Source organism: Ipomoea nil, unplaced genomic scaffold (genome assembly GCF_001879475.1).
Source record: "Ipomoea nil cultivar Tokyo-kokei standard unplaced genomic scaffold, Asagao_1.1 scaffold3069, whole genome shotgun sequence".
Lineage (NCBI taxonomy): Eukaryota > Viridiplantae > Streptophyta > Magnoliopsida > Solanales > Convolvulaceae > Ipomoea > Ipomoea nil.
Window position 1 is genome coordinate 5888420 of NW_017619497.1, and position 142692 is coordinate 6031111.

The following is a 142692-nucleotide window of genomic DNA, read 5'->3' on the forward strand; positions in this document are numbered from 1 at the left end:
CTCATGATAAAGAGATATGTCGTGTTTGCTTTCTCATCTGCCCAGGCTCTTCGCAAGAGTGATTATTCTCCTTCATCAGTTTGCAAACGGTGTGGTAGTTGGTTCTTGAGCTTGACCATAGGCGGAGATCATTCCTTATCGTATCTTTTCCTAAAAGTGTCAGGATTCGTGCAGACCTCGTGGGATTCACCGTCCTCCACCGTGCATTGCCTTCGACCGCGGGAGCAAAACTCGACCACGGGATCAGCAATTGCAGTTCCCATCCGAGTCCCTTAGTGCTTTGTGGTCGGATAGCTATGATTTCTCCGACCGCTACATGACGATAACAGATTACTCACGTTTTGATGCTCTTTAATCGGCAACGGTCGCGACGAGAAGTGGCCTGTAAGGAAACGGTGAAACCGAGTGGCGAGGCAGTAGGTGAGCGGTTGGCTTCATTCTCATCATCCGAGTCCGAGTCCTTGCAATCAGGGTCTCATCTTTCGCGAGTTATAAATTTCATAGCCATGGGCTGTTCACGGCCGCTCTGCAGTGTCATTAATCCGCGGCTTGGTCGGTGGTGGCTGTGGCAGCTTATTCTTTGCGGTGGCCAAGGGGTCGGTTGATCAAATTTCCCCGTCGAGTTAATTGCGATTCCCATAATAGGATGCTCCGATTGTTAAACTCATGGATCACCCTGTGTCCGATTGCATGATGGTCGACTCCTCAACCGCCGAGCCCCTTAGTTATCACTTATCATACACGGCTATTCCATGCGACAAATCCGAGCCCATCGCCTAAATGCTAACCATGTGCCGCCGAGTCGATCGCTCTCCGAACGTCCCTGCCCACTTCCAACTTCCTGCGTGCTTGAGTTTCTCGACCACATGATGGCCGACTGACTGTACGGAGAAGATGGAATCCGCGAGAGAATCTCCGTAATTTCTTGGCCGTAGGGGAGTCGGCAGACTTTCTTTCGTTGATTATGTAGGCAAATCATTCGGCGAATATCCAGCTTTTGGAGTCAAGCGACGACTTGGCGGGGGCTTCCGTCAACTGAAGGAGTCGGTATGGAGATCATTGGTGAAGAATGAGCGGTCGGCGGCTGATCAGATTGCTATGCCGAGTACACCATCGCCGTTGCCTACTCCAGCTTCGCCATCTACCGACTTCTTGTGAATTGCTGACAGCTTCACTGACTGTTCTCTGGATTTTCCCCCGTATGAGCTGCGATTTTGACCATCCAAAATTTGGCCCTCAACTTGCTATTTATTTATTTATTATTTTTTTTTTTTGACATTCACTTTGGGTCTGAATTTCGTGGAATTTTGAAAACACATAGGCAGCTTTTCCTTCCAATTTTGACGTTGCATCCCTTACTTGCGAGAACAGCCGACCGTATGCTTGCCGACGGCCCTCTCATCAACGATTTCTACCCAGCTTGTCGGCTATACCACTCGATATGCGTTTGGGAGCTCCCTTATTTGCTGCTACCTTGATAGGCAACTTTACGTGCCTTTAAATGGCCACTAGACTGCCTTATTTTGCTATGTTTTTATTTCCGTATTTTTTTTTCACCGCGTGTGGCTTCTCAATAGCACATGCAATCTTCTTGCACACTTAGTTGCTACGTAGCCGTGTCTGTTCTGTCTCGTATCGGTGGCTAGTTATAGCCCATTTCGCAATTGATTTGCGTTGAATCAGTGGGCTTGATTTTCTTGTTGTGATGGTATTAGAACGTGTATACTGGGGAATCTCTTCACAAGCCTCTTTTAACAACATAATACTTTTCTGCTTCGTTGCCACAAAAACCTTTCACAAGAATCAAGCGAAAAAACGGAGAAAGCAATTGTGACCGCGGTCTCTACCGTTAAGGTCGTGGTGGGGGAACCATTTATTCGGCGTCCCGACTTCTTGATTCCCCCGGCCAAGTCCCTCAGTGTGACGGACCGACCACTCTTCGCTAACAATGTTAATTTAAATACTACATCTATTTTAGATGATAATGATTACCTCTTGTAGACCTCGATACGCAGTTTTCTTTGTTTGATTCTCTTCTAGTCCTCTTCTTGGTCCACGGTTCTCCGTGAACCTTCTCAATCTTCCGTCCGTAGTGACCTGACGCTCTCCGAAATTGCTCAGAAAAAAAAAGAGGTAACGCGACCTTTTGTTTCGGTCCTCACGGACGGCGCCAGTGATGGTTTTTGGGTTTTCGGGCCCAAGGAGGTCCAACACAACCTTTAGCTGGAGGATACACCTTTCAATAAAAAGCTTGCTAAAATAATATGGGCTCGATGATTTTGACGTGGAAACCGAAAGGAAAACCACGGGCCTTTTTGGGCGGTGCCAAGCCTAACTCCACTATGTATTTTGTAGGTGTCTTGGTACATACTTGTAGGGCTATATCTATACAAAGTGTTGTGCTTCTAATAATATAGCAAGAATAATAGAAAGAAGAATGATGGAATGATGTGGAAGAGTCCTTCCATGTGTATAGAGTGAATGGATGGAGTCTTCTTGAGAGAGTCTTTGTGGAAGAGTGATATGTGATCTTCTAGCATGTAAGGAATAGTGCTTGGGAGAGTCCTCCCATGTAGATGAATGAGTGAATGGTCCCTTTCTTCTTTTCTTCCCCCCTTCTTATAGCTAGCTCCTCAAAAAGTGTCCGTTGGGGCATTTAGTAGAGGATTTATGGGTGGTTTCAAGAGGGTAGTGAATAGGTGTTTATGTTAGGGGTTATTGATAATAATAATAATAATAATAATAAGATGGGGTAATAAGTGGGAGGTTAGGAATGGTGGGGTAGTAAATAGGACTTTAAGGGTAGATAATTAGGAATTTAATAGGGGCTAACGGCTAGTTTTAGGCCGACCCTCTACCCATGCCGATCCCACACTCGCGCCGACTCCCGGGTCGAGCCGACTCCTCGGCCTGGCCCGTATCTCTTTTGGGCTTACTCCATTTTCCTCTTGGGTTTTGCTTCTTCTTCTTGGGCCCCGAGCCCACGGGGTTCACACCCCATCAATAATAATAATAATATTATCAACTGGGTTATGGAGAGTGATTTTGAATCAATTTAATAATCTTGGAAAAACATATTTGCTAGGCAATTGACTTTTGCCATTAATTCCATAATTCATTTAGTTTTTTGAATTATGATTGCCCATATTTGGTTAAGTATGAATAAATGAATATTTTGGTGTAAATTCATATTATTTAGTTGGTTCATACTTTTTAGATTGTTTTATGCATTCGATCACATTAAGTGCATAATATTAAGTTTAATTATGTAATTAGGGTTTATGAGATTTTAATTTACAAATGCTAGCATATCCTTTTGGTTTGATATTGTTTGAATTTGTAAATTCAGTTATTTCTCATAAATCTGATCTTCATGCATTAAAACATTTTACCATGGGTATACAGTTTAAAAAAATTTTAAAGTATATATTCAGTACATTATTATTCAAAATGTTGGGTCTCTTTTGGTTTGGACTCATCGATGTTTGAATATTAAGTTTATACTTTAAAATCTCATATTGTAAATTGTTTTAAGTTATGCAATTTATTTGGAATATATGAGTTTAATGCTTAATGTTATGCATATTTGTCTACCGCATAATATTATGTTTTTAAATTATGCAATTTTATTATGCCTTTAGCAATGCATACTTTGAGATGGAATTATATTAGTTCCTATTTAAGTTGGACTTACGCATAAACTTTAGTCACGGTAGTGCCTGAATTTAAGCACGTTTAGTCTGCTATTTTTAGTTCACCATTTAAGCTTTAATCATAGGTGAACCCTACAGTTTTCTGGTGTATACCCTACAGTTTTAGGTTCATACCCCCAAACAGTTATACATTAAGTATATATGAATCGGGGAGACATATTGGTTTTAATGGCCACGACTTAAGAACATCTTGTGCCACTAGTCTCCTTAAATTGATACTCTATTTAAGGAATTGGTTTTCAGTGAGACTTAGTCTCTAACCACCTTTCCTTGGAGTATATTTAGATTTTCCCATCACAATCTGGTATAATCTGTTTGTCAAAATTTTAAGTATTCCTTGCCAATGTGATTTGGTTTCGGTTCCCTAATAATATATATTATATATTATATATTAGGGACTTAATTAAGTGGTGCAAGTTGACTAAGCTTATTAAGTGGTCTGGTTGGACTTAATAACTAGTAGTTGTTAGTCAACCAAACTCTGTGCCTAATATAATCCTGGATTGATGGGATACAGGATGATTGATGTTAGCACATTCAGTTACGGTACTCATACTGCTCAGTAGATACCAATACACCATCTAGGGTTCTGAGTCAGGTCTGAGGCAAAACATGACTAACGATCTACCGTTTTGAGGCAACACAACAGGAACATCAATTATGGCGGGAGATCAACACGGCTACGCTTCCGCTATCATACGAGGTCAGATTTCTCGTATACTATAGTTCAGTATAGTTAGACTAACATTTAACTCTATAACAATATCACATGATCATTATATCACATGATCATTATATTGGAACATGGTTAATTTGTCTTTTAGTAGGGCTAGTGTTGACGATTCTTTTCAGAATGAAGATGACATTTCAATGTTTGTTGAACTTTCATTTTAATGAGACTTTACTCGTGCAGTGCTAAGCTACAACTTTTCATGTAAAATATGTCACTTTTCAAGCAAAAGTTAAATAATTGTTTGGTGAGGCGGCTGTGGGAAGATAAGAATGGCGATAGGGTCCACCGTCGACATTCGAGCAGGACAAGTGTGGTTGATCATTAGTTGTTTTCTCAGTTTATCCCTCATTCAGGTTCAAATAAATAAATAAACATGACAATCTAATATTTCAAAGCATATACCTTCAATAATCAAACACTTCTATACGCCTTTCTGGTAATATAGTTAGTTTATCAGTTAATATTGATTTATTTGATCACTATTAACTCTTTGACTTGGTTAAACAATCAATATTAGTTTCTTATTAATTAGTTTTTTGTAACAACTTATGACACTAAAATGCTAAAATTCAAAAAGTTGCTCAAAATGTGGAGTGGTGCAACTAATCTAGGTCAATAAAGTACTTATTCAAGTACGTCAACAAGGGTAATTATAGGGTCACGGTTGAATTCTACAACAGTGGGGTGGAAGAATCTACTGGAAAGATTATAGATGAAATCAAGATGTACTATGACTGTAGATATATTTCACCCCCTGAGGCCGCGTGGAGGATTTTTGCGTTTGATATACAATTCAGGAATCCATCGGTTGATCGGTTGAGTTTTCATCTCCCCAATGAGCAATCAATAATATTTCATGACGACGATTTGGTCAATGATGTTGTAAATAAACCGACAGTAGCTCAAAGCATGTTTACTGCCTGGTTTGAGGCTAATAAAAAGTACGCTACAGGGAGGCAGTTGACTTACTCACGGATGCCAACCAAATACTGGTGAGATTTTTTTATCTTAGATGTTTACTTAATATAGTTCGTGGACCGACTTCATTTGATGAGATTCAACAAGTCGATGGTGTTCAATACAATTCATTTAGAGATGCATGTTATGCACGCGGATTAATCGAAGATGATAAAGAGTATGTTGATGCAATCACTGAGGCAGCATCTTGGTCTTTACCCCATTCGCTACGTAAGTTGTTTGTTACACTTCTGACATCCAATTCAATGTCCAAGCCAGAAAATGTTTGGGAGATGGTTTGGTAATACTTATCAAATGATGCTCAATATATTTGTAGAAGGAACCTCTCAGTCTCACGTAACATTTATTGTTATATTATTAATTATTCATATCCATTCTTTAAAGCATTACATCTTACGTTTTTTTTCTTCTTCTATTGTAGATTTAAGTCTAAATGAATCTCAAAAAAATGTTTTTTGCTTTGATTGAAATGGAGAAGTTGTTGAATGCTTGGAACAAATCTCTATCAGATTATCCACCTATGTCAATGCCAGATGAAAACAACGATTTGTTTTCCGGTAACAGGTTGTTGTTCGAGGAGATGTCATATGATAGGGAAGCTCTATTGCATCAACATAATTCGTTGCATCCGAAACTAACCGATGAACAGTTAGTCATATACAATAAGGTGATGGCAGATGTTGAAACAGAGAAAGGTGGAATGTATTTCGTTTATGGTTATGGTGGGACAGGAAAAACATTTTTGTGGAAGACTATTTCAGCAGTTGTACGGTCCAAGGGCGAGATAGTTCTAAATGTAGCATCAAGCGGTATAGCTTCGTTGCTGCTGCCTGGTGGTAGGACTGCACATTCCAGGTTTGCTATACCAATTGCTGTTAATGAGGACTCCACTTGCAACATCAAGCAAGGCAGTGCGCTTGCTGAATTGATAATCAAATGCAAACTAATAATTTGGGATGAAGCTCCGATGATGCACAAACATTATTTTGAAGCATTGGACCGAACAATGAGAAATTTAATGCGTTTCAAGAACTCAAGGAGCTCATCAATGACATTTGGCGGGAAAACAGTGGTGTTGGGTGGAGACTTTAGACAAATTTTACCCGTTATCCCAAAAGGTACTAGACAAGATATTGTTCAAGCCAGTATTAATTCATCTTACCTGTGGAATAATTGTCAAGTTCTGCGTCTAACCAAGAATTTAAGATTGCAAGGTCTTACTAATGAAGATGATGTTCAAAAGTTAGATAGTTTTGCCAAATGGATTGCGGATTTAGGTGATGGTAATCTTGGTGAAGACAATGGTGTTGATTGCAATATAATGATACCGTCTTCAATTGTATTAGAAAACGAGGTTGATCCTATTAGGCAAATTGTTGAAAGCACATTTCCGGAGTACCGTACTGGAAACATGGATGAAAGTCAACTGGAGAATAGAGCTATATTAGCTCCAACCTTAGATATAGTTGATGAGGTCAATGAATACATGAATGGTATTAATCAAGCTGCTTCAATGACATACTTGAGTTGTGATTCTGTTTGCAAGGCAGAGTCAAACTTTGATATGCAATCTCAAGTACACACAACAGAATTTTTAAATAGCTTGAGGTGTTCGGGTGTACCAAATCACTCTCTAACGTTGAAAGTTGGAACTCCAGTTATGCTGTTGAGAAATATAGATCACTCTATGGGGTTGTGCAGTGGTACAAGGTTAATAGTAACACAGTTGGGAAATCATGTTATCGAGGAAAAAATTATAGCTGGGAATAACGCAGGTACAAAGGTTTTGATACCGAGACTATCTTTGACTCCTTCAGACCCAAGATTTCCATTCAAGTTTCAACGAAAGCAGTTCCCACTGATGTTATCATATGCAATGACGATCAACAAAAGTCAAGGTCAAACGCTTTCACATGTTGGTTTGTTACTGAAAATACCAGTTTTTAACCATGGACAATTGTATGTTGCAGTTTCTCGGGTCAGTAATCCAGATGGTCTTAAGGTCTTAATATGTGGCGAGTCTAGAGGTCTTTTAAATAAGACTCAAAATGTAGTTTATAAAGAAATCTTTAATAATTTGTAATTGTTGTTTCATTATTTTACAATGAAATATTTTATTTTGTGTATTTGTGACGTCTATAACCTTATTGACCATATAATGAATAAAACAACTTTTTATACATATCGGCATAATAATATGGCCGTGCATCGCACGGGCGCAACTACTAGTAAATAAATAAACATGACAATCTAATATTTCAAAGCATATACCTTCAATAATCAAACACCTCTATACGCCTTGTTTGGTAATATAGTTAGTTTATCAGTTAATATTGATTTATTTGATCACTATTAACTCTTTGACTTGGTTAAACAATCAATATGAGTTTCTTATTAATTAGTTTTTTGTAACAACTTATTACACTAAAATGCTAAAATTCAAAAAGTTGCTCAAAATGACTTTTTTCGATAAGCTTTTTGAGAAAGTCATTTTGCATGTAATCAGCTATCAACTAACATCTAATTTACCAAATATTTTTCTACAATCAGCTAATGCTATCAACTAGTCAAATCAACTAACTCAATTAGCTAACATCTATTTACAAAACATCCCACAATGTTTAGGGGGTGTTTAGTAAATAGCTATTAGCTTATTGGGTTAGTGGGATTGAGTAGTTGATAGCATTAGCTTATTGAAGTATTGTAGAAAGATGTTTGGTAAATTAGTTGTTAGCTGATAGCTGATTACATGAGCAGTTTTTTAAATTTTAACATTTTGGAACAATAAGCTATTACAAAAAAATTAATTAATCAAACACTTATATTGAATGTCTAACCAAGTCAAATAAGTAATAGTGATCAAATAAGTCAAAATTGACTGATAAACTATGTTACCAAACATGGCCTTAATCTTTAATTAATATGCCGTAACATATTTTAAAATATAAAATAATTAAATACAATTAAACTATCAAAAATATTTCTTTAATTTTATGAATTTACAAAACAACTACATTAATTAGCTTGTGTTTGTGTGTATATTTACCAAACCCACTATTAAAAAATACGATTTACCCAAACTTTAAAAAAAAAAAAAAAAAAAAAAAAAAAAAAAAAAAAAAAAAAACTAATAAAAAAAACACATACACACACAAGAAAAACAATAATCTTTGGAAAAAGTGTCAAATTAAATTGGCACCCTAAGTCAAGTGGATAGTGCAATTGAGTCCCCTAAGTATAAAAAAACTCCATTCAAGTCACATAAACTAGTAAAATTGTTCAAATTGACTTGTCTATCAGGTTAAATCTATGTGGCGTTGACACATGTCTTTTTTTTTTTTTTTTTTACAGATTTTGTTTGTTTATTATAAATTAAAAATATTATTTATTATAAATTAATTAATTAATTAAAAAAAACAGCCGCAGAATGTCCGCGCCGGACAGCCGGTGGCTGTCTTCCTCACGGATAGTCGTGGTTGTCCGGTTACGCAATAACTATTGTTATATACTCCATAGTTGGTTATGAATTTATGATACAGGTATACTACATTAAGAGGGTCGGGACTAAATGAGTCAATTCGGCCCGTAGGTTTTACGGGTTGGAAATTGAATGGCTCGCCTAAAAAGCAGGCAAGTTTTCATAGCTCATTAGCTCCTGTATACTAGCGCACGACAAATTATATCGTGGACCGCGGTCCATAACGGATTATGGACCGAGCTTTTAAACGATGTCGTTTTGTTTAATGAAAAGAAACGGCACCCGTTTCGTGCCGGTCCGCGTCGTTCTGCAAAAAGTAACTCTATTATTCAGTTTCATTTTGTATATACTGCAGTTTCATTTCAACACAATTACAGTTTCATTTCGATATAACTACAGTTTCATTCGATTTGTATACACTCAAATATGTGAAAATGTTATTTAATTTTATCATTTCAATATAACTATAGTTTCATTGTATATTAATATATGAGGCAGTGTCAGTTTAGATACATTGTAGTTTCAGTTGGTAATTAATACATCATTGTAGTTTCAGTTGGTAATTAATACATCAAACATGCGCGTTCCGTATGACCATGCAGCCAACTGCCGCTGTCGAGTTTTGAACCTTGGTATCTTTATTCAAAGGTTGTCTACTAAACCACTGAGCTAAGCCGGACAGAACCACCCCCACTGTAGATTTAAATAACAGTAGAGTAATGGGGCACGATATTTTACATGGAAATTTTAAAAGGAAAAACCATAGGTCTTATGGTGGAGTTAGGTCAAAGTTCATTATCTTGATTGTATCTAGATGTCCATTTGAAGTAGATACATATTTGGTAATGCATTCTATTATACAAGGAGTGTGTATAGAGTATAGGCTTCATGAGAGGAGGGTGGATAAACATCATATATGATGTGCATATATGGACAGTTGGAGATAAGGACTTATATTATGAGGTGTGTGCAGTGGCATGGGCTCTCCTCCTTTCTCTCGTTGTTTTGTTCAGTTGGTACGGTGTCATTTGGTGTCTTCGGTTCTCGTCGAGTAACAATTACGGCGACACCTTTCTCCTTCTCCCACTGCTGCCGCCGCAGAATGGCAGAGGTAATCGCAACCACAATCAGCCAATCACGACGACCCCTACCACCATGGTTCTCCCTCTCTTTCCACCAAAAGACTTGTCTCCGCAAGCTTCCGATGAGAATAGCCACTCCCGTCGGAACCTCCAGAATAGCCTTCCCAATGCTCGCATGGGTCTCCACGATGATGATCTTTTTCTGAACGGGTAAGGACTTTGCAGTGATTACTTGTGTTCAGCGTCGTGGTCCTCCCTCTTCCGTCTCCCTCTCTCTGTAATTAGGCGATTGGAGTGTTGGACAAGGAGACCAAAACGCTTAAGATTGTTCCCAGAGGAAAAAGGAAAGCAATACTCAAGGAAAAGACAATTTTAGCCCCTAGACTAACACCTAACTAACTAAATGTTAACGGAAGGATCAATGTTGGAACAAATCTGAAAGGCAAGTGTCTTTTTTTGTCCAAATTAAAAGACGAGGACCAATTTTGGAAAATCGCAATAGTCCGAGGACCATTGCTGGAATTAACTCAAAAATGAAACTAAAATTCAAAGTCATATAATAACATATGTTGTCAAATGACCTGAAGTGAAATTAAAATAATACTTCAACATTACTAGAATTAAACTAGTGTGTGTGGAAAATGAAACAAAAAAAATAGAGCTCAAGCAATAGTGCATATTATCAAATGAAAACTATAGTAAAATTAAAATGATACTTTAATATTGGTATAATGAAACTAATGTGAAGAAAAAATGAAATTAAAAAATATAACAATATTATCAAATAAAACTAAAGTGTAATTAAAATGATACATACCTAATGGTCCATGCAATTACATAAATTATGATCCACAGTAAAATTTGTCATATTACATTAAGAGGGCCAGGCTAAATTAGTCAATCCAGCCCGTAGGTTACACGCGTTGGAATTTGAATGGCCCTGCCTAAAAAGCAGGCCCGTTTTCATAGCTCCTGTATACTAGCGGACAATCATTTTTTTTTTTTTTTGAGAAAATAGCGGACAATCATTTGAATAATTGAATCACAGCTTAATATTTTACACTCATTTGTACCAAACGTTGGTCACATGATAGTTTGAGCCTTTTCAGATTTCACACACAAAAGGTTTTAAATACTTTTCTCATTATATATGTATGCCTATTTATGATCATAGAAAATTAAAATTCAAATACATAATGTCAAGCATTCTTAAATAATAAAGAGTTAATCCAAAGTTAATGTTAATTTGTACAACTATATATAAGTACTAGTCTAATAATCAAATTATTATTCTAAGTTATTTTTTTTTTAAAAAAAAAATCTAACTAACAATTAAAGTAAAAAAAGATTGTTTATTTAGAAAATGAAAATAAGTACAAGATCAACCCCTTTTAATCAAAATGAGTACAAAATCATGTTTGAGTTATAAAGAGAAAATTCTTAAAATGGTTCTCGACTATGATCTTTTCTTAAATTGGTCCTTTGACTTTTAATTGCATCCAAAATAGTCTCATGAGTATAGTGAAAACCTTAAATTATTAGTTTTATCCCTCATTTTAACATTCACTTAACACCAAATCTAACGGATGATCATTTTGACTTAAAATTCAATAATCGGAGGACCACTTGAGTGCAATTAAAAGTCAAAAAATCAATTTGAAAAAAAATTATAGTCGAAGGACCATTTTGAAAATTAACTAAAATAATTAATATTTAAAAGGTGAATTGCTGGGATAATAACAGCCTAAAGAAGTCTGTTCTCTTACGCTACGTTGCTTGAACTTCATTGTTGGTTGGATACAATGTATTTTGAGAATTCCTGCAAAGATGCCATCTATACGGTACCTGTTTGCTTTACCATATTAATTCATACACATTTTAAAGATGAAAGAAAATTAGAGCATTCTACATCAATTGGGGAGATTTGGAGGAGAATGTAAGAGTGATTAGGAAAGAGAATAGGGGAAGGGGAGGAAAAAAAAAATTCAAAACTGATTTTTTATTAAAAAAAATATATATATAAAAACTATGGTCAGACGCGCCCATGTGGGCGACTGCTGTGCGCATCCCATGCTTTTTTTTTTTTTTTTTTTTTTTTTTTTTGCCATTCTCCTCTACTTTGCAAGTCAATTCTTCCCCATTTTATTTCTTCCCCACACTTGTTATTATTCTCATTCAAGTGATCGAAAGCATTTGACATTCTCCCCAAATTATTTTCTATTGTGGATGCTCTTATGTTATCATAATATAGAATCCTTGAGTATCTTTTCATTATATTGTTACGTGATTTTTTATTTTTTTTTAGCAAGGAGATAATTACTATTTGAGAATATATATTAAATAAATTATATTTTTGTGGTATAATTTATAAATACATAAAAGAGATAAATCATAGTATGAAGATTTAATATAACAAATTCGGTCGATAAGGTATTGATTGTTACGTAAATTTTAGTATTATATTGTATGAATTAAGGGGGTTATATAGCACGATCATGTCCTTAACACATAATAAGTTACATGATATTCATACTATATAAATCAAACTTTAATTAAATGGATCAATTCCAATTAATGTTTGAAATGGATTATAGTTTAAGAGAGAGTAAGCCAGACCAACATGCTGCTCTCGTTAGATGTCGAATGAATTTGTAACTTTGTAATTACTAGTGTCATTATAGTAATACTAAAGTATCATTTTAATTATACTATAGTTTTATTTGATAATATACATTATTGCTTGAGCTCTATTTTTTTTTTTTTTTTTTGGTTTCATTTTCCCCCCACACTAGTTTAATTATAGTAATGTTGAAGTATTATTTTAATTTTTAATCGCACTTCAGGTCACTTGACAATATATGTTATTGTATTGCTTTGAATTTTAGTTTCATTTTCTACGCACATTAGTTTAATTTTCCACGTATGCTAGTTTCATTATAACAATACTAAAATATCATTTTAATTATACTATAGTTTCATTTGACAATAATGTGCTATGTTTTTAGTTTCATCTCCCACACACTAATTTCATTATAATAACACTAAAGTATCATTTTAATTATAATACAATTTTATTTGACGATCATGGTCTACAAAGCTATAACAACTGTGTACTAGCGGACAATCATGTGAATCACAGCTTAAATATATTACACTCGTTTGTCACTTCACCACCATCTACCGTTCGCTCGTATATTGGCTATGTTATTGATAGTTGCAGTACAATTATGTCTTCATTTGTTTTTGTTTCAGTCAACTTTATTCCTAGATCAGATAATAGCATCTTCTGTGTTTTAACAGCCTCCTGTGTATTGGGATGTATTCCCACTCGATATTATAGCGGCTTATTTCTAATAAAGTTACCGCAGTTTCAATTCCTTTCCAAAAAAAAAAAAAAAAAAATATTACACTCGTTTGTACTAAAAAAAACGTTGGGTCACATGATAGTTTGGGTCTTTTGAGTTTTCACACACTAAAGTTGAAAACAGGAATGGATAGGTAAAAATGGAAAAGATAGATAATAGGCAGTAAACGATGCATGCAGTTTATACTGACTTCAAGTTATAAATGGAAAGGGCAATAGGATAGGCTCTGAACCTATCATTGTGATTTTTCTGTGATCATAAGTTCTCAACAATAATTCTCTTCACAGTTCATTATATTCCTTGGAAGATCTCAATGGCATCAACCTTTGTAAGAAGGTACGAATGTATGATATGACCTTTTAGGTTACATTATAAAGAAAATTGGCCGATTATTTGCAGATCCACAGGATAAATTCGTTTTGTGACCCTTTATTGAATCAGTTTAAGTTATTTATAACTGATTAACGACTCAAATCAAGAAGTTAAGTAGTCTAACACTAAAAGATTAGCTTAGAAACTTGTAGTTATCAAATATGATATGATTTTTGAGTTGCATTTACATATTTGCATGTATATATCTTGATCAACATAATTTATGGGTTTCCTTGTTTAGGCTAGAAGGTAAGGTGGCGCTGATCACCGGCGCCGCCAGCGGCATCGGAAAAGCTACGACAAAACTGTTTTCCCGGCACGGAGCTAAGGTGGTGATAGCGGACGTTCAGGACGATTTAGGACGGAAAGTTTGCGGCGAATTGGAGTCCGGTTCAGCCGCCTTTGTCCACTGCGACGTGACGAAGGAAGCTGACGTCGAAAACGCCGTCAACACTGCCGTCTCAAAGTTCGGCAAGCTCGACGTGATGTACAATAACGCCGGCATCGGAGGATTGAACAAGCCCAGCATCCTCGACAGCGACAATTCCGAGTTCGAGCAGGTCGTGAGAACAAACCTCGTGGGCGCATTCCTAGGAACCAAACACGCCGCTCGAGTGATGATCCCGAAGACCCGAACCGGCGTGGATGCATAATCACGACGGCGAGTGGGGCATCCGTAATCGCCGGCGCCACCACGCACGCGTACACGAGCTCGAAGCACGCAGTGGTGGGGCTGACGAGGAGCACGGCGGTGGACCTTGGGCGGTACGGGATTCGAGTCAACTGCGTGTCGCCGCACCTGGTGGCGACGCCGTTGGCCTGTGGTTTCTATAACTTCTCCGGTGAGGAGGAATTGGAGAAGGTGTACTCCGCGTTCGGAGGGGAGCGGCTGACGGCGGAGGATGTGGCGGAGGCGGCTCTTTTCTTGGCGAGTGATGAATCAAGGTATGTGAATGGGGAGAATCTTGTTGTTGATGGGGGTTTTACCATAGTCAATCCCAATTTATGTATATTCAAATGAATATAATAATGTGTAACCCAATACAATTTATGAGTGAATGGTATGTTTGGTTACTCATACATGCCTTTACTTCCCCCACCCCCTCAAACTCTACAATTGAGGTTTCTCTATAAAAATTATCTTATATTATCATATATTGGTCACATATAAGACATGGATGAGACGGGGGCGAATATCTTATCAATAAAATGCTCTAAAGTTTAAAGATGTTAGGTTCGTGTTTGAAAGTTACTCATTTACTTCGAAAGCCCTCCAACATAAAAGTTACAGGGTATTCTCAAACGTTGTACGGTGCATTTATGCATACCTAATAGTGTATGTCGTACTGACCGCGCGAAAAGACCTATTCTCACAGGAACCAAAATATATATATATATATATATATATATATATATATATATATATATATATATATATATATATATATATATAGAATCGCACTCAGGTGCGAATGCTTCGCCCAGGCGCGAAATAGGAATGAATTCTGTTCGTCCACGTGTTCAGATCTAATGGATGAGAAATACTGATTTTTTAAAAAAACGCGGTGGCATTTTCGTAAATAATTGAACATCGAAGTGCAAGTAAAATGTATTACAAGTGCATGTAAAATGTATTATAGGTGCAAGTAAAAATTTACACTGAGCATCAATACTTAGTTGCACCTATAGTTCTAAGTAGTTGCACCTATAGTTGCACCTATAAATTATGAATCCATGCCTGCACATTCACTTTGGAACCATGCCTACACATTCACTTTGGAACCATGAGATTATGAATTTTCTGTTATAAGATTATGAATTTTCTGTTATGAGATTATGAATTTTTAGTTGTGAGATTATGAATTTTCTGTTATGCGATTATGAATTTTCTGTTATGAGATTATGAATTTTCAGTTGTGAGATTATGAATTTTCTGTTATGCGATTATGAATTTAACAAAAAATTCATAATTTGATCAGTAACGCGCCGTTAATTCCACATCCGCAATTTTTTTTTTTTTTGCCTAAAAACGACATCGTTTTGACTTGTGTTCACCATTCTCGGTGAACACGATTCCACGGCATAATTTGCGACATTTTTTATGGAAAATTTCAGTGGCCAAAATTAGAAGGTGAAAAAGTTTCAGGCAAATTATTATGTGGACCATGCAATAATTGTTGAAAATTTCAGTGGCCAAATTTCTGCCAACTCAATCGGTAGAAAGAAATTTTGGACGCATTATTTTTCGTACACTCATAGGTGATAAGGTGAGCATAAAATAAAGTTGAATTGTAGCTAATTTATTGGCGATAAATATAAATATAAATATATATATATATATATATATATATATATATATATATATATATATATATATAAGGTCCAGATCAGGTGAGGACTAATTTAGATCATTAAATCATAATATTGCATCGCTGAAATTAAAAAGAACAAATCACACAGATTAAGTAAATTTTTTTTTTAAAAATATTAAAAAAATATAAAGCTAGGGATAAATCCGTCTTATTAGAAGATATGCGTTACCTATTTAACTCGCACGGGCTTATCTCAATGGTTTAGTGGGTAGTATTTGGGAGAAGAGACCAAGGTCTGAACCTCGACGGCGGCAGTGCGGGAATTATGTCCAAAGTGGGCAGATTCCTTGTGTGTATCAGCATTTGGCCCTGTCTGCTGAACCATTAAGTCACCGTGATTTACAACTTCCCACAATGCTCTGTCGGGTCGGAGTGTGGGGGGCCCTTGGGGTTGGGGACTCAACCTTTGGGAGAAGAATTACCTATTTAAATACGCAAATTCAACCTTCAATTATCTATGCATGAACAATTTCAATATAATCCTGCCTTAATATACTTTAAAGTACTTATTTAACAAAAAAAGCATTGAGCATTATCCCAATCGCGCAATGCGCGTAAAAAACTAGTATATATATATAAGGTCCAGATTAGGTGAGGACTAATTTAGATCATTAAATCATAATATTGCATCGCTGAAATTAAAAAGAACAAATCACACAGATTAAGTAAAAAAAATCTTTGAAAATATTAAAAAAATATAAAGCTAGGGATAAATCCGTCTTATTAGAAGATATGCGTTACTATACAAAATATTGTGCATTCATATATACTGAGTGTTATGCATCGATAACTCTCTAGTTGTGCATTCAAACATCACCAAAAAAATTATACAGTGGACATTCCAATGTCCTACAATGAACAGAACTAAGTGATCTAAAATCATGTGGCTAAAAAATTTTGATCTAATTTTTGCTTTATTTTTTATTTTCAAGTTACCCTCAATTGTTTAAGAAATAACAAGTTTGCCCTTATTTTTGTTTTGTTCCTCCCTCTTTTCTCGTGTCTTCTTTTTTCCATCACACAGAGTAATAATTCCAACCACTACATCTTGTCGGATGCGACCTTCTTCTTGGCAAGCCTTTTCTCTAGCTTGGGAGCCATGAAAATCTTCGGTGTTCTTCCTCTCGTTGCTACAACATGACTCTATCCACCACGTATGCCAGCTGAATCCCCTGGGGAGTTGCCTTCCTGCTTGTGCTCCTCCTCTTCATGATTTCTTATCAATCCTATTTTCGCGAACTCTGGTTCCCCTTCTCGCCAGATGATTCATTCAAGCTCAATATGATCCAGAAACGCATGTTCTCTCTTTGTCATCTAAAAGGATTCAGATCCAGAAACATTACATTAGAAGCAGTGTCGGCAACCTCTCCTCCGCCGTACACCGCTTCCTTCTCAAACAGCTCCACCAGTCCAAATCCCCAAATGGCAAGGAGCTACACAGCGACCAAGCAGTCCGAGAACTATTTGTCGAAGCTCTAACCGTGTGTGGCAGATGCGACACAGCTTGGGTGAGAGTTTCCATTGCAGCTGAGACGGCGCGACTTGGCTCTCTGCTAGGATTGCAATGAAGTTGTCAAATAGCTTAATCCATCATTTTTATTTGATTTCTTCATGATTTTCAGGCCAAGAGATAAAGGAGAGAGAGAGAGATTTGAGGAAGAAAAAAGATGAAGGAGTCGGCAGGCAAATTCATTTCCCCTTCTCCATCTACTCCAAGTCATTTACTTCAATATAATTACTCCTCTTCATTATTGGTATATTTCCGTTGGCAATGTTTCAATCATTGAAATCATTCATGTTTAATTTATAATCTGTTATAAGCATGTCTCAATTATATCAGTTTGTGGTAAGAATGTTGAAGCCATAAGCCCTTCAAGCGTCCACTCCTTGGAACACGAGCACTGAGGCAACTCTGATGCTGCTGCTAGGAAGGATTCCAAGGAAGTGAGGAGTGCTAGACATGCTTAACATGCATTGTGTGACTATGAGAGGCAATGGGCTGGAGTGAAAATTTTGATTTGGACTTTTGATATTCAAACAGACTAAGACGACTGAACAAAGAAAAAGTCATTTGAAATTGCTTTTTATACGATGTTATTTGGGAACTTTGTGGCAGTAAAAACACTTTGTTTCATTCCTTTGGTGTTGATTACTTTGATTTGTATATTGCTGCCTAGCTATAAGCCTATAATATGAACCTAATATGGCTCATAAGAATTTCTTTGAAGTGGTGGCAGGTTGGGTGTGTTAAAGAACAACATAATGATAAAATCTAAAATTATAATTTGTATCATGTTGCTTACAAAATAATAATGTATTTATGTATGTTTTTTTTGCATATAATAATTATTAAATTTATATATGTTATCATTTAAAAATTAGAATATATTACGGAGTAATTAATTGTTGGACATGGCGTTTTCGCGCAAAGCGCGTGCCCATGACTAGTATATATATATATATATATATATATATATATATATATATATAATTCAGTTCTCGTGCGATTGGGTGTGTTTTGTGCGGTTGTGCGGTTAAATCTGAGTCATTGATATTGCTTAAATCAACGTCCATGATTAACAAAATGTTTATAAAAAAAAACACGGTGACAATTTGGTATTTTTTGCATCTATGTCAAATTTAAGGTGCGTGGTTTGTGTGCTTAAGAAGCGTGGCTTTTGTGCTTATGTGTGATTTGTATGCTTAAGGTGAGTAGTTGTTGAAACTTAAGGTGCGTTGTTTTCCTTCTTAAGGTGCGTGAGTTGTTGAAACTTAAGGTGCGTCATTTTAAAACCTTAGTTGTGTGGTTCATGTTCTTAAGGTACATGGTTTGTGTACTTAAGGTGCGTCAGCCTAAAGCTTTAGGTGCGCGCAGAGGCGGAGCCACCCCTTGGGGTAGGGGGAACCTGGCCCCCCCACCCCACCCCATTTTTAGTAGATATATAGGTATATATTATTATAATATGGATAAATTACACTTTTGGCCCCCCTCATAATTTTTTTTTTAAAATAATCTATTATGTATATATTCAATGAACTCGAAAGTTATACTTTTCGTCCCTAAGTTATGGGATAATTATAGAATTCGTCCATAATTGTTGGTCGTGTTCACTTTTCGTACCTAAGCTATAACTGACGTTGCAAATTTCATCCTTTTAATAACAGGTTGTGGTCACTCTTCCTTTCTAAGCTATACTTCGTTCCTAATGTTTCGTTAGTAAAGGGACGAAATTTGCAACATCAATTACGGAGTATATTTTAGGGGACGAAAAGTAAGCATGACTAATAATTATGAATTCTTCAATTACCCTATAACTTAGTGATTAAAAGTGTAATTTTTCCTATTTTTTTACTATTGTATAATTTTTGTGTGATGTAAAAGTTCAAAAGTAATGTTTGACAATCTTAACGATCGTACACATATAATTATATATTTCATATATTATTGCACATAGTATAATTAAAAATAATTATCAATAACAATTGGCACAATCATATATGGTATATATATAATAATATTGCGTGGTTGGTACTAATATCGACTAAGATGATAAATTTCCTCTATAAATTTGGCCCTCCGACCCCGACTTTCTGGCTTCGCCACTGGGTGCGCGTGGTTTTTTTCGTAAGGTGCTTTGTTTGTGTGTTTAAGATGCGTGGTTTGTGTACTTAAGGTGCGCCATTTTAATGCTTAAGGTGCATCAACTGCACAACCGCACGAGAAACTATACCCGCACCTGCACCCCTATATATATATATATATATATATATATATATATATATATATATATATATGTGGTCAGGTTCCTGTGAGAACATGTATTCCCGTGCGGCATACACCATTAGGTATGCATAAATGCACTATACAATGTTCGAAAATACACCATTATCTGTGGTGTATTTTTGTTTGTGTGGTACATTTTTTGACATTTCATTCTAGTGTATTCTCGAACACTGTATGTTGCATTTATGCATACCTAATGATGTATGTCGCACTGACCGCACGGGAAGACCTATTCTCATAGGAACCAATATATATATATATATATATATATATATATATATATATATATATATATATATATATATATCCCCATTATTAGGACTCTATGTATATGAGTCTGTTTAGAACTTCTTATCCTTGTCACACTGTGACTCTCTACTTCTTATCATTGTCACACTGTGACTCTCTATTCTATATATTCACATCATCTGATCTCATTGTAATTAAGTTCAGAAAATATAATACAATCAGTTCTCATCTGGTATCAGTTAGCTAGGGTTTTGTGATTCATAAAATTAAGAATATGCAGCGCTGCGATGGCAACCTTAATTACCGTGGAGGTCAGCAACGTGGCTTCGATGATCCGTGTCAAATCTGTAAAGGTTTCGGCCACACAGGAGTCAATTGTTTTTGGCGCTATGATGATCCGTGTCAAATTTGTAAACGTTTTGGTCACACGGGAGCCAATTGTTTTGGGCGCTATGATGATCCGTGTCAAATTTGTAAACGTTTTGGTCACACGGGAGCCAATTGTTTTTGGCGCTATAATGATCCGTGTCAAATTTGCAAAAGTTTCGGTCACACGGGAGTCAACTGTTTTCGGCGATATTCAGGGGCTCCGGGTTCTCAGGCTAATTTGGTGTTTCAGAATGGTTTAGTTGCTAAAACCTCGTCAAATTCTCATACTTGGGTTCCGGACACTGGAGCCACAAATCATGCAACTCCGAACATCGCTGCCCTTTCTACATCGGAGAAGTACACTGGTAATGACACTTTACGTGTCGGTGACGGTATGGGTTTATCTATTAGTCATGTTGGCCATGCCTCTTTTAATACCCCTTCTAGATCATTTACATTGTCTGATATACTTCACGTTCCGCGTTTGTCTAATTCTTTATTATCTGTTCAGAAGTTTGCATCCGATAATAAAGTCTTTTTTGAGTTTCACCCCTCCTTTTTTGTTGTAAAAGATATCAATACCAAGGAAATACTTCTTCGGGGCAATAGTTCAGGGGGACTATACACACTTTCATTACCTAGTTCGTCTCCGTCAGCGTTTATTTCCGCTCGTGCCTCGGCTTCCACTTGGCACAATCGTCTAGGTCATCCTCATAACCGTGTTCTTAGCCATATACTTCGTTCTTGTTTGGTTAGTGGGTCTCGTGATAATATTCGTTGTCATAATTCTTTATACAATGCGTGTCAATTAGGCAAATCTGCCCGTTTTCCCCTCCCCCGTGTTGCTTCCTCTAGTTCTCAAGTCCTAGATCTTATTTACACAGACATTTGGGGTCCTGCGCCCACTTTATCTACTTCTGGCTTCCGTTATTTTGTGATCTTTGTGGATGACTATTCCCGTTATACATGGTTCTTTCCTATGAAATTAAAGTCTGATCTTTATGTCATCTTTGATAAATTTCGTACTCTTGTTGAACGGTCCTTTAATTGCAAAATAAAGGCCATTCAGTCTGATTTAGGTGCTGAGTACAAAAAGTTGCATTCTTTGTTTGTTCAATTAGGAATTCAACATAGACAATCCTGTGCCTATACACATGAACATAATGGTCGTGTTGAACGAAAACATCGTCACATTGTTGAAACTGGTCTGGCTCTTCTAGCTCATGCCTCTGTTCCTTTGAAATTTTGGGATTTTGCCTTTGAGACTGCTGTCTATTTAATTAACAGAATGCCATCTTCTGTATTAAATAACTCCAGTCCTCATCTCCTGTTACATAAATCCCCTCCTTCCTATCCTTTTCTTCGTGTCTTTGGGTGTTTATGCTACCCTCATCTTCGACCATATAATCGTCATAAGATGTCATACAGGTCTTCTCCATGTGTCTTCCTAGGTTATCCTGAGTCCTTTAGGGGGTACAGATGCATGGACTTACATACTAATAAGATTTACACATGCAGGCATGTCAGATTTGATGAAGAAGTTTTCCCCTTTGCTACTAAAACTTCTTTGCAGGATCTATCTACTCCGTTTTCTGGACCTTGGGTGGAATCTGTTTTCAGTCACAGCACACCTATTCCTGCCGTGTCCAATGATGAGCTGCCAGAACCGCCGCTACCTGCTTCATTCGAACCAGCCGTGGATCCTGGACAGGCTGCCTCGTCGGGTGATCCTGTGGAGCCTGTTGCTCGCCGGCGAGCGGTCCACGTGGGCGGTCCATCAGGCCCAATGTCCGTACTCACTCTATGGCCACTCGCAGCAACGCAGATGCTCCTCTTTTTGCTCTAGCAGCTCAAGTGCATCCCACGGAACCCACATGTTACTCTCAAGCTGTCAAATATCCTGAGTGGCGTGAAGCCATGGACCAAGAATTCAATGCTCTCCTGCATAACCACACATGGTCTCTAGTTCCACCCACTGCAGGTATGAATATTATTGGCTGTAAATGGGTGTTTCGTACGAAGAGAAAGGCTGATGGTGCTATTGAAAGGCATAAAGCCAGGCTGGTTGCGAAAGGTTTTAATCAGGTTCCAGGTCAGGACTTCTTCGACACTTTTAGTCCAGTGGTAAAGCCTACGACTGTAAGACTCCTTCTATCTCTAGCTTTATCATCTGGGTGGTCTATCAAACAGCTAGATGTTCATAATGCTTTTCTGAATGGTAATCTGGCTGAAACAGTTTATATGAAGCAACCCCCTGGTTATATTGATGCTAACTTCCCGAATCATGTTTGTTTGTTAAAAAGATCTCTGTATGGGTTAAAACAAGCTCCCAGAGCTTGGTTTAATAGACTACATACGTTCTTACTATCGGTTGGCTTTCAAGCATCCAAGACAGATGTCTCTCTGTTCTATTACTCTAAAGACTCTGCTTTGGTTTATCTATTGGTGTACGTGGATGACATTCTTGTAATGGGAAGTGATCAAGGTATTATGTCTCAGCTCTTGTCCAAACTGTCTGCTACATTCAAAATCAGAGATCTTGGTGAACCAAATTTTTTTCTGGGTATTGAAACAGTTAAGAGTGACAATGGGATTATTTTATCTCAACAACGGTATATGAATGATATTTTAAAACGGGCTGGAATGTCTGAATGCAAACCCCTTTCTACACCTATCTCTGTCTCGAAAACTGTCTCCTTCAATTCAGATCTATATGATGATCCCACACAGTACAGGAGTCTAGCTGGAGCACTGCAATATCTCACTGTCACACGACCTGACCTATCCTTTGCAGTTAATCAGTTATGCCAGCATATGCATGCCCCCACCATATCACACTGGGAGCAGCTCAAACGGGTACTCAGGTATGTTAAGGGAACAGTTGATCATGGTTTACGCATACGACGGTGCTCATCTAGAGACATTCATGCTTTCTCTGATTCTGATTGAGCTGGTTGTCCTGACGATCAAAAATCCACGAGTGGTTTTGCTGTTTTCTTGGGGAGTAATCTTATATCGTGGGTTTGCAAGAAACAGAGAACTGTTGCCAGGTCATCCACTGAGGCTGAATACAAAGCTCTTGCAGATGTTTGTGCTGAGGTTCTATGGATTATGTCATTATTGCGTGAGATACAGATTCCGGGTATTTCCATTCCAAAATTATGGTGTGATAATCTAGGAGCTACATATATGAGTGCCAATCCAATATTTCATGCGCGCACCAAGCATGTGGAGATTGATTATCATTTTGTTCATGATCGAGTAGCTTCGGGCGATATCTAAGTCAACTTCATCTCCACAAAGGATCAACTTGCTGATATCTTCACCAAAGCTCTGCCTGGACCTAGATTTTCTTCCTTAAGGGACAAGCTACAGGTTACTAGTATACAATGTGCTTGAGGGGGAGTATTAGGACTCTATGTATATGAGTCTGTTTAGAACTTCTTATCCTTGTCACACTGTGACTCTCTACTTCTTATCATTGTCACACTGTGACTCTCTATTCTATATATTCACATCATCTGATCTCATTGTAATTAAGTTCAGAAAATATAATACAATCAGTTCTCATCCCCATATGTTATTGTTTTTGGTGGAGAATGAAACATATTAAATTGATCAAGTTATTATAAAAAAACAATCAACTTAATTGATGTGAGTGTTCGTGCACTCTTATTTCTTAATTAATAGAAATTGGGAATTCAAACCCCATTTTATATAAAAAACCAATATAGCTCGTATTTAGGCGATGTTTACTCGCCTTCATAGCTTCACACCCTATCAAATCGACTTTTTCCCCTATTGCACCATGTTTTGAATTGCATTAACCATATCCCTAACGGAACATTATAATAATAATAATAATAATAATAATAATAATAAAAAGAATAAATTGTAATTTTGATTTTGTGTCTATTGGGGTCTTGTTAATTGCAATTTATGATTTTTAAAATTGTTAATTTAGTCACTCAATTATTATTTTTTATTTATTTTGGTCACTCTGACCAAATTACCGGCTAAAATTCATCGAAAAATTTGAATAGTTCAAATAGTGAGGATATTTTAGTTTTTTTGTATCTTTTTTCTTTCTCTCCCATTTCGTCGTCGGAGAAGAGCACATCCGGCCTACGTCGGCCTCAGCGTCGTCACCAATCAAGTCCGCCAGGACGGTTTACTCCAAACACTTTGCGGAACACAAACCTACTTCGCGCCATAGATTTTGTCGAAGAAAGGATATGATCTGAATTTGATGGTCATGTACAAGAAGATTTACAAAGGCGAGTTATGGTGCCCTAAATGGATGTCACCGGATACAGCTTCCAGAAACAACTGGCATAGCGAGCTCAATTCAGAGATTTTGTTCATGAAAAATGCCGACGAGCTGATCAGTGACGAACCATAGAGATTTATAATGATGTATGCGGTTAGATTTCTACGCTTGACTACAACTAGGGATTTTCTTTCCTTTGTTAATATCAACTCTGTTTGCAGCATATACGTCGTCTTCTTCTTCTCTGGCTGTCCGACTATCCTCAATAGTCACCGGCTGTCCGGCTGTCCAGCTCTGTTTGCAATTTACTCTTTCTCTGACTGTCCGACTATTCTCTTCTCCAGCAAAGAAATGGGAGAGAAAGAAAAAAAGACGCAAAAAGACTAAAATACCCTCACTATTTGAACTATTAAAATTTTCTGATGAATTTTAGCTGGTAATTTGACCGCAGTGATCAAAATTGAATAATTGATGGACTAAATTAACAGTTTTGAAAGTAATAAATATTTTATATATTATATTTTTATATTGATCTGACATATCTCATAGATAAAGATTTGCGAGACAATCTCACACAAGTGTGATCTATTAAGAAAAAAAAAAAAAAAAATAGAACATGAGCACCTGAGTCCTGACCCATTAACCCAAAAATAATACAACCCGAAATTATTGCGATAAACAGACCCGTATACCCGATTCGATTGTGAGCTCATCGTTATCCTCAACCCCTTCCTTAAACCCAGCTACAGAAAAAAATTCAATCTTTGATCCCATTTCTCTTTTTAAAAAAATAGCATGAAACGCTTCGCACTTCACTCTCACTTCTGTTTCTGAGCAAAAGATTTGACGGGTCATCCATTTATTCTTTTTTTCTTTCCGGTAGTAATGGCCTCAACATCTTCATCATTCTCTACTTTCTTGTACCAAGGTCGGTTTCTTATTGAATTTCAAATATTTATGTGCAGGAAATTTCTGTTTCGTTGTAACACTGTTTCCTCATTTGCTTGTTTTTTCTGTTTTTAAATTGCAGATAGAGGACCGAGCAATATGGTTTCTGTAGAAAGGGTTGGTGCTAGGAGAGTCCGGTGCCAGAATCTTAAGGTTGCTATGGAGTACATCTTATTGTTACTGTCTGCATTATTGTTTATTCAGTAATTCTTATTGAGCATTTACATTTGTTGCTTATAGAGTAATGCTTATGTAAGTTCTTCGGTCAGTGTTTGTTAATTGCCATTTGTTGAGAACGAGAATTGAAAACAATGACAGAAAGTAAAGAATACAAGATTTACGTGGTTTGGTAATTGTGATGTTAGAACATCTACGGTTACAAGCATCAATTTATATGCAACACCTATCATCTTTCAGTACATATGAGACATAAACGACACCATTGCTACATATTTTCACTTAAATTTGAGAGATGAGATAATGGGGAATGGTGTGAGGAGCTAAATAGATTCGCAAGACCAAACTAGTAGCTTTTGGGAAAGAACAGGAAAAAAAAAAAAATTGTAATTGCCTGAAAATTTTAAACCCAAACCGTTAACAAGTATGTGGGGATGTAAAATCATTGACTTTACATTTAAATGAGCAAATGGAACCTGATATTAGTGTTGCATTGTGCTTATGATGTGTCTTTACATTTAAATGAGCTTTTTTATTGCTAAGATTATTTATTTATTTTTTTCTATGGAGTTTAGTTAATGTTGCTAATACATGCGAACATTTTTGTGGGAACCACCAGACATCATTTGCAGGTTCATTTCCGGTGTCAGTCTGGCAGTTAAGAGTAGTCTTGAACTATCCTGTTAAAAAACCTCTTTTACTTCCTTCTATAAAGTGTACGAGTGAGGATAAAGAAAAGAAGCAAGATTCCTTTGAGCAAGTATCAGTTGAGCGTTACCCATATTATAGTTATCTGGACTCCACATCTGGGCAGCTTGAACCTGCCTCTGGTGCTCGTGCAAGCATTCCTGGGCAGGAGTACTGGCCCGAAGGCACACATAGTAGAGTGAGAGCTGCCAGAGCTCCTGAACCTTCGGGTGTTTCCACAGGAACTCCGTCTTATGGAAAAAATCCTGGGAGTAGAAGAAAGAAGCACAAGGTATCTGCTGCTACTTCTGAGTCTTCAGTGACAGATGTAATCGCAGATAATCTAGTGGAACTGGAGACTTCAGATGCTGCATCAGAAGGTCCAAAAGATCTCTCCTCAGAGTATGTCGTTTATCAGACCGAACCTGAAGAAGAGGAGCTCAGTGAGTATGAACTGGACAAAAGAGTTGGGAACCCTCACCCTTTTGTTGATCCAAAAGTAAAGAAGCCAATTGAGAAGACACTGACAAGTGAACAACTATGGTGGAACTGGAGAAAGCCAGATAAGGAGCAATGGTCAAGGTGGCAGAGGCGACGCCCTGATGTTGAAACGGTTAGTCACTCAAGTAGTCAAGTATGCTTATTTTAAGCGTGTAATGTTGACATTGGAAGTGCATTCTATTGGCATGAATACTCTAGTTAGTCTGAAAATGTAACAAATAAAATGTGACCTATACAAGGATGATATATGCCCACTTGATTCTCTTTTTTCATTAGAAATTAGTTTTGATACCTTACAGAAAATTGTTGATTTGCTCCCTGTTGAGCATATAGCCATTAATGTGCAGTCCAACTATTAGCTTAGGCTTTTAGTTGAGATGGAGCACATGCTTTAATTTGGTATCAGAACCAGACCAAAGGTCATGGGTTCGAATCTCTAGGTCCACGTGTTGCTTGGAACCCACCGCACACGTGAACATATTAATATGCAACCCAACTATTAGCTTAGGCTTTTAGTTGAGAGGGAGCACATGCTTCAATTTGCACATGCTTCAATTTGGTATGAGGGGCGTATTAATGTGCAACCCAACTATTAGCTTAGGCTTTTAGGTGAGAGGGAGCACATGCTTCAATTTGGTATCAGAGCCAGACCAAAGGTCATGGGTTCGAATCTCAGTGCCACCCAGGGGAGCACATGCTTCAATTTGGTATCAGAACCAGACCAAAGATCATGGGTTCGAATCTCAGTGCCTCCCATAAGCGACTACGGTCCACGTGTTGCTTGGAACCCCCACCACACACGTGAGGGGCGTGTTGATCGTATAGCCATTAATGTGCAATAATCCAACTATTAGCTTAGACTTTTAGTTGAGATGGAGCACATGCTTCAATTCTCCCCTCATCCTCACTGAACTCTAAAGAAGTATTATTATTCATGGGATCAGGTGTTTCTAAAAGCTATGGCAGAGACTGGACAAGTAAAGCTTTATGGTGAGCATCCTACTAGGACAGAGACTGCACTCTACAGAGCAAGGCGACACATATTCAAAGAAGAAAGGTTTTTTTTTTTAGTTTCATGTTCGATCTCTAACTTGGCAAAATGTGTTCTTTAGGTGGTGAAAAAATATGTAATTTTTTTTACAGGCTACAGGCAGAACAAGATAGACTGGAGAAAGTTGGTCCAATTTCGTACTACTCAGAGTGGGTTAAAGCTTGGAAGAGAGACACTTCACGTGAAGCTATTCAAAAGCACTTTGAAGAGACTGGAGAAGATGAGAACAAACAGCTCATTGAAATGTTCTGCCATCAAACTGATCGAGAATACCGCATAATGATGGGAACTGATAACCGTATCCGTCGAGATCCTTTAGCCATGAGAATGAGGGAGGATCAGATAAAACAGAGTATCTTCTTATCTACTTCCTCTCTTTCAGACAAATGAAGTTAAATATCTATTAATCTGCATTGTGTCCCTGCCATTTTCATCATCCATTTACACAGTTCTGGCCATAGAGTTTAAGTTATCAGAAACTACGGTCGATGCTTATAGACTTGACAGGGTTTTTGCCTATTGTTTCTATATGTAAAGTCCTTGTTCTTTCTTCTTTTATTGCACTCTATATAGTTTTCTGATAAGTTAACTTGCTTTTTGTTGCAGTATGGGGTGGAGATCCCGTTTACCCAACAATAAATTACATTCAAGACCCAAATGAGGTGATCGATTTTAGAGGTCCTGATTTTCACGAACCAACACCAGATATGCTTGCATATCTGAAAGAGGTATGGTGTGATAACTTACACTTGAATCTTTTATTTATTAAGTGCTTTGTGCTGTTTCTTCTTATATAGCTTTTGTAATTGATTGACATCTTCGTTTGATTTTTACATTTTAGAACACACAATGGTGTTAGTAATATGCTGCAAAATCAGCTATATGATTCCGTCTTAATGTTGATCAAAATGATTCTGTATCTAAGGTGGCCGGTTTTTTTCCCTTTCTATAAGCATTAAAAATTGGTACATTCCCGTGAAAACTAAGAATGTGAAATACTTCTAGGAATGTGGGTGATATTGTCGTGTTTTTCTCCTGGATGAAACGGATGTTGTTGGACAGTTGTGACTTGTGAGTCCAAGTGTCTATTAGTTTCTCGTCAATCTTGGTAGTCCGAGTTTTTTTTTTTTTTTTTTTTTTTTTTTTGAGTAACGAGGGAAACCCATAGCCACTACCCGAGAGTGTGCATTGGGTAAGCCCCGCCTTGTGACCCTATCCGGCAAAGGAGACCACAAAGAGGTAAACCAACCTAGGTTGCGCATAGCTGACCTGCTCAAACCAAGAAGGCAGGCAATAGGCAGCTCCTACTGGGTGTCAAACTTGTAACGTTGTAGTTACCAAGTGAACAACCTGACCAACTTGGCTGAGATTGCCCCATAGTCCAAGGTTTTTTGCCCCTGCATCGGATGAAGACTTCCAAAATCACTAATAATTTGTGACAAAAGATAATAGAAGCACACAGTTTCTTTTCATTTTTCATATTCATCATATTCTTAATTGGGGGTTGTTTGAACTAAACTAGATTTCACTAAAAAAACAGGGGCATGTATAATCGGATGCAGCATAAATAAATTGTGATTATAATGGCTACTTCTTCCAATAGTATTTTTTAAACAATTTGTTTAATTGCCAACTATTATTTGATTTAACAATGAATATTTTCTGGTCAGCATCGCAAAATAATTACAAGAGCGGAGCTAGACGCTATTCTGGCAAAAGAGAAAACAGAAGAAATAGAGGTAACTGTCCTGCAATAATAGTTTATGGCATATGCTAGTTTTATTAAAGCATTTCTACACGAGTCTTGTAATAAAATTTCGTCCCCCACAGTTTCTCATTGTTTAGAGTTCAGTGTCATAATTTGTTTCTAGATCTTTTTCTTGTTAATTTCCCCCTTTTTTTTTCTGATTCTGCTTATAATTCATTAACAGTACACAGATATGGATGAAGCCATGGCACAAGCTGTTGACATCGGTGAAAATGATGTCAGTCCATTCTAATACTTATATTATTCGAAACTTTATCCTTTTTTTTTTTTTTGTTACCCTTTTTCGCTAATAAGATATTCTGGAACGAGGTATTTGGAATCATTATGTTGGCTGTAGATTCATATTTTAAATCTCCAGGATGAAGAAGAGGGTGAAGTTGAAGAGGAGAAAATTTCTCGCAATTGGAGTGTTCTGAAAAGTAATCCTGAGCTTCGCAAGACAAAGGTGATTCATTTATTTGTTCATATATATTTTTTAGCCCCTTCTCTGGGTAGACATTTCACTATTTGTGGCACCATTTATATCCTCGTAAACCAGATAATCTTCATCTTTGGATGTTTTGTGGAGTTGAAACTATATGTCTTGAAATTTCTAGTCTATAGGAAGGATATCAAAATAGTGATAATCAAAGTAGAAAGAACACGGAATGGTAGCACTTGTTCCAGTAGAAAATTATAAACCGAGTAAATGCATTAGTGATGCAGTTGGAGATGAGCCTTTTGATGTTAGAGAATGCAAGTGGTGCTGGAATAGTCGTTTACCTGTTGGTTAATGAGTATAGATTTACTTAAGGATTGGATTGGTTGTCCTAAAATGTTATCTTTTCTGAGATTAGTACGAGAGATGATAAGATCTAGCGTTGTCTATGAATGTTTATGCGTTGAAGGCAATATGTAACCTGCATTTCTTCCTTCTCAACATTGCAGCCTAAACCGAAAAAGGAAAACATGTCTTTGGAAGAAGCTGTAGATGATTCTGAAAACTTAACAGACTTCCTCATGGACTTTGAAGGCGATGAGTAGTAACTCTATGCACCTCATGGTCGAATGATTCCCTATCTCGTTGCAGGATAAATAGAGATTCATCTCGTTATATGATGAATATGTAGCTTTAAGCGATGTTCTGCTGCACGTTTGCTGAGTTGCTGATCATCTGGATAAGAACCTATATATGATATGATACGATGCCTTGTCACTGAAAAAAAAATGTTATAAAATTTTGGTTCTTGAGACTAAGTAGCAAGGTTTCATGCTTTTATCAGAAATGGATTGTCTGATCTTTGGTCTTTCATGTAGCAAAAAGGGAGCTCCTCCATCATGTGAATTTAGTTCAGAGCCATAAACTTGAGGATTTAGTTTAAATGTAAAGGGTGTTTTACACCCCAAATGATTTGTCATGATGTAATGCTCCTGTGTTCTTGTGTGACAGTGGATCTATGTAAAAGTTTCTGCATTTACAACATTTATATTTTAAGGAAAATAATAAATTGTTAAAAAGATGGAAAATCTACGAAGGGCTTAGTTCTTGAATCTTGATATTCATTTCTCAGAAAGTAATGCACTGCAACCACTCCATTTGAAAACTTAAATTTTCTGATGTACATACAAAATGGATGAGATGTCCATGAGAGACCAGCGTTTCAATAGTTCCATTACAAAATTTAGGCAGTATAAATGAGGCAAGATCTGCAGGCTACCTGTATTAGAATTGCTTTACTATTTGCATTCATTCATTTCTGCTGTTTATCATTGCGCTATTACCACCCGCAACACGAGAGAGATGAGGATGGAATTCGACCAGTTTGACGAATGTATTCTGCCTGGGCAGCGGTTTTCTCAGCTTGTCGATTCTTTCTGGCTTCAGCTGTTGCCCGCTTTTCTTCTGATTTTTGTCTCGCCATTGCTATCTTCTTTACCATCTTCGCTTGAGCTTGTGCTCTCATTTGTTCAACTTGTGCCTGGAAAGATAATCGCATATCTAACGTAAATCAAGAAAGCATAATTCCTTCATAGTTATATTTTACTTGTAAAAGTAATATTGATAAAAATCTTACATACCTCTATTCTTCTCATTTCTGCTTCAAGCTTAGCTTTCTGCTGACTTTCCCAGGCTTGGATTTTGATTTCTTCGCGCTTAAATCTGAAAATACAATAACAATTTCATGAATTAATGGTCAAAACAGAACATTATCGGGGAGGGAAATGTGTTTACGATAAGTTCAGTGTCAAGAGACCTGGCATTATGCTTCGATTTTTCAGCATCCTCCCAAGCAGCTGCGCGTTTAACGAATTCAATCTGCTCGAGTTCTGCTGTGTCATCGTTCCTTTCTTTCTCGTCTTTGCTTGCCCAAGCAGCGATGTTCATTTTACCGAGCTGCATACCGAGGGATACGATCTCTTTTCGTGTCTTGAGCTTCAATTCTTGTTCTGATAGCTCCTTCTTACCGTTTTCTGATGAGTGGTGAGAAACGTTGTCGAAAGCATGCTCGATAGGACAGCCCGTTGGCTCTCCTCTTCGAGGAGTGGATGGTATTGATGACGTTGGGCTGCGAAGCGGGGTGGTTGCCCCAACGGGCGTTGCAGTCCTCGAAGGCTCTTGGCTTGGAATCGGAGTCATTTCTGTTCCCATGTCTCTCATCGAAACCGATCTTATGCCAGGTAAACCTATACAAACAAAATAGCAAAGTTCAATTGTTGTACTAAATCTATCTAGACTTAAGCATTTCACTATTTACCTTCTTTTGTACAAGTTAACCTCTCATCGTCCATCTCGGGCAAATTGTTACTTTCGGGACAAAGGTCGATTAAGGCAGTTGGTACGTTCTCCTGACCAGAAATAGGATGAGAAAACACGAACTTTTCAGGCACCAACTGTGATGGTGGCTGACAAAAGTCCACCCTCTTCACGGCTAATTTACTTTCGAAGCTGGTCGATTCTGGAGCAACTCGAACAATGCTCATGGCAGGTACCCGGTTTGGTTGGTTTTGAAAATGGACCTTTTTGGATTGATTAGCTTGCATGGTTTGCCTGCTCATTATCCACTTCTCGGCATCGTTCCACTTGGATGGCATAGGCCTTGAAAACGACCTCGCCATGGAATGGTGGTGCATCGATCTCTCCCCTTTATGAAACTCGAAACTAGAAGTGCTGTCGTAATCAAGATTTTCGTCCTCGTATGCTTTCACCGGGTGAACCGAACTAGAATTACAACCTTCAACCTTGGACACATGATGCACCTTAACATGACTAAACTCTGCATTATCTTTTGTGTGATGTAAATCCAAATCGCCTTGGCCCCCGTTTGGCGTAGGATTCCCAGACGATTTCAATCCCGCCACTTCGAATCTGGAAGCTGCAAAATTAAGGGAAATAACACTCACACAGAGCTTACAATAAGCACAGATTTCCAGCACTCAATTTGGGTACTAGACACTGGGTTGGGTGTTTTCACTTGAAGTTGCAAATTTTGGGGCAACCATTTCCAAATGACCAAAAAGAATCATAAATTGAAGCCAAACAAATATACCTTCCTCCTCAAAATCTCCACTCTCAGAGGCCAACAAGCTGTTCTTCACAAACTCAGAATCCCCAACTTTGGAAGGTGAAGTTCTTGAGGAGTTGCAATTTGAATTTGATCCATCCCCCTTCTTCCTCTGAAAGTGAGCCCCTACCAGCTTCATTCTCAGCTTACTTGGTGATATTATACCAGTCTTTATATCCAAAGAAAAAAAAAATCAAGGACAACCTTATTAAAATCAAAATTCACATTTCCAAACACAAACCACCAAATAAACACCAGAAAAGATTCAAACTTTATACCCAACTTCCCAAAAAATGAAAAGAAAAGGAGAGAAAAGAGAGTATAATCAAACTCTACAATTTAAAATACAGCCCACCAAAGAATAAACAGAAAAGATTCATTCCACCATTTTAGTCATAAAAAATCCTAGCAAGAGACAAAACAAAACGAAAAAAGTAAGTGAATACATAAAATGTGTTTGGAAAACTCAGATCAAGATTTGACTACACAAGACCAGAATTTCACCAAAACAATCACACTCAATCATTTCAAGCTTTCAACAGAGAGGAATCATACAAAAGGATGAAAATGTAATACAAAGAAACGACAAAATTCAAGGAGAAAACTAACCCCAAAAGAAAAAAGAAAAAAAAAAGTGTTGTGTGAAAATGAAATCATATACCTGAACTTTGTGAATCCTTTCGTACTCCATTGGATTTGGCTCCTCTCTCTCTATATCTACAGGCCACTGTTTGTATGTATTGTAGTGAGAGAGAAGAGGCCAAGTGGTTTAGAGAGAGAGAGAGAGAGAGAGAGAAGGGCTCTGTAAATGTTGCTTTAGCTGAATGCTGACTGCAGAGAAGTAGAGAAGAGTGTTTTGGCTTTGGAGCTGACGAGAAGAGCTTCCAATACATCATTAAAGGTCGGCGATCTTTTACCGATTATTTGACCCATTTCCTCGCCGATTGTATTTATTTTTCCCCAAATTTGTGCCCCTCCACAGTGCCGGTTTTAATTTACTCAAAATATATCCGCGTGGAATTCAATTTCAATTTATTTTATTTATTTTTATTAAATTTCAATTAACTTTTTTATTATATTTATCCTTTTAATAACACATGGATGTCCAAACTTTGGCACATATACCAATTGTCATTTCTATAATCCGTATATCCCCCCAAAAAATAAAATAAAATAAAATAATAATAATAATTTTGCTTTCCCAAAATCAACCTAATTAATTTTAGTAATGTTTTAAAATATAATTTTTTAAAACAATATTTAAATTGGGAGTATTAATACAAATAATACTTTATATGTAATCTCTTACTATATAATTTATGTCTTCAAAAGGTAACATATTTTAAATTTTAAGTTATAGTTTTATAAAATTGAAAAGAGTGAAGTGGATAAGATAATAACTTTCCGTTTTACTAAGAGTGTAACGGTTAAAAATAATCAAATTTTAAATTTGATTTTTTCATAAGAATTGACTTGCTTTAATGAATAAAAAAACACTTATAAAGAAATTTTTTGTGTTTCGGATATGTTTCTTTCTTGAAAACTCATAGAAATTGGCTCAACATATTTTAGGATAGTTTTTGTAATTAAAAAAAATAAAATTGTTTGCTAAAGAAAACACGTTTTAAGGTCTAAAAATATATCCGAACAAAATTTTGTCATAAGTATATCCGCAATTCCCACCTTCCCTTCTCTACTCCCCTAATTTTTAGCTTTGGATTAATATTTATAGCATACACTAGTTTTTTTACGCGCTTTGCGCGAATAGGATAATGCCCAATACTTATTTTTAAATAAGTATTTCAAAGTATATCAATGCAATATTATATGGAAGATGTTCATGCTTAAGTAAATAAATGTTGAATTTGTTTATTTAAATCGGTAATTTAAAATATATAAATGCAAGATAATATATGAGAGATTGATTATATATAACTGTCACAAAAATAAATGTTTGCAACTTTGTAATAAAGTTAATCTAAGTACTAAGTCTAAAATCGATAGTCTAACTAAATACTCTTTTTGGTTTAAATTTCTAATTCTCTTTTGGGTAGCATTGTTATTGTTTTCATCTTCAGTACATGTCCTTTTTTTCTGTTATTGGTAATGTGTCATGTGCAATTGAGTTATTGGTGGTATCATAGAAGAATTCATCATACAATGAGATTATGGTGTATGAAGTTTTAGATTTGTCTTGTTGTATATATGACTGAGATCTTAGTTGTGCTATGAACTCTTTATTTTACAAACACATGTTGATATTTGGTAGTGGTAGTTTTTCCCTACATGTTTCATGTGTTGTGGGACATTTAATTCTAAATTAATTAAATGCATATGTATTACTTTTTGTTGTAGCTACTAATTTATTTTTAAATTTAAGTAATAAGAGCAATAAAGTGGGCAAATTATGCTATGGAACTGCGTCCACCTTGCAAGGTGGACATGGTTCTAAAACCGTTCATAATTATGAATATATACTTTAAAAATTATGAACATATAGTTCTATAATTATGAATATATAGTTCTGTAATTATGAATATAGAGATTCAATAATTGTGAATATGAAGTTAAAAAATTATGAATATATACCTCTATAATTATGAACATATAATTCAGTAATTATGAACATAGTGTTCTGTAATTGTGAATATAGAGTTCAATAATTGTGAATATAGAGTTCAATAATTATGAATATGAAATTAAAAAATTATAAATATATAACTTTATAATTATAAACATATAATTCAGTAATTATGAACATAGAACTGTGTCCACATTGCAAGGTGGACACAGTTCCACATCATATTGAATAAAGTGGCATACATACTTTTCATCGACAATAATGAAATCATTGTTTTTTTTTTAATTTCCATTCGTTGTTGAGACAAATTGTTTTGAGAGTTTGTGAATGAATTGCTGTCAATAGATGATGATAATAAATAATTCAAAATATAATGTTACAAGAGATATTATTATAATAATATAGTAAAAATTAACTTACAAATTTCTTTAGAAGTTTTCATGCATTGATAAAAGCATAATTGAAATATTAAGTTTTGTTCTCAATAATCAAAAGAAGATTAATTAAACGAAAACAAAAACTAAACTTAAATTTATTATTTTTTAATGAAAAAAAAAATCAAATGATTTTCAAAGTTTCTGATTTATAATCATTGAATGTTATGTATTTAGTCGGGCTAATTATTTGACCAAAATTTATGTTAAATTTTATATTATATTTTTAATACATTTTAACATATTCGTAGTATATGTTTAACAATTATGCTAACTCTAATTGGAATGAGGTTCGAACTTAAGACATTTCTTATAGAAATTAATAAGTAAGTTAAGAATAATAAATAGTTAACGGAATATTCCGTTAATAAAGTTTATACTAACGGAATTTAAAGTTATTTAAGGAAAGAAAATAATATAATAAAGGGTAAATAAGGAAAATCATTAAAAATACTAAAATCAAAATAATATGAACCATTCATTTTAAGAAATAATTAGTACTGATATTTTTTTTTTATTCCAGTTAAGGGCCTAACATTAATCGCTCTTATTAGAATTGTAGATATGAAAAAAAAAAAAAAACAAACAAACAAACCTAGCATACCCAGGGCAGGTTCCAAGTTTGATGATTTCTTATAAGAGTTGTCTATTGACATTCTTGGATTAAGTTAGATAATTATGACTAACCTAAGCTAATTTATTTATTTGTGGTCATTTGTTGGCTAAGGTTACAAGTCAGACTTCACTCAAAGGTAGCGATATAGTTTTCTTGTAAATAAAAAATATTAGGTAATAAGGACGGGTGCCCAAATATAAAATCAAAATCATAGAATGTACGGGAGCAATTTATTAGCCTTTTTTGGTTTGAGTAGATCAGCTATGACAACTTATTTGATTTACCTCTTTATGATCATTTGTCAGCTAGAGTTACAAAGCTGAATTTAATCAATGCACATCATCAGATAGTGTATGCGATTTCTCATGTCACAAAAAAATATAATAATAATAATTATAAAATGTATTCTATGATATATAAAATACACTCAAATTACGTGTGAACCCATTGTTAAATTACATTACAAATCAAACTTGGAGATGATTCAAATGTAAATTCCCCATAAAATATTTTGAAACTCGTAAATGTCAAAACTTTGAATACTCGAGTAACCTACCTAAAAAATTCCCCATTGTTTTTCAATACATTCATGCATCAAGAGACAAGAGTCGCACGTTGAGCACAAGTCCCATCCAAAATAATCGAGGTTTTAATTTATTTTTTCTTTGAATGACTAAAGTACATCAAAATGTCAAATATTGATTAAATTGAAGGACGAAGGGAGTAGTATCTCTAACTTAATGCAAATGGACCGCCAATGAGTATTAATTACTTCTAAACCTTTACAATATTTTGGGGTCAATTATTGAATCAAATTAATGTTTGGGGTATTATTATTTTTAATGAAATTTATAGCATACACGTGCTATTTAATTATTTCAACTATATATAGAATTGAGCCATTAAATTAAAATTAAAATTAAATTGGAGAAATGAAAATTTTGTAAAAACTGGTTTACTAAATCATTTTGTTGTCAAATTATTCTTCATTTTTCTAGAATTTTGATAATTCATTTAACTAATTCCCCAAATTTGGAGAAATAGAGAAAGACACAATTGAATAGTAGATCCATACTTCAATCCCTTGCAAAAAAACAAAAAAAAAAAAAACAAAAAAAAAAAAAACAAAAAACAAAACAAAACAAAACAAAACAAAAAAAAAAAACTAACTTTTTTTTTCCAAGAAAAATGAAAATTTGAAGAAATGGAACGTTGACATGTTTAATTATAGCTTTAAATCATATATTTTAATTTATCATCAAAAGTATTTACATGTTCAAGCTGAAATAGTTCTAAATTGAAAATAAACACATTCTGGTTGTTTTCTATTGAAAATTTAGTTAGAAAGACTATTTTTTGCAATAAAAAGGGAAGATTGTGCACTGAATGCGATAAAATAGTAATTAGAGACCAAATATAAAAATTACCTAATTGTCGTGAACCCAAAAGTTGAAAAAAAAAACAAAAAAAACCCTCAAAATCTACCTCGAATTTTCAAATCATTACAAAATCAACACAAAACTTGTTGTCAAATTTATGAAGAAAATTATCACAATACGTGCCACTCATATCATGCATAATGTGATATTCGAACCAATACCAAGATTTTTTCTTTAAACAATAAACGTGTCCAGACCTTAGCCTTGTGAATGTTAATTATTACATTATTTTCAAGAACTCAAAATTTCAAAGTTAAGTCTACTTTAATTGGTAGGAATGAAATATTATTGACTATAGGGTGAAAAATATAGTGGCATGAATGTTAGGTGCATGCGGTTGTCTCAAAATTTAAATGGAAGGTGAAGAATAATGTTGGAATTATTTGGTTATGCCTGGTCACACTATTGACCAACTGTAGAAAAGGTGGCTAATTTGTTTGCCACATGAATAACACAAAAGGCGACATCCCATAAAAGCTTAGCTAAAAAGTAAACCAAGTTGTCATTAAATTCTTTGAGCTATCCCTAAATTTATTTATGAGAAAAATTTGTAATTTAAAAATTTAAATTATTCTTGTTTAATCATTTTAAATTTTGAAATATTAATAATTATAAAATGACTCTTTAATATAGTTAAACTCACTTAGATATGTGTTCTTGTGGCCTTGTGGGTCACCCATGGTTACAAAAATCGTGCTTAAGCGCTAGGCGGCGTCCAGCCGTGTCGAGGAACGCTGAAATCGATCTCCTCCGCAGCCGGGCGCCTAGGTGGCCGAATCCCAGTTTTTATTTTTTTTGGCGAATAACCTTCTAAAAATTTTTAAAAAATTAAAAATCGGGTGCAATCGGCGCATAGCGTCTTTTTCAATACTGGGTCCACCAGAACCAAGTTGATAATACTTGGATTAACAACCACAAGGCTTCAAATTCGATTCTCAGTATAAATTGTCTATTGGTCTTTTTGGTTTGAGCCGATTAGCTATAAGCAACATATGTAGGTTGATTTACCATTTGTGGTCATTTGATAGTTAGAGTTACAAGGTGGACTTTACCTAGCAGAACACACATTTGGGTATAGTAACAATTGTAAACTTTTATGTAAATTTTAAAAATGTATTACTGTGAGAGACCATTAAACTGAGTTTTCCCTCCATTGATACCAAAAAAAAAAAAAAAAAAAAAGATTGATTCTATGGTTGTATATTTTGTTTACATCATCTTTGAGATCTATAAAGTGAGCTTCTTAACCAATGGTTGTACGATATGTGTTAGCATTATCAATTTATCTTATAGTGTTAATTACTCCGTAATAATTAAAGTAAAAATGGAGAGGATGGTTATATCACTATATCAGTCAATCTGAAAAGTGTACGTGTTAATTACTACGTTTTCCATCTCAACTAATCACTTCATTTACTACATTGTTTTTGGTCGCTAAAAATGATTACAAATTTACAATCACTTTTAACTTTTTATTTATTGATTGATCATCCGTGGTGCCTTGGCCCTATATGAATTAAACCACCTTTAATAATAATAATAATAATAATAATAGTCCAAACATTTGTTGAATAGGTAAATCATGATTTTCATACCTGATTGTCACAAGTTCGATTATTACAAACACCCTATCGATCAAATTTGTTGTACATAATTTTCCTGAAGCAAGCTAGACTTATCAAATGCATACTTTAAAGTAATGACTGCATCACACGTACATTGTTCCCAAAAGGTTAAATTTCCAACCCTAAAGGTCCTCAAGTCCCGGCCCGACAGAGAGGTTGCTTCCACACTATTGTTAGTGAGACTCGATCCTGTATCATTGTTCGCAAACTCCATCCCTATGACCAACTGAGATGTCCATGCGAACATAAATCGCACGTACATGACATGACATGTGACATGATTTTTTCTAATTAACCATTAAATTAAAAAATTAATTGTCGATGATTGATGACCTAATCAAAACACATCATGTCAAATAAATTTTATATTGTTGAAGTATCTTAAAGATTTTTAAGTACATTAATTTGTAGCTTATAGGTAGGTAAACAACTTAATTAGTTACCTTGCCAATTACCAAAGCTTTAACTTCCCTCTTAAATTTTATACTCTGCCTGTATACACTGTGTAATATATCTGAATTATACAGTATTTGACCATTATTTTTGGAGTGCAGGGTGAAAAAGATAAAAGAAGAGTGTGTAATAGTACTGGATCAGAATAGGGGTTTTTAGTCATTAGATTCTCTGAGGTTCGAATTTGTGTCATTATATCATCTGGAAAGTGAAAGGCTTTCTTTAGAAATGGGACAAAGAAATGAGGACACTTCCACTTTTACCCTATAAAGTTACAATTTTTACTCATTCCTCATTATCAACTAACTCCCTCATTTTTCTTCAAAATTTTCCCATAAAAACTAAGAACAAATTTCAGCTTTACATATAAAAAAATTCGATGGATCTGATTAATTTTTTCTTTTTAAGATGCAATGACATTTTCGTAATTATCATCAACTTCTAAAGAATGGTTATAACGAAAGCCAAAGTCTTGATTTTTTCTAAAGAAATAATTGATTTTTAATAATTCAATAAATGAAATCCCTAGTTTATAAATTAAAAATAGATTAGATAGAGTATATTTTTTTCTTAATTATTGGCTGGCAAGGAATAAAGTTTTCTTACACATAAATAACAGAAAGTTTTTATTTATTTACATTATTGAAGAAAAGTTCAAAATGAGTCAACCTAATGAGAAAGGAGGGTTTAGATCATTTAATGCAAAGCTGGAAATGTAGTTGTTGAGATCATCTGACTGCTCAATTTACTTATGGCAGCGAGCAATCCACTTATGGTATATATGGACCAATACATTTTTTTTGCCTTTCTATTTTATCCCCACAAAATTTAACACGAGATAAAAGAGTACGAACTCTTATGTATAAACCAACACCGTACCTTTGTAAGAGTTGTCTCTTAAATGAAGTTCGAAATTAGTTTAGTGAATGAAAAGTCTCACTTTAGACTTACTCAGACAATAAAGTGAGGGTTCAATTCTTGTCACGAGCATTATTGGAGGTTTGAGTTTAGGATAAATTATGTGAGCACAGAAGTGTATAGTTTAGTGTTGAACCTTGAAATTAGATTGGCTTGATTTATTTCCTTATATTCCTGTTTGGTAACATAATTAGCTTAATAGCAAATTTTGTTTTGTTTTTTTTTTTTTTATACCAATATTAGTTATTTGATTTGATTAAACAATCAATATAAGTGCTTAACTAATTAACTTTTTGTAATAATTTACTGATCTAAAATGCTAAAATTCAAAACAGCTTTTTCGATCAACTTTTTGAGAAAGAAATTTTGAATATAATCAGCTATCAGTTAACGACTAATTTACCAAACACTTTTCTATAGTCAACTAATGATATCAATTAATTACACACACTAACACAATCAGCTAACACCTATTTACCAAACATCCTCTTAGTCTGAATTGGTTCATATGTTTTAGGATATATAATTCAATGAAGTTGGAAAATCTGAATTATTAAAAAAATAATAATGATGATGAAATAAAGGTGTAGTAGTGGCGCGAGTCACGGTTTGTATTTGTTGGGTGATTAGCTGTATATTGGTTGCAAATATGAATATGATGCAGCTTTAATTCCAGCAATCTCGCCACTCTTAGTTGGATCACTATAATTATGGTACGTGCTGCGTATTTACTTGATCAAAATGGTTTTTTTTTTTAAATTTTTATTTTTATTTGGGTGGGGTTGGGGTTGGGGGTTGGCTGAAAAATCCAGTCAAAGATACTCTATATTTAAGAATAATATTAAAATATAATATATTATATCTATATGTATACACTTCCACCAATGCCAGCCCTAAAATGGCAGTGAAGGAAATGAGTGTCAGTGAAAACACTGGGTTCTGAATTCTATAATGTGACCTCTCCCCTACACCTTTTCTCACCCCATACGTTACACACTAATATTTGTCCTAAACTCCATTTTTTTTAAATAATAAAACAACATTACATGGAAGAGATATATTTTACAATGTGATTTCTTTTCTATTCCGTCTATATATTCATATGAAAAAAAAATAAATAAAATCCTTTGTTCATGCATGTGCGTATAAGATTTTCCTTCCAGTAGGATATATAATATATGTGTATTCACTCACTCCTAATAAATTGAGGTAGCATTACTAAGATTTATATAGTTAGTGTTTGTTTGTTTCATTTCGTTGTATGCTAAGGGAATAAATTAATTTTAGCAGTTTTCTTTGCATATTTTATACGCTTTAAGTATAAAATAAAATAAATAGCAATATCCTAACACCACGTACCACTTATGCCTAATCCAAGGGGAAGGATCCACTATTTTTCAAACGTCTACGTACTGCCATTATTATTATTATTATTATTATTATTATTATTATTATTATTATTATTATTATTATTTTAGAAACATATATTAAGATGCAGTATTATAGATAAAAAAAATTAAAAAAAAAAAAAAGAAGAGTATGATAAAAGTGAATGAGAAAAAATATATATATATATATATATATATATATATATATATATATATATATATATATATATATATATATATACATATATTTATTTATTTATTTATTTATTGGTGTTGGAAAATCTTTAATTGCCAAAACAAATTTATAAAAAATGTTTGTCGTCCATGATGATCTAAGGGGAATCTTTGTTTCGTGATAAAAAATTTGTCCAAGTAGTAGGTAGTAAAGTCCTTTTCGATTTTTCCCTTTGCCGCACGTTGCCGTTCTCCGGTGGCCTCCTCCATCTGTGTCTTGCCAAAATGACGTTACTGGTCGCCGTGGTCAACGTAACAACTGTGACTCAGAAGCAACTCTCATCTATTGTACCTCCAAATTTACTTTAAAAAAAAAAAACATTTTGTTATCTTTGATCATTATTCTCTTGTTTTTTTCTTTATTTTAAATTAATTAATCAAACATTAAGTTAATTATTTATATCAATCAAATTGAATCAATAATGAAATTAAAACACTTGACAAAAATAATACTAGGAGGGGATGTTTGGTTGAATGGAAAACATTTTTCATAGAAAAGGTCTTCCTAAAAGTGGAGGAAAATATTGTTTTATGTGGTTTGGTTGGTTGGAAAATATTTTTCATTGGAATTTGACTTTCTTAAAATGAAGGAAAACAAAATCCTAGCAAAAGATTGATATTTTGTTTTCCAAAGGATTTGTGAAGAATGTATAACATAATTGGACAAGTTTACCATTATCAAAATTTATTAATTACACATGTATATAAAAATTTGGTTGATGGCTCGAAATATCACTTTTTACAGTTCATGATGCGGGATGAATAATCACAAATGGTTCAGGGTGCGGGATAACACTTTAGCCTTATATTTATAATTCTTTACCCTTTCAAACCCAACCAAACAATGTAATTTATATTTCCAATACTTTCTTTTTCACCAACCAAACAATGAAATTCATTTTTCTAGTAATTTATTTTCTATGAAATTTAAATTCTATTTTTTTCAAATATTTTCCAGTGAATTAAACGGGCCGTGAAAGTTACACTTTCCATTATCCGTTAGAAACAAAAGGCTTAATTAGCATAAAAAGTCGCAATCCTATATGTTAATGGCGACTCCTAGCCCTAGCTAGACAGGCATCTATCATTGTTTAAGCAATAATTAGATGCTACTTTTGAAGCACTAATCATTTCTAAATGGAAAGCCATACCCATGTGATCACATAAGCCAATGCACCCTAAAAGAGGTTAATTATCCCCTAATTCAATGCTTTTAAGGCTACAAACCCTAGAAAGTGTCACCCTTCATTTCCTTAACATTTCTTTTTTAATATACAATCTAATTTCTTTGAAGATTAAATTACTATATGTTAACATAGTTTCATATTTATTATAAAATAATTATAAAATAATGAGTAGATATATAACAACTCCAACATCAAAATTCATCTTTAAAAAGTATAACACGATAACATATTGTACAATATTAGAAATAATATTGAAGTTAAGTAATTTTTTCAACATGTGCAGTGGTAACAAAAGCATACTGCGCGCATGTTCACCAAATATGGCAAAATTAATATTGAAGATCAAATATGAAAAGTGAATAATAGTCAGAGTACCAAAATTGACAATAATTAATATTTGTGGTTTTTTTTTACAGTATTAATAGTATCAAATATATACACACAAATTTCTGTTGTACTAGCTTAGATATTATCAACATTCATGTCAATAATACACACAATATTATGCAATCAACTATGTTATAACTGATTTTACTAATTACTATAGATAGTGGTGTCGATTCCTATAGTACAATAAGAAAATCTTAAATATTAATACTTTGTAAATATTATAGTGATAAATATTCAATTGGCACATAACCAACATATGTGCTTATTTAAGGTAGATCGGATCGATGTTACATGATTGCTCTGATCTTTTCCCTCATCCCTTTCAATGCATGGGTCCTAAGCCATTTTTTGGAATGAATGTGAATTAAATACAATGTTGAAAGCAAATTTTGGAGGTTGAAGATAACAATAATAAGAGTAGGAAGAAGAAAGAGTCCAAAACATTCTTTTCAAACTTGTACGTAGCAACCAAGTGAGACTTTGTAGAAATGGAGCACCATTCACATGGTTCCATGGATGCTTATGTACACCTTGTCTGCTTGTCTATGGCCTATTTGGTTGACTGGCATGATTTGTAAGTTTGCCACGTCATACCACCCCAATTTCCTATTAGTTTTTTTTGATACATTATGTATCTTAGCGCTGGATTAATAATCATGAATTCTTAAAGTCATATTCAAAAATCACTAGAGGAAGTAAATCGCGAGTCGTATTGTCAGTCCTCATGTTTTGACCCCTATTTGTATATTCTAGGTACAAAGAGTTTTCATCTCCTCCGATCGATTAAGTTCTCCCAATAATTCTTAAAATCTCAGTGAGACACATTGCGACTGTTCAAAATTTCTATTAGTTGCAAATAGTTATTGAGTCTTTGGTGGCATAATTGATGTATACATCAAGAATGTATATGTTTGACCAGTTTCATGTCCCACGTTAACTTCACCTTTCCTTTTTTTTTTTTTTTTTTTTAATACCAAAAAAAAAAAAAAAATCTTTCGAATTTTCTTAGAATCAATGTTGGAAAACCTATTAATTTCAGGACCACATAGAAAGAATTTGAAATTGAATTGGATGTTGAAAATGTTTTCACTATGTGAAAAAGTGGTCAAATTTTATAATTTCTAACTACCGCCACTACTGGTGTTCATAAAATATTTTTATTGTCCGCACGAGCTTAGCTTATTAGTTCAATAGGCAATATTTAAAATTAAAGAAAAAAAAAGTATTTTTAATTGTCCAGTTTTAGGTAATGGGAAAACTTGTTTAAGAAATAATCTATTTTTTATATGTGAATGATATTGTTGATATGTCGAGTACTAATATAGATCCAATTAGAGATTATTGTTTCAATACTATAATTCATATAAATATGCAATTCTTTGGCTCTATTTGTTGGATACCAAATAATAATCAAAATAAAATAAGATTATTATTTTCTGGAAATCTAAGGGAAGGAAAGAAGAGAATTTGGCTAGTGTTTGGTGTTGGATTTTTGCAAGAGTCAAGTGATCACTTTTTTCTTAAAACCTTATTTGCCACCTCCCAAAAATGCTAGGAGCTTCGTGGCCTAGGCTTTCCAGGATAAAACTTGCTTGTGATCCAATGTTTGAGCACCCAAACAAGGAATCCGGCAAACAAGACAAGGTTATGAACACAGTATGGCTAAAGAAAGAGTAGAAGCAGAGAGTTTTTGAGGCTAAAAGATGAACTTTCTTGTTCAGTTTTTCTGTGTGTAAATCTCTACTGCCTCTACCCTCTCTTATATAGGGGTGAAGGATTTAAATAGCTTTTAATTAGGCACTTAAGGGCACCCCTCCACCTTTCTGTAACAGCAACCATCAACATGGGTTTCAATTCAAAATTAAAAATTGGAATTAACTCAAAGAATTAATTCTGTAACAGCAGAGTTGAACACCCAACGGTCACAAAACAGGACAGGTTCGTACAGGCCGAAACTTCCAGTTTCGACCGCCAGGCTGAAACTGGAAGTTTCGGCCATGGTCCCCTCTCAAGTCTCGGCCTAGGAGGCCGAGACATTGGTTTCGGTCCACATGGCCGAAACATGGTAGCAAGGCATAACAGTTTCGGCCCACATGGCAGCAAGGCCGAAGGTTGTTCACTCAGTTTCGGCAGTGTAATTGGAAAATTGATCCCGAATTTTGGCATAACTTAGCCTGCAAAGTCAGTCAATTTCCAGACGACATTCGTGCCCACAAGCTCTCGCTCTCATTTCTAGTTGGAATTTGATTTGCACCCCACCTCTCCCCGCGAGAGAGCCTCTATGCTATACAATTCTACAAGCTCCAAAAGAGCTCTTGTATATAAGGGGGGAAAATCTTCTTTCCAAACCAATGTGGGACAAAAGCTCACTTTTTCCCTTCATTTTCCAACTCAAATGGGTCTACTTTGAGAATCAATATCTCATTCACCCATTATCCGTTTTGAGCGTACAATATATCAATCTCTTCGTCTCACTACGAAGAATCCGAATCCACTTTGACCCGACCCAAATCGGAAGTGGACCCCACTGATAATTGTACCACAAAATAGCCACTTAACATGCCATTTTATGACATTTTAAGCTATTTTTTTCAGCACTATTTGGTATATTTGGATGAAAAACTAAGTAGCTAAAGCTAAATAAGCTAATAAACTAAGTGATTGAAATTAAACTATTTAGTAAAAATAATTGTTGAATAAATTGAAAAGTGTAGAAATACATAAAAGGATAAACTAAGATATTGATCGGGATTTTGATTAATATATAGTAAATTGTATCATTTTTATAAATTGATAAGAATTTTTTTTTTTTTTTTAAAAGTTACAAGTCAATAGCTTATTTTGAAACGCTACTCCACTACTTGGAGAAGCATTATTTCAAAAAAAAAAAAAAAAATCCCCTTAATTTGAGGATTTTCTTTAAAAAAAAATGATAGATATTTAAGAATAATTTTATTTTTTTCTTCATAAATTTGAACCACAAACTTAGGACCCCTCATCACTCTTGCATTGAAAACTAGTGGAGGAGGTTGCAGTTGCTTGCAACAAAGTAAAGTCTAACTTATTTTAAATTGATTGACCAGTTGAGTTGTGCAATGTTACACTAGTTTTCTTTCTTAGTGTTCACCTCTTGATGGGGAAACAAAACTTGTTTTTATTCATTGACTACCCTGAAATCTTGATTTGATCAATTTTACTCCACATTAACAAAAAATTTACTTAATAATTAATTTTCAAAAAAAATGAACCAATCATATATTATTATCAAAAAAGTATTATAAAAGTGAATTAACGAGAGAAAGGTAACATTGCTCGAGATTTAAACTTGAAATTTCGAACTTATAACTTGAAGTCTATATATAGATCATCATGTTATTATTGCTGTTGTTGTTAATTATTACGGAGTAATTAATATTGTTATTATTGTGAGTATTATTTTGTTATTGTTTTCATTTATTACGGAGAGATTATATTGTGGGCTGGCAAGGCAAAAGTCAAATTAAACATGAGTTTTGTACTTGGTAGCACGGCAAATTTCGACGTGTAACTTATTTCACCTCCTGACCTGTCTAGATCCTCCACAATTGTCATTTTCATTTTAGTTATTATTATCACATGGCATTTATGGACAATCTTTTTAACATTTATATTTCTTTTTAATTTAATGATAGAATCTTAAATTATAATTTATCAAATTTAAAAATTATTGCACGTCAAATAACCATCGTATTCGTATTTGTTATTTTATTCAATCTGAAACACGATTAGTTAATCTAAAAGGATATGATAATATTGATTGAAGATTAAGAAAATTGTGTATCATTTGGGGCCTACGTTTGGGAGAATGTCTTTGATTAAGAAAATTGTGTATCAGTTGATATGTCAAAGTGTAATTAAAGAATAAATGCATTTTATAATTTTGTTTGGTGCATTTGTATGTTCGCATGTACTTTTTGAAATAAAACTTGTTCTCATATAAAACCAACTTTTATATGTGTGCAGTGTGTTCTTTAATACAATCTACTTTGATATTTTTTATGGACATTGAAAATGATCGAATATTTTGGTCATATTAAGTAATTGAAAAATCCAAAAAAAAAAAATGTAAATTTTGTCAAATTATCTATTATTTCATTTTTAAACGCGACGGCGCAGAAAGTTGTGACATTAAAAATTTTCATGTATATATATGGGGGGGGGGGGGATATTTTATTTTGAAAATATGTTGAAAACACTTCCCGGTATTGACAAGAATGCCATGCATAAAGAATTCTATGTTTTCATTGAATTATTGCCAACCAATCTTTGAAACTTTGTCTTAATTAATTAAAGTTGCCTTTTTCAACAATACTTTTTTTCCACACTACAAGAGTCAAATCATATTAAACTTAAATCTAGATTTTGCAATTCAAAAATAGTCCCTCATTTCCTTGTTGTGGCCCCTACACTCATGTTATTACGTAGACTTGGTATTTTGATTTGAATTATGGGATTAGGGTTTATAGGGTTTTTCTTCATCCTACTTGTAAGGAGTAAAGATCAGATTTAATTTGAATCCTCTCAATAGGAAGTAGTATCTAGGCAACTTCAACCAAATTTATTCGGTAGTTTACTGAGTAACCACAAGATTTCAAATTTGACTGTTTGTTGAAACTTCTTATTAGCTTAATTTCTTGATTTGAGTATAGACAATTTAGGAGATAACGGCTACGGTTTTTCCATAAATCAAATAGTAGGAAGTATTGCGATTAAAAAGAATTATTATGATATATATATATATATATATATATATATATATAGAGAGAGAGAGAGAGAGAGAGAGAGAGAGAGAATCAGAGAGATCAGGAATAGATGAGATGTCCCTCCCCATCACAATAAGGAATTAAGGATATCCAATCTTGTAATCAAATGACACGCTAGAAGATTGTAATTGGGCCTAGATTCAATAAGTGGGCTTAGAAATTATAAATCAACATTTGAGCCCAAGATCAAATGAATTTTAGCATGAAGCCCAATGCAAACAAATATTGGGCCCAACTCCAAAACCAACAATCGTTATGCCATGGAACCGTGTTCACCATTCATGGTGAACATGGTTCCAACGGTGTTAGTACACCATTATCTTTTTTTTTTTTTTTCTTAATTAATTATGTGACTTTTCTTCTTTATTTTCACATTTCGCGGTTTCACTTTAATTTGAGGTGAGCAATGATATCGGATATTCATAAATTATGAATTCATGCCTGCACATTCACTTTGGAATCATGCCTACACATTCACTTTGGAACCATGAGATTATGAATTTTCTATTATAAGATTATGAATTTTCCGTTATGAGATTATGAATTTTCTGTTATGAAATTATGAATTTTCTATTATGAGATTATGAATCTACATTACATTCATAATCTTATAACAGAAATTTCATAATCTCATAACAGAAAATTCATAATTTAATAAATATTTTACTTTTATGCGATTATGAATTACATTACATTCATAATCTCATAACAGAAAATTCATAATTTGATCAAACACGCGCCGTTAACTCCACATCCGCGAATATTTTTTTTTTCTGCGTAAAAACGACGTTGTTTGGACTTGTGTTCACCATTTACGGTGAACACGTTTCCAGGGCATAATTTGCGCAAAACCAATGAGTTCTCTTCCTAAATTTTAAAAATGAAGTTGCACTCTATGATCTCATGTCATAACTAGATTGCCCATTGTGTCACCATAAATTATAAGATCGCACTTGTGTGAGACGTCTTACGAATCTTTATATGTGAGACATGTCAAGTCGAGTTCATTTTTGCGCTCGTTATGCGCCTCACGCGCAATATTAGGTTTGCTTTGTTTCGTGATGGGACCCACCATGCCTGCAAAAATCAAGTATTTGTATGAGGACCTTGAATCATCTGGCTCCTTTCTCTCTCACATTCATATATGCATTATTACCTCAAAAACCTAAAAAAAAAAATTACTATTGGTGATGCCTTGATCTCATGTCATAACTAGATTGTCCATTGTATCACCGTAAATTATAGGTTCACACTTGTGTGAGACCGTCTTACGTATCTTTATATGTAAGAAATGTCCGATCAAATTAAGTTGGATGAATATAAAAATGTAATACTTATACTGAAAAATATAATTTACATAACAAAATTTGGCAATGCATTAGCACATGCATGATGAATGAATACATCAAAATCATTAAATATCCTAGTCTGCAACCTTGTTGGAATCATGAACTCCATTGCTCTCCAGCAACCTATGCGGCGGAAAGAAGTGGAAATCCATGGCGTTCTCCCCGCTCACATACACAACCCTAAAGATATCATACTTTATGTCCAGCGACATCCCGTCCAGGTACGGCAACACGCTGCTCCGGTAGTCGTCGTTGAGGATGTAGGAGTAGCAGCTCTGCAACGACCGCCACACGAACACCGCGCACACCTTGCTCAGCGCCCGCGACTTCAGGCACGCGCCGCCCTTCGCCCCGTCCATCCGCAGGAACCGGTCCTTGAATATCGCCAGGCACGCGTAGGAGAACCGGTTCAGGTCCACCTCCCGCGTCGAGAACGACAGCGCGTTCATGGACACCGTGTCGCCGGTATAGAACTTCGCCGCCGGCGTCCCGTCCCTGGCTTCTCCGGCGAACGCCTCGTAGAACCCCTGCTCTAAGATTATTGCCATGCTTGATACGCCGCTCAGCATTGAAAGCTGCAATATATACCCATCACCCAAAAAATTATCCAAATCATCAGAAACTGAAAAAGATCGAATTTTGTATGTTTTAGATCAGAGATGTAGTGATAGATAGATTGTATATATGTATATATTGTAAGATTTTTCCTAATAATATATAATTGGTGCAAGTTCACTAGGCTTATTAAGTGGTCTGGTTGGACTGAATAACTGGAAGTTATAATCCTTCTTCCAAAAGGCTGAACCCCAACCCTAAGAGCAGAAGTTATAATTCTAGATTGATGGGATACAGGATGATTGCTATTAGCACATTTAGATGTACTCATATTGATCAGTAGACACCAATACACCATCTAAGGTTCTGGGTTAGGAGGCAAAATATGACTAACGGTCTAAGGTTAAGAGGCAACACAACAAGAACAGGCGGAAGATCTACATAGCTACGCTTCCTCTCTTACACGATCTCTTGTATAGTGTTATTCATTATAGTTAAACTATTTAAATCTAAAAACTTACAAGAGTGGCGCTTAGCAAGTCTCTGTCTTTGTCACTTGATTTCTTAATCCATGCTCCATACCATATAATCTGTACACAATATATAAGATCATCAATTATATTCAAGCTAATATAATAGGTATATATATATAGGCATGAAAATTTACCAGACTGCCATGAATGCTTCTGAAAATAGCACTATGAACACAACCAAGGGTCTCAGTGCTCGAGGAGAAGTGTTTGAGATAATCCACAAGCTGATCAACTATAACTATAGTTGGCCTGAATATGAAGAAGCTGAGATCCAGATTTCTGTCATTGAAAGGTATAAAGCATGCCATTTCTTCCTTCTTCTTCTTCTTCTTCTTCAATCCTCTGCTCTGTGATATGATATACTTTCCTAACACAATTAGATAAGACCAAATAATTGTAAAGATAAGCACATATACATTTATATAATATAATGTTAAGGTGGATGGGCAAAGTTTGATATTCAATGTTCAAAGGACGGAAGGAATAAATTGATCACGTTGGTGGAACATTCTAAATTAGCAGTCTCTGGTTTTGGCCAATAGCATGCAGTCTTACACTTTGACAACCTCAACAATAATATAATATAATATAATGATTAATGATCCGTTAATTGCTATAATAATTTATGTATTACTACATTTTCATACTATTAAGTATTAATTAATGTTTCAATTATGCATTGTTGGGCTGCGGGGAGCTCTCGTGGGTGGTATGTTTTTGGGTTTATTACTAATCCCTATATTATTTGCCTAAATGGTACAACTAAATATATCATAGGTGACTGTATTTGGTAGAAAATGCATGCACACTGGAACCGATTGAAAAACTTATATTAATATATAATTATGCAGATTAATTAAATAATTAATATGGGACCAGCAGGCATAAGAGAAATTTGGATAATACGGAGTATTCTGTTTCTAGAAATAAAAAAATAAATAAAGTGTCTTATTTGGAAGATGGAATGGCCTGGTGGGTGGAGAATAAAACCACCCGTCAGTTAGGCGGAAGCAATGTGAAGAATCAAGGACTAAGAAATGTGTATAAAACTGAAATTATATTAGTATTCTCTCTGTTTCTAATACGTACAGAAACACAGTACATATATATACACAAATACATAACTGTAAGTAACTACCTGTAACTACCCATAACTGACACCTATTCATAAACAGACACAACCCTATAGATAAACCTAACTCTTTAGTTTTCAATAATATCAGAGTTGTTGATCCCCACCAAAACCAGTTTATTATTTTTAAAATTTTAGTATAAAAATATTTAGGAATAATAAATTGTTGTTGTATGTATCATATTAATATTCTACACTCATTACATGCATCAAACAAAAAAAAATAAAATATTTCTTGTATCTAAAAGTCACGAATTCAATTCTTGTCAATATCATTTCGGTCAAACTCGTTACACAAGATATTTTTAGTGTAATTTATTTTTTATGTATGATTTGCGCGCTATTTTACATGAACAGAGTTTACTTAATATACATCTTTAAGTAATAGTTAGGGGTGGACAATTTGGTTCGGTTTACCAGAACCGAACTATGAGGAGATGGCTGCGGCGTGAGGAGTCAAAGCCCGTGTTTTGGCTGGGAACACATGCTCTGGAACTTATATGAGATGGCCATATGTTGGGGACTAGGAGGCGCCATGAATACTTAATAGAGAGTATTCGATTTTTCCACCCTTTATTATTGTCCGGGATGAGGGTGATACTACAATGGTGCACGGGATGTATGTCGTGCCGAGCACAGATTTGTAAGAAGCAAGCTAAGATTATCCCCAACCTTCTCGCCATTTCACCAAATCTCCATCATATTTGGCGTGGAACCTCCTCCAACCTTCTCGCCATTTTATCAAAAAATGGCGCAAGGTGACAGCCACGATTGGTTGTCACGTTTGGTTGCTTTTCCTACTGGGTCCCACCATGTTGCCATGCTCCCAACTCTTGCAGATGCTTCCCAAATTTCTTTCTCCACTCCATCTCTCATCCATATCAGCATTAAATATATTAAAAGTAATGCATTCTCCCCATTTGCTCCCCTAGTGTGGATGCTCTAACAAGTGGTTAAGATCTTCTCTTTGAAATTTTAGATTACTACTTGTCAAACACGTAAAGCTTGAAAGACTCCTATGTGGATGAGTGGATCAGACTCCATTAGACTCCATTAAAATTTAAAATTTATTATTATTATTATTATTATTATTATTATTATTATTATTATTATTATTATTATTATATGAATTGAACTTGAATAGTTAATAGTTAATTAGTTTGTCTGATTATTTGTTCAATTTTAATTTTTTTTTAAAAAACAATCAATATTTTCATTTGGTAAAAAATTAAAAATAAATAATTTTTTTCTTTTAACCAATGTTATGTAAAAAAAAAAGGATATCATTTTTCAACATTTAAAAATACAGTGCTAAATTATATAATTAGGATACAAGTTAAATAAGTCATTCAATTATTTAAGAACAGTCAATGGAAATTAGTAGTATAAATATGTCAGCACTCAGCTGGTGAAGTGTTCTCTTGTTTATTGAGATGTTTTTTTTTTTTTTTTTTTTTTTTTTTGACATTTGCAAAAGTTATTAAAAAATAGAAAAAGAATGCTACCATAGTCCTCTAGAAACATGCATTAAATAATAGGGAAAATGATCAAATAGGCCCTTGAACTTTAGCTTAAAAGTCAATTAGACCCCTAAACTTTTTAAAGGTGCAATTACACCCATCAACAATTCATTTAGGTGCAATGAAGCCCAAAAACAAATTAATGACCTGCTATCACAGGTCATTAGGGTTCAGGCCACCTTCCGGCAAAAAAAAAAAAGTGACTGACGATATTTCTGGTAAAAAAAAAAAAAAAAAAAAAAAAAGTGACCGGCGACTGACGAGCGGTCGTCGGCAGTCACTTTTTTGCCGAAAGTTTCGCCGGTCACTTTTTTTTTTTGCCAGAAATTTCGCTGGAAGGTGGCCTGGACCTTAATGACCTGTGATAGCAAGTCATTAACTTGTTTTTAGAGGATAGTTATGCTGTGCATCCGTATGCACCATGCATGGTGCATACGGATGCCAAAACGACGTCGTTTTATTAAAAAACACGTGTCTCCCCTTTAAAAAATTCAGGTTCGATTCCCAGCAACAACATTATATTGTTCATTCATTCTGGAATTTTAGTTCATAGATTATGGAATTATAGTTCATTGATTATGGAATTATAGTTCATTGATTATGGAATTATAGTTCATCGATTCTAAAATTTTAGTTTATAGATTATGGAATTTTAGTTCATTCATTCTGAAATTTTTAGTTCATAGATTAGATTATGGAATTATAGTTCATCGATTATGAAATTATAGTTCATCGATTATGGAATTATAGTTCATCGATTATGGAATTTTAGTTCATATGTTGTTGCTGGGAATCGAACCTGATTTTTTTTTTTTAAGGGGAGATGCGCGTTTTATTAAAACGACGTCGTTTTTGCATCCGTATGCACCATGCATGGTGCATACGGATGCACAACATAATTTGCCGGACTTCATTGCTAAATGAATTGTTGATGTGTGTAATTGCACATATAAAAAATTTAGGGGTCTAATTGACTTTTAAGTTAAAGTTCAAAGGCCTATTTGACCCTTTTCCCTAAATAATATTAGATGTTTTTTTTTTTTTTTTTTTAAAAAAAATCTTTTTTTTTAATGGAAAAGAGGGGAACCTCGAGAAGGAATAGTGGACACTGGACAGTACAATTCAGAAGGAATCTAGTGGATAGTACAATTCACAGTAGAAATTAAATTTTTTTTTTTTTTTTAAAAAAAAAGTCGATGTATAATAAAAGTCTCCCATTTGACCACAATATTTGTTGCCCATAGCCGCCTGAAGACTATTACGTACATGAAATTTGACTTTGTGTAATGCCTTGATTTAGTATGATATGATCTGATCTCATAAATCATTAAAATTGATACTCGATCTAATTATATATCATGCTATAACCCTCACAATTTTTAAATATTTATTAATCATTCATAAATTCATCGATTTTATAAACTCAATGATTAAAAAAATTATACATGCATCAACGTACTTAGTGATGGAAGAAATTGAAACAACTCCAATTGAATTATTCGAACAATTAACTTAAGAATAGTCGTTATCTTTTAACGATTGAACTCATAACACGTGATTTATTCAAAGGGTACAATTTATAAGAAGATGTGATAGCTTCCCAATTGATAAAGACCATACATACATGGATTTGGACCAACATGCATGTGCTCATCAATTGACAACAATTCTTACATGCACACTTATTTTTATTAGCCTAATCTTTTTATACTTTATTATGACTGAAAAACTCTATTCTATAGCATCAACAGGTGTTATCAAAATTATTTGACATATTTTTCTTTTAAAAAGATTTTGAATCTTTATCTCTTTTGCAAATTAGTATTTTACTCGTGCAATGTATGAAATTAATAAGTGACAACATGTATAATTGATGGACGAAAAGTGCAACTTTCTTTATAATTTAGGAAACACAATTGTAGAACTTCTATTTTATATATTAATTTTGTCAATTTTATGTTTTTTTTTAATTATTTATTTTAACTTATTATGGTTAATTAATATTATATCATAAAATTAAACAAAAAATCCTAATTAATAAATGAATCCTTACAATTCATGTATCTATCTTAGATGTGAAATACTATACTGTTTTGGATAAGTAGAATCCAAAGAAAATAGTACACCCTGTCTGCTTCCATTCAAATGCACAGCACTATTAGAGATGCGAAAAAAAAAAAAAAAATACTACTCCGCCCCGTGAAATGGATTAAACAGAGAATAGTCAACATCTGGCAGCGCTTCTAGAAATCACTCTACGTCCTACGTACTCTTATTACCAAATCAATTTTTCCTCTTTCTTCTCCCCCTTTTTTTGCACATATATCCCTTATTACCCCAGTTTTTTAGTTTGTTTATTTACTTCTCAATTACTTGTCATCTTTAACCCAACAGAATAGATCAAGTGACTAACTTATATAGTTGAAAGGTCACAAATTGACACATTTCATAGTTACGGTGCACCAAGCATGGAATAAACCCTATTGCAAAACAAACCGTTTAGATTAACACCAAAATAATTTCATTTAAGTCATCAAAACATATACATAGAGAACCCAATAATTAAAATGTGTCCAAGACTAGTATCTAAGCATTTCTTGCCTAAGGATTCATTGCATACTCCCAGAAACACAGTACAAACAAGCTAAGGAAAGGTAAGGGAGAACAACCATGTACCAAAATGATATTTCATATATGGGGGTAATATTATATTCATTCTGCAACAGATCAGATTCAAATCAGGCATTGATCAATGCATGATGATTGCAGGGAAAATAATATGGCATTACAGCCCCTCCATGGGGGGAGTAATTGAGCAAATAGAAACACACAAGATACTAGTTAAGCCAGGAAGACATACATACTGGCCTCTCTTCCTGCTACTTCTTTCTTTCTAAATCACGGTTTTGTATCTTGACATCTACTCTAAAATCAAGAGTGGAGATACTAGTACAAGAATGGGTGTGCTATCCTTCATGGTTCACAGTCGATCTGCAAGTAAACTTCAAAAAGGACCATCAGAGATCTTTATGTAACACTTGTTCTATTTTATCAATACACACGAGTAATGTTTTGTAGAAAGTTTAACCAAAATTAACTCCATACATCAATACTTATTTCCTTCCATCAGTCATCACAGGAGACACTTCTTGTGTGATATAGTACTATTTTTCCTTTACACCACTTATCTATTACCTACCTTGCTACCAAACAAAATAGCAACAACATTATTGTCAACAAGAAAATGGAGAACTAACCAGCTTCTATGAAAGATTTCTTTGTGGACAGCCAATTTGATTTAAAGCAAATATGATTGTTTCCAAACATGGTTAATAAATTGATGGAGTAGGGGATACTAATACCATGAAAATTGGAATTTAAGGTTATATTAACCATACTTCTTTCTTCCAAAATTATAGCTTGAACCTAAGAGCATCTTCTTAGATAGTTTTTATTCAGTTTTGTGGAACGATTAGTATCACAATAGAGATTTACCACTACTTTAATGCATTCAGCAGTTGGAAATACTAACATGAAAATGGGAAATTTATAGAAGATTAAGTTATTGAAGAAAAAAGTGAGGCTCACTTTTTAAATGATACCTCTCTATAGGTCAATGGGGACCCTCAACCCATCATATGCCAGCTGAACTTGTATTCCTTCCCTGGAAACAAAAGTATGGAGTAAAGTTTCAATTCAATTGTCATAACTGTGAGAAGAAATTTCAGGAAATTATACCTTTTAGACCATTCCATAAGGAATGCATTGTCTATGTGATGATCAAATTCGTGAGTCATCCCAATTAAAAAAGCCCTCTTTGGGCATAGTCTTTTAATAGTATCAAGGGTCTGAAAAGAGAATTTTTGCATAAATTACAACCATTAGCTTTTAGAGTAGTAAAAATACAAACTAAAGGACTGTAGAAAGTATGTAAACCTGAGGGAAGCACAAGTGAACATTGTGGGAACCCGTCTGCAAAGAGGGACAGGTAGAGTTCAAAGGATTTTAAAAACTGAGAAAATTGGAACTAAGATGAAAAAATTAATTTGTAAAGTCATAATATGGTTGTATGACTTGCCTTATAAAGGCTGTCCAAGATAAGTAGATCCAACTGTTGACCACTATCTTTTGAGATATCTGCAAAATGCATAACAACATTCAACCCCTTATGCATCCTTTATAAGTAGTAATAACTAATAATTCTATCACAATGTAATTATTTTATTATTCCATATTAGATTTTATTCAAGAACTTTTAGGTTCAAGCCTAAGAGCAAGGATGTGAAAAATTACATACTGAAGGACACATAAGAAAATACTCACAAGATTCTGTACTTGGAAGAAAGCGTGAAACATCAGATATATATGCAACTCTATACTTTCCACCAAAAAGAAAGCCCAAGCATACATAGTCTTCCCCATGCATCACCTAGATCAGAAAATAAGCATTGAAAACAAGATAAAAGAAAAACGAAGAGAATCCGCAACAAGGACAATGAAAAGGAGAAAACTAACTGGCAGTGGAACAAATTCTAGTCCTGATGCAACAAATGGCTTTGTACAATCATTTTCAATGATCTGCCAATCAAGTTGTGCTACACGCCTAACTTCCTGGCCAGCCTTGAGTTTTTTCTGAACCAAATAGGGGAATTTCACAGCAAGACTGTTTTACGGGAAAAGAATATCACAATAAGCATCAAGCAAAATGCTCAACTAGGCAATTAAAAGTGAAGTAGGAGTTCACATTTTCATATGTGATATGAGATTTGTTTAATTGATAATATCAATGTCAACAGAAATAAGTGAATGCCACTTTTTACACATTACAGTTTGCTTATTTTCAATAGGAACAAGAAAATTTTAAATATATTTGAAGGAGCACGGAAAGAAAATCAAGAGATTATGATCTTTAATAGAATCTTAAGAAAACTCCAAAATGTTTTCTTCTGCTTTATCTTTTTAAAAAATCTTCTCTTAAGGTGTAAATGTGTAAACAATGCACTTCTGCATATGTATAAGGAGAGTACAATAGAAAATTAAGAATAAATAATGAAAAAAAAAAAAATTCAATCATTGCAAGTTATTAATATGCACTCAATTTTGCACAACCTTTAAAATCTTTTCCTTCTTACTTGGAAGGAGCAGAAGGGATGGCTCATGGTTGGATCCACTCCACCAAGACCCAAGTTGGCTTATTTCTAACCAATGGCATACCTTAATGGTCCAGGGTTTAGGATTATACCTATCCATTGCATACTGATTAAGAAAAACTGGTGTAGGGTCAATGTCATTTGTTGGACTAAACGGTTGAACTGCACGTATATCATCCAAACCAAGAACTGCATCAGCATGTTCATGAGTCAAAACAACCTGGGAATAGAAAAATTGTCAGCTATTTGCATTTTGGTTTCTACTGTCAAAGAATTCATAGATTCTAGTATACTACTGATCTGGGACATTAAGCATTATAAATAATAAAAATGGTTTGTACTCTTTTTAGAAATATCATCAGAAAATGAAAGCAATGATTATATCAAGAAGCTGGTATATCTGTAAACCACTTACCATTGTTCAAGTTTCAACTGCAGCTAACTTGTGTCTTAGTTGGAAACAAAGTGCTCGAGTATGTTACATTAGTATTTCTTACATTGGTAATTGAAAGTATCTTTGATATTTTACAGAGTTTATGTTTTAACATTAGTAACTCTCTTACAGTCTCAACTATAGAGTAATATCTCTTTTTATTATTATTATTTTTCTTGAAATAAACAAACAATAGAATTTATTCTTTGGTAGAAAAATGAAATGTTAGACAATTCAGAAAATTTAGAATCTGTAAATTATAAGAAAAACTTGGGCAGAAGGAATTGAGGTTCAATATGAAAATACAGGTCTTGTTTGTTTTGCAATGTGGAAAGTTACAACCACTGCTTTTTCAAAGTAATCTATTGGGCTAGGTGCACCGTGCACTTTTATCTCCTCATGACAATAGTGATCATCTAATGCCTCCCTTTTCTTTTCTCTATAGATTCCATTAGAATTAGTTTACAAAATCAAAGGAGGCAACAATTGTCCATATGCCAAAAGAGCTGATCTATGCTTTCTCAGCTTCTAAACAATGATGTTTTCTATTTATCTAATGTCAAGGTGTGATTTCCTATTAATGGAGTAGCCTTAAAGTACAAGATACACATACTAAAAGAATAGCACTATCCAACTTTTCGTAGCTTGGCTTAGAGAACATCATATAAATGTTGCCTACAAAACTTGACAATAGCTTAATAGAAGAAGTACTAATGTCTTTAAAGTTAGCTAGTGTTTAGTTCTCTACTCAATATCTTTTCTCAGACATGACAAAAATTAGCTAGTCACATCATAATCTAGGCTAACCTACTGTTGGGTCCACCCAAAAAGAATATCATATCCTTTCCCAGACACAGTCAACATCTTACTGGCAAATGCCAATTGCCCAAGGAGCTGAAGGATTAAGCAATTGGCTGAAGCCTAATAACCAAACAGCAAAGTCCTTGAGGCTCATTAATATATTACTATCACCTAAGGAAGACTCAGTTTGGTATGCTCAGTAAGCCTAGTGCTCAAACTTCATTGGAAACTTAACAAATTAAAGATTCAAACCTGCAACTTTAAGTGATCAGTGTAATATTATATACCGAAAGGTATACATTTGATTTCTTCTTTTTCTAATAATGTTATAGATTTCATCTATCAGTTGCTCCATTTCACTTTTTACCAAAATTTAATGCTCCGTACAGTACATCATCATTCATCAGCAGGTCTCAGACTATTCACTAGTAGTAGTAAGATGGAAACAGTAGAAGCAAAATGAAAAATAGACCATAGAACTCACAGAATCAACACAAGGAATTCTATAACGAGTGAACCAGCGGAGCACTTGTTCCCTGAAAGTCTTGCCAACGTCAATCAGTATATACTTGTGTTCACCATTCCTGGGAGAATAATCTATAAGAAGCGATGTATTGCACCTACAGATCAAATGCACAGTCACCTCATTACCAGCTGCCACAATAAGCCAACATCATAAATAATCATAATCACTTGCATTGCACAAAACATGTCCAGAAAATAGAAATTACGATAAACTAGAGTCGACATTCTCAGATCTATTGCCATTTGCGCCGCAGAATGAAATCGAGAGTAGAGATTACAATGGATTGAAGAAATGACCTGTAATTAGGGTTCTGCTCTGGTGGAACGGAGAGTGACTGGGAGCAGACCTGGCACGGAGGATCAGAGGGGCGGATCAAGCAGAGTGCGTTAGGAACGGCGCTTGAACAGCCGGTGCCGAGGAAGATCAGAGCTGATTGCGGCTCTAGGCCGCCATTCATCCCGGCAACAGCGGCGGTAGCCATTTTGGAGGATCGCCTAATAACCGACAAGAGACAGAGAAAGAGAGAGAGCGCGCGCGCAAGCTGTGAGAAGAGTCCGGAGAGGGAATGTGCGATGTTATATGCTTCGCCGGGAAAGAAAGAAACGGTTTTGACGGTTGTTCATTTTCTTACACGTGAATCGTAATGAGATGAACCTCATGAGTATCGTCCCCCGCGGGCCTAGTCTCGGCGGTAAATCAAATTTCACCCAACTTTATCACTTACGCAGCTCTCTTTTTCTCTTTTTTTTTTTTTTTTTTTTTTTTTTTTAATTAAAAAAAAAAAACAATACCACCACATGTCTCATTCTCATTGGATAATTATAATAATAAATAAATATGTATTACTCTACTTCCAATGATATGTCGGAATAAATAGTAAGTACTGAGTAGTAAAATAAGGTACGCAATAGACCCGTGATCTAATTAATAATGAATAATAATTAATTATAATATTATTTTGTCAAGCACCTTGTGCCTAGATGGTATGTAATGACTTTTTCATATGAGAGGTCATAAGATCGAGCCTCAGTAGAGGATAAAAAAATTACGAGTATTTCCTGGATTTGTAGAAAACAGCGCACTTAGATCTTCGACCTGAATTATGTCTCCCTTGCGAGAGTGTGCGGAGTTACTTGGATTATGTCTCCGGAGTGTCTCCGCACAAGTTACCTGGATTATGTCTCTCTGTCTCCGCACAAGTTACCTGGATTATGTCTCTCTGGGAGTGTCTCCGGTGCCAACTCCAGATCTTCGACCTGAATTATGTCTCTCTGGGAGTGTCTCCGGTGCCAACTTCAAGGCTTTGGTGTGATAATCTTCTCGGGGCTACCTACATGTGTGCCAATTCAATTTTTCATGCCAGAACTAAACACATCGAGATTGACTATCACTTTGTTCGTGACAAAGTATCATGCCAGGACTAAACACATCGAGATTGATTATCACTTTGTTCGTGACAAAGTAGCATTTGGAGATCTTCATGTTCATTTCATCTCGACCAAGGATCAGTTAGTTGATATCTTACGAAGCCCTTGCATGCGCCTCGATTTGCATTTATCAGGGACAAGCTTCAAGTTGCTAGTCACGCCCCTTCGTTTGAGGGAGAGTGTTAAGACTCTAAATCCTAGTTATAGTTAGACTCTAATATATGTGCTTATATTTATCTGCTGTAACACATTACGTTTGTAATTCAAGAATCCTATTCTAATCTTAATACCCTCATTCTTTAATCAAATTATAAGATCAATCCCCTCATTTTATGACCTTTATAAAAATATATATATATTTTAACTCATATGCTACCAAGTAACACAATCTGCTACCAATTCCCAAACATCCTAACTTTTTGTTTACCAGTTGTCTTAAATTGTCAAATTCCTTCTCTACTTATTTCCAAGTACATGTGGGGGTAATTCTAAAACTCACCAATAAACAAACCATTTTCCTGGGCAACATCTAGTGAATTCTTATAGAAGTTCTGGTAATGATTTACATGAAGTTGGCATTACAGCACAGGGCATTTTCTTCATCAAAATAATTATTGTATGCCAAAATTGAAACAGTTAGAAACAATGATCAAATGATTTAGGGAAAAAAAATTCCCCCCTGTATTACAGCAACACTAAAGGAGAAACAAAACAAAATCCGCAATACAGTAATAAAAAGCGTCGTGCCTGAACCTGATTTTTCCTGTCTATTTCGTTCTCGTGATGACTCTTTGAGTCAGTTCTACTAGTGCACGTCTTGACCTTTGAACATCTTCGTCATCGCTCTCTGGGAGAGAATCGATAGCATCTGATGCCAGGTTGGCGTGCTTTGTTGCCAGCTCTCTCGTTCGTTGTATGCCACGACTCTTGCCAAGGTACTCCAGTGCCTAAGACGAAATTTGCAATATACATCCATTTCAGTATCTAGGCAGCCAATCAATATAAAGAAACCGGTTCAATGCACAAAAGGATGATGGAATAATTCTATGCCTGGACCGACCATTGGAAAATGAAAAAACAGCATCCGGTACTCATTAGTTAGGTTATGTTTCTGTTCATAACCACTCTACATAACAAAGACCTTGTAATCTAGTAGCAAAGGACCAGAAAGACTGAAACTCCATATTATCTTTAGTTCAATCCCTTTTTCCCCAATAAAATAACCACAGTTCAACAAAAGGACACGAAGTAGAGAATAAGGATCAAGGTGCTAACATTATAATGTAAAATGCACTTCTTATAAGTTATAGCTAAAACTTACAAGATCCACGTTCCTAGGGTCATCAAATCCCTGATCAACAACGTCACGCAGCTGAGGGTATTCCTCCATTGCAAACAATATTGGAGCAGTTACAATTCCCTGTGAGAATAAAATTTATGGCTAAAACTAGATGTAGCATTATTTCAAAAATAATAGAAACAGAAAATCATAGGGGTTGTATAATCATAAGTATCCATCAACCTCTTAAACCAGCACCCAAAAAAAAGGATCGCTATTTTAGAGTCGAGAACATCAAAGATCAAAACACTACTTTAAAAAATAACTGCAAAAATATAGAGAAATTACATGACGAATATCAGATAATGATCCCTTCCCAAGAGTAGCTGAGGTGCCAGTGAAATCCAGAACATCATCTATTAATTGAAAAGCCAGTCCCTGCACAGAAATTAATTGCACCAGAGCTTGCGATTAAATTTATCCAAAATGTTGAACCTTTTTTTAGAGGCATTTGATAGGTTACAAACCAGATTTTTTCCGTACTCAAATGCCATCACAGAAACTTCTGCAGTTTGGCCAGCCAGAAGGGCAATAGCTTTACAACTATTTGAAATCAGTGATGCAGTCTTATAATATGTCTTCTGCATATAATACTCCATGCTGGGAAAAAGTTTAATCCATTATTATAGCAATCTATTTGCAAATTTAAATACATTGTTTTTCGCTGACAAGGGAGACTATATCAGCAATAGAAGGCATACCTACAACGTTGATCAGAACTAGTTGTCATTTGCATTGTTTCCCCAGTAACAAGGTGCTCGACAACTGTTGCTAGCAATGACACAACCTACAAAGTGAATGAAGAAAGCAAAATTATATGGATTAATATTAGGAATCAAAGGTATAATCAACTAGATACTAAAACAACCCCGTCTGGTAATCTATGTAGAAATTGTAGAATGAACACAATTGAAGTGTTGTGTTGATCATGATATACCTCTGTGTTCTTCAAAGAGGCTAGTGCTACACAAGCTCTGGAAAGCAGAAAGTCTCCAGCCAATACAGCTAACTGCATGATTAGAGGGACAAAAAAGTTCAGAAGATAGTTCTTATTTACTCAACTAGCAACCATCACAGCATCACTAGAAAGAAGTGCAGCAATCAGATAATTTATGTGTATACTCAAGCCAAGAAGGTCTTGTCTCTTTAATCATTCACCAGGAAGAAAAAGTTCTCTACTCTTTTTTTTTTTTTCTGGGTACTCCAAAGGATAAAGCAAACTCAATACTTTCTACATTCAGATAATTCAAAAATATTATAAACCCACTATTTTAATACATTCATGCTAAACTGACATAGATTATAAACACCAATCTAAGAAATTGTACCAAGTCAAATTTTTACATGAATGACACCTTTTAAGTCAAAAAAGGAATCAAATTTGGAAGTGTATACAGATTCTGTACATCTAAAAAAAGAAGAAAAACTGTACATGCATAATGTACCTTATTTCCCATTACAAAGTTCAATGAACCAATCCCACGCCTTGTGTCAGCATCATCCAATACATCATCATGAAGTAGACTAGCAACCTACAAGAGAACAGATGATAAGCATCCAGAAAAGGAGATGAAACAGATACTAAAAGACAACATAAGACTTCCTTGGGTGACAGAGACATAGCAAACAAGTGACAAAGTACCAAATTGAAGTAAAATTAATGTCAATTTGAAGAAGAATACCACTATTCATAAAAGAGCATACTTTGCATATGTGCAAGAAACATTTGAATTTTGAAGCATATCCATGCCTAAGAATTTTAAAGGACTAGCAAAGACCAGTAACAGAGCAATAGTGCACAGTTAGCTCTCTATTAATCAACTATGTCACCATATTATTTGCTAAGCTCTCACTCTAAGTTTGGTCTCTTACTGGTTTTGAGTTGTTTAGCTAGCATAATCTACTACTATACCATACAGTATAGATCTCTATAAGATGCTCTGCAAATGTGCATGAAAAGGAATAAAATGAATACTAACATGGATCATCTCAGTGATCTCAGCTATGCACTGCTGTCTTGTGCGTACTTCTTTGGATGAAAAATCAACAGCTACCTCAGATGGTGATCTTGGTACCGGTACATTTAATGCTGTTGCCATCAACAACACAACCTACAAAATGCATTAGTCTTTAACATTATTCTGACAAGGCAGACCATAGGGAAACAAATATGAGGAAGATAATAATAATGCATTAGTCATGACCTTTATAAACACAAGATGGATAAAAATGATTTGTCAAGTGGTCATATCCTTACATAATACCTCATTTAAATGAGTGAGCATCTTCACAAGTTCAAAAGAAAACAAAAAGTTTAGTGTGGACTACCCACAAGGCAAGGTCTTGATGGAAGATCCTCCTACTCAGGTCACCACCTATCATTCTAATTGTTATAATGACTAATCTTTTTCATCCACTTGAGCTTAATATTATACTAAATCATTTCCTCTATTCTCCCTTTCTTTTGTTTATTTCATTGAATTTCCTTTCACAATATGGAGCAGACATGGCAATCTTGCAGTTCACATCTGACCTAAATCATAGTCCACCTCTGTACAGAAATATCATTTAGAGTTTGTTTGGCCAAGGCTATTGCTTCTTGAGAAAAAGGCTTTAGCATGAAGCTTCTTGAAAAAGATGTTTTCCCCTCTTACTAGGGCTGTTAACGAACCGAACATAAACGAACGGAAGTTGATCGTGTTCGTTTGTTAAGGAATTTGGAGTGTTCGTGTTCGTGTTTGTTTGTTAAGGTTTTTGAAAATCCTGTTCGTGTTCGTTTGTTAAGCGTTTGTTAGTGTTCGTTAACGTTCGCGAACACATTCACGAACGTGTTCGTAAACGTTAACGAACATGTTCACGAGCGTGTTTGTTAACGTTCGTGAACACGTTCGCAAACGTGTTCGTTAACATTAACAAACACGTTCACAAACATGTTCATTAATAAGTACGTTCACGAACATATTCATTTACGTTCATTAACACTTAATAAACAAACACCTGCACATGTTCTTGATCACAATTCGTTCGTGAACAATAAATAATCTACGTTCACGAACAACAATCAAACAAACAACACAACTACAAAACTAATATAATATAATATAATATATATGTTTGTGAACATGTTCACGAACATTATAAAACGAACACAAACGAACTTGTTCACGAACATTATTAAACAAACATAAACGAGCTTGTTCACGAACATTAGTAAACGAACACAAACGAGCTTGTTCACGATCTCTTAGCAAACGAGCTTAAAATTGTTCAAGCTCTGTTCGTTTATTAACCGAGCTCTAAATTTTGTTTGTTAATGTTCGTTTACCTTAACAAACGAACATAAACGAACGCTTACCGAACACGAACACGAGTAGTTTGTCGAAAGCTCTGTTCGCTAACACCCCTACCTCTTACATACCCTTAAAGGACTTCAATATTTCTAGGCTTTCCCCAGCTTCTCCTATTTGGAGTACATGAGTTCCCAAAATAAGCTAATCAAACAGGAAAACCATTGCAGACTGGGAGTGTTTAAGTATCTTCTGATTCTTCGCAGAGCTCAAGAATCAAGAGAACATACAAAAGAAGAATGGAAAATAACCTACTAGTAAAAGTCAGCCATTATTTCAAGAAAAACCATAAGGCTAGGGTGGGTTTCCAGCATGTATACCCTCCTACAGCACCAAAATACTTGGCGCGTTCAAATCTTAAATTATTATATTGCAAGTGACAAATCATACCGTAGGTCGAAGCCTCTTTCCTTCCACCCCCATTCTAAAGAAATACTCAGAAGCTGAAGCAAGCTTTGGCACCTGGATAAACTTGAATTAGATAATAACCTTCTAATAAAATCCAACCAGAGGCATATCGCAGGCTCCAAAATGCATACCTCTGCTATTACCATTGCCCTCAGCTTGTTTGCCACAAGTGATAATTCATCAGCAACAAGTGAAAATGGATCCAATTGCTCCTGGGATAAAGATAACAAGAAAATCATTGCATGGAAATCAATTACCTCAGTGAGAGACAATTGCAAGTAAGGGAGAATATCAAAACCAATCACATAGGAAACGCTGCAACTGAAACTAAGGTGTCAAACAAACACTGCAACTGAAACTAAGGTGCCAAACAAAAAAATAAATAAATAAATAAATTATGGATCCTCTTTCTAAACCATGGTATTTCTGAATCTTAATATGAGCTGTGCAATAAAAAGAATCATAAATACCACTATCCACACCTACAAGATTCGACTTACTAGTTTCTATCATCTGCAGTTATTTCAGGGAAGAATATTACTACCAAAAGCATCAGAGATAATCAGCAGTTATATTTGAAGTATGAAATGACCAATAACCTCGGCTACAGCACTGCTTTGGTGATGAACCTGCTGACCGATACTCTTCACAGCATTAGACACCCAATAATAAATTGCTCTCCTACCCAAAACCTACTGATCACAAAAAGAAAATGAAGAAACAAACGCAAACATTTATAAAACATCAAAGTATTATAATGGTATTCCAATTCATAAAAATGACAGTAATGTAGACTTAAGATGAAGAGATTGAATAATCTAATAGGATTTTTAAGACACGTAAGGGGAGGGAGGGAGTTCCTAGGGCCATATAGGCAAAGCTCCTAAAAGCCTCAAGAATGACAAGGAAATCAAGATAGTGTTACCAGAACCTATAGAATTGCAACATATCAAGGACAATAAGCTCCTTTAAGCTGTTAAGCTCAGACACAAAGACTTCCCAAAGGAAACCAAGATAGTGCAACCAGAGTTACGAATTTTCAACCTATCAATCATGACAACCCCCTTTAGGTGATTAAGCCCAGATGGGAATGGGAAGAGTTCCTAAAGGTCATGTTTAAGGTAAGCACCTTCTTTGCTTAAAAATGTGTTTCAGTAACAAAAGAATCAAAGAATATTGGATTCTCAAGGTTCAATGAAAATGTCTCCCAAGTATAAAGCAGTCTCAAAACCACAAAGCTTTCATCAATTCAAAACTTCCCATGACACAAATGCTTCTGAACTGTATTTGCACTGCAATTGATATTCCTAATTTCAATTCTTTCCAACAGTGAGTTCAGCATATGGTTAGAGCAGTTAAAAATTAGGTGAGCGCTCTCACTGTGAACACAAAGTAGTTATTTTACTACTAACTACTTTCAAGCATCTCCAATTAAATGGTGTCAATTGAATGATTTACTGAAATTAGAAAAACTATCAAGCCCACTAACACTCAAACGTAATTCCCAAAACTACCACCGTATGCTACTACTACTACTACTAGATTTGCTGCCACACTCCATGGCGAAAATAAAAGCATGATCCCAGGCACACTCCAGAAAAAGGTAGCCAAAATAAACATTTGATTTTCTCAAATTAAGGCACCTTCACCTCTATAAAATAGATCATAGGTCCTCGAAGTTCGGAAAGATAAATGATTGTAGCAGCTGGAATAAGTAAACACTCGCTAGAACATCCAAAAAAAAAAAGGAGGAAAATGAAAAAAATAATAATAATAAATAAAGGAAAGCGCCCTTAACCTGTTGGGAAGCGTCAAAGGGGGCGGGGAAGATAGAGGAATTTGTAGGGGAAAACAAGTGATGTCGGTGATGCTGCTGCTGCTCAACGGGCAAGGATAATAGCCATCTAAATCTATTGAAATTGCCTCTGGAAATCCGAGATAGTTCTCTTGAGAGTAACATATCTTCTTCTTCTTCTCCTCCTTTTGCTTCTTATTCTTCTTCTTAGATGTGTAATATACGTATATGTGCGAGCGAGAGAGGGAGGGCTTAGGGCGGCGGTTGAGTCAAAGTAAGGGAGAAGAAGATTAATAGTGATGATTAAAGCGGCGGGCGGCAGGGAGATGAGTTTGGTTTAGAAAATGCAGTTGAATGACGAAGCCAATTCTGGACCTTACGTCCAAACCAAATGCCCCTTTCGCAAGAAAAATTGAGCCGCGTGTACGGGAAGGCGGCGGCGGCGAGGGAAATGGCCAAGCAGATCTTGGTGGCTTGGTCTTTAGGGAAGCATGGCGCGTTGTAGGCTCCTGCAAATCTGGAACTAAAACCGGTGGGTGGGTTGCACCTGGTTCGAACCACTCCGCCTATTCCTAATTCGGTAATTCATATGTCCCGCGGGGCTAGTTCAATTAATTCGACTAATGACTCTAAAGTATTACTTCAGTAATAGTGTAGAGGTTCAATTTTCACTAAAAATTTAGAGATTATTGAGAGATCTTAATCGATTAAAGTTGATGTAGTAAATATCTGGAGTTACAATGAATATGTATAAAGTACAAGTTGATGTAGTAAATATCTGGAGTTACTACGAATACGTATAAAGTACGAGACAGGATCGAGTTATGGCCCTTGTGTGGTGATTTGCTTGTTGGTTTAATGGGTTAAGCTCCGGATTAGGCGTGAGGCCAAAGGTTCCCGAGCTAAATAAGACTATACAGAAGCGCCGGTCCTGGTCATGTCAAGCTAGTGCGCCCGCACAAGGGCCCCAATTTTTGGGGGCCCAATTTGTTTTTTTTTTTTTTTTAAATAGTATAGATATAATTTATTATTTTTTATACTTGATAATTATTTTTTTGAATTCATAAATTTGTCTTAATTGTAATTGAAAATAAAATTTTAGAATGAATTGACATCAAAATTTTGTATTTAAATACGAACGAAAAATGGCACTTTTAAATTACGGAGTAATTTTTAAATTGTACTCTTTCTTTGTTAAATTTTTATACATTATATTTGGACGAAAAAAATTTAATTACATTTTTATTTTTGTTATATAATATACAATAACTTGGAGTCCAAATGGATTTGAACTAAATTACTTCAGTTATAGAGATTTTCTAAATCTTCTAGACTTCTATCTTCATTTTCAGAGATCTTTTGAGATTATGTTTCTTACCTTTATAAATAGAAATCTCTATCATTATAGCGAAATTTAATTATTAATATATATATATATATATATATATATATATATATATATATATATATATATATATATATATATATATATATCCCTATGTTCTTGTTTCTCTATTATTGTCTTTGTCTTTGTAGTTTACTATTATATTTAGATTGCATTTCGTAACAAAAATAATGAAGGTCCAAATTAAACTATTAGACAGGCCCCTATTTTTAATGGAACGGTCCTGTAGAAGTTGCCCAAAAAAAGTCTCATCTAGCGGCGCCCCGCTGGGTATTTATAGAGGATTTGAAGGGACACATGCCGGAAAATTGGCATGAGCGTCATGTGCCCTCCATGCACTCGGTTACCAGGTTGGCGAAGGAGAAACGTACATGTGTAGGGGATAAGGATAAATCTGACTAACCAATTAATTATGGGGATCAATTTAATATGCAAAGTATATGTGATCGGGCTCTCTAACGAGTAGTCGGAACCGAGCATAGAAAAGATAGGCCAACGAAGCAATTATCCTCCAGGTCGGGCGGCCAAGCGCTGCGATCTGGTCGGTTAAGATCAGGAAATGGTCCGGGTCTCAAGGCGGTTCATACCCGACCAGGTCCGGGATACGTGGAGGGTCGTAGACCGGGGTATATTCCCTATCATAAGTTATGAAAGCCCCTTGTGCACAAAGTGTAGGGCAATAGGTGGGGACTAACGAGATGATTAGCAATTTACTTCCTCTAACGGTTCTTTGACATGGATTTTGGAATCTTAAGATTACTTTAGCGTAAATTGAGAAACCTAATGTATTTTTAAAAAATCAAATTCTCCGAGCCTACAATAATATTTTTTTTTTTAATGATCAAATAGGAAATTGAACTCTAATGAAAAAACTATTAGACTCTTAAATTGTAAAACGTTGTAGTTGAACACAGTAACTCCTCAATTTGATTCAATTAAATTGATAGCTTGTTAAATTGGTACAATTAGGTTAATTGATTAATACAAATTCTTACTACTGTTATGCACATATTTGAATCAAAATCATATGGTGTTGTGTTAATTGGAAGCTAAGTATGTGTTTATATGATTCATTTGTGTCATTAATGTGATTTTGAGGCATTGATTATAAAAGCATGTAAAATTAAGCTCAATTTGATGTGTTTTAAAGTCATGTTGGGAATAAGTGAATTTTAGAGTGAAGACTAAGCATCACGTTAACACTCATGACCATAACTGTCATCGTGGCAAACTCTGTTTTCATCTATCAACGTGAGGGCACCAAGGCGATCAGCTCCTCAACGTAGGGGAAAAACTCACGAGCTCAACTCCTCCACCAGCCTTGACGATCTCCTAGCACTCGACCGCAAGAGGGCACCTCCAAAACAAGAGTTATCGTTTCCAAAAGAAGTATTAGGGATCAAATCCACGACCTAAAGCTAGTAATTTGAATTTCAAAAATTACTAGAGACAATTATAGACTACTGTTTACTACAAATTCTCCCCGTCTTTCCCACAATCAATATGATTTCTAACTAGTCTCAAATTTCATTATAAAGACCATTTATCCCACCCAAATTCACCATTCCAAACTTTTAAATCTTACTCGTAAGTCTCAGGCTCCTCATCAGAATTATTTGGTTCTTTATTGTAATCCCAAGTTACTCAATTAATCATGTCTTCTTTTTTTTACAAATGACCATGGCATCTCAGAACATCAACCAAAACTGCATCCCCCCTCCACCCAAAACGACCCCCCCCCCCCCCTCCCTCCCCCAACACCCCTCATTTCACTTTTCTCGAACTATTTCTTCCTTATGTTTTGCCAAATGGGTCCCAAGCTTGTTTACAAGAAAAGGCCCACTAAAAATTTCCTAACTTGCTTAAATGGCCCCAAACTTCAAATCACCCCATCTACCTTAGCCCTTACCTCGAGCCCCATAAAGTGCCCAAAAAAAAAAAAAAAAAAAAAAAATGACCACCCACTTGATAGTAGTCTACCATAGTAACTTCAACCGTGGAGAGTTGATATTAACATCCATAAGTATTCACTAGATGGACATTTAACCCCCCCAAAAAAATGTCATTTAACCCACCACTCACTATCGCCATTTCTAATCTCTCAATTTCAGACTGTATCTATGCTATCTGATTTCTATTTTTATATCTAAAAAGAATCGATTTCATTCAAAGTTACTCTTTAATTTCTTCAAGAAAAAACATTGAGGTTTCATTTCAGACTTTAAAAAATAGGGTATTAAGGAAAAAACTCAAGGGCATGCAGTGCCCCACTGTAGATCCATCACGTACTATATATGGCATTAGGGTCAATTTTGAGAGTGAGAAAAAAATTGTGAGGTGAGGACATTCTCTTTTATCCAGACACTGCACTAAGCCGTAAGACTGTGTTCGTATGAGAATGAAAATATAAAGGATGAGAGCATGCAGCATAGTATACGGCAAATGGAGCCTCATTGTCTCAAACTTTGAGTATAGAGTTACTTCCATTTTTTGTTTTAGATTTATAAGCATCAGTCAACTTTTAGGGTGTGTTTGATTCGCACATAGGAATTGGAATCGAAATGGGTATCAAATACTTGGTAATGGTAATGGTAATGAGTTTTGGTGGAAGTATTTAGCATGTTTTGTAGTAGGGTGGAATGTGAATGGTTACTAACAGTAGTGCTTGAGAATGAATAACACTTATTTTATTTGGGTATGAGTTTTTCAATTGATGGGGACATGGGGTATTCGAAACCCATAGTAGTGTTCTAAAAACCTATCAAACAAACAACAACAAACACTTTCATACCCATTCCTATGGGCAAAATCCACCAACCAAACACACCCTTTGTCTTTTTTTTTTTTTTTTTCTTTTTTCTTTTTTCAGAGTATTTCTTTTGGTCATAGTATTATTGTGGCATGACTATTTTTTGTCATCTGAACAATTAAAATCATTAAATACAATGATATTTCAGTCTTAATTTATGGATTTAATTTTAAAAAACATCAAAATATAGCGGGTCAACGCACTTTATATACAAAAGATCGAAATGTCTTTGTATTTAACAACATTTCAACAATCTTGTTGACCGAAAACAAAAAAATAGTCATACCACACTAATACTATGACCAAAGGGAAATGTTTGATTAAAAATAATTAAAAATAGACTGTCAATTATAAATGTATGACAAAAAATGTATTTAAGTCATTGAGTATACTATACATCTACATGCGTAATGCGTTCTTGCGTATTTCTAAAAAGTGATCAAACTTGTTTAACATTCCATTTAGTTGAAGAAAATTATAATTGTATTCCCAATAAATTTTGAAGGCAAATAAATTATTTTGGTTGGTTTGAGAGAATTATAATTGCATATTTTCACAAAATTACAATCTCATGTTTCTTCTTAGTATTTTCAATAATTCCATGGTTTTTGGAAAAGAAAAAAAAAAATTACCATTCTATTTTCTAACCTAAAATTAATGTTTCATTTGTCTACTATAATAAGTATGGACATTTTGATATTTATAATACTTATTCAATTTCAATTCTTATGGATACCAAATATTGAAATTAAAATTTTCATTAATTATATCCCTACTACCCAAAACTATACAATTTAAATTCTCACACTATTCTTCTTCTCCCATGAAATTAAATTGCAAATTTTTTCCCTCCTAATACATTCCTAACAAATAAATGCGTTGTAAAGGTTTGTGTTCTAATCCCTAGGGCCCCCTATACATTTGCCTTTTCCCGAAATTATTGTACGCTAACATCCACAATGGGACGAATCCATACTACTTTCCTCAGTAAAATTTGAAGTGTATAGTGCAGCCGTCAGTGAGGTATATTATTGTCCTACTAGGTGGGGGTGTTTCAATGGTTATACTATGGACGTTTACTTCACGTTGCAAATCTTGAATTAAAAATTATGTGTCTACAATTAATGTATTATATGTTTGTAAATAAGTTAAAGACACGTAATTTGTAAGTATAAAAACATTTATAATATGTTAACTACAAGCAAGTAATATGTTAATTGCATTAACATATTATGTGTCTGTAGTTAACATATATATTATGTGCCTTAACTTCAATTTATTTATAAGCACATATATTAAATGCATATATATATGAATATTATTTTAAACCAAGGTTGACAAAGGTAGACTCTTTGAGGGGTTGGGTGATTAGCATGCAATGCATGAACCTACTGCTCATAAATGGGGTTAATGACTGAAATAAGAACAATTTAGGATTGGCTGGCAAAATTGGAAAGTTCTTAAAAAGTGAATAATCTAGGAAAAAACTCACTTGGGACATGCCGTTGGGCGTTTAGTGTCAGAAAACTGAAAAACTTTTAAAAATTATTTTCTAAATGAAAAATAAAATTACAATCATCTATTTGGTTATATATCACTACAACCATATTATCACATTATCATAATTAAAATTTAAACTATATACCAAGTTTTAGATTTTGATTGAACTCAATGGATTATGAATTCGAATATTTACAGATGTTATATCGTAATCTAAGTTTGGCACGGACGTCGAATATTGAAATTTCACATATATTAGACTTCAAAGTAGCCAAGCACCTTGTGCTCAGATGACATGTAGTGACCTCTCCCATGTGGGAGGTCATGAGATCAAGCCTCACTGGAGGCCCAATGTAATAGAGTTAGTAGCATTCAAAAAATAAAAATAAAAAACTTCAAAGTAAAAATTATATATATACATTATTTCACTCAAATGAATATATCTAAAAATATTTTAAATATTAGCTTAGAAAATATTAATATTATCTAAACTAAATTTTAAATGAACTATATTATATCCGGATATAAATTTGGTTTCGGATATCAATGTAAAAATCTTACATATTTTATTATATTAGATTTAAAGTTAAAAATTATATTTATTCTATTTAAACCAAACATAACAACAAAATATTTTAAAAATAAGGCCAAATAAACACTTGAAATTAAACTTGTATTAATTTTACGTTACTCTAAAAAATAAATTTGTAAAAATAAGTGTTAATAAACAAGTTTTCTAAAAATAAAACGGATAATAGAAAACAAAGAATGAAAACTATAAAATTAGAAGAAACAAAAAATAAAACTGAAAATAGTTGGCCTTATATATTTCAATTACATCTCATGCAAACTAACTTGGTTGGCGTGAGTGGCCGTGTACTCTCATCCCTTAAGAGAGGTCGAGAGTTTGAACTCCCTCTCGTATGGAAAAACCAATCCAGACACCTCATGTCCTGACAAATCACAGGTTCGAATCAAGCGATAGCGAGGCGTTTGTACGTAGGTGGCATGCATGCCATTGGGCGTGAATTAGTCGAGTTCAGCCCCTGCTTGATATGAAAGGTGTTTGACGTACATCAGTCACAAGATGTGGTAAGCAAAAAATATAATACTAATCGAGAATACAACATTTAATTTATCACTTCTAAAGAAAATTGTAATACTTTTACATGAGTATTATACTCTTTTTTTTAAAAAAAAAAATAAGTATTATACTTTATTCTTGATTAGTATTATATTTTTCAGTATAAATATTATATTTTCTATTATAAATATACGTTATTCTTGATTAATATTATATTTTTCAGTATAAATATTATATTTTCTATTATAAGTATTACATTTTGATTTTGACCATACCAGTCTCACAGACAAGCTAAGGACTCGTAAGACAACCTCATACACACAACAAAAAATGTTATGTATATTATTGTTCGAATATATCTTAACAAAAAAAAGTTCACGACCGAATAAAATAAAAGACACAAAGATATAACAACTTTGAAACTACAAAAATGGGTCAAGGAAGGTAAATTGTCGCAAGTTACAAAATAGTACTAGTAATAAAGATACAATTAGGTATATAGCAAATGGAATATATGCAACCACCATATATGTATCATTTTCAATCTTAAGAATTAGGAAACCTAAACCTAATTTGTACAGAACTGGGTACGCCTTTAGAGTAAAAATGTCGAATTTTACAATGTAGTAGTACCATGGTTGGGTGAATTTGTAAGTACACAAGATTTTGGAAAATGATGAGACAACTTTACTTACTGGAGAATTGCAATAGAAGCCATGTTTATTAGTAAACAAGTTTTATAAACATTGAATAGATTGTAACAGGTATCTGATAGTGGACGGCAAATAAATTGTAATCACTACTTAATAGTGTACATTGGATAAATTTTATTAATGTACAGGGACGGAACCAGAAAATCTGAGTTGGGGGGCCAATGTAGTAGAGAAAATTTATAATGTTAGTCCACATTATAATTAATTGCACCATATTATTATATATATATATATATATATCATATATTATTGTGATTATTATTGATAATGATTTCTAATGATACTATGTGTAATAAAGTATGAAATACATAATTATATGAGTACAATCGACACAGGTGTCGATCGTTACTTTAGAATTTTTGTTACATAACACAAAATATAATAATAACAATAACAACAATATTTATTTAAATATAGATTGTCACTTAACATCAAATAAAAAGTTTTGTCAATTATTTTATCACCAAATTTTTTCATAATTAACTTATATTCATTTTACTGGTTAATTGAATATTTCAAAATTTGAGAGATAAAGACAAAAATCAAGATGAATTAAATAATCAATATTAATTTTTGTCAATTTCAAAATTAATCATTTAAACTAGTAATTGTACATTTTAAAAATGTAAATAAATAATTAAAACACACAATAAATCACTAATTAATTAATCAACATATATAACTAATAAAACCAAAGCATATATCTCAAATTTGGAGATTTTTTTTTAAAAATTAAAATGTATACTTGATGCCATTCAAATTATTCAGATTGCTAGATGGTGTGTAAGTTTTTCGAAAATGATTCACCGGACTATTCTTATGCAGGTTGCGTTCTCAAGTGCCGGTCTCTAAAAAGACACTTTGAATCAGTGTCTATTCTTTATGTTAATCGATCAGTGAATAAGTTTGCTCATTTGTTGGCTAGAGCTGCTAGTTCTCATACTGGTCATTTTAATTGGTTTTCTACTATTCCTTCTTGTATTGAACACTTAATCTCTTGATTTTAATGATATCCTTTCCTTTCAAAAAAAAAAAAAAAAAAAAAAAAGATACTCCGTAATAAAGAAAAATGGTAACTTTAATTATTTGATTTATTTCTTTTTATTTAATGAATTTGAACTTTAATATATATTTTGAGTTTATTTAATCTAAACATAATAGATTTTTCTTATAAAAAAAAAAAATTAGAGGGGGGCCAAAAGTGTATTTTATCCCTACTACATCAATATATACATACATATTTACTAAAAAACTTAGGGTGAGGGTAGTGGTGGGGTGGGGTGGGGTGGGGGTGGGGGTGGGGGTGGGGGGGTCTGGGCCCCCCTACCGCCTAAGGTGCCTCCGTCCTTGTTAATGTATATAATACTTTATAAGTTACATATGAGAGATAAATTATCATAATAATACTCTATGTGACAAGTTCGATAAAGAGAATATAATGTTAACAAAAATCTAGTCTATAACTTTTAAGTACGAGAATAATGATCCAATATTGTAGTTGTACCCACTACTTTATAAATGTAGCTATTTTGTTTGTAGAGAGGGCAAGTCACACAAGCACATCATAGTTTTAACAACCTGCAGACGTTCCCTATTATTCTAATTGTCGTTGCCTTTCACGTCTCTAGCTATTGCATGCTACCATAGCCTGGCCCCTACACATATTACTAACCTCTATCAACTATTGTTACAGTACCGTGCACGATAATTTTGTTGCATTCATATATCACAACTAATAAAATTTGATGTGACAGACTTGATTGATATAGGCCTTGTTTGGTAAAAAAAAATTGATCTATAGTCTAATTTTGACTTATTTGACCGTTATTAATTGTTTGATTTAGTTAAAATATTAATATAAATGTTTGGTTAATTAGTTTTTTGTAACTCCAAAATACTAAAATTCAAAAAGTTACTACAAACAACTTTTTCAATTAGCTTTTTGATAAAAAAAAAAAAAATTTATACCAAACAGCTATCAGCTAACAGTTAATTTACCAAACATTTTTTTACAATCAACTAATGTTATCAACTATTTATAGTTTTATACCCTCTAATTAACACAATCAGCTATCAGCTAACAGTCATTTTACCAAATAAGACCATAATGTTTGAAGAATCGTATTTATGACTTTTTGATACGAAAATAATAATTTATTCATGACTCATTTTAAAGCGATGCATTCCATTGTAACTAAAAGTTTAAATTGATATAGTTAAACTGCATTCAAATATTTATGATTTATATAAGTGAGATCATCTCATTGATCTTTATCTATGGGGTGGGTTGGTAAATATGTAAATGTAATATTTATGTTGAAATATGCAATACTAATGATAAATAAATTGTTTGTTACTTATAATATTTAGGGGTTGAATGCAGAATTACTTATGGGAAAATTTGTAATACTAATCACTGATAAATTGGTTGTTATTTATGAGAAAAAATATGATACCTTTGATGAAAGTTGTAATACTTTTAAATCAAAATGTAATATTAGATGTTGAAAAGTTATTTATGAGTAAAAGTGTAATACTCATAAAAGAAAGTGTGATACTTATTAAAAATTTGACATATTTCACAAATAAGGATTTATAAGATAATCTTATAAGAGATTTTTCTTATTTATATATATTATGCCCAAGATTTTGTGTGTCGTAATCAAGGACAGAGCCAAAGGGGGTAGGGGGCAACTACCCCTCACCCCACCCCCACCCCCACCCCCACCCCATATATAATCTTTGTATGTATATATAGTACATAATTAATTAGTATTAAAAAAATATTAAATATTAATAAAAAATGAGTTAGATTGGTTGGTAGAACAGATATTTGGCAATATAATAGAGGTTAAGGTTCGAATTATTGGCATTAACATAATTTTACAGTTTTTTTTGACTCCTTCTCCTGTGGCTTTTTTTTGACTCCTTCCCTTATGGCTTCAACCACAGTCACGTTTTTAATAGCTTTTTAAATATTTAATACACACACACATATATAACATTCTTTTATATTAATAATGAGATGTGTAATTTATAATATGTTTTCTATTCAAATTATTTTATCAAATTAATTATGTTTCATATTTTGCTATGAATATTTTTATAAAGTTTCGATGTGTTTTATTTTTCGTCTATATTCAACGATATTTATAAATATATTTTTTAGGTAATTTATTTATTTATTTTTTAAATTATCTATTTTGTTTTAATGTTTCGCCTTTAGTTGAAAAATTTTCTGAATTCGTCTCACTTTTTCACCCTCTATTAACCGAATTTCTGGATCCGTCCCTGGTCGTAATAATGTTTTCTTTCATGAAACTTGTGAAGCTGAGGTTTTTGCCATCAGGTTGGGTTTTGACTAAGAAAAAAAATTCTGAGCAAAATGTACAGACTTTCTTGCTTTTTAATTACTCTCTTCTCTTCTCAATTCTGACATCTCAACCGGCTATGAAGATGACGTATCATATCAATCTTGCAAGAAAGTAAAAAAATTTAAAAATAAAAAACTATTTTTTACGTATAAGTAATTTCTGTACGACGTATATGTTAAGAACTTTATGCTCTTTTTTTTTTTTTTTTTTTTTTTTGGGATAGTTGGAATAATGAACAATATAATTCTAAGGAATTGAATTTTGTAAACTTGAACGAAGAAAATTAAATTTAATTCGAGTGCATAACCTATATATGTTTGTAGTATTGTCTAAAGGGCTAGAATAAGAATTAAAATTTAGGGTTTCTCTTGATAAATTAAAGCAGTTTATATGAAGCTATTTTTTTTCGTATATAATATTTGAAATATAGTATAATATATATTAGAAAAATATTTATGTATACTTTTAAAAAAAATTAGGAATAAAGACATATATTTTATATCTAACTATTTTCTTCACATTTTGTAATTCTATGTTGAAAGGCTTTTGAGCACTGTTGTAAAAATCGCGCCTAGACGCTAGGCGGTTGGCCTCCTAGGCGTCCTAGGCGGTCCCTAAGCGCCTAGCGATTTTTTCAACATTCCTTTTGAGAAAGATGAATAGAGTGAACATACATCTGGATTATTGTACCTTGGTTGGTGAATTTGTGAGTACACCAGATTTAGGAAAATGCTAAATCTCCATTTTGGTCCCCACTTACTACTTATATATCTTCTTTTTATTTTATTTTTATTTTTCTATACATATATTATATTTTCAAGTTACGCTATATTAATCTTTTAAGTCATTAAAATTTCCGTCTAAGAGCGTCAGGAGAGACAAATTGTCACTATTTGATAAATCTATTTTTTGGATGACAAATAAAATAATAGCTAGTGTCTAAAAGTGTACATTTGATAAATCTCACTCAAATATAATAGTCTATAACCATACGTGAAAGGTAAATCACACTTTGCACTATCCAAAGGTGTACATTCGAACTAGAACACTCATCCTTTGATGGCAACAATGGTTGTGGGTAGTAGTACTAATAACAACAACGACGACGACAATAATAATAATAATAATTATTTTCTTCAAAAAAACGCATTAGATTAGCCAGGGTTTTTCTTCTCTAGTATTTTACACGGTCGCCGCCTTCGTGAAGCAAGCGGATCGGAGGCGGCGCCCGATCGTCTTCATCTGTTGCCATCTCCACTGCAGACAGCGTCCACCTTCACCGTTTTCTCCTCCATCTACACCGTTACCGGTTGTTACTCCATTATTTCCGCATTGTTATTTCTCTTTGTTTTGTTTTACTGGTTTAATTTTGTTTGCAGTTTGTATTTTTCCTCTTGTTGTTTTGACGAGTTTCTTCATCTCGTTTACTTGGCGAGTTCTTCTTCATAAAGCGTGAAACGATAAAACTGGTCATGTCGTATGTGAATCTCATTCTGGGTGACAAACATGACAATGAAAAAGAGACTCATCTGAACTATGATATGCAATTTAGCCTGATGAAAATATTGTTAATGGATATATAGAAGAATAAAACTATATACTCAGATAGTGTGCAAGACTATTCAATCAGTGTTAGTCTTGCGTACGTTTGACTACATCATTAAATAATAATTTTTAAAACTTATACTTAAAACTAAAAATAAGTTAATAATAAACAAATAAATAAAATAATAAATTCATATCATAATATGTCATTTTACATTTTACTTCATAATAATAAATAACTAATTTACTAACATCTTTTTTAAAAAAATTACTAATACCACATGTAATAAAAAGAAGTAACATAATCAATTATCAACTATCTTTGTCAAATACTTCCATTGCCTTTTTTAACCACCTTAAACCAATTAACTTTTTAAATAATTGAGTACTTTAATTGCCCCAACATCATTGGATCCAAAATTTAGCAATGTCAAATAATAAGACAAATTAATAATTGTACTTTCTGTATTTACAAAAATAACACTCATGTCTATTTATAATAGTCAATAATGACTTTTTATTTTCTAGCATTTATTAGAATTAAAAATTATTTGGGGGTTTGAAGCAATAGGGAGTAAAATCTCGTTTTGGGCAAGAGCCACGCCTCAAAATTCAGACATGAGACATAGGAAGAAACAAAACACTTCTCGGAGTTGGTAAAGTTGTAAATGACGAAGCAGTTTTACCGGAATTTGGGGCACCACGCTTTCTTCGAGCTTCCAACTCCATTTTTTTGTTTTTTTTGTTTTCTCTGAAAATTTTCATCTCCTCCGGTAAAACTACCACCATTTTCACCCATGCAAGAACCGCAGTTTAATTACCAAGAATTTAAATTTAGAAAAAAATACTCAAATAAGGGGTGTTTGGTTGGATGGAAAATATTTTTCATGGAAAATGTTTTTTCAAAGTGAAGGAAAATGTTGGTTTATGTTGTTTGGTTGGATGGAAAACATTTTCCATTGGAAAATGAATTCCTCAAAGTGGAGGAAAATGAATTCTTTGCAAAGGGGTAAGATTTTGTTTTCCACAAGGATTTGGAAGAAAAATAATATGAGTGGACCATTTTACCCTTATGAAAATTTCTTAATTACATAGACACCTATTTATTCATTCATCTTTTTAAGGGCATATTGATCTTTATATTCATTATTCCTTATCTTTCTAAACCCAACCAAACAATGGAATCCATATTCCCAGTAATTTCATTTCCACCAACCAAACAATTGAATCAATTTTCCTGGAATTCATTTTCCATGGAATTTCAATTCCATTTCCCTTGAAATAAGTCTCTAAACTTTACTGAAAAATTAATTAATTCTTTAAACTTTTAAAAAGTATAATTATACCCTTTAACATAATATATTGAGGCAATAAAGGAAAAAAATCAGTAAATAACATATTATTACATGTCATTAGGATTCCGACATCAATCTTATCCATATCCGGCGGTCAGCAACGACCGGACCGTAGCTGGTCGCCGTCTATTAGAGATGGTGATCGTTGGTTACCTTCTTTAGCGGAAACTGACCAACTGGTCGCCTTCTCATATCAGAGAAGGCGACTAGTGGTCGCCTTCTTTGGTATACGGTGACCGGTGACTATTCGACTATCGCCATCTGTCGAAGATGGATAAAATTGATGCCGGAACCCTAATGACTTATAATGGTAGGTTATTTACCGATTTTTTGACTTCATTATCTCAATATAACATGTTAAAGGGTGTAATTATACTTTTTAAAAGTTTAAGAGACTAATTAACTTTTCATATAAAGCTTATGTGTTTATTTGATATTTAATATCAACCAAATTAGTCAAGCTATTACTTTAATAACCACAAGGTTACAAGTTTTATTTTCGTTATGAACAACCTAAGTTATGAGCAGCCTTACTGCTTTATCCCATGCATATCCTCGCCATTCAATCTCGATTTGAGTCAGCCAACTATCGACAATAGATTTACCTCGTTAAATAGTGATTACAAGTTTTCCTTGTCACTTAATATTGATTTGAGATTGTGAATCAATCAACTATTAATAACCTATAGGCTAGGATGATATGATCGTTTACTAGTTACAATCATAATGCACGATTTATCCTGTCAAATTTCCTTCACCAATCAATATAGATTTGAACTGATGAATCGATCAATTATGTCAACCTAGACTTCAAATTTACTTCTTTGTAAATAATGTGAGATTGTGACCTATAAGCTTACCCCTGCACACTTTCAAATAATATCCACCATACAAACAAGAAAAAGGGTTTGATCGCTAGGTAATCTAGGTCTGTCAATATAATTATATTATTTATATACGCATATATGATTTTTTTGTTAACTTTTACTCCGCATTTGTTAATTGTGTGAAGCTGAGGTTTTTTACCATCAGGTTATGGTTTTGACTGAGAGAAGGGTTCTGAGAAAAATGACAGCCTTTCTTGCTTTTTACCTCTCTTATTTTCTGACATCTCAACCGGCCATGAAGGTGATGTATCATATCAATTTTGCAAGAAAGTAAAAAATCGATTTTTTAAAGTATCTGTACGTATGTATATGTATATAGGGATATATGTTACTCTCTATGCGTGTGTATATATATATATATATATACTGTAAAAGCTAAGATAGTGTGTAATCATCATCAATGCAAATGTCACTGAAACCCCACCATCTATAGTGACTCAGTGAGTCCTTCAACCCTCAGTTCTTTTGCCTATTCTCTCAGTCGTAACCCTAATTTCAATTCTGAATCTGCAAAGAAAGAAAGCTGCGAACTTTATTGTTTCTGAGCGAGTGAAGAAGCCCAATTGGGTGGTGGGGAAGAAAGAGGGGTGTGTTTGAGAGAGGTATGAAAGTGGCATGGAGGTTGAAAACCCAAGAATCGGAAATGGGGGAGAAGAAGATGGGGAGATCAAGAGGAGTAATGGCGGCGGCGGCGGCGGGGGGCTTGGGCGGCTCTGTGGGTGGCCGTCGTCGCGGATTGTTCGGGTTTCTCGAGCTTCGGGGGGGAAAGACAGGCACAGTAAGGTGTGGACTTCCAAGGGGTTGAGGGACCGCCGCGTGCGCCTCTCCGTCAACACGGCGGTGCAGTTCTACGATTTGCAGGACCGGCTCGGGTACGACCAGCCCAGCAAGGCGGTGGAGTGGCTGTTGAAGGCGGCGGCGCCGTTCATCGAGGAGCTTCCTTCTTTAAAGGCCTTGTTCCCCGATACCGATACGCTTCAGCTTAGCGACGAGAGAAAGCTTAACGGCGGCGGAGTAGAGGCGGCGCCGCCGCCGCAGCAGCATAGTAGCCCGTCGGACACCAGCAAAGGCTCGGCGCCGTCGGCTGGGCTCTCGCTTTCCCGGTCCGAGTCGCGAATCCTGGCTCGAGAACGCGCTCGCGGGCGAGCCGCCGAGAAGGAGAAGGGCAAAGACGATATTGCCCCCGCCGGCGCGAACCTTATTTCCCAAAACTCAAGCTTCACGGAGCTGTTAACTAACGGCAAAGACGAATCAAATTTCTTCTCCCTTGATTACGTCACCACCGGAGGATTAGCAACCGCCCAACCGTCCTCCCCGGATTTTCCGCCCCAAGTTCATCTCGGAAACCCTCTACATCTCCCTCCTCCTCCTCCGCCGCCGGTGTTCACTATTCCCGGCGACCACCACCCGGAGCTGCAGAATTTCTCCTTCGTCACCGACCACCGCCACCACCACCACGGCAATCACAACGAATACAATCTAAACTTCAGCATTTCGTCTCCTTCGTCTCATTCGGGCCTTGCTGCTTTTAGGGGGACCCTTCAGTCCAATTCTCCTTCCTCGCCTTCTCTCTTGCCTCACCTACAGAGGTTTCCGGCGGCCGTAGACTTAACGCCGGCAAGTTTCTTCACCGCCGCTGCACCCACTGCCCCAGTCGACAACCACCACCACTTCCTCGGATTCGACGCCCGTTTGCAGCTCTTCTATGGCGACCACCACGCAGATCATAACGGCAAAGGAAAAACCTGAGCTCATAAAAGCTCCGCAGATCTCCTCTCTACCTCATCTTCAAACAAGGTAAAATCTTCAATCTCTTTCTCTTCATTCATGCATTCTTCAACCTTCTTAAGTGTTAAGAGTCTATATAATACCGGTTAGACTAGTTAATTGATTGGATTCAGTTATAACCTAGTTGAGTGACATTGGCCGAATCTTAGATTATAACATTAATGTTGTCAAGAAAAGCTTTAACATTCATACAACCTTACTTACTAACTTGCAACTAAACTATGATTTAGTCCAGATTTAGGATAGTGTTGGGCAATGTGAAGGCATGAACATCAATGGAAGTGTCTTTAATTTATTGGTTATACAAAAAGCAAGACCATTTGGCTGTCTATTTTATTACTAAAATCTGGTAGTACTAAAATGTTGGCTTTATGGATACCTGGGAAAGGTGGTGGGTAAGCTGTATGTCTGTCCTTTTGCTTATTTTCTTGTTTGGTTCCCTTCTTCCTAGCATGTGTGTGGGCTTGCCAGGTATTGGTTTCTGGATCAAATCTGTTTTTAGTTTTTACCAATGGTGAAACAGTGGGGGGAGTTGTTAGGTAATCTCAGAGCCTTTCTTGATCCCAATTCTTTTGTCTCCTTGGCTAATACCCATAGAAAATGTCAGCCATTGTAAGCAACTAACATCTGACACTTTTACTATGATTTGGGAATGAGCAATATTCTTAAGTACGGAGAGAGGCAATTAGGCTTAAAAAGCAGTATTAATTTCTAGTTAGTTCCAGAGATTACCTGCTTTTGTACCTGGAGATTGACGAATTGAATTTATGCAGACTAAACTGTGATTGGTGGTACATGTTTGGTAGATAGGGCTATAGAGTATGGTTTCATATTTTATTCATACTTCTTGAGGTTTGGTAGATTATCAACTTCATTTGCTTCCAAATTTAGGATAAACTATGGTACGTGAACTTCCTAGTACCATATATTAGAATAGAAAATTAATGCATGAAAGCATAGGTTGTTGATTAAAATATGATATGAACTTGTAAGTACTAAAGTACTTCTCTTGTGAATCTTCTTGCTAAAATGGCTGATTCGATAATCTAATATTTATGTTTTTCATACATGATTAAACTTGTAGCGTTATGTTCTTTAGGCCTTCTCTTTCAGTTTTAGATTAGATTAGAGATCGAATTTCTAAATCACAAGATATGTGCATGGAGAATGTGATGAGCACTATCAAGGATTCAATCCAGGACCACTAAACTAAGAAAATTGATTCTTTTCTTGAAAAAATCTATACTTTTCTCTATCAAGAATATAAAGTAGGAAATGAATGCCACGAAGCACATCATTGAGATACCGAATTCTTCTTGAACCATTAGTTCAAGAATTTGAAGTATCATGATACGCTAAGTGATACGATTATGATTGCTGCTTCACCGGCGCCCACCCCACCCAATGCCCGGTTTAGTTTTTGTCCAGATACCAGGTTTCCATGAGGGGAAAATATAGAGGACCTTTGTCAAATAGTGTATAAAAATTCTAGATAGATTGAGAAGTTCACACACTTCATACACTAAAACCTAAGAACCACTTTTGTCCCTCTTGTACTGCCAAATTTGCTATAGTTCCTGCACTTTACCTCACTGTTCATAGTAGATTTGTATGGTTTTTAGATGCATTTACATTCTGTGTGCGGATACTTTATCTGAATCTCTGAATTGTTAATTTAAGGTAGTTGCTCTTGGATAGCCACTTATGTCTGAAGCTGCTATTGAAGAAGGCTCGTTTTAAGTCGTTAGGCTAGTTTTCTAAGAATGAACCTACATTAGTGATGAAGTTTTTTGCATACGGAAAGGGCTATAACGGAATCATGAAAACCTAATCCTCATGATGAACCGTAGTTAGCTACCTCTTTATGGCTGCAATGTGATGATCTGTCTCAACAAAAAGTTTAAACTATTACCGAGACTGCACGTTTATATTTTATACTCCGAGTATATTATATATTTATATGCTGAACATATGTAGTTTACGAGTGGAGGTGTATGTGTATTCACAACGTTCTTCACGTTCCATGCAGGTGATTGAAGGTGAATGAATGTACTCAAAAGTCTCAAGTGAAGCAAGCTTCCCTGCCTGCAACTTCTTATTATGCTTCTAAAATCATTATTATGATTTCTGGATTTGTTCATTTCAAGCAATTCAGTTCGCATTCATGTATTCATGCCTGTCAAGTTGTGTTGTATTTTCTTGATATGAAATAATGTGTTTTTGCTTCAAATTATATATTTTTTTTCTTCCCCTTTTAATCCCCACATTCATTCTGCTAATCTGCACCTGCATGTGTACACATTGTTAAAGGCAATCCCTTTAATTTGTGAACTAGTGGACCAATCGAAACTAATACCACATTTACTTGTCGGATAATTTTTTTAAATATTAAATTGGAGAAAAATTTAAGAACATGTATATGTTTTTTTTTTTTTTTTTGAGTGTGACGAGAAATTCGTAGTTATTATTTGAATGTGTGTTAAGTTAATATTGTCTTGCGGAGTTGTGGTCTTAGTAGGTAAATGATTACAATGATGTAAATCATTTTAAATTGTTCATTATTGATCGGTTCAAATTAAAAAAGAAGGATTACAAAGAGGTAAATCAATTTAAATTGTTCATTGTTGATTGACTTAAACTAAAGATGTCAAGTTAATAATAGTATCAGTTTGATTAGGGTTAAGTTAATAATATTATCAATTTGATTAGGGTTGTCTTAATATGTGTACTTAGGCTCTGTTTGGCAACGCTAAGCTAGGAGCTTATAGCTTATTTTAAGCTACTAATAAGCTATAAGCTCTGTTTGGTAATGTTCCCAAAACAAGCTCCTAGCTTAAAATAAGAGCTTATTTTGGAACGCTACTTTAGGTAGCGTTTCAAAATAAGCTCCTAGCTTCCTAACTTTTTTTCCATCTTTACCCTTATTATTTTAAAGTAATGACATGTTTTAACCTTATGAATTAAAACCCTTTCTCTTCCCCTATCCTAACTTTCACGTCAATCCCTTCCTTAGTCTTGTTTCCTGCTAAACAATTATGTTGAAACTTTAGCTTATTATTATTATTATTATTATTATTATTATTATTATTATTATTATTATTGTTGTTGTTGTTGTTGTTGTTGTTGTTGTTGCTGTTGTTGTTGTTGTTGTTGTTGTTGTTATTATTATTATTATTATTATTATTATTATTATTATTATTATTATTATTATTATTAATGTTATTTTAAAATTAGCAATATGGCTTCAATCTCAAATTGAACAAGAGCCGTCAACGAAAATTTAAGTCACACCTCTAATATCTCAAATTCAAAGTAGTAATACCTCCATCAAAGAAAATTTAAGTCACACCTCTATGGAGATGAAGGAGATTCGCAACAATATTGCTACTTCATTATGGGATGCTAGATCATGATCATGCTAATAGTTTTATTTTAAAAAGTGTTTACTTTTTTTGGAAGACGAAATGTTAAATTTTAATATGTAAACAAATTAATTTAAATTTTATAAAGATGTCCTTTTTAGTCTTTTTACATTTATCAGTTTATCAAAAAGCTAATTTTACCAAACACTTTCAATCATAACAGCTAGCTTAACAGCTCTTGAATTTTCAGCTCCGAGCTTATAGCTTTTCAACTTTCAGTTCCTTTTCAGCTATCAGCTCCTAGCTTATAGCTTTTCAGCTAGGTTTGCCAAACAGAGCCTTAATGTGAAATATGACATATGTTTAGAGTTAAACAAGGAAATTTGTAATTTTTGGTTCAAACTTATCCTTGATTGCCTCAGTTATTTGGGTGACTATTTTTAACCACTAAGTTATGTGTAAAGCGGTTAAAAATGACACTTAATCTAATGATAAATTCCACTAAATTCTTGAGCATAATTTAAGGGTTAAAAATAACTACGCTGGGATTGCAATTTGTCTCTTCCTCATGGGGAAAATTTTCGAAAAATAGGGATGGAGATATCCGTCCTACTCCATCCCTGAATAATTATTATAATTAAAAAAAAATTAATAAATAAATAAATACATATATACATACATATATATATATATATATATATATATATATATATATATATTATTTTTTAAAAATTAATGCTTTAATTTTTAAAATTAAAAATTAACTAATTTAAAATTTTGACTAAGAATTGACCGGGAACGAAAATTCAGGAACAGAGATAGAGACTATTTTTAATTTCCCGTCGAAAATGGGGACGGGGTCAGGGTTTCGGGCCAGTTGCCTTTGCATATAATTTATTAAAGATTAGTATCTACCATAGGTATAATTTGTAATTTTTCCACTACGAAACTCTATGCACCTCACAATTTATGAAGGCAAACACTGACTGACTTCATCAAGAACCACACACGCTTTGATGGTGTTTGGTTTCACAGCAAATAGTTTCTTATCATCATCATCTTCATCTCCTCAGTGAATCTTCTCTTCTCAGGTTGCTTCTCCTTTCATTTACTGTGTTTATGCAGCTTTGGTTTCTGCTTACTATCTCCTAAACTTTCATTTGCAGCAATATTGTAAAGATTGAAACTTTTATCCATTCTTAGTCTTTCTTGAAATTCATTCCTTCTCCTTCTTCTTCTTTCTCACATCCATTATGTGTTTCCACGAAGTTTTTGTTTCCTGGTTTAGTTCAAACGGAAAACCTGCACATTTATCTTTATTTTGATAAATATAAGGTTGTTTTTAAATGCGGGAATAATTCTCTCTAAAATGTTGGATTTGGGATAAAGTGGCATTTGCTATACTGTTTTTGACTACTTTATCATGTTGGTATTTCCCTGTCTAAATTTATTCTTCATCTGATAAGTTCATCACTTTGGATTAAGAGCTGCAGAATTCAAGGGGAAAATATGGTTGTTGTTGCAGTAAATGCTGGTCCTTTTAACTGCATGCCCTCATTATCACCTGCTTCTTCACTGCAATTTCAATTTCAGTGCAATGGAGCCTTTGGTTTGAGCAATTGTCTTCAAATTTGTGGAAGCAAACCGAAGGGTTCGGGCATAGCCGTTAGTAATGTGAACTGCACTGCCTCATCTGCTGCCCCAGCCATTGTTGCAAATGAGGAGGAGGAGCTACTCCCATTAGAGTTAGCAGAAGTTAAGGAATTGTGCAGAAACTGGGTATGGAGTGGTCACAATGTAAATTACTTGGTCTGCCAAGCGCGAAATGGCAGCCCTTCTCGCCCTGCCATAGTTCTAGTCCATGGCTTTGGTGCTTCTGTTGCCCATTGGCGAAGGAACATTGCTGTCTTGGCGAAGGATTATACAGTTTACGCGATTGATCTTCTTGGTTTTGGCGAATCAGACAAGCCAACGGGGTATGCATATTCCATGGAGAATTGGGCTCGGTTGATTCTGGATTTCTTGAGTGAAGTGGTCCAAATGCCAAGTGTGCTAGTGGGGAATTCTGTTGGGAGTCTCGCCTGTGTGATTGCTGCTGCAGATTCCCAGAACTTGTTGATTCGAGGGCTCGTTCTGTTAAACTGTGCAGGAGGGATGAACAACAAGGCCATAGTTGATGATTGGAGGATCAAACTCCTCCTGCCTTTGCTATGGTTGATTGACTTCTTACTCCAACAAAAGGCGATAGCTTCAGCTCTCTTTGATCGCGTGAGACAGAGCGAAAATATCAAGAACGTCTTGATGTCAGTGTATGGGAATAAAGAATCTGTCGATGAAGAACTGGTGGAGATCATCAGGGGACCAGCCAACGACGAGGGAGCACTTGAGGCTTTCGTTTCCATTGTCACGGGTCCTCCCGGGCCAAACCCTGTGACACTGGTGCCACAAATCATGTTGCCTGTCCTGGTCCTTTGGGGTGACCGGGATCCTTTTACCCCTATCGATGGACCTGTTGGCAAGTACTTCTCGTCCTTGCCTTCTCAGTTGCCAAACGTGAAGCTCTTTCTTTTGGAAGGCGTCGGGCATTGCCCTCACGATGATAGGCCCGATCTTGTCCATGACAAGCTTCTTCCATGGCTGGCTAGTCTTCCACCTTTGTAAGCTCGATCTCATACCAACTATATAGTGAATTTTACTAGTTTTGTAAATAACTTGGAAACTAAAATGTTAGTGGTGTCAATTCTTCGGTCTAGAATGTATATTCTTGATATCTTTCATAACCAGACTTTATGAGGTTTGGTGATAAGGTTGTGTTCTTGTGATATGGATGCCCCCACTCCCTTGATAAAGTTTTGTATTCACATGAAATGTGAGTGAGTCCAATAATGGAGGATGATATAATAATGCATTTCCATGTGTACAAGATTTTATGTGACTGATATGGTGGAGAGATAGAACTGGAAAAGTGGAAACAGCTATATCATGACCATATTATAGTCTTTAATGGAGGCAAAGAAGGTGTTATCTTGTTTGTGTGAGTAATAAGCTTATGACCTATAGGTTAGAAGTTGGTTCTCTTTAAGTAGGTATGTTTCGAGGTTGAATTTTGTGAATGAAGTAATCGGTACAGATAAAAACTTTCACCGAATAAAATACGACAATAGATTGACTTTGAAATAAAAGCTTCACAAGCCAAAACTCCATTTTTTTTAGTACTATTGATTCTGTTACAATGCAGTATCGGTTCATAATTACTTACCTACTGAAGCACAAAGAGTCAATATCGCCTCCACTAAGCTCAAACTCACAACCTCCCGTATGAAAGAGCAATTTAGTGTGTCACTAGACCACAAGGTCCTCTGAAGCCAAAACACCAAAACCGCTACATCCTTAAAAGATGCTAAAAACCATTCAATAAGGACAGCAAAAAGAAACATGTTTTCTAGACATGTTAGTGACCCTTTTCCAACCTAAAAGTCACCTTCTAATATTTTAATGCAACTACTCAAAAACAAGTGCTCTTTTTACCATATTGTCACCAATAAGGCGGGACATTGACATGCGGTCTCAATCTAATCTGAAGATGCGTCTCAATAGTCTCTTTTTGATAGGAACCAAACTCTATTCTACCCGGAAATGCGTCTCAATAGTCTCTTATTGATAGGAACCAAACTCTATATCCAAGAATGCGTCTCAATAGTCTCTTCTTGGTAAGAACCAAAACCTTGTATCCAAGAATGCATGTCAACAATCTCCCTTTGATAAAAATCGAACTTATCCAACCCAAAGATGTGTCTCAATAGTCTCTTCTTGATAGGAACCAAACCCTATATCCAAGAATGCATCTCAATAATCTCTTCTTGTTAAAAACCAAACCCTATATCTAAGAATGCGTGTCAACAGTCTCCCTTTGATAAAAAAAAAAAAAAAAAAAAAAAAAAAAAAAAAAAGGGACTTTACACTTTGCGGCTACTAGTAAAGTAGCAATTGCCAATTGATATACCAATTTCAAGTGTTAGCCATAGTGGATCTGATCATCATCCAAAGGAATGGAGGCCACAACCCAAGAAGGAAGGCAGCATTATAGCCCAGTGGTCCCACAAGTACCAATATGGCAAGCAGTCAGCATCAGTGCAGATGTATATATGCATAGTAACTTAACTATCACAATTCTATCAAGCACCTTATGCTCAGATGGCACCTCTGTAGCTCCCCTTTGAAGGACAGGATCGAACACCAGTGGTAGGTATTGACTCTTTGGGCTACATAGGTTAGAGAAAGTATAGAACATATACTACCTTATAATAGAGAAAAACTATCACAATACTACAAGCTTGTTCACCATTAACATGCTATCACCATGTGAGGACCACAATGGTCAAAAACCTAAAATCACATCTCAAATAGAAATGAAGATTACAGTAGAGCGACACCCCTGCAAACTGAAAAGCCAGCTTATCAACTTAACTAGGGACCATTTGCTGCACATTCACAATATATCACACAACAAATAAACCAATAAGTGCAATAGAAGAGGCCTAAGTTTATCCAATCCCGCACAAGATTCATAATATTGGCATGGAATCGTGCCCCAAAAACCAAGACAGACCATAAGCACAAGTTGCAGCACAGTATGTTAAAGACACGAGGAGGTTGAAGAACCAGGCAAATTTGTTCAGAAAAGTAACACATTAATAATTCAGATACGAGCGAAATACACAATTCATTGCTCGATTAACCTTGAAAGTACATCACATAAGCATAGCATAACCTACAATATTCACAGAGGAAACTAAGTAGACCACGACGATGTCAAAGGCACAAAGCTCTTACAACATAAATCATTAAGCATTCTCAGCATCCATAAAGCATATGCCTGTTGTCCGTTTGTTTAAGTGCACAACAACACATTTACAGCTATTGATCAGTTGACAATTGGTATTTCATCTCCCGAAGCATGCATTGCTCCATTACGAATTTACGATTCATATGTAAAGAGGCTCAATTAACTCAATTGCGGCTCAAGACAAAATTGTACTGTTTCTCATCCTTCCATGACACGTGAATCCATCTTTCATCAAAAGCAGCAACCTTCCTTTAAAAAAAAAATGAAAATTTAGATCAACTGGACTATATAGCAAAGTAGCCGCATTCCTATTAATGGCTCCCTGACAATATACCAGAACAGAACGAAAAATCTGCTGACTGAAGACTCACATTATATTGCAACTTAGAGAAACCAAATAGCAGGTTGAAGATTAATGCAATAAAATATATTTGATCTTTCAACCACTCAATTACTTACAATACAATAATGATGGGATTATTAGTTAATGGATAAATTATCAACTATTTGAACAACTTTCTATAATTTCATACAAGTCCGTCGGTAAACTGCCAATGAATTCAGCAGCTTCTTGAAAACTAACAGAACTTTAAAGCATACATCAGAATTATTCAACGAAGGTAAAGAGAATATGTTTTCACACCCACACCTACCCCCGCAAACCATAACACAATGACAAAAAGTAAGAAAGAACGTGAAATTTCAGTACACAAGCATCTATAAGACTATGATCTTGTCTTATATGATTATAAAGACCACAATCTTATCTTATGAAAACAATAATCCACAACCTTTAATTTCTCTATCAGTAAGTATATAAAAAGCAATCTTAAAAATTAGAGCAAAAACACGTTGTAGATTTCATCGCAATTACTGCAAAGTGGTGGCATTGTGAAAGATAGTATCAACTATCAAACCCACACACCTCACAATCAAAGGCAAAAGCAGAAACTACATACACTGATTGATCTAGGAATTATTCATTGGTTCAGAGACTGAATTTCATAAATTCATGGATAATGTATGAATGAATACATCAAAAACACAAACATATTCATTACAATCCTTACACAGTAATGATCTCAATATAATTACAAGAGGTATTTACCAAATCAAAACAGCCATACCTCAGCTTAGAGATCCATCTAACGAATTCTTGATTCGCTTTCAGAACGAGTTCATTTCAAGACAGTAGGTTCTCCTCTTCACCAGCATCCTTGCAGCTGCCCCATAGGGTTCATCGAAAGCCGAAGCTACCCAATTCCCATCTGACCCAACCACATCTTTCTTGTGCTGCTCGCTGGGCCTAATAGCCACCAAGGTCGCACCTTTAAGCACTGTTCCATCTGGTAACTCCAAATGTGGAGCGTACCAGAGGCGCATATTCAGAGCCGGCACCAAAGTTCGCTTGGAGGCCGAGGATGCGGAGAGTGGCTTCACTCTCAGCTCCTCAAGCTGCTCCCTGTTCATACACAGAACTCCCTGCCCATCCGTGTCGGTCAAAACCAAACTATCCAGAGTTTTATGCTCTGCAATTATGGGTTGAAGTAAATAATGTCTAGCAGAAGCGGCGATTAGGGAGCTTATTGTCCACACTACGCGTAATTTTAAGCCGCCGCTAGTGTAAAAGGATTCGGGTATGCTCCCATTATCGTTCTCGGCGGCATTTGCCTCATTGTTAGTAGTTTGATCGTCGGGGAGTGGGGTATTGTTGTTATTATTATTACCGGTGGTTGAGGGGTGAGTCACCGACGAGGCGCCGAGGATGACGCAATTGTCCAGCGTGGACCCGAAATCGGCCCTCCATTTCAGCAAAACGCCGTCGTCGATTCCGAGCTCGCCGCTCGGCAGCTCGATGCGGAGGAGCTTGATTTCGTTAAAATTCTTCAAGACCTGAGTGGGGGAGTGGTGGGTCACGGAGCTCTGGTCAAACTCGCCGTCTTCGAGCGCCGACGACGCGGCGACGCGCCTCGGGGAGGCGGAGATGAATTGGGAGAGAGACTGGAAAGGCTTGAGCAGGCCCGTGAACACGAGGCGGAGGATGGAGGAGATGGGGTGCCGAGACTTGTCAGACGCGGCCGCCGCCGCCGCGGCCGACGACGACGGTGAAGAACCGTCTTCGTCGGAGATAACGCAGTCAACCCGAACGACGACGTTGTCAACCTGGGGCACGAGCGAATGGAAACGCTTGGAAACGACGCAGCATCGGCCGAGAGCTTTGACATCGCCGATCATATTGAAGACGAGCAGGATGAGAGAATCCGGCAGCCGGTCGAAGTGGTCCACCGGCTCCGGGTACACTCTGCAACTCAGATCTGGCCTTACAGAACCCATATCCCAACAATTTCAAGCTATATATGTATGTATCTCCACAAAGACACCCAGAAAACGATATATAACTATGAATAAACGCAAGAACGGAGAATTGAGAGAATCCGGTAGGATTGGGATTTGAAGAAATGGGCTTTATGGATCTAATAGAGAAGAAATAGACATGGCAGGGGCAGATTTTAGAGAGAGAGAGGTGTGAAGTCTGGAGATGAAAACACAGTTCTTGCAGTGATAAAGTATGCGTGTTTGCGAGGTTCGGAAGGGAATTGAAGGGTGCGTTTGGTATATTTTCATTTTCTGAGGTATCCATTTTCTTCAATAAAATACTTTAATTTTTCATCTTTTTTTAGCAAAAAATATTGAAAGAAAAAGACACATTACTTTACCCTTATCATTAAAAAAAAAAAAAAAAAAAAAAAAAAAAAAAAAAAAACTCTGTATAATTATGAATTATTATATCCGGAAAAATTATCTCATTTAGGTTCTATTTAGAAAAACAATGAATTTGGTGACTGCTTGACCATGCTAATTGAATTCTTATCTCTTTAGTTAAAAATTATTATCCATCACTTTAATCACAATTCATCAAAATGATTTTTCAGAGAAAGCGATTGAAGCGTTAAACTGCCCCAATCATTATAATTAATCTATCGAATATATTATTAAAGGGAACAAAATTGTTCATAAATATTTTTGGTTACTCAATGATTTCACTTTTAATCTTTTTAATTTGATAATAATCTCATATTATTAGAAGGAACAGTGTCTTATCAGTCACGTGTATCGAAATTTCTGACCACCTATTGAGAAATGCGGTCGGGTTAAAGTTAGGAGCCTAGGTCCAAATTCTCAAATAACCTTGCTTGGGATAACTGTCCCGACCTAAACAGGTTGGGATTGGTCACAAGACAACTAAGTACTACTATGACCGTGATTTTAGCTCAGTCATAGCATTTAGTAATGGTCGGTTAAGGTCGATAATGATTCCTCTCAGTGACCTGACCGGATATCGAGCAAGTACATGGTACGTAGAGAGAGGTATACTCAAAGAATATTCCCTATCAGATATTGTACAAAATGTCAACATCCAAGTAGCGTATTGTTCGGATAGTATCTTGGACTTGTTTCTTAACTTACAGGAAAATTTATAATTGTTATCTAAATGTGCACTCTAAGTAAAATTTGTCTAGATTATTCATAGCTGACTGACTCAACATAAGAAAACATTATGGTTACAAAGTTAATTGTCTGATCAACTTAGTTAAGGTTATCACATCACACCTTAGACATCTTATAATTATTATAAAATAATATATTTTTATAATTAATGTAATATGCGTATAATTATTAATCGCATTATCTTATTCCAACCGATTGCCAACTGCCAATATGTCCAACATTCTCTCGGTTAAGTAGTTCGCATAGATTTTTTTAGTGCGATTTACGAATTACTCCGTATTATACAAGACCAGAGTTTACCCACACATTATCATATATAATTACAAACTTCTCTCGTCATCTAAAATAAATAAATAAATAAAAATAGGGGAATTGAGGGAAAAAAAATATATAAGTGGCGTGAATTATTGTTAGGGAAGTTGGAGTTACAAGTTTGGAACTTTAACGTTTGGTGACGTATATGGTGTAATTTTGGTGGTATTATTATATTACCGCAATATGTTATGTTAGTTGCAACTTGCAAAGTGGTTCAGTTGGGATGTCGGCCGGCCAACTTCACCCCCTCTAACTTTTAACCTAACTAAAAACATTTCAAAACCTAATCTTGTGTTGCCATGCCACGAGAATAACCTTTTAACAATACACTATATATTTTCTCAAAAAAAACAAAAAAAACAATACATTATATATTTGCTGGAAAGTAAAATATATATATATATATATATATATTTCATCGATTATTTTTTATCTGTCATATTTATTATTCATTAATCAAATCATTTTTATTTGTTTATTTTGTACTACCACAAATTCTAAATATAAATTTTATATATTAATACAAAACTTAATGTAACGAAAAATTAAATTATAAATAATTTCAATCAATTTTTGTTAACATTACTAGATATATAAAATGAATTCACTTTAACTGAATTCAAGTAATTAATAGATTCCTGTTTAAAAAATGACCACATAACGCAAATGATAAATTATATTGTAATGTAGATCACTGATAAATATTTATTTTTAATGTATTTAATATTTTAAATATATTGCCTAAAAATGAACATTTGATACGTTAAAAATGAATTTTTAAAATATTAAAAATGAATATTTATGTTAATGGTTTGTTTTATAATGTGGATCATGACCTACGGTATAGTAATTGGAGCTGAAATGCCTGTTTTCAACCCAACCTACTATAAATGACTTTAGACTTTAGAACATAAATAATGTTGACTTGAATTCTAAAAATGTTTTGAAGATCAGAGATGAATACATGACAGTAAGCACACATGCACCTACTCACCCGCACAACTGGATCTTGCAATATCAATTCATAATTTATTATTTTTATTGGATGGGTGGCAATAGAACTATAGCTGGATGTGTAGACATTTCAATAATTATCTGCATTATTATTATTATTATTATTATTATTATTATTATTATTGTATTATTATTATTATTATTGAAATGAAAGAGTTGAACCCATAAAAATCAAACGACGGTCTAACAAGCATTTGAGGTTCTGTGAGCTGTTATTGTACTTATAATGTTTTTAATTAAAAATTGATACGTGAAGCTCCTCACGAATATGCTCAACCACTCGGTGTCCCTGATTTTATGTAAGGGACTTCTCAACTAGAAGATCAGCTATTCAGCTGCACGATTTTGTTCCCTAGGCATGGTACGTAAATTCTGATTGTCTAGTCTTGTGCGCAATAAGCCGCTTATAAGCCTCCACTCTGCATATTTTTGTTTTGATATAAATGAAATGAAGTTTAGACAAGAGGAAGTTTTTCAATTTAATGTTTTAAAGCTCAATTGAATATGTATAAACGTTGATTTTGGCCGGAACTTATAAATTAAATCACCGATTAAAGTAGATGGTAAGTAATGAGAATTGAATTTAAATTATTCTAAATGAAGTAAAATTAAAGTTATTATTAACTCAAGTGTATAAAATTTTACTATTTTGAATAAAGTTTTACAATTAAAGACAAATAATGCATCAAATCAAATTATGATAAAATAATGAATATCACATCCAAATAATTGCTCCCTATAGAGGTTATAGAAAAATTCTTTAACAACTTGGAACTTCAGTGCTAACAACTGAATTGTCATGTCTAGAATTACTCAATATATAGATCAGCTTAATTCCCTAACTTAGTATAAGAAAATTGCATCTTATTTTTAGTGTGGTTTATCTCTTTTGTGTAGTTGTGAATTATTATATATGAATGAAATTTATCTTATGCACACTTTCGAATAACGACTATAAATTTTCCTTATCATCTAAGTGTCTAACAGCATTCGATCGACTCTCTTTGATGATATAGTTAGTGTGATTCTTTTAGATTATATACATATAAGTTACCTATATATATTTGTTTTATATAATTTTTTTTTTCTAGCTTGTATAAAAAAGTATAGTTGATTGAATGCTTAGAAAAGGGTGCAAATTAAAACAATGGCAATGAATGATAGTGTACGGGTTGTAGGTATCAAAATGCATGTGCAATTGAGCATAGGATAGATCTAAGGGACATTGCAGCAAAGAAAATGGCACACACACGTTATGGACTGCATGTGTGATGCCTTTAATTAATTAATTAATTAATTTGCTATCTTTATTACTTATTAGTTTCCAAATATTTTGCAGTTTTCAAAGCATTCCACATCTTGCCGTGCATTTCCGTACTCACATATACAATCAACCTTGCATGCAAATTACCGCTGCACCATTCGATATATATAAGAGAGTGTTAACTTAGGTCAATAATTCAGTAGGTATTATTTAAAAAAAGAGACTAAAGTTTGAATGTGGATGGTGACAGTGTGAGAATTATGGGGGCATTTGGTCATGTCTGCTTGCTGATTCATTGAGTCATTGTAATTTACATGTTTCTAAATACTCTGTCGGACTGGAGTTGAGAATTTAACCTTTTAAGAAAAGAAGAGAGTGTTTAGGTAAATTTGGAGACCAAGTTGATGAGCTTGGAGATTTACTTTATAATGTAAAAATTAAATACTTAAACCTATACCGTCACAACTAAAAGACTAAAAATGTCAAATCTCTATTAGAATTATTACAAAATCATATCAAGATAAGTTTCATAAAATTTAAATTCAAAATTGTTAATTTATCACCTAGTTATAAATTATTTAAACACAAAACTCTTTTCATTATTTATTTATTTATTTATTTTGGTTGCAATTGATGATGGGATTATTTTCAAAAAAAATAAAATAAAATAAAATCTTGAAAGAGACATGATATATTTATAGTGGAAAGGGAGTGGCGGATACAGTGGAGGATACGCCCACAACGCCATAACCCATTATTACACCTTCAACGATGAAAACAATTTGTCCCTTTCAAACCCCCACCACCGCTTGCACGGTGGCCGGTGGGGCTCCGCCGTAAGCGCGTCGTCGCCTCTCCTTGGCTCTCTGCACACCATTTATAGCATTCCCATCCCAACATAATTGTATGATTGGAGGACACACAAATAATGTTTTGCTAGAGGGAATGAATCATCAACACAAACTCATTATATTTCTGACATATATAAATAACATTCAGCTATGGGCAATCCATGTCCTTGTCAACTCTTGCGCGTGTAGCATTCGATATTTTTACTGTTGTAAGATTACTGGTCGTAAAGACTTAACTTCGATCATCGCTTTTAATATGACTCACATAGTCACATATACAAATAAATCATTCGATTTTTACTATTGCATTAGTAACCATCCACGTACAGAGTGTTTGATTGTGCTTCAAGATTTGATTGAAAAAATATGCACTTATAGCTCAGTTGCTTTTTAGGTGGAAAATTGCAGATAATGACACATTATCAAGACTAGACAGCTGCAATGTTGGAGCTGACGTTCACCATACCCAATGCGGTGTGCTCCATGTGGGCACCACTGCACCAGCCACACCGTAATTTACCCATCTACTATTATGACAGACCGGAGTATAATGCAATGGGGGAAGAAAATTTTGCATCTTATGAGTAAGAAAAAATCAAATCAAATACCATACATATGTATAGTATGTATATGTGTGTGTGTATTTATTACACATTATTTTTTCATTCTCCATGTGTTATCACCAGCCCACCATGGTCTTAATTGGGAATGGTCCCCAAACATTTTTGCAATTGATGATGGGAACCAATTATGTGCTCACAAAAGAATTGACTTGTTATAGCTAGTTGATGGACAATAGGAATGTGTTTTGTTCTCTTTGATGATATATTACTAACCTATCATTTATATTAAGAAATGTCAAATTCGATATGATACACTTATTAAGTTTAACGAGATTATTATTGCGCACGATTTTAACTAGTTTAACTCAACATAAAGTGATAACAATTGCAGGGGTGTTGGTAGAAAGTGAATCCATTAATATTTGGCCAATTTATTTGACTTCAATGATTTGATCAAGTTAGTGTGTTTTTTTTTTTTTTTTTTTTTATCAAGTTAGTGTTTGGTAAACAACAAATTACATTAATATATTTGAGGTAAAAATATAAAATGCTAAAATTAGTGACACTTTAAGTTAGTAAATTGCATTTATTAAGTTTTTAAAAATCATTTTGTTCATTAATTTATATGAAAATTCTAAGATGTTGATCGGTACCAATGCCTTTTATTTGTACTCGATCGAGAGAGTGTTGACAAGAATCGAAAAGCGCTCGACCATGGAGGTATTGACAATAGTCAAACGTACTCATGATCTCCTAGATATGAAAATCATGTTTTATCCATTCGATTGCCTATTTTGAAGCTACTTTTAACACTTTTTTTACTCGCTTATTTGATGATGATCAAAATAATGTCATTTAAAATCAATAATCTATTCTTTGAATGTAACATGCCACCACCCCCACCCCCACACAAATTAATATACATGTATAGATACTCTATACAAAGCATGCCATTCACCCAATGTGCCAAAACTCATAAAGTAGAGAAGAATTAAAGTGCATATGCCTTTTCAACATGTAACGTCTAATCTTCTAAATTAGCATTGCAACGTCATGGAATCGTGGTCTTTAAAAAAAGTTAATACTTTATTGTAACGAAATATTCTTTATGCCATTTTTTTTTTTTTTTTAGTTTTCTTTTCTTCTTACTACACCATACATTACAATATTTTTTTCTTACAAAATTCTCAATTTAATAAGTAAATCAATATATATTGCATGCTCGACGAGACTCAAATTTCTAATCTGAAATCTTTTGATTTATGGAAACGTCTTCCTTCACTATCTGAAGGTGCACTTTGAGTAAAACTCGCTCGTAGATTGACTTTAATTGACAAATGATTACAATTAAGTAAATCAATCTAGGTAATAAGCCATTTGAAGTTAAACTTAAAACATTATGATATATATTATCAAATTTGTCGATTAGGAACGATGAAACTAGGGTGTAATTCTTAAATTTTAATAATGATTAATAAGTGAAGAAATTATTAGAAGGATATTTATGATGTCGTGAAGAGGACAAAAAGAACCTAATGCCACATTGCTTTAAGGTATTCTAAAGGCTAAAAGAGGGATGGAGAAAGAAAAGATATATGATGGGGTTGAGTCATTCAAACCTATGCAATTTGCACTAGCCTAGCAACTTGCTTTTGTGCTACGCTATGATCAATAATAAATAGTTAAAAGGAAAACAATAAAAAAGAAAAGATGTACAAAATGAGAAATTGAGACCAATACAATTCAACGATTGTTAAATTAAAATATCGAATTTAAACTTTATGAATATAAAAATTCTCCCGTAATGAAGGTTTCAATAGTTGCTCAAAACTAAAGTTAGAAAGACATCATCATTGGCATACACTAGATATATATATATAATATGAAACTTGTACTTAAAAATATTGAATTTGACTATTTTTAATACTTCTTAATCTAGTCCGTCGCACATGATATTCTTAATGCAGTTTACCTATTTTGTGTGGTTGTACACCTTTGAATAGTATTGTGAGTTTTCCTTATCGATCATCTAAAAGAAAGAAAGAAAACTTGTTATTTAGCGGGACTTAATGCATTTAAGAAAAAATAGTGTTTTCATAGTCAAATATATACGAAATAATAATTTCAATCTTTTAATTATTAATATGAAGGTTATTATTATTATTTTTTTTAATGTGGTGGCGATTTTTATTGTTTTGATTTTTTTGGCCGGTTTATAGATACTTTTATAATTTAGAACGACAAATTACAATTTTATCCCAATATTAACTAATAAATTTCAATAGATTTTAACGATTTTTATTAGTAGGGACAAATTAAAAAAATTGTGTGGTATGTGAGTTATTACACATAAGCATGATTTCTGTGAACACTTTTAAATAGTGTTTGTGAATTTCCCTTATTATCCAAAAAAACAAATTGCCATATATTTAGGAAAAATAGTGTTTTTATAGTTGAATTTATACAAAATAACAATTTTAATCTTTTAATTATTAACCCCCCCTTTTTTTTAGTATGATGAGAGTTTTCATGTTTTTTATTTTTTGACCAGTTAACCGACTTTAATGATTTAGAACATCAAATTACAATTTTGTCCCTATATTTAACTACCAGACTTTGATGAATTTTTAACAATTGCCTCGGGACAAATTAGAGGACCAATAATACTCATGTCAACAATTGAGAGACTAAAATCAATATATATTTCCTATAAAATATGAGCAAAAAATGCTATTTTTCGCTGTATTTTTGGAGTAATATAATGATATTGACATGATAATTCAGGAACTTGAATCCAAATAGCAGGTGACATGGATTCAAATCAAACAAATAACCTGAGAATGAATCTGCAGTGAGAACTGAGAGTTGTGTATCCACACAATATATATTTCAACTTGAACTGATAACTTAAATGACAGCCCAGAAACAGAAAGAATTGAGAAAGAAGAACAAAGGAGAATAAAGAATTGCAGGTCAAGACTTTAGAAGATATATATATATATATATATATATTATAATCATCATCTTCAACAGCTAAGCTAAGCTTTAACATATATAAGTTGGTTTTGTGACACTACAATAATGAAAATCCAGCTCAGGGGCCTCAGATAATGCAGAGATGAGATAGAGAGGTCCCAGTTCTTATTTTATACCAAGATTTGTAGTGTAGAGCTATAAAGGGTTAACATGATCCATCTTTCTGATAATGTTTATAAAATAAAGATGCTGTTTTTAGCCACATAATTAGTGCCCACCACAAGTTTTAGCCATTATTCTGTCTCCACTTTGTCTCTCCCTTGTATGCACAACTCCACACACAACATCAATCATTAATGTCAAAAATATTCTGGAAATCCTAAGTTCATATGCTTCTTCCCTTTAAATAATATAAGAATAAGATGAATGAGAAACAGCATTCTTGAATTAAATGCTTTCCTTGTATCCCAGATCCAGCCCTGACACTCAAGTGTGTTATTTTGGGTGAAGAAGAAAGTAATCTCGTAACCACTACCTGAGTGTAATAGTTGACAAAGAACTAGGTAAATCAACCTAGGTTACGTTGTCATAGTTGACTGGCTCCAGCTCAGACCAAGAAAATAAATAGATTGCTCTCACTAGGATTTTACCAAACCAACAGTCTGACTAACTTGACTAGGGTTGCCCCGAAAAAGTGTGTTATTACAAATCCCACTAGGAGCTATAAGGCAGCATTGTAAAGTAGTGTAACAACAGAGTAAAGTAAGGAAAAGAGCATTATTATAGCTTTAATATGTTATACAATTTAAATTTTCCTTGAGAATTAAGTAGAAAGATGAAGGGATGACATCCAGACAGAATTTCCTTATGGAATGATGGGTCTTTTGGATGAACTAAAAGGAAAGCATAATGATGCTGGGAATCATTATTCTTCAGATAAGTTCACCTAAAAATGATTTGGAGGTTAAGCCACCCATTCCTTCATTCTGCACTTTTCCTAAATTTCAGTTGACACTATCCCCTCATAATTCACTTGCAAGCTCAGCAAATCATTCTGGGATCGATATACGCAAAGTGGAACATGACAACCAACTAAACAACAACAAATGATTAAAACAAAAAAACCACATAAGACTCCCTTGGGAAATTTATTTTAATTTGCAGCATATATGACCAGAAATCTTCTTCATTGAGAACCAGATTAGATAAAAGCTACAGTACTAAGCAATCCACTAAACCTACTGAAAGGCTTAATTGTTACTTTTCACAATGCAAATGTATCTGCAAAAGGTTTGGAGGTCAGGAAAGGTCAAGGTAAACAATATAGAAGAAGAAGAGTAGCACCATATCATATCCAAACATGTTGGCTAGCTAGATAATATTCTTGCCCACAATAAGCAAAATCTCTTGCCCGGACCCCACACCTGATTCGACAGAATTTATAAAATTGATAAATTACAATGATTCAGCAGTCAATTAAGTGGACAGATCGAACTAGTGTCTGGTGCCTATAAGCCCACCACATTAGGTGTAACTCTCACACAACAACTGCCAAGCTTAATCCTGTATCCTTACTAATAATTTGCCGTCCAGAAACCAACTGAAATATCCATGCAGGCTAGTTAGATATTCTGCAAATACTACTGGAAATGAAGCACAGATACATATATGTGTGAGTTTATGAAGAAGGATAGATTACTTGTGAGCACTGCACTAAGCTAAGACACCAATTAATTATAAGCCGATGAGATGCTGAGAAGAGGAAGCTAAGCTCCGCTGCACTGAGAATGAGGCGCTACAAAACTTCCGATCCTAAGACTCCCCTGCAAATCTTGCTTAGCTTGTTGCCATGATTAATTGACTATCCCAGTAATGATTAATGAACAACAACCCAATATTATCAAGAAACTTAAATAAAAAATAAAAAATAAAATCTTGAGTCGTGTCGTAATTACAGTTAGAAACTTAAGAATTCAGTCAGTTATCTTCTCGTAATATGGGTGAGAAAAAAAGGGATGTTTTTATGTGGGAAACGGATCAGTGCGGTCAGAATGGATAGGGACGCATGCAACTCCCCAAAAATGCCCCAGTAACCAACTTATCTCTTCTTTTTTTGATATTTTTTTTCTAAGAAATCAAAACCTTCGTATGGATATATTCTTGGAATTTACATAATAAAAATACTTTATTATTGTTGTCATATTATTATTATAGAGTAAAAGAGAAAATGTAAATATTTAGAAAATATGTAATGATGGCGATATGGGACCTCAGGAACCTATTTTATTGAGAAATTCAGTCCAATTGTTCAAGTGGGTGTCCATCTTTATGGGTTAAAATTACGTAAAAGCACAAGTCTCAAATCATCAAGCCAATCAAGATCTTGTGTTCTAAAGGACAGGAAGTTCCACTTATGTATGGAAGTGCGCTGAAAGTAAGGTAGTGGGGGACACGTGTGGTCCAGAATGAAGGCTGTCAGATGCCGTCCATTTGTCAACCATTCATGAATTCCTCAACTAGGCACCCTTCCCTTCCTTTTAAAGGCACCCCTTGGCTAACCTCTCTCGGTCCATTGGGTTGAGTCTTCAACCCCTATTGGCACACCGGGGTTCAAGTCATCAACCTCTATTGGCACCCCAGGGTTCGAGTTCTATCGATAACATATTTAGTTTTATTTCATTTATTAGTTCCCTTAGCTTGTTTAGTTATTATTTTGGGCCCTATTTCATTCCTTGGGCCGTGATCTTTGTATTTGGGCCGCCATTCTGGGTATGTACCTCGAACTTTGTACGTACACTATTTTAGGCTTAGCGCCTCGAGTAATAAAATTATTCTTTGCCTACCCCTATTCTATATTTCTGTATCCAGTTTATGATGGACCCGGTCCCAATAAAACCATCATGTAATATAACTCTTCTTTAAGTAGTTACCGAGTTTTTTTTTTTTTTTTATCAAGTAATACGATATCTACTCTTTGTTTTTATTTCATATGTGACATGTTTAAAGCCAATTAGCCAAAAAAAAAAAAAAAAAAAAAAGATGGATTATAGTTTTGATTAGAGGAAATTGTATTTTTGGTCATTCACTTATGTATGTGTTAAAAACTTAGTTTTTGAGTTGTATGTGTGACAATCTTTAACTTCTTAAATTATGTGCGAAGTGGCAATTATAGTCCCTGAGAGAGTATTTCTGCCACCAATATATTACTTATTAATAAAGTGACGGATTCGGTCCTTTAACGGCTAAACTCACCACTTTGTGCATAACTTATTGATGATCACACATATAACTTAGTGACTAAATCTGTACCACAGGTATAATTATAGAACCAAAAATGTTAATTTTATTTTTTATTACTCTTTATATATATATATATATATCGAGTGAAATGCAATAGGGTGTAATGCACCACACTTTGGTGTATTTCTGAGCATTCATGCATACCTGATGGTGTAAATTCGCACGAGAAACTCTGTCCGTACTAGACTATATATATATATACAAGGTGCTTGGCTAATTCTTGTATTTAAATATACACGAGATCGATTATTGGCATGCAACACATTCATAATTGGACCTATTGCACTAATTTATGGCTCTGAACTTTTGACACAGCTACTGGATTAGTCAAAATAAGTTGATAGATGTTGGTTAATCAAAAGTCAAAACTTTTCCATTTATGATATGTTATGGGCTGCGCTTAACATTAATTTCCAGGCCGGCCAAGAGCATCTATCAATGATGAAAGCAGTGACATGCAGAATAGTATGTAAGTCAAAGCCGCCAATATTAATTAATCTAATATAATCATTTTCTTATCTTAGTCTACAATAAATGATGAATGTTGCGTGGATTGAATACGAGGTCTATAAGTACCTCGTCACCCTCTCCTTCATGTTGTCGCACCAAATTAAAAACACAAACATATATACATTCAAAACCTTAACATATATATATATATGGCAACCACTACCTGCGGCGGCGGCGTTGCGGTCATAGATTTCTGGGCTAATGGGTTTGGTATGAGGATGAGGATAGCTTTGGAGGAGAAGGGGATTGCATACCAGTACAAGGAAGAAGACCTAAACAACCCTCAGAGGAGCCATCTGGTTCTTGAAATGAACCCGGTTCGCAAATCGGTTCCCATACTGGTTCATGAGGGGAGACCGGTTTGTGACTCTGTTGCTATTCTTGAGTACATTGATGATACTTGGAAAGATGGGTTTCCTTTGCTGTTGCCGGAGGATCCTTATGAGAGAGCCACTGCAAGATTCTGGACTCATTTCATTGATAATAAGGTTAGTTTTTTAGTATCATTATTAGGGGTGGGAATAGGTCGGACTTTTACATAGGAATTTACGGTGATCTATTTAAGGCCTGACATAGGTCAGGCATAGGCCTATTTCAAAATCTATTTAGTTAAATAGGCCCAGACTTATATGTGAAGGCCTGACCTACGAACCTGTAGGCCTGGCTTGTTTATATATATATATATATAAAACAATTTACCCCAGTTATAACCCTAGATTCCCTTATCTGTTGGTGTCTGATCGACATTTAGGTAAACTTGTTTTTCGTAACTTACGATCGAGCGTCATCCTCTAATCCCGAATTCTCAACGATTGAGACTCGGCTTGGCGGGATGCGGTGACTCCGTCGAGGCCAAGCGTAGGCTTTAAATTTTTATAATAGACCCAGGCCTAATTTTCAAAAGTCTTGCTCGGTCTGACTTGTTTCTACCCCTAATCATTATATTGTATCGGCTAATGACGGACATGTTTATCATTTCACCTATTATATATATCTTGAATGTCCGTCCACCCACCACCCACCCAAAGGTATTATAATGTTTTATAGTATATATTATTCTTCACACTCAAAATACACACTTGGAGCCGACATGAGATAATTTTGTGCTATTAATTTGCAGTTTTTCCCAACACAAGCAACGTTCTTGAAGAGCAAAGGTGAAGCCAAACAAGAAGCTCAGAAGGAACTGATTAATGAGCTGAAACAATTAGAACAAGTCTTGGGAGACAAATCATACTTTGGAGGTGAGAAATTTGGGTTCTTTGATGTGGCTTTCATCCCATTTTCTAGCATGTTTTATGGATATGAAAGTCATGGTAAGTTCAAGTTGGAGGAGGAGTGCCCAAAGCTATTAGCCTGGGTTAAAAGATGCATGGAAAGATCAAGTGTCTCCAAGATTCTTCCGGATTCAGTTAAAATGTATGAATTGCATAAGATATGGTACGGGGTTGAGTAGATATTTAAAAATTATCACGTTGTTGTACTTAAATTCAATAACAACTTTTGTAATAGAGTTGCTAATACCAACTTATGTTTGGGCATTTTGTTCTTAATGCAATTTTTGATGCTTTTGTTTTCAAAAAAGATACAACATCTTAAACTAGGGATGAAAATTGTCTTTAGACTAGATATAGAAAATCCTAAACCCAATTTCCCACTCTAATGGTGGAGGGAATGGCTGGGGATAGGGATTTCAAAGGTAATTAAGGACAAGGAACATGTACTATCTCCTAGACTCAGCCCCTATATATAATATAATTAATATTGAGAATGGAAAATCTTCGATCTAAAGCCAATGAAATTTTGCAAGCCGGGGTGAGGAGATGAGGAATCGTGTTCGTGTCCCACTACATATTGTCTGCCTCACAACTATATCTTTACCCGAAATTACTCTACGTGATGACTAATTGATTTTAATGAAACTTCAAAACTTACTTGATAAAACTTTAATTTTTATTTTTATTTTGTTGAAAAAAAAAACACCAATTCATATTATAGGAAATAATAAATGTTGAATACACAAAAGAATAGAAGAAATCCAACAAGATACACCAGCATGTGAATCAATAGTCCTTGCCAGAGTATTAGCCAGTTGATTCGCTCATCTTTCAATATGACAGAAAGACATACACAATGTCAAAGTGCCTGGTTAAAGAACAACAACCTTCAATGATACAACCAGCATATGAGTAATCCAAGATTGACGAGTTTAGTAAACGAACAACATTTAAACAATCAGATTCCACTCGAATCCTCCTCCAACTTTAAAGCTTTAATTTATTTGTTAGTAAACTATACTGTCCACAGGAACTATGATGCATGAATTGAAGTTTGAGCTTTCAGTGAGCTTTAGGACCTGTGACTAAGATACAAAGTGGCACCATACTTTAGTGAGGAGTTTAGTCAAAAGAGAAAGTTTATGCATCGCTCAGGGTGTGGGAGGTGGAGATTATAGAATTTATGGTGGTGTGGTCCAGGGTGCAGAGCATGCTGAGCATGTTGTCATTGTAAGAGCAACAAATGACTAGAGCTATACTGTCTGGTCATGTTATATATGCAGATCAGACATGTTTCTTTTATTGACTGTCACCACACAAATCAATAAATTAAAGAAATTCATCGTTTTAGTATTTCAAGAAGCACCAAATATAATGTCTGTTCTTTCATCTTCTCCTGCATGCTAAGCGGACATTATATTGTCGCTGCCTCACTTTACATTTCGGGTAATTCGATTTGCCTATTCATTGTACAACCTTTTTGTGTATACATACCCCTCGGTATCTTTATCACTGTGACACTAATTCAAATTCAGCTCGAAACGTTACTTTCATTCTTCTTTAAAAAGTTTGGTCGAGAGTTCTTTAATGTGACACATGAGTCCATTAATATGTTTACCAATTGCTCCAAGTTGATAGGTTATCGAGGAAAATTTCCAGTTGTATTAGTAGTATGTTTACCAACTGTTCCAAGTTGATGGTTTATCGAGAGAAATCCGTAGCCATACATTGTCTTATATATGATCATTGCAGGCAAATGACCACAAGGAAATAAATCATCAGCCTAGATTACTTGACCAACTCAAACTATATTGTTCCAAGTTGATAGGTTATCAAAGGAAACACGTAGCCACACCTCGTTTTATGACTATAGTCGGTAAAGGATCACAAGTAGGTAAACCAGTCTAGATTGTTCATAGCTGACTGGTTCAAACCAATAAGGCCAATAAGTTGTTTTAATTGAGAGTCGAACTTGAAGTCTTGTAGCTTTCACACTACAACCTGAAGTGATTTAAGTAGGGATGGAAGTGGGGACATTGGGTACACAGGCAGATAAATTATTCTGTGTTCTCACATTTTGTGCATACTCAAAAAACATTTGAAACTCTTTTCTCTAATGGCATTGATGACTCTTCTGCTAGTAGGAGTTCTTGCAGTGGCAGCTCATGGAGATGGGAGTGCAATGGAGGAAGAAGAGCTTTTGGGGCTGTTTGAGGTGATGGGTTCTCTTCTAGAGGACCCAACATGGGCACAATTCCACCCCCTACCATGCACAGAAACTCCATGGCCAGGGGTGGAGTGTGAGATTGACCAAAACCCTTCAATCTTTCATGTCACCAAGATTCACATTGGCCCTGACATTCTCACCCCACCCTGTAAACCCTCTGCAACAATCCCCAATTCTCTGCACAAATTGCCTTACCTGAAAACCCTTTCTTTGTTCAGCTGTTTCACCACTGTCCCACTCTCTCTCCCTCCCTCACTCTTTGCTTCATCTTCTTCACTGGAACATCTTTCCCTGCTCTCAAACCCTGGCCTCACAGGGGAAATCCCTTCAACTTTATCACACATTTCAACCCTAAAGGTCCTGTCTTTGGCACAGAACAGCCTGGAAGGTGAAATCCCCAGACAGATTGGTGGGCTGCTCAACCTGGAGCAGCTTGATCTGAGTTACAACAATCTGAGTGGCTCAATCCCTGGGGAAATAGGAGGGCTCAGAATCTTGAAAATCTTGGATCTTAGCAAGAATGGGTTCACTGGGAACTTGCCAGATTCTGTGGGTGAGTTGCAGAATCTTCAGAAAATTGACCTCAGCTCTAACAATCTTCAAGGCATGCTCCCTCAAGAACTGGGGAAGTTGAAGAGGCTGACCTTGTTGGATTTCAGTCAAAACTCTCTTACTGGTCCAATCCCAGAAAGCCTATCAGGTTTGGAGCAATTACAGTATTTTATAGTTGAAGACAACCCACTAAATGCAGAAATCCCTCCATTTATAGGGTCATTACTGAAATTAACAGTGATTAGTCTCTCCAAGTGTGGGCTGAGAGGTCCAATTCCTTCATCACTTTCCAACTTGAAAAACCTCACAGCATTGTCCCTAGACAAGAACAACCTTAATGGGACAGTGCCTCAAGATTTAGGGACACTTCAAAACCTTGGTTTGCTCAATCTGAGCCAGAACCAGCTGAGTGGAGAGCTGGGGTTCCCTCAAGAATTCATCCAAAAGCTTGGGGTAAGGCTAGACCTCAGGGGGAACAATGGGTTGTGCACCAGACAGATGTTGCAAAAATTCAAGAAAAACCAGACTTCCAGGTTTTTACATAGTTATTGTTTTGGTACAAGGTTTGCAGGCAGTAACAGAAGTAGTGATTCAGAGCACCCAAATGATTCCAAGAAAATGAAGCCAAGTTGGTACCAAGGTGACATGGGATCAAGCAGCAGTAGTCATGGGTTGTTACATCAAAAGGTTGTGTTTTCCAGTTTGTTATGGACTGTGATTCTCTCATCTGTACTCTAGATTTTTGGTTTTTAGCATTTGGTCCTCAAATGGTTGGTGAATATTGTTGTGGTTTTACCATTCATGGGTCATTTTCTTCTTGTACAATATTAATTGCATATGAAATACAGTGCCTAATGATACATTATACCTCTACTCTGAACCCACCAAAATGTTAAGACAACTAACTTATACATGATTTTTTTTATAAATCGAGTTAATGATCGATTTGGTCATCAAATTAAGTATTCAACTTTAAAAACCTTACCCTATTTTGTCATATATATGTTATCATCCTACGGCTCAAATTGACGGGAGGACGAAATTGGGTAAAATTTTCAAAGTTGAGGACTTAATTTGGTAATGATGATAGTTGAGAACCAAATCGATAATTTCACTATAATCAATGAACGAAATCAATCATTAACTAAAAAAAGTCTTTACCTAGAGGATTACACCATAATCTTGAGACATTCTATAGGTTCCTATCATGAACTCTTGGAGAATAAATCGTGAAATGTGTCTCAACGAGTTATGCGTTTTGATCTATATCTATTCCTGATAAGAATCGAATTCTACACTTTACAATTATCAAGTGAACCAATATTATAACATAGTAAGTCTACTTGATACTTAATAGTGTTAAGATGATACCTTATACATGGATAGAAATTTTTTGACTAAAGGAATACACTCTAATCTTGATACCTGCATCTATTCATATCCTAAAATTTGGTGAAATAGTAAATTGTGAAATATATATGAATGAGCTACATATTTCGATGTATACTCATTCTTGATAAGATATATCCAAACTATGCAATTTACGATTACTACCTGAATCAACTATAGCATAGCATAGCCAAGTCTACTTAAAATGGTTAAGACAATACATAAAGCATGGGTAGAAGAGCCATGAATTGCCTCTCTTTTTGGTTATGACTTTTACTGTTATTTAGGGAGATGTGTATGGGCTGTGTCTGTACTCTATAGTCCCATCAGTTAGTATAGTTTTGCTGCCCCCCAGCCTTTGAGTGTGAAAAATAGAGTTTTATTATCTGTACTTTCAAATTTTACTTTCTAAATTTTATTCTATGATGTGGTAGGTATTGATACACTACTTTTTTTCTTTTTTACATATACAATATCGATACAAATATCTACATAAAATTTTGTGTATGGAATAAAAATTAGGAGTATAAAATGAGAATACATATAGTATTTTCTTAAAAAAGACCAGCCAATATTAAGAAAAGCTCAGCATTGATAAGAATGATGGGTGATTAGGCTGACAAAGATTCTCTTCTAGTCTTGGCAGGCTAGTGTAAATATTATAGGCTATCTTGGATTCTGGAAAAAGGATGGGCTAATGTGATATTACATTCGGATTCTCAGATAGTTTGTACTTTTCTTAATGGTGATCTCCTGAATTTGAATTTGTATTGAACATTTAATTTTTATTGGTTAATGAAATTATTTTTCCTTTAGAAAAAAAAAGGTAAACATATATATATTTTTTATTCTTTAATTTTAAATTATTGGTCTGACTGCCAAATTAGCAAATTTATATGCTTATTCTATGATTTTTTTTTTTAGTTCAATTGTTTTTGTTTTTTGAGTTTACACATTTACTTGCTATTTATATAGAAGTTCATGATTTTATTTGTTACGTATTCAAACATAAAATACTTGCTAAGTTGTTATTATTTCATCATTTAAATTTAATTTAGTCATACAATTGCTATCTATACATACTAGGATAATGATTGTAGCATTGGTAATATTTGGATAATATTTTTTTTATTATATGTTACCATAATATGGTTATTATAATTAACTAGAAGCTAGTAAACATGTATGGCTTTAGATTGAAAGTTGTCCAATAAACAAGAAAATATAGTACAATTATAGGATTGAAATAAATGAAAAACACAAATCTGTTATAATTAGACTGCCCGTTAGCTCAAATACGATGAATTATAACAAAATTGCAGAGGAGTGGAAGAAAGATACAGAACACGCAAGCCTGGGAGTGTTCATTTCCTTCCAAACACAAGATTATATATATACAAGGTAATAAAGGAATGCAATAATGGATAATAATTACAAAGACATTACAAATGTTACAAAACTATAGTATAATGTCCACAATAAATACAATATTTATAACACTGTCTCTTGTACATTATTTGACCACAATCATGTTGAGTTAAAAACTTGCTAGGAAAATCCAGTAAAAAAAACCTAGACAAAAAATAGTGCAAGATATATATGGGTAATTATTTAAATATATTTATGCCTCGTTAAAAAAACTCACTAAGAAAAACTACATGGGAAAAAAACATAGCTAAGGAAAATAGTACATTATATTTGTGAAAATCAAATGTTGCTTTGGTTGTCTCATTAAAAATCTTTACTAAGAAAATTTAAGTGGAAAAAACGGAATCCACTTCGACCTGAATCAAATCAAAAGTGGACCACACTAATAATTGTACCACAAAATAGTCACTTAAAATGTCAATTCTTACTATTTTATGCTATTTTTTTTTTCAACAATTGATCATAGAAATTGACATATTTCATCGAAAATTTACATTTTAATCTTAAAAATTAAAGAGAATATTAGTAGACTAATATCTTAATAATTATAATAAAGTCATATGGTCTTGTGAAAATTAAATGTTGATATTAATGGTTAAATGTTGGTATTAACAACATTTAATTTTCACAAGATCATATGGTATATATATATATATATATATATTACAATAATAACAATAACACTAACACTAATATTAATAATAATAATAATAATAATAAATAATAATAATGATAATAAATAATAATAATAATAATAATAATAATAATAATAATAAATAATAACAATAAAGAATAATAATAATAAATATATATATATATATATATATATATATGAATATGAATTGCAACTATGTTGATATTAGGTTATGTATTTTTTAATAAATAATATTATTATAATGTTGTCCAATATTCATTCCGTGCATCGTATGGGTAGCATACTAGGAGTAGACATACTCAAGATTAAATATGTATACCGCTAGTTGCGATTAATAATAGTAACTTTTTGTATCATACTATTTTCAATTATTAAATTAAATATTGTAAATACAATATCATAATTATTTTGTCATATACTTAATAAAAATGTAATTTTAAACAATTAAATTGTGGTTCATGTTTTCGTACTTCAAATACCATTGTTAAAAATATTTTTTTTACCTATTCTAACATTACAAACAAATCTTTAATATTTAGTCCGTGCATCGCACGGGACAATACTAGTTTTAAAATTATATCTTTAACTATTTGGTGCAATTTGACATAATTTCCAAATTTATTATGACATGAAAAAATCAATTAATTTTCAATTAACTAATAAGAGTAATGCTACATATCTTCATCTATTTCTCACACACTTTTCCCTCACAACGTGACATCACTTGATTGATTTGATTATTAACTAGTTTTTTTAGGGAAAATAGTCAGTCAATTACAACATTGAACTTTACTTGAAAAGTTAATTAGCATCTTAAACATTTTAAAGTTGTAATTAAACCCATTAATATTGTATTTTGGTGCAATGAAGCCCCAAAATTGATTAATGGTATGTGATAATAGGTCACTACATTTTCTACAACCTTCAGGCCCTATTTGACCCTTTTCATTAAAAAAAAAAATTATTATTGACACCCAATAAACGAAAGACACGTTAAGAGGGAAAATATAGGAGGAAAAATTTAAGAGGAGTATGAAGTATTCTACTAAATATAAAGTAATTAGAACACTTGTTATAAGTTATGGGGAAAATGGTGTTATAAGTTATGGGGAAAATGGTCAAATAGGCCCTCTAACTTTACACGAAAGTGCAATTAGCCCACTAAACTTTTAAAAAGTTTAATTAAACAATCCAACAATATAAATTAGATCAAATATGTCCAATTCACTTGTAACTGTTGTATATAATTCATTGTTGACCGTTACTATTTGCCTTAACTGTCGTGAAATATCAGTGAACGGAAAAAAATGACGACTAGTGACCGATCGTCAATCGCCGGTCACCCTCTTTGAAGAAGGCGACCACTGGATTGCCTCCTTCTCCGTTGAAGACGGCGACCCAAATGTGGTCGCCTTTTGCTCGGATGATGCCTGCGATCGGTGGTGACGGTTGCTGGAGTTTTAAGAATGTGAACAACCTGCTATTGCATGTCATTAATCAATTTTAGAGTTTCAATGCATTAGCTTAGCTAGTTGAAATGTTTAATTGCATTTTTTAAAAGTTTAAGAGGCTAATTGTATTTTTGTATAAAATTAGAGGATTTATTTGACTCTTCTCTCTAAATTATAGCACACCACTTCTATCACATCTATCGAGGCACGTCATAATTAACAAATACTAGGGGAATATCAATAATATTTAAGAATATAGGGGCTACTTCAACATCAATAAAAACAATTGGGGTGAATTTTATATTTAAAAAAAGATGATTTTCTCTGTGGACTTGAGGATTGGTAAAACCCTAGAATCCCAAAACCCATCGCTGTTTAAAAGCCTAAAAGCTTCTCCCCTTCCCTGCAGCTGCTAAAACCCTAACTCATCTCCACCACACCGTTTGGCTGCTAGGTATCGACCATCGTTAAGCCGAGGAAATGCTGGTTCTGTTTGAGACGCCAGCGGGCTTTGCCCTTTTCAAGGTATTGGATGAGGGCAAGCTCTCCAAAGTCGAGGTATGTATCTATCCATGCATGTATGTATGTATGTATTAGTTTCCTCCATTTTCGTTTGCTCCGATGGATGCTCAAGGCATTGAGATGTTCTTTCTCAGGATTTATGGAAGGAGTTCTCCACAGCTGACACCGCTCGCAAGGTGCGGTGTTTCGTTCTTCTGCTCTTAGTTCTTACATATTACTCATTCGTTTAAGAAAAAGAAAAAAACAGTTAAAAAGTTTGGTTTAAAAAAAAATAAAAAAATCTCTGTAATCAAACTGTTTTGGTTGTGTGTGAGAGCCGAGAGGGTATTGGAAGTTGGAGTCTTTGTTACTTGATGATGGCTGGTAATGTAGAAAATAATATAGAGGTGAGTTCAGGATTGAAAATTTTCAGTTTTGTGTGCTGAGTAATGTTATGCGGAATATTAGTTGGTTTTCTGTAGGATGGTTGGCTTTAGTTTTGTGTTTTAGTTGTCAACTAAGTGCTTAATTTGGATCTAGTTGGTTTTAAGAAGCTCCATATTGCTGGAAAATTTATGATGAGGGAATGGAACTCAAGTGGTAAGGCAGGGTAGCACTCCTTATTTTGGGTCTAATTTGTTTGCTTGGAAACAGGTTGTGAAGCTAAAAGCCTTCTCTAAGTTCGAAAATACATCGGAAGCATTGTCAGCAGCTACTTTGTTGATTGATAGTAAGCCAAGCAAAGGGCTGCGCAAGTTTTTACGCTCTCATTGTGATGGTGATACTCTGGCTGTAGCTGATTCGAAGCTTGGAAATGCAATTAAGGAGAAACTGGTCTGACAATTACCCTTGTCTAGATCTTTGGTAGCTTTTGTTTCCTCTAATCTTAAACAAGTTTTTGCGTGCAGCAAATTGACTGTGTGCACAACAGCACAGTCATGGAATTGATGAGAGGATTGAGGAATCAGTTAACTGAGCTGATAACTGGTCTAGGTGTTCAAGATTTGGCTCCAATGAGCTTGGGTTTATCTCACAGCCTTTCAAGATACAAGCTGAAATTTAGCCCTGACAAGGTAAAATTGCTTTGTAATTTGCCACTCAGTATTTGTTTTGAATGCTTCTTGTAAGCTGCATCTGGTTACCCTTATTTCAACCCAGTAAATGGACTATATACAACGTATCTACTAGAGTGGTGCAACTTTGGGCCAATGAATTTCAATGCTGATTTCTATTGGAGTCTTTATTCATTTGGTGCCATCATTTATGCTGTATTCTTTCTAGGTGGACACAATGATTGTCCAGGCCATCAGCTTGTTGGATGATCTTGATAAGGAGCTAAACACTTATGCAATGAGAGTTCGAGAGTGGTATGGTTGGCATTTCCCTGAGCTTGCAAAGATTGTACAAGACAATATTCAGTATGCCAAAACAGTGAAGTTGATGGGTGACCGTACAAATGCTGCAAAGCTTGATTTTTCTGAGGTTCTTTCTCCCCTCAATTTATTATCTTTCATTACATTTAGAGTTGTACTATAAGTCAGGCTAGGTTCATATTTAGAAGAGAACTGTGAATCTCTTGTCAGATAAACTGTTTGATGGTCTTTGTACTAGATGACGTGTGTTTCTGCAAAACCTTGATATGTATGCTATGGATTTGCTTCTTTTTCCATAATAACTATCATATGGTGTTCAACAGATGGCCTGCACCTCTGGATTAGGTTCTTCATGCTAGCTACCTGATTATGACCAGCAATTTATATTCCTTAGTGCATTTGACTTTTGGTTGAGTAGGTAGTTGATTTTTGCCGGGGTGTAATTTGTCCGAGCCCAAAGCAATACATATTTGGGATTTTGGAAATGATATTGGCAGTTTCTTTTGATTTTGGAAAATGTTTTCATTGTATTATGATGTAATGAGAACCTTCATTTAAATATTTTCTTGAAATGTTAATAGATACTACCTGAAGAGGTTGAGGCAGAACTGAAAGAGGCAGCAATGATTTCCATGGGAACTGAAGTTAGTGACATTGATCTGATGAATATTAAAGAACTATGCAATCAGGTTATCTCTTTTTCAGAGTATAGAGGACAGTTGTATGATTATTTGAAGAGCAGGATGAATACCATTGCTCCGAATCTCACCGCTCTGGTTGGAGAACTTGTTGGTGCTCGTCTTATTGCCCATGGTGGTAGCTTGTTGAATCTTGCAAAGCAGCCTGGAAGCACAGTTCAGATACTTGGCGCAGAAAAGGCTCTCTTCAGGGCTCTGAAAACGAAACACGCAACTCCTAAATACGGGCTAATATACCATGCATCATTGATTGGTCAGGCCGCACCAAAACATAAGGGTAAAATTTCACGGTCTCTTGCTGCCAAGACTGCTTTGGCAATTCGATATGATGCTCTTGGAGATAGCCAGGATAGTACTATGGGATTGGAGAACCGGGCCAAGGTACTATGGATGTTTTATCTTTTTAGGATAGGGATCCATGCCCCCTCTTAGTCTCTTGTAGTATTCCAATCTTATGATACATCTTTTGCAGCTTGAAGCACGGTTAAGAAACTTAGAAGGCAGAGATTTGGGTCGTTTAGCAGGCTCTGCTAAAGGGAAGCCCAAGATAGAGGTTTATGATAAGGATCGTAAGAAAGGTCCCGGGGCATTGATAACTCCAGCTAAGGTGTGCCTCCCTATTCTACCTGGAAATTTTGTTCTGTAGATTCTGCTTCGTTTGAGTTATTGACTTGTCTTTTCTTTGTAGGCTTACAACCCTGCAGCAGATTCTGTTCTCGGACATACTGAGCCGACCGCTAATGAAGATGAGCCGGAGCTAGAAAAGATGGATGCAGAAGCGGTTGAAGAGGCCCCCGCCATTGAGGAGGAGAAGAAGAAGAAAAAGAAGAGAAAGGAAGCAGCTGTGGCAGAACCGGAAAGCGAAGAGGTAGGGAAGAAGGAAAAGAAGAAAAAGAAGAAGCATGCAGCTGAAAGTGAGGAAGTGCAGAACAATGACGAAAATGCCGAAACGGGAGAGAAGAAAAAGAAAAAGAGAAAGCACGCAGAGGCTGAAGAAGAAGAAGAAGAACCCGAATCAACCAAGAAAGATAAAAAGAAGAAGAAGAAGAAGACTGCAGAATAACTACTGTCACGGTAAACACTATCTGCAATCTCTGTGCTGTAACATTGTGTGCATTGTCGCATTATCAGGTGTAGGAATTTCTACAGTTCTATTGCGTTTTGTGTTTCCTGGGTCCAAGTTGGAAGAGAATTACATGTTATGAGATTAGTTTAGTTGGATCAAGGAGACAATAGCATCTGCTGCAATGGCTCTTATCTCCTTTATATTACAATGTATGAATTCAAGAAGACCTTCAATGGATTGTTAGCATTTTCAACTAGGGGTTTCATTTCCCTGCTTTTCATATCCTAACCAAAGTAAGTCCATGTGCCAAATTGTGATAATTTTTTTTTGTTCTGCTGCTAAAGTTACAGTAGGATACTGTCTCTATATATTGTATTGTGTGGATTTGCATTGAGTACAAGGTACAACCAATCTAATTATGGATTGTTGTGCTTAGTGCAAATCATGATGTATATGGATAGTTGTATATATAGGATTAAGATGACATGATAACTTGTTTTTAAAAGAAAGTTAAAAGAATCAAATCTCAGTTAAGGAGAGGGGGAAAATGCATATTCTGGTAAATAATTTGACACTAAAGTGCAACATTATGTGTGGTTCATGTTAGAATATGTTGATCTGATTCGATTGAGAATCTCCCTAGGTGAGAATCACGTAGTGCCTTCTATAAAATTATTTTTCATTAATTTTTAACCTTTAATCATCATAGATGGATAAATCATATTTGTTCGTAGTTCTCGCATTTTTGAACTTAAAAGCACAATCAAGCATATTTAAATGCAAGTTATTATAGAAAGTTATAGTTTCCATTGTTGATCTGAACTTCCTTTCTAAATGGATTGTCACATTCGTTTTTTGCACGCTTTTTAAGTTAAAAAAATAAATGATATATATATATATATATATATATATATATTTTTTGTTACTTTGTTCAAAAGAAAGTAAGTGCAATACAAAATTTATAAATGTAAATTGAGAAAAGTAGTATGATGGTGATGTTTAATTTTAAAAATTGGGATAAATTAAAAAGGAGAGTATGACAAATAAAATAAAATTTATTTAAATTTTTATGTACAAATATTGTGTGCAACAAATAAATATTTCCCTGAAAGACAGCTACCACAGATAAAGCCAAAAAATGGATTAGATATGACGTTGATGTAGGTTCCTAGCTATTCTGATTATCAAATTATGGGTACGCTTTTAATCTCGGCGCACATCAGTATTTACCAACATTTTTTATCGGTCAAATTTTATTCTTTTAACATATAATACAAATTATACATATTAAAATATATAGTACCTAAAGGTGGGTTTGAAAATTCAGAAAATAATTTTTAGATTTTTTTTTTTTAATATTTAGATATTTAAATAAAATTAAATCAAAGGAAAATATTTATTCTGATCATGATCAAAATGTTTAATTAGGTAAAAAATGTTTAAGGTATACTTTGTATCGTGAATCATGGTTTAATATAACATTTAAATTATCCGTATATATAGTTCACACATTATGTGCTTGCAATTAACAGATTATACATCTATAAATAATTATAGACACATAATATGTTAACTACATCCACATTATTATATATTAAGTGCAGACATATAATATGTAATTTAATATATTATGTATTTACAATTAACACATTATGAGCATTTAATATATTTATAAAGACGTAATTTATTAATGAAAGACACATAGTACCTTAACTGTAGACTTATAATTCTTGAGCAATGGTCCACCGTACAAAATGTACCATGACCCATGGTATAACAATTGCCCCTTGATAGGGTTGACCTATTCCCACCTGATAAAATTTTTTCTGGACCAGGATCAACGCAATTATGTGGATCATAAATACAATGTACATTTTTTATATACTAAAAGTATATTATTTATATATTGAATGCACATTATTTGATAATATACAAAATAATATATTTTTAGTAATCAAATATTTAAAAAGTATTTTTTTTATTATTTATGATGTATATAGCTGGTACATGGAATAATAAATTATTCCACCCCAATGACCCCATTGTGTTTTATGTATGATGTCGCTCCTGTTTTTGTTCCTAGGGGAAAACTAGAAACATCAAGGTTGATACGGCTCTGATCTTGAAGATAAGCTTTGTGGAAAAACACGTAAGATTGTTGGTTGAATGAAAGATGTTTGGATAAAGTTTGGGACAACCTGATAATAGAAAAGAAATTCTTAAAATTTATTTTCAGTCTTAAATTCTTGATGTTCTGATTTTGTTATGATGGGCACGAAAACACATTGGGAGTTGGGATTTATGAAGTTCACGGGTTGTTTCTCTCGTGAACATGAAGATCCAACAATTTGATTATTTGAAAGAGAAATTAAGTTTTGGGTCCGTTTTCTTTAATTATTTCTATCATCTTTTATTTTCATTTTGCGCAGACAATTCCAAGGAATCTGCAGTGGGTCGGGTCTGTGTCTGTTTCCATCTTTCTTCATCATATCATCTCTCTTTTGCCGCCGCCACCACTCGATCGGTTCGGTGAGGTTCAGATCACTGCATGCACCCATTTGCTTGCTAACCACCCACCAAAGGTTTCCATTCATCTCCTCTCATCTTTTTCGTTTTCTTGCATATTTTCTTAATCATTTTGGTGTGTTTTTTCCCCCACAATGATAATTCATTTTATCATTGGGGAATTTCTGTGTGTGATCTATTCTCTTTGTGCTGTGGGATCATCAAAAAGTTCAAAACTTTGTTATCTCTTTCAAAATTACATCATACATCATGGATAATATATATGATAATGCTAGTAATTTTTATTTTTATTTTTTCAAATTGATGGACTTGTTATTGGAAAAAGGTTAGTATTCATGCTGTTAATTCTATTTGTAGTGTGTAGTGTTTGTTTATTGTTTTTGTTTGTGATTCCTTGAAGCTATTATGGGTTCAGTCATCAATTCTGAAGAGTAACAATGATAATTTGTTTGAGTGTAGAGTAGGTATTATTATTAATTCAAGAACATGGAGACCATTACCAATGTGAAGGAATATGAAGTGATTGCTAAGGAGAAATTGCCCAAAATGGTTTATGATTATTATGCCTCTGGGGCAGAGGATCAGTGGACTCTCAAGGAGAATCGAGATGCGTTTTCTAGGATTCTGTAAGCGTATTTCTTTAATTAGCTCACTTATTTCATAGGGGAATTGATCCAAGTGCCTCTCATTCCCCTCAAAATCCACTCACAAATGACAAATTCCTTTCTTTCGACTCTGAAATTGTAGATTTCGACCACGGATTCTTATTGATGTGAGTAAAATCGATACGAGCACAACTGTTTTGGGATTCAAGATTTCAATGCCCATAATGGTGGCTCCCACAGCTATGCTAAAAATGGCTCATCCTCAAGGTATATATCATATCCCCATTATATACCTCTATACCCGGTTTTCCTGGTATTTGCTCAGCGTTTATTATGATGCATGCAGGAGAATTTGCGACTGCAAGAGCATCTTCAGCTGCCGGGACGATAATGGTTATATATGCCTCTCTTTTGCCCTTTCGTTTTTTAAAAAAATGTTGTTCCTGCTTAACTGGCTAAGAATTCCTATGATTGTACTATTATGATCTCGATTGAGGTTGTTACTGTCTAACATGGATTGTCTGATTCCGTGATTTTAGACTCTGTCTTCATGGGCTACTTCCAGTGTTGAAGAGGTTGCTTCCACAGGACCTGGGATTCGATTCTTCCAGCTCTATGTAAGTTTAAATGTTACGTTTCATGATTTGTACAAGGCCTAGTAACGGTGGAGTGTTCAGATCGAGTTTCTTCTTTTCATTCAGGTGTACAAAGACAGGAATATCGTCGTGCAGCTACTGAAAAGAGCTGAAAGGGCTGGTTTCAAGGCAGTTGTCCTAACGGTAGATACACCGATTCTTGGGCGAAGGGAAGCCGATATTAAGAATAGGTATGCAAGAATAAAGTCATTTGAATCGAATATTTTGAAACCGTGGTTATACATACATTGTTCCCCCCGGACAGGTTTATTTTGCCGCCTCACTTGACACTGAAGAATTTCGAGGACTTGGACCTCGGGAAAATAGATAGGGTGAATATCGGATCTATCCTTTGAAAAATGCACATACATTTCGTTGTTTTTAGACCATTGATTGATGCTCAAATCGCTAACATTATATTCTGCAGACTGATGAGTCTGGACTTGCTTCATACGTTGCTGGCCAAGTTGACCGATCGCTTAGCTGGAAGGTTGGATACGCAGTTTAAAATCGATTTTCAATCACAATCGAATTCGAAGTGCTCTCATCTCATCTTGTTTGGAATTTTGGACAGGACGTGAAATGGCTTCAGACAGTAACCTCACTACCAATTATCGTGAAGGGCGTGTTAACTGCAGAGGATGGTATGGATGATCGATGATATATATATTAAGATTCAATTGCCATGATATATATATATATATATATATATATATATATATATATATATATATATATATATATATATATATATATATATGATTTTTACATATTATTCTGCTCGTGTCTTAATACGTTCAGCGAGGATAGCAGTGCAGAACGGGGTAGCAGGAATTATTGTATCAAACCATGGAGCTCGGCAACTAGATTACTCTCCTGCTACTATTATGGCCTTAGAAGAGGTTCGTTTGCAATTCTAAGCATGGTGTGCCTGTTATAACTCTTATAATTTCTCGTAGAAATCTTAACAGCAACTAACCCCCTTCCCTTTTTGTATTCCGGTATTATTGCTGTACGTGTTTTCTGTTAACTGAAACAAACATTGTAGGTCATTAAAGCTGTGCAAGGCAGAGTTCCGGTTTTCTTGGATGGAGGGGTTCGACGAGGAACTGATGTCTTCAAAGCGCTAGCCCTCGGAGCATCTGGCATATTTGTAAGTGGATATTTGCCTTAATTAGCTTCTCACGATATTTCATCGTCCATCGTCTTTTTGATCTCTTCATATCATTAAGAGGCTTGAAGGATGCGTTATTTCATCTGAACTAAAAGTTTAAGCTGACACTGAGACTGCACGTTTTTATACGGTTGCCAGATCGGAAGGCCGGTAGTGTTTTCGTTGGCTGTTGATGGGGAGGATGGAGTGAGAAAGGTTTTGCAGATGCTTCATGACGAGTTTGAGCTGACGATGGCTTTGAGCGGGTGTCGATCCATCCAAGAAATTACTCGCAACCACATCGTCGCTCCATGGGATGCTCCTCGTGTTGTTCCTAGGTTGTAACAACTTGGAAACCATAACAATGGCGGTCAAACGTTGTATTGTGTCTTCTTAAGTTGTTCTGCCAATAATTTTCTTATTAGTCGATCTAGATGTTGGAGACTACGTTATTTAATTTGGTATCAAAACAATAAAGTTAGAAAGTATGCTGTTTTTTGGACTTTCAATAAGATTCAGGAGCGTTATGCTGTGCATGGTGCACATGGTTGTAAAAATGACGTCGTTTGGACGTCTAATTTTTTTAAAAATAATTCAATTTCGATTATTGTTAATGGCTTTATGTTATGCATAATTTGAACTGTATATCCATAACTTCATAACTATACATTTAGAATTGCATAACTACACATCCATAACTTTATAACTATACATTCAGAATTGCATAACTACACATCCATTAACTTCATACCTATACATTTAGAATTGCATAACTACACATCTATAACTTCATAACTATACGTTCAGAATTGCATAACTACACATCCGTAGCTTCATAATTATACATTCAGAACTGTATAACTATAAATTCAAAATTGCATAACTACACACCCATAACTTCATAATTATACATTCAAAATTACATAACTACAAATACATAACTTAATAATTATATATTCAGAATGTGAAATTATAAAATTATAGATATATATTTACATAACTAACGGTAATAAAAAATGATTTAAAAAAAAAAAAGTAAAACGGCGCTATTTTTAGCGTGCATACGATTGCACGGCATAATTTGCCTAAGATTCATCTGGTGTCCAACTTAGCCTGTTTTTTGGACAAAACTCAACATCGTTGTTTATAGCAGTATACTATGTTTATTTTAGTTAGCAAAAAAAAAATAATAATAAAAAAATTTCAAAAAATGAACAGTTAATACATAAAAAATAAAAAAGTATGTGGGTGGTTCAACTCTACCTTCATTGTGGCAAGTTATCACCAATCTTGCACCTGAATAAATATTTTAGTTCTAGATTCGTATTTGATGATTTTTAATAGATCAAGTTATAAAAAAAAATAATTGTATATTTAATTATAGAGTTAATTCTAGGAATGGTCAATTGATTATTGATATTTATTAATTTTTATTTTTTATTTTTTAATTGGACCATAAATAGTCTATTGACTATTGATATTTATCAATTTTTATCCTCGACTTTTAATTTGACTATAAATGATCTATTGACTATTGATTTTGTTTCAAATTTGATTATTCAGTTAAATATACATTTCGTAAACATTAAATTTAAGAATAATAATGTAAAAATTGACTTGTTGTTGAGATGGACAAACTGAGTTTATAAGTTTAATACATTGAGTTCATCATTAGTGGAATGTGAAGAACTAATATTTAACAAGAAAACAAACTAAATTTGGAACAAAATCAACGGTGAATGGACTATTTATGGTTAAATTGAAAGTCAAGAATGAAAATTAATAAATATTAATAATTAATGGATCATTTATGGTACAATTGAAAGTTAAAAATAAAAATTGATAAATATCAATAATCAAGAAACCACTCATAAAATTACATGAATAGTTTAATTGATTCAAGTTTTTGCCTTAGCTTGGTCCACTTATTCACAACCAAATTTTTTCCTAACCAGAAGTACCACACGACCTAATTAACTGTGTTGTTGAAAATTAGGTCAACAAGTTAGCTAATGATTAAAAAGCAGCAATATTATCCCCAAAAAAGTGATCGAATGAGTGGAGTATAACTCTCGTACTTAAACATCATTAGTTTAATTCTAGTCGACACCTTCTCGTTTGAGCTCGTTGTACATAATTTTTCTAATGCAACTTATCTCATCTGTATAATTTGCAAACTATTATACAAAAACAGAATTTATTCAGTACATATCTTCTAGTTACCGCAAAAAAAAGAAAAGAAAATAAAACAACAACAGCAAGGCTTAAAAACTGTTACACAAATTGTGTTCCGATCCACGTGAGTTTCATGCTGTGTGTACGTTTTTGTATTTTTTTTTTTTCTGCCCCGCCCCCAGGGTCCTCTCTCTCAATATGAAAACATCATGTATAAATGTAATATTACCTTTAGGATAAAATATTTAAGCAATATATGATGTTAGGGGCAGATCATACATAAAAATAATTATTGTAAAAAATCTGTAATAAAACAATATCCAAAGTCTTATAATTAAAAATATGTTAGAGACTCGATCTCATGACCTTCCATATGAAAAAATCATTACATAGCATCTAAACACAAAGTGCTTGGCGTTAGTGGTTTTATTTATTTATTTATGTAAACTGTTGTTTCTGAAGTCATAATTTCTTTTTAAAAAATAATTTGTTTCCAAATAAATAAAAGGAAAATTGTAATTTATACACTCCATAATATACGAATTATCAACGTCACTCCTGAATGATTGTATCTTAATTTTCAAAACGGTACATATATTGCCCCTCTCGTACTGTACGGGAAGAAAATTGAGGGGCGACATTTACAGCACTAATAATTCAGGAATGACATTGATAATTGACATATTATAGAGAGACATAAATTACAATTTTCTCTAAATAAAATATTTAGTGTGTTATTGTGGGGAATTTGAACCAAATTGGATAGAATGTTAACTTGGTAATTATATAATACGGAGTATAAGGAATTTGAAATATAGTTGTGAAAATAGTCCAAACGTCATAAGTTTCATTATTGTCAACATTCTATCAGTTAAATTTGTTGAATTTACAAACCATTTTACATGATTCTTAAAGTTTACTCATGTGCACCTTATTCTTATTAAATATTTTGTTGCACGTAGATCACGAACCAAGGCCTATAGAAGGTTAGTTGTCTGAAGTGAGAACACAAGTAGTACGTTAACATTGAACAAATAAAGGCAATAATATTATTTTAATGAATTATAAATTTACTTTGACAACTATATAAGCCAATGTGTTGGAGAAATTAAAGTATAGGCAAAATAAGTTCACATCTATATATTCCTCCTCCTCTAAGTCTGAAGAAATTAATTAAGATGTGGAGCAGAGGGAATTCCGGGCGGCGGCGCAACGCCGCCGTTGTTTTGTTCAATTTTATGGTTGTTGTTGTCTTGCAGCTCTACTGCTCTTCAATGGTGTCGGTAGTAATGGCGGCAAGAGGCTCCAAGGTGGACCATATCCCTGGACTTCAATATGACGGCCCGCTCCCTTTTGAGCTTGAAACCGGGTATTTTTTTTTTCTTTTTTTTTTTTTAATATTATATAATCACGAGATGTACTGAAGAGACCCTAATTGTAGGAGACATCTTTAAATCTGTACCATACTTAGATTAATTATTGTTCGACTACCGATCTCTCTTAAGAAATGAGAATGCACGACCATTTATGCTAACCGAACTAATTATGTCACGGCTTTGACCATCCCAGGGTCAGCCTTGTCTACTTTGGGCTGACCTCACGATTGGCCTTGTGCACCTCGGGCCGACCTCATGACCATCCTTGTCAAGTTGCTCAATAACTTGGATTTCTATGTTTATTATATCTAAAAATACTAATATAAATACAATTTAAGTTTATAAAAAGTTCAAATTTTGTAGGATATATGCTCTTTCTCGTGTGCATTATTCCTTATAATGCATGGTTGTTTTGATATTATTAGGTACATAGGAGTTGGTGAAAATGAAGAAGTGCAAGTTTTCTACTATTTTGTGAAGTCCCAAACAAATCCTACCACTGATCCTTTCATTTTCTGGAAAGTTGGAGGCCCCGGTTGCTCTGCTTTGTTCGCAATTATACAAGAAATTGGTGACTTTTATTTTATTATTTTATTATATAATAATAATAATAATAATAATAATAATAATAATAATAATAATAATAATAATATTTAACTCTTGGAATATAGTATATATGCAAAATTATGTGATTGACTTTAATTTTATATTTATATATTTATATTGCAGGTCCGATTTCAATGGAGGTTGTGAAATATACTGGGGGCATGCCCAAATTGAAATTAAATCCTCACACATGGACAAAGGTCAATAATAGTTTAGTGACATAATTAGTTTATCAGTTAATTTTAATTTATTTGACTACTATTAATTGTTTGACTTAGTTAAACAATCAATATAAACGTTTGATTAATTACTTTTTTTTTTTGTTTATTATTTTAAAATACTAAAATTCAAAAAGCTGCTCAAAACAGCTTTTTCGATTAGCTTTTTGAGAAAGTAATTTTACATGTAATCACCTATCAGCTAACAACTAATTTACCGAACATTGTTCTACAATCAGCTAATGCTATCAAGTAGTTAAACCCACCAACCCAATCAACTAAAACTATCTTCTAACAGCTATTTACCAAAACCCCAATACTTTGATCTAACTCGAAATTGTACAAAATATATATGTTCAGGTCTCAAACATGTTGTTTATAGATTTACCAGCGAGAGCTGGATTCACTTATGCAACCACCAAAAAGGCTAATGTCTCAAGCAATATGAAAGAAAGTGAGCAAGCCTATGAATTTATGCGCAAGGTAAATAATATATAATAAGCTTTTTCATTCTTATGTTCACTCACGTGACACATTATTATATATATATGAGACTTACATAAAAATATTGATCAAGAAATAAAAATTGCTTAAAATATGATACTCACTCAGATGATGACCCTTATGTAAGACTGATTGAGTCTATATGAAAATATAATACTAGTGTCACGAATGAGAATCCGTGAAACAATCTTATAAGAGATTTTGCCATATTTAAATATTGCAATCACTAATGTTACATTTTTTTTTACCAGTGGTTCAATGATCATCCAGAATATTTGACCAATCCTTTCTACGTTGGCGGAGATTCATTTTCTGGACTTACTGTGCCAATAATTACAAAAATGATAGCTGATGGTAAGATTTTAAACAACAATTTGGAATAATGAATACATCCATACAATTATAAATCTCTACATTTCAAATACTATTTATGAATTGAATATAGTATCTCTATCTTTGTGGGTGTAGGGAATGAAGCAGGGACTAAACCATTGATTAACCTGAAGGTGAACTAATTTAGGCAGCTTAACTTATATATATATATATATATATATATATATATATATATATATATATATATATATACAACTGAGGGGTCTAGGGTTGAATCTTTGACATTTTAATATTTTATTTTACCACGTTGATTTTAATATATAATTCATTTTTATAGGGTTACATACTTGGCAATCCGGCTTCATCTCTTAATAATGTACATGAGTATCGTATCCCAGCTGCTTATGGAATGAACCTTATTCCTACAGATTTGTACAAGGTTAATTAATTCATAAAATAATATCTATAGTATATGCAATGCAAGTAAGATTAATTTTACTAATTTGAGATTAATTATATTATGATCAGTCACTGGAGAAAAACTGTAAAGGAAATTATGATCATTTCAGCAATGAACTTTGTGCCCAGGATATGGGCAAATTTGATCAGGTAGATCAGACATTATCATATCCTTTTTAGTTACATATATACATACTATCTATTCAACAATATATATACATTTGTTGTTGTTAATTACTATACATTGTTATTATGTAATAAGTAAATGCAAATATATATATATACTGGCCGCAGTTGACCAGGGGTATAAATCCAACTCATATTCTAGAGGATTTCTGCATACGTGTCGGTACGGGATCAGATGGTCTAAGAAGATCCCTTTCTCAAAGACCTGTTTTACCCCCGGGTGAATTTTGTTGGGTATAGTATGCAAAACTTGTTGCTTTTTTGCACTTGGTATTGTCATTTATATTCAGATAATTATTGTCAATTTCGTCGTAAATGATTTTAGTGATCTAATATATATAGTCCAATACTTTTGTGTTTTTGTTCAATTTAATCTATCCATTTGTTATTCGTCCATTTGGTATTAAATAGATGGACAATTCAGTGATTTCAATATTGACATCTCTTTACTTTTAGACATGCGAAGTGCGAAATCCCTCTTTCTTTTACGAATCAGTCCCAAAATAACTACCAAACCTGCGAATATAAAATTTGATTCACAGGTCATGGAGTAATTCGTAAAAGAAAGATGAATTTCGCAGTGTAAAGATAGGCTAATATTGAGATTACTGAATTATCATTTTATTTAACACCAATTTGATAGATTAACAAACGGGTGATTAAATTGGGCAAAAAATACAAAAATCTAGAACTACATTAGGTCACCAAAGTCGTTTAGGACAAAATTGAAAAAAATCCACTATAATCAATTCCAAAGACCATTTTGGGTATTAACTCCTAGATAATTATACCGAATATGATTGAAAATCAGTATTAATAATACCTTGTATAATCATATAAGTATAAATAATGATATCATGTGCAAAAAACACACTACTTTATAAAGATGTTTTCATAGAAACATGATTCTGGTAACAAAAAAACTCGATTTTCATGATAATATATATTACACTTGAATTTGAACAGCAAATGTTTTGGTACCTTAGATCAGATCTGTGGGCAAACAATGTAGCTGTTCAAGATGCCCTCCATGTTCGAAAGGTATGTATGTACATTAATCCTTGTAATAAAAGTAATTAATTAGTTAATTATTATTAATTGAGATTTTAAATGTAGGGAACAATTGGAAGATGGTGTGCATGCAATTATACAGATATTGGCTACACAGCAGATATGACAGACGCTCTTCCCTATCATGCAAATCTTACCACCAGAGGTTTAAGGGCCCTGATTTACAGGTATAAAATATTTGAGATTTTTTACGAGGTTGATATTATATATCACAGGGAAAAAAAAAAAGATTAAATAAGTTTCTAAAATTTGGTTCTTATCTACAATTATAAAATATATATTTGAGATTTTTAACCAGGTTGATAGTATCATAGGGAAAAAAATGTTAAATAAGTTCTTAAACTTTATTCAAAAAGTTAGTTAGACAATCTCCCATAACTTTTAAAAGCTATAATTAAGTTTATCAACATTTTATTTTAATGAATCGAAGCTTAAAAAATGTTATTGACTTATAATAATAGGTCACTAGAGTTTCGATGACACTCTAGCGACGCTCTGATCTGGAGGACTAATATTGGCGATCAGCGATTGCCAAATGGTCACTGGTCGCCACCTTCTCATCTTGGAGAAGGCAATCGGTGATCGTTCGCAGATGTTGGTGTTAGTCTTCGGAGCGTTGCCGAAATCCTAATGACCTATTATTACAGGTCATCACTAATTGATTTTAGACTTTGATGCACCAAAACAACATGTTAATGGGCTTAATTGCATGTGTTGGAATAATTCAATGACTTAAATTGACTTTTTAAATAATATTTAGGGGACTATTTGACCATTTTCCTAATATCATATTTAATAATTAAGTATATATGTGTCTAATACTCTAATATTATCAACACTGATATTGATCGACACCATTAAAAACCCTATTACATTGTAGTATCTGTTCATATACTTTCGCAACCCTTTCTGAACCTACTGGAACGCAAAGAACCAATAACACCTCCACTGAGACTCAAACTCGTAATTTTTAAAATGGAAGTCCAACCCGAATACCATTAGACCACATAGTCTTGGTAAAACTCGTTAATTTAGTATATAATTAATTTTTTTTTTTTTTGAGCAGTGGTGACCACGATTTAATAGTGCCAACAATGTCGACTGAAGCATGGATAACTTCGTTGAATTACTCGACTGTTGACAGTTGGAGACCATGGGCTGCACATGATGGTATTATAGCTGGGTACGTTTCAAGGCTCACTCAATTCTTCATTAATTACAATAATATAGCAAAAAAATAATAATATATTTTATAAACAATTAAATAGTTACAATTTAAATTAAGTATTTCAGTGTTTTACTAATGGAAATCCGTTGATAAATTAAACAACTACGTATTTCAGTTATTACCTACGGATTTTTTTTCGTCCGTAAATTTAATTTTTCTTGTAGTGATTATTATTTTGTTAGAAATAGTAATTAAATGTAAAATTGAATAACTATTTTTTTTCATCGTATTTATAGTTTTACAAGAAGTTACTCCAACAATATGACATTTGCCACTCTGAAGGTAAGAAGTTAATGATGTTATTCTCATTTTTTGAAAAAAAAATTCTTATTAACGTTTTTTTTTTTTTTTTTGGTTAATAAATAGGGATCGGGTCACATTGCTCCATTTTTTAGTGCTTATGAATGTCTGATTATGTTCGAGCGATGGATATCTGGTCAAAAGCTCTAAATTTGAATGTTAATAATGGGATATTTGTTGAAGAGCTCTAGAATTGAATTTCCATAATTTTCATTTTTGTACTTTGAATGAATTGAATAAAAAGTTTATGTAATAAAAAACAAACCATTTGTCCTTATATTTAATATAATAATTTTGTTTGTATTTTTTATGATAAATCTTGTAAGTGTTGTTTGTAAGTTCATCAATTTGTAAGTTCATCAATCTTGTAAAAAACGAGACGTTATGCCATGGAACCGTGTTCACCATTCATGGTGAACACGGTTCTAACGGTGTTAGTACACCGTTATTATTATTATTTTTTTAATTAACTGCGTGACTTTTCTTCTTTATTTTTACATTTTGCGGTTTCACTTTAATTTGAGGTGAACAAAGATTTCGGACATTCATAAATTATGAATTCATGCCTGCACATTCACTTTGGAACCATGCCTACACATTCCCGTCCAAAATCACGGACATTCATAAATTATGAATCCATGGCTGCACATTCACTTTGGAACCATGCCTACACATTCACTTTGGAACCATGAGATTATGAATTTTCTGTTATAAGATTATGAATTTTCTGTTATGAGATTATGAATTTTCAGTTATGAGATTATGAATTTTCTGTTATGCGATTATGAATTTTCTGTTATGAGATTATGAATTTTCATTACATTCATAATTTCTGACATTCATAAATTATGAATTCATGCTTGCACATTCACTTTGGAACCATGCCTACATATTCCTGTCCGAAATCATGGACATTCATAAATTATGAATCCATGCCTGCACATTCACTTTGGAACCATGCCTACACATTCACTTTGGAACCATGAGATTATGAATTTTCTGTTATAAGATTATGAACTTTCTGTTATGAGATTATGAATTTTCAGTTGTGAGATTATGAATTTTCTGTTATGCGATTATGAATTTTCTGTTATGAGATTATGAACTTTCATAAAATTCATAATCTCATAACAGAAAATTCATAATTTGATCAAACGCGCGCCGTTAACTCCACATCCGCGAATTTTTTTTTTTTTGGCCTAAAAACGACGTCGTTTTGCCTTGTGTTCACCATTCTCGGTGAACACGATTCCATGGCATAATTTGCGGTAAAAAACTCAGTGGTTTGTTTTTTAACGAAGCCCAACTAACTAATTAAAATTTGATATGTAAAGTTAAGTTATAATGACCTATTAAGCTAAGCAAAATTAAGTTATAATGGCCTGCGTGCAAAACCTTTAAACGTAACGTCGGACCATATAGATATATATGTAAGTAGTAGTAAAAGTGTCAATTATTATATCGTGAATCATGGTCCACATTGTAATATGAATCAATTTTATTAATATTTATTTTATTAATATTAATCGCATTAGATTAGTGTATTGCATATTCAATTTTAGTATACTACCTATAAATGAACATTCCGTATTTTCTAAAAATGAATATTTATCAATGGTCGATAATAGCTCAGAATATAATTTATCCTTGTTGTGTAAACTTTCAACTAACATGTATATACTTTTATAAATGTTAATAAATTTTAAATTAACTTTTATATAGGATAATTCAAACTTTTACAAATTTTGTAGGAATATTAATAAAACATTTATATCAGAAATATTTATAGGCTTTTATTAAGAGTTATTTTCAAGGAACATAACAAAAGCAGAGGCATAACTAATCAGCAGTTAATAAACCAACCCTCAACCACTCCTGTTAGAAGTTAGTTAACATTCTGTTCAGAAGCTTGTGTTTGTATAAAATCCCTTTTGTACTCTTTCTAGAATAATCAATGATGAATGTCAATTTTTCTCCTTTCAAGTCTGTTAGCTCTCAATTCATTTCTTTACATTTCATTTCCGCAATAGTTATTTTCATTTTTGGTCTCAGATTTATAGGTGTCAATGTGTCATTCCACTTTTAATCTCTTTTATTTTCTTTGGTTTTTTTTTTTTTTTCCAAAACATCATATCCTCTTTTGTTCATATTATTATTGTGGCATGACCATTTTTTGTCTTCTGTCAACAAACTTGTTCAAATAGCGTTAAATATGAGGGGATTTTGGTCTATTAAGTTCTATGCAAGTGTTAATTCCTTTTCTTTTTTTTTTTTTTTTGGTCTTAGATTTATGTGTCAGTCCAATTTTAGTATTTTTTTTATTATTCAATACAAGATCATTTTTTGTCATTCATCAATAAATCTGTTTAAATGTCATTAAAAATGATGCTAAAGAATTTTCTGTGATAACCCACTCAAAATCTCCCTTTTTTCTTCTTGGTAATAGAATAATACAAATGTGAAAGCTCTTTTTCATCTACATCTTCAAAAAATCATAACCACTAATCATACATTCATTGATAGCATAAACAATCCATAATTCATTTATAACATAATGGAACAAAAACTGTTAGCAATACATCAATCTACTGCGAAACCCAAAAAAGTGCAATTGCAAAAAATCAGAAATAATCTACTTCATGGTAAACCTTAAGTCTAGTGTACAAGTATACTTCACAAAAATTCACAAGATTACTTCACAATGATCCAAAAGTCTACTTCAAAAACATTTTAAATCAATCTATAGTTTGGGGGCTTCGGAGTTGCGGTGTTATTCATGCATTTCAACATCAATTTTAGACGATATTGTTGGCTTTTGAACAGCATACTGTAGGCATCTTCAAAAGCATGTAACAAAACTTTGTGCTTGTCTACATATACTGTCTCATGTCCACAGATTGATTTTAAAAGGGTAGTCAGGCCCAACTTGTCTACATCTAATATAAATTCTTTCATCTTCATTCTTTTACAGTTAAGTGTTTGTATTTTTATGATGTTTTGTAAACGAATATTTATATAGCCATCAATTTATGCTTTCTTCATTATTTGCTTCATAGTAATCAATAAAAATATACGTAATTTGTTTAATAGAATTTTAGTACGTTCTCTAGTAATCATGTGGACCATGAAAAACTCCTATCCATAGTCACATGTTTCGTTGTTTTTTCTTCAAAATGATTAAAAGAAATTATTATCACAAAATAATGAGGTAGACATTACAAATAAAACTTTAAAATAAATTTATAGTCCAATAAAAAGGAACCAGATAATACCTACCTTAATAGTTATGGAAGGAACCCAATCCAAAACTACATCATCTTGCCCAAAGTGCCAAATTTCGGGAATGCGGCATGGGGTGGCGGGTGGCTACTTAGCGGCGGAGTTTTCGAGAGTGTTTGGTAAATAGTTGTTAGTTGATTTGGGTTAGTAGGTACAACTAGTTCATAGTATTAACTATTTATAAAAAATTATTTGGTAAATTAACTGTTAGTGGTAAGCTGATTACATACAAATGACTTTCTCAAAAAATTACTTTGAGTAACTTTTTGAATATTAGTATTTTGAAACAAAAAATTGTTACAAAACACTAATTAATTAAATGTTTATATTAATTATTTAATCAAATCAAACAGTTAATAGTGTTCAAAAAGCTAAAATTAGTTAATAGGGTAATTATTTTAGCCAACAGGGCCTTCATGAATTGTATGGTAACAAATTCAAGTTGCAGTTCTTATCAATAAAGAATTGCGAACTATCAATTCTGAACCGTGAACCGAACCAGGCTGTGGCCATGTGTCATCTTCTTCTTAAAAAAAAATAAATAAATAAAATCTTGTCATCTTCGATCTTTCTTGACTCGAATGTAGGAAGATATGGTCTAGCACTCTAGTCTGCATATATAATAATCATTTACCCAAATTAAATTCAATAGTTTTTTTTTTTTTTTTCAATTAAAACAATCGAATGACTACTAACACGTTTATGAATATATATATAATGTCCGTATGGGTAGCTCAACTGGTCATAGAGGTGAAACTTTGGAAGAATAATCAGGGATCAAGTTTCACCAGCGGCAGTGTGAGAGCAACCTCTCAAAGTGAGGGGGGGCGCCTCTATAGTTCATGTTCAGTTGAGTCATCATGATTTACATCCTTCCAAATGCTCTGTTGGGCCGGGGTGTGGGAGGCCTTTAGGGTTGGGGTCAGCCTTTTGGAAGAATGAATATATATAATAATAATAGTTGTACTTTCACTATTTTTAAAACATATTATTGGTGATTATTTCTATTTTCTAGTGGATTTGGGATTAATTAATCAAATTGAAGGACCTTCCATGAAATTTCTCTCTAATTTCCTTGATTTTCATGTAAAAGAAGCCATCATTCAATTGAATAAATCCAAATTAAATAGCCGACACGGCATAGACGCAATCAATCACCACCATTCTTCATAAAGAAATTAAGAAACACGGCAAGGTGCACCAAAAATTCATGCATCTCTTTTTAATTATTTTTCAATAAGGTTTTGTTTGGAAACTTGAAAAATGATTTCTGAATATTATTTTTTGAGATTTAATATTTGGCCAATGGAGAAATGATGGTCAACGAAAATTGATTTTCAATTAAAGGAAAAACATTTTTTTTTTGAAAAATAACTTGTCCCTTTTTAAAGAGAAGTCATTTTTTCGGAAAATGTAAAACAACTTTTTTCCTATTCTCCATCTTTTTTGTTGGTTGCCTTCGGAAGCAAAAATCTGGTTCTCAACAAAAACCAGATTAACTTGTTTTCCAATGGAAATCATTTACGTACTAGTTTCTGTTGGAAACCCCAAAATTTTCTGGTTTCCGAAGCCAGAAACCATATTTTCAGCTTTGGAAACCTTTTTTTTTTTTTTTTTTTTAATGAAACATTGCTCTCTTTTTTTTTTTTTTTAATAAATAACATTGATTTCTTTTAATACAATTATGCTAATTTTATGAAAAATGATCCAAACACACTAAGATAATTTTTTAAAATGCAACTAAACACTTAAAAGAAAAATATTTTTTACAAAATGACTCATTTTTTCATAAAATATTTTCTAAATTTCTGTACATACCCTAAAGTAATGCTACATTCCCCTATTGGTTTATCTTATAATTTTTCATACTTGTGTAGAAATATTTTTTAGTTTGTGTCATCGGAAAATTCACAATAGTATTATTCTTTTCAATATGATTAGATTACAAATATTTTTATTTCATTAGCGAGCATCACACTATCTGAATACACATAACGATATTAAATATCATATCTCATAACTAGGGGATTTAATTCACCAAAGTAATTTAGGTTAATGGAATCGAATTTTAATTCAATTATTAACCAAGTTTTGTCTGTTGGATAACGGTTAAAGGTTTTGAAAATTTTCAATGGTTAATTCAATTTGAAAATTAATTAAATTGCTAATAAATACGTAAATAAATTAAATATATAAAACATATATTATGTATAAAATTTAGTGATTTAATCCAACTCATTTACCCATGTTCGGCCAAAATATAATTCAATGGCAAAAGGCAAATTATTGTGTGGGCCCGTGTTTAAAACAATGTCACTTTGAAGTAAAAAAAAAAAAAAAAAAAAAAAAAAAAAATTGTTCCGCGCGTGTTAGAATAATGAACAATTTGATATAAGATAATATATTTTATGAGTTACAATAATTTACTTTATGTGTTAGAATAATGTACCTTATATATGTGTTAGAATAATGAAATTTCTGTTCCGCGTGATAATATATTTTATGAGTTAGATTAATGTACTTTATGTGCTAGAATAATATATTTTATGAGTTAGAATAATGTATAATGTACTTTATGTGTTAGAATAATGAAATTTTTGGGGTAAGATAACGTATTTTATGAGTTAGAATAATGTACTTTATGTGTTAGAATAATATATTTTATGAGTTAGAAAAGTATATTTCATAATGTATAATGTACTTATTTTTTATGTGAAAATATGATAAGAATATTCATTTTGATATGACATTTAATTTGATGGTGATTTTTGGTGTTTTAATTTAGTGTAAATTTAGTGCTTAATATTGTTAACTCACTTAACCGCAAGTATGTTTTGGGTTTTTGGACAATGATCCATAATGCCAGATGGACCTTGGTCTATAGTATAATTTGCCGCAAATTATGTTGTGGACTCGTGTTCATAATGCATTGTGGACACGAGTTCAAAACGACGTCGTTTTTAGAGAAAACGCGACATTCTAGTTAAAAAAAAAAAATTTAATTTTGTCTCGCCGTTAACGGCGTTATTCGTTTGTGGCATTATGAATGTACAATTATGGAATTATGAATGTAAGTTATGGAATTATGAACACAGAGCTCTGACATTATGAACTTACAATTATGAACATATAGTGATAAAATTATGAACATAGAGCTCTAAAATTGTAAACATATAGCTTTGAAAATTATGAATGTACAATTATGAAATTATGAATGTACAGTTATATAATTATGAATGTACAATTATGGAATTATGAACAGAGAGCTCTGGCATTACGAACTTACAATTATGAACATATAATGATAAAATTATGAACATATACTCTTATAACGAAGCGGTCTAAATTTTTATTTTTTTTTTTAAAAAAAAAAGTGGAAGATAACGGTGCCACTAACGGCACCGTTACAGTGTCCACAATGCATGTCGGACACGGGTCCATAGCATAACGATTGATAATTTGCCTTACCAATAGTGAACCATTGTCTCTTTTTATAAGGTGAACTCTTCCACGGGATTGGATTTGATACCAAATTAAATGACATATTTTGTCTTAACTAAAAATTTAAGTTGGAACGATAAATTTATATATATATATATATATATATATATATATATATATATATATATATATATATATATATTATTTCGAATGAAAAGTGCATGTGCTAACTAACTTATAATTCATGGAATGAGATCCACCTTAGATTGCGCCAAAAGCATTCTTCCAACTTGAAGATAACTTAATGATTATTACTATACATGCAGCAATACAAATATATATCTTTTGACTTCTTACTTAAACTCTCCCAAATCCTCTGATCTACAACGTAACGTAACTTGATATTGTGACAAGCTACTTTTAAAACTGAAGCGTGTAATGCATGTGAATTTTCAAATTAATTTTGACAACTCTATATATATACATACCTACGTACTGTGCATGCATCAAATTAATGTACACAAACATACTTTTTAATTTCCGAGAAATTAAGATGGCGGTGAGAAGTGGAATCTCCGGCCTTGTTTTGCTTCTTGTTTTAGGGCTTTTCTCTTCAGAGTTGCCGGAAGTTATGGCGGCATCTGGCTCCAAGGTGGAGTATCTTCCTGGTCTTCAACATCAAGGCCCCCTCCCTTTTGAGCTTATAACCGGGTGAGGTGTTTACTCAAAAATATAATCATTTGAGTGAAAATTTTTCATTTTATATAATAAGAATTCAATTATTGTTTATTAGATACATAGGAGTGGGTGAAGGAGATGAAGTACAAGTCTTCTACTATTTCATAAAATCAGAAAGAGATCCAACCTCCGATCCTATATTGATGTGGATATCCGGTGGCCCTGGCTGCTCCAGTTTGTTTGCATTTGTGCATGAATTTGGTGACTTCTTTTGCTCTTTTCTTACTTACATTCTTATACTCTTCATGAAAATTAGTATGCTAATTAAACATGTTTCTTTAATATCATGAATGGGAATAACTTGGAGGGTGTGGTTGAGTGGAAGGGACTCATCCATCCTTAACCGAAGGTCAAAGGTTCAATCCTCGGTTTTGAGAATGAAGCGGCCTTAAATTTCCAGGCCAGCTGTCCCATAATAAATATTCTACAATCAAATAAATAAACCTAAGA

General features: G+C 34.0%; 15 protein-coding genes, 2 long non-coding RNA genes and 1 pseudogene across 30 annotated transcripts in view; 12 read left to right on the top strand and 6 right to left on the bottom strand.

Moving 5' to 3' along the window:
* Window positions 1-5893: 5893 nt before the first annotated feature.
* On the top strand, window positions 5894-7507 carry LOC109164796 (ATP-dependent DNA helicase pif1-like). The gene has a single exon (XM_019313343.1). It carries the CDS (start codon window positions 5894-5896, stop codon window positions 7505-7507), a length of 1614 nt encoding a protein of 537 aa, XP_019168888.1.
* Window positions 7508-13464: 5957 nt separating this feature from the next.
* Window positions 13465-14947, top strand: LOC109164676 (annotated as a pseudogene).
* Window positions 14948-17133: 2186 nt separating this feature from the next.
* LOC109164923 lies at window positions 17134-18257 on the top strand. Its single transcript, XR_002051446.1, has 2 exons — window positions 17134-17601; window positions 17716-18257. It is a non-coding gene; the product is annotated as an uncharacterized LOC109164923 (long non-coding RNA).
* A 7220-nt stretch (window positions 18258-25477) lies between these two features.
* On the top strand, window positions 25478-31325 carry LOC109165674 (protein PLASTID TRANSCRIPTIONALLY ACTIVE 12). The gene is made up of 10 exons (XM_019314540.1): window positions 25478-25693; window positions 25796-25866; window positions 26510-27190; window positions 28023-28135; window positions 28222-28481; window positions 28736-28857; window positions 29800-29868; window positions 30061-30114; window positions 30256-30342; window positions 30825-31325. The coding sequence occupies exons 1-10, from the start codon at window positions 25651-25653 to the stop codon at window positions 30918-30920; spliced, it is 1596 nt and encodes a 531-aa protein (XP_019170085.1). The 5' UTR covers window positions 25478-25650; the 3' UTR covers window positions 30921-31325.
* A 114-nt stretch (window positions 31326-31439) lies between these two features.
* LOC109165675 lies at window positions 31440-34306 on the bottom strand. The gene is made up of 6 exons (XM_019314541.1): window positions 34101-34306; window positions 33425-33608; window positions 32633-33250; window positions 32132-32561; window positions 31956-32037; window positions 31440-31855 (listed from the first exon to the last, which is right to left on the bottom strand). Exons 1-6 carry the CDS (start codon window positions 34128-34130, stop codon window positions 31655-31657), a joined length of 1545 nt encoding a protein of 514 aa, XP_019170086.1. The 5' UTR covers window positions 34131-34306; the 3' UTR covers window positions 31440-31654.
* A 1842-nt stretch (window positions 34307-36148) lies between these two features.
* On the bottom strand, window positions 36149-52332 carry LOC109164913. 2 transcript variants are annotated; one of them, XM_019313471.1, is made up of 5 exons: window positions 52078-52332; window positions 51932-52000; window positions 50911-51430; window positions 50579-50583; window positions 36149-36160 (listed from the first exon to the last, which is right to left on the bottom strand). In XM_019313471.1, exons 1-3 carry the CDS (start codon window positions 52249-52251, stop codon window positions 50930-50932), a joined length of 744 nt encoding a protein of 247 aa, XP_019169016.1. In that variant the 5' UTR covers window positions 52252-52332; the 3' UTR covers window positions 36149-36160; window positions 50579-50583; window positions 50911-50929. The 2 variants fall into 2 exon arrangements, with proteins under 2 accessions (XP_019169016.1, XP_019169015.1); XM_019313470.1 differs by lacking the exons at window positions 36149-36160; window positions 50579-50583 and having other exon boundaries at window positions 50823-51430.
* Window positions 52333-57093: 4761 nt separating this feature from the next.
* LOC109164584 (putative hydrolase C777.06c) lies at window positions 57094-62181 on the bottom strand. Of its 4 annotated transcripts, none has more exons than XM_019313094.1 (10): window positions 61802-62181; window positions 61464-61599; window positions 59838-59965; window positions 59111-59258; window positions 58919-59024; window positions 58674-58732; window positions 58532-58567; window positions 58334-58443; window positions 58198-58259; window positions 57094-57597 (listed from the first exon to the last, which is right to left on the bottom strand). In XM_019313094.1, the coding sequence occupies exons 1-9, from the start codon at window positions 61984-61986 to the stop codon at window positions 58202-58204; spliced, it is 966 nt and encodes a 321-aa protein (XP_019168639.1). In that variant the 5' UTR covers window positions 61987-62181; the 3' UTR covers window positions 57094-57597; window positions 58198-58201. The 4 variants fall into 4 exon arrangements, with proteins under 4 accessions (XP_019168639.1, XP_019168638.1, XP_019168637.1 ...); XM_019313093.1 differs by having other exon boundaries at window positions 57094-57586; window positions 61802-62180; XM_019313092.1 differs by having other exon boundaries at window positions 57094-57586; window positions 58184-58259; window positions 61802-62180.
* Window positions 62182-63445: 1264 nt separating this feature from the next.
* On the bottom strand, window positions 63446-70375 carry LOC109165777 (solanesyl diphosphate synthase 3, chloroplastic/mitochondrial). The gene is made up of 12 exons (XM_019314704.1): window positions 69825-70375; window positions 68626-68718; window positions 68158-68238; window positions 68009-68080; window positions 66251-66382; window positions 65717-65803; window positions 65209-65280; window positions 64973-65058; window positions 64739-64871; window positions 64560-64649; window positions 64254-64352; window positions 63446-63879 (listed from the first exon to the last, which is right to left on the bottom strand). The coding sequence occupies exons 1-12, from the start codon at window positions 69984-69986 to the stop codon at window positions 63700-63702; spliced, it is 1287 nt and encodes a 428-aa protein (XP_019170249.1). The 5' UTR covers window positions 69987-70375; the 3' UTR covers window positions 63446-63699.
* A 14475-nt stretch (window positions 70376-84850) lies between these two features.
* Window positions 84851-88539, top strand: LOC109165817 (transcription factor TCP24). 2 transcript variants are annotated; one of them, XM_019314760.1, is made up of 2 exons: window positions 84851-86290; window positions 88321-88539. In XM_019314760.1, exon 1 carries the CDS (start codon window positions 85109-85111, stop codon window positions 86240-86242), a length of 1134 nt encoding a protein of 377 aa, XP_019170305.1. In that variant the 5' UTR covers window positions 84851-85108; the 3' UTR covers window positions 86243-86290; window positions 88321-88539. The 2 variants fall into 2 exon arrangements, with proteins under 2 accessions (XP_019170305.1, XP_019170304.1); XM_019314759.1 differs by having other exon boundaries at window positions 84852-86290; window positions 88311-88539.
* Window positions 88540-90592: 2053 nt separating this feature from the next.
* On the top strand, window positions 90593-92465 carry LOC109165577 (uncharacterized hydrolase YugF). Of its 3 annotated transcripts, none has more exons than XM_019314411.1 (2): window positions 90593-90734; window positions 91110-92465. In XM_019314411.1, the coding sequence occupies exon 2, from the start codon at window positions 91153-91155 to the stop codon at window positions 92302-92304; it is 1152 nt and encodes a 383-aa protein (XP_019169956.1). In that variant the 5' UTR covers window positions 90593-90734; window positions 91110-91152; the 3' UTR covers window positions 92305-92465. The 3 variants fall into 3 exon arrangements, with proteins under 3 accessions (XP_019169956.1, XP_019169954.1, XP_019169955.1); XM_019314409.1 differs by having other exon boundaries at window positions 91129-92465; XM_019314410.1 differs by having other exon boundaries at window positions 91137-92465.
* A 1848-nt stretch (window positions 92466-94313) lies between these two features.
* LOC109165579 lies at window positions 94314-105889 on the bottom strand. Its single transcript, XR_002051564.1, has 3 exons — window positions 105877-105889; window positions 105536-105541; window positions 94314-94519 (listed from the first exon to the last, which is right to left on the bottom strand). It is a non-coding gene; the product is annotated as an uncharacterized LOC109165579 (long non-coding RNA).
* LOC109165575 (F-box protein At4g18380-like) lies at window positions 94348-97076 on the bottom strand. 2 transcript variants are annotated; one of them, XM_019314408.1, is made up of 2 exons: window positions 95617-97076; window positions 94348-94734 (listed from the first exon to the last, which is right to left on the bottom strand). In XM_019314408.1, exon 1 carries the CDS (start codon window positions 96821-96823, stop codon window positions 95657-95659), a length of 1167 nt encoding a protein of 388 aa, XP_019169953.1. In that variant the 5' UTR covers window positions 96824-97076; the 3' UTR covers window positions 94348-94734; window positions 95617-95656. The 2 variants fall into 2 exon arrangements, with proteins under 2 accessions (XP_019169953.1, XP_019169952.1); XM_019314407.1 differs by having other exon boundaries at window positions 94348-94738; window positions 95617-97069.
* A 3008-nt stretch (window positions 105890-108897) lies between the features above and the next one.
* On the top strand, window positions 108898-110340 carry LOC109165578 (glutathione S-transferase 3-like). Its single transcript, XM_019314413.1, has 2 exons — window positions 108898-109280; window positions 109913-110340. The coding sequence occupies exons 1-2, from the start codon at window positions 108942-108944 to the stop codon at window positions 110246-110248; spliced, it is 675 nt and encodes a 224-aa protein (XP_019169958.1). The 5' UTR covers window positions 108898-108941; the 3' UTR covers window positions 110249-110340.
* Window positions 110341-111261: 921 nt separating this feature from the next.
* LOC109164931 (piriformospora indica-insensitive protein 2-like) lies at window positions 111262-113691 on the top strand. Of its 2 annotated transcripts, none has more exons than XM_019313489.1 (2): window positions 111262-111515; window positions 112214-113691. In XM_019313489.1, the coding sequence occupies exons 1-2, from the start codon at window positions 111470-111472 to the stop codon at window positions 113584-113586; spliced, it is 1419 nt and encodes a 472-aa protein (XP_019169034.1). In that variant the 5' UTR covers window positions 111262-111469; the 3' UTR covers window positions 113587-113691. The 2 variants fall into 2 exon arrangements, with proteins under 2 accessions (XP_019169034.1, XP_019169035.1); XM_019313490.1 differs by having other exon boundaries at window positions 112217-113691.
* A 4416-nt stretch (window positions 113692-118107) lies between these two features.
* LOC109165762 (probable nucleolar protein 5-2) lies at window positions 118108-121689 on the top strand. Its single transcript, XM_019314680.1, has 8 exons — window positions 118108-118329; window positions 118428-118469; window positions 118927-119106; window positions 119181-119345; window positions 119554-119754; window positions 120227-120724; window positions 120816-120950; window positions 121032-121689. The coding sequence occupies exons 1-8, from the start codon at window positions 118252-118254 to the stop codon at window positions 121404-121406; spliced, it is 1674 nt and encodes a 557-aa protein (XP_019170225.1). The 5' UTR covers window positions 118108-118251; the 3' UTR covers window positions 121407-121689.
* Window positions 121690-123461: 1772 nt separating this feature from the next.
* On the top strand, window positions 123462-126861 carry LOC109164552 (peroxisomal (S)-2-hydroxy-acid oxidase-like). Of its 4 annotated transcripts, none has more exons than XM_019313051.1 (13): window positions 123462-123558; window positions 123839-123991; window positions 124400-124561; window positions 124683-124807; window positions 124887-124933; window positions 125080-125157; window positions 125242-125366; window positions 125441-125507; window positions 125603-125665; window positions 125750-125819; window positions 125977-126077; window positions 126224-126328; window positions 126488-126861. In XM_019313051.1, exons 3-13 carry the CDS (start codon window positions 124422-124424, stop codon window positions 126671-126673), a joined length of 1107 nt encoding a protein of 368 aa, XP_019168596.1. In that variant the 5' UTR covers window positions 123462-123558; window positions 123839-123991; window positions 124400-124421; the 3' UTR covers window positions 126674-126861. The 4 variants fall into 4 exon arrangements, with proteins under 4 accessions (XP_019168596.1, XP_019168593.1, XP_019168595.1 ...); XM_019313048.1 differs by having other exon boundaries at window positions 123504-123558; window positions 124395-124561; XM_019313050.1 differs by lacking the exon at window positions 123462-123558 and having other exon boundaries at window positions 123824-123991; window positions 124390-124561.
* A 2769-nt stretch (window positions 126862-129630) lies between these two features.
* On the top strand, window positions 129631-135095 carry LOC109164703 (serine carboxypeptidase-like 13). The gene is made up of 14 exons (XM_019313244.1): window positions 129631-129872; window positions 130305-130450; window positions 130609-130685; window positions 131064-131186; window positions 131459-131561; window positions 131676-131713; window positions 131878-131979; window positions 132069-132149; window positions 132294-132419; window positions 133152-133226; window positions 133302-133423; window positions 134323-134439; window positions 134721-134766; window positions 134851-135095. Exons 1-14 carry the CDS (start codon window positions 129682-129684, stop codon window positions 134932-134934), a joined length of 1431 nt encoding a protein of 476 aa, XP_019168789.1. The 5' UTR covers window positions 129631-129681; the 3' UTR covers window positions 134935-135095.
* A 6995-nt stretch (window positions 135096-142090) lies between these two features.
* Window positions 142091-142692, top strand: part of LOC109164978 (serine carboxypeptidase-like 7) — a 3574-nt gene continuing 2972 nt past the window's right edge. For both annotated transcript variants that reach the window (XM_019313551.1, XM_019313552.1), the window contains exons 1-2: window positions 142091-142215; window positions 142298-142443. In XM_019313551.1, the coding sequence (XP_019169096.1) occupies window positions 142136-142215; window positions 142298-142443 (226 nt within the window). In that variant the 5' untranslated portion in view covers window positions 142091-142135. The remainder of the gene's footprint in view (window positions 142216-142297; window positions 142444-142692) is intronic.

Excerpts from the sequence above, each read along its gene's own strand:
- LOC109164796 (XM_019313343.1), top strand. The coding sequence starts at position 5,894 with ATGGAGAAGTTGTTGAATGCTTGGAACAAATCTCTATCAGATTATCCA.
- LOC109165674 (XM_019314540.1), top strand. The coding sequence starts at position 25,651 with ATGGCCTCAACATCTTCATCATTCTCTACTTTCTTGTACCAAG. Across the intron at positions 27,191-28,022 it reads GACGCCCTGATGTTGAAACG|GTGTTTCTAAAAGCTATGGC; the intron begins GTTAGTCACTCA and ends TCATGGGATCAG. Across the intron at positions 28,482-28,735 it reads GGAGGATCAGATAAAACAGA|TATGGGGTGGAGATCCCGTT; the intron begins GTATCTTCTTAT and ends TTTTTGTTGCAG.
- LOC109165675 (XM_019314541.1), bottom strand. The coding sequence starts at position 34,130 with ATGGAGTACGAAAGGATTCACAAAGTTCAG. Across the intron at positions 33,251-33,424 it reads TGGAGATTTTGAGGAGGAAG|CTTCCAGATTCGAAGTGGCG; the intron begins GTATATTTGTTT and ends TTAATTTTGCAG. Across the intron at positions 32,562-32,632 it reads GTTAACTTGTACAAAAGAAG|GTTTACCTGGCATAAGATCG; the intron begins GTAAATAGTGAA and ends TTGTTTGTATAG.
- LOC109164913 (XM_019313471.1), bottom strand. The coding sequence starts at position 52,251 with ATGGCATGCTTTATACCTTTCAATGACAGAAATCTGGATCTCAGCTTC. Across the intron at positions 52,001-52,077 it reads GAAGCATTCATGGCAGTCTG|ATTATATGGTATGGAGCATG; the intron begins GTAAATTTTCAT and ends TATTGTGTACAG. Across the intron at positions 51,431-51,931 it reads ACTTGCTAAGCGCCACTCTT|CTTTCAATGCTGAGCGGCGT; the intron begins GTAAGTTTTTAG and ends TATATATTGCAG.
- LOC109164584 (XM_019313094.1), bottom strand. The coding sequence starts at position 61,986 with ATGGCTACCGCCGCTGTTGCCGGGATGAATGGCGGCCTAGAGCCGCAA. Across the intron at positions 59,966-61,463 it reads GAATTCCTTGTGTTGATTCT|GTTGTTTTGACTCATGAACA; the intron begins GTGAGTTCTATG and ends TTCTATTCCCAG. Across the intron at positions 58,260-58,333 it reads CTTATGGAATGGTCTAAAAG|GGAAGGAATACAAGTTCAGC; the intron begins GTATAATTTCCT and ends TTTTGTTTCCAG.
- LOC109165777 (XM_019314704.1), bottom strand. The coding sequence starts at position 69,986 with ATGTTACTCTCAAGAGAACTATCTCGGATTTCCAGAGGCAATTTCAAT. Across the intron at positions 68,239-68,625 it reads AAAGCAGTGCTGTAGCCGAG|GAGCAATTGGATCCATTTTC; the intron begins GTTATTGGTCAT and ends TCTTTATCCCAG. Across the intron at positions 63,880-64,253 it reads ACCCTAGGAACGTGGATCTT|GCACTGGAGTACCTTGGCAA; the intron begins GTAAGTTTTAGC and ends ATTTCGTCTTAG.
- LOC109165817 (XM_019314760.1), top strand. The coding sequence starts at position 85,109 with ATGGAGGTTGAAAACCCAAGAATCGGAAATGGGGGAGAAGAAGATGGG.
- LOC109165577 (XM_019314411.1), top strand. The coding sequence starts at position 91,153 with ATGGTTGTTGTTGCAGTAAATGCTGGTCCTTTTAACTGCATGCCCTCA.
- LOC109165575 (XM_019314408.1), bottom strand. The coding sequence starts at position 96,823 with ATGGGTTCTGTAAGGCCAGATCTGAGTTGCAGAGTGTACCCGGAGCCG.
- LOC109165578 (XM_019314413.1), top strand. The coding sequence starts at position 108,942 with ATGGCAACCACTACCTGCGGCGGCGGCGTTGCGGTCATAGATTTCTGG. Across the intron at positions 109,281-109,912 it reads CTCATTTCATTGATAATAAG|TTTTTCCCAACACAAGCAAC; the intron begins GTTAGTTTTTTA and ends ATTAATTTGCAG.
- LOC109164931 (XM_019313489.1), top strand. The coding sequence starts at position 111,470 with ATGCTAAGCGGACATTATATTGTCGCTGCCTCACTTTACATTTCGG. Across the intron at positions 111,516-112,213 it reads TGCCTCACTTTACATTTCGG|GAGTTCTTGCAGTGGCAGCT; the intron begins GTAATTCGATTT and ends TTCTGCTAGTAG.
- LOC109165762 (XM_019314680.1), top strand. The coding sequence starts at position 118,252 with ATGCTGGTTCTGTTTGAGACGCCAGCGGGCTTTGCCCTTTTCAAGGTA. Across the intron at positions 119,107-119,180 it reads ATGCAATTAAGGAGAAACTG|CAAATTGACTGTGTGCACAA; the intron begins GTCTGACAATTA and ends TTTTGCGTGCAG. Across the intron at positions 120,725-120,815 it reads GATTGGAGAACCGGGCCAAG|CTTGAAGCACGGTTAAGAAA; the intron begins GTACTATGGATG and ends CATCTTTTGCAG.
- LOC109164552 (XM_019313051.1), top strand. The coding sequence starts at position 124,422 with ATGGAGACCATTACCAATGTGAAGGAATATGAAGTGATTGCTAAGGAG. Across the intron at positions 124,808-124,886 it reads AAAAATGGCTCATCCTCAAG|GAGAATTTGCGACTGCAAGA; the intron begins GTATATATCATA and ends TGATGCATGCAG. Across the intron at positions 126,329-126,487 it reads TCGGAGCATCTGGCATATTT|ATCGGAAGGCCGGTAGTGTT; the intron begins GTAAGTGGATAT and ends TACGGTTGCCAG.
- LOC109164703 (XM_019313244.1), top strand. The coding sequence starts at position 129,682 with ATGTGGAGCAGAGGGAATTCCGGGCGGCGGCGCAACGCCGCCGTTGTT. Across the intron at positions 129,873-130,304 it reads CCTTTTGAGCTTGAAACCGG|GTACATAGGAGTTGGTGAAA; the intron begins GTATTTTTTTTT and ends TGATATTATTAG. Across the intron at positions 134,440-134,720 it reads CATGATGGTATTATAGCTGG|TTTTACAAGAAGTTACTCCA; the intron begins GTACGTTTCAAG and ends TCGTATTTATAG.